Source organism: Schistocerca piceifrons, chromosome 1 (genome assembly GCF_021461385.2).
Source record: "Schistocerca piceifrons isolate TAMUIC-IGC-003096 chromosome 1, iqSchPice1.1, whole genome shotgun sequence".
Taxonomy (NCBI): Eukaryota; Metazoa; Arthropoda; class Insecta; order Orthoptera; family Acrididae; genus Schistocerca; species Schistocerca piceifrons.
Window position 1 is genome coordinate 993,894,849 of NC_060138.1, and position 144,179 is coordinate 994,039,027.

At 39.7% G+C, this 144,179-nt stretch overlaps 2 protein-coding genes across 8 annotated transcripts; one reads left to right on the forward strand and one right to left on the reverse strand.

Annotated features, from left to right (window-relative positions):
• The first annotated feature begins 7,556 nt into the window (after positions 1-7,556).
• On the forward strand, positions 7,557-111,495 carry LOC124780080 (protein transport protein Sec23A). Of its 7 annotated transcripts, none has more exons than XM_047253758.1 (18): positions 7,557-7,715; positions 9,454-9,614; positions 12,921-13,051; positions 16,205-16,291; positions 31,301-31,632; positions 35,691-35,835; positions 36,010-36,054; positions 58,877-59,151; positions 67,140-67,282; positions 68,779-68,930; positions 70,141-70,247; positions 71,932-72,085; positions 72,214-72,365; positions 72,449-72,623; positions 77,368-77,523; positions 77,606-77,671; positions 80,370-80,393; positions 111,184-111,495. In XM_047253758.1, the coding sequence occupies exons 2-18, from the start codon at positions 9,467-9,469 to the stop codon at positions 111,268-111,270; spliced, it is 2,379 nt and encodes a 792-aa protein (XP_047109714.1). In that variant the 5' UTR covers positions 7,557-7,715; positions 9,454-9,466; the 3' UTR covers positions 111,271-111,495. The 7 variants fall into 7 exon arrangements, with proteins under 7 accessions (XP_047109714.1, XP_047109729.1, XP_047109721.1 ...); XM_047253773.1 differs by having other exon boundaries at positions 80,373-80,393; XM_047253765.1 differs by having other exon boundaries at positions 9,458-9,614.
• A 21,054-nt stretch (positions 111,496-132,549) lies between these two features.
• On the reverse strand, positions 132,550-141,411 carry LOC124795208 (calcineurin B homologous protein 1). Its single transcript, XM_047259123.1, has 5 exons — positions 141,324-141,411; positions 141,088-141,160; positions 140,725-140,988; positions 137,061-137,154; positions 132,550-133,060 (listed from the first exon to the last, which is right to left on the reverse strand). Exons 2-5 carry the CDS (start codon positions 141,152-141,154, stop codon positions 132,916-132,918), a joined length of 570 nt encoding a protein of 189 aa, XP_047115079.1. The 5' UTR covers positions 141,155-141,160; positions 141,324-141,411; the 3' UTR covers positions 132,550-132,915.
• Positions 141,412-144,179: the final 2,768 nt, after the last annotated feature.

The window sequence follows — 144,179 nt, forward strand, 5'->3', positions numbered from 1 at the left end:
ATATTGTAGAAGCATTGTAAAACAAAAACCAGTTTGCATAAGTATGCATAATAATACAGAACAAATTTACATAGTATAGCATAACACTTAATGACATACAGAGTAAAAGATTTTTTACATGAACATGTTCACTTCAGATGAAACCTCCTGGCAGATTAAAACTGTGTGCCAGACCAAGACTCAAACACGGGACTTTTGCCTTTTGCGGGCAAGTGCTCTATCAACTGAGCTACCCAAGCACGATGCACGCCCCGTCCTCACAGCTTTACTTCTGCCAGTACCTCGTCTCCTACCTTCCAAACTTTACAGAAGCTCTCCTGCAAAAATTGCAGAACTAGCACTCCTGAAAGAAAGGAGGAGAGTTTCTGTAAAGTTTGGAAGGTAGGAGGCGAGGTACTGGCAGAAGTAAAGCCGTGAGGACGGGGCATGAATCGTGCTTGTGTAGCTCAGTTGGTAGAGCACTTGCCTGCGAAAAGCAAAGGTCCCATGTTGTAGTCTCGGTCTGGCACACAGTTTTAATCTGCCAGGAAGTTTCATATTAGCGCACACTCTGCTGCAGAGTGAAAATCTCATTACGTTCACTTCATTTCATATGGTAGTGCATTATTTAGTGAGTGCAATTTGCTGTTTCACTGTCAAAGGACTCATTTAAACTGTGCAGTGTTTGTGGTGGAGCTTTTGGAACATATTTCCTCAACATTTCATCAAGTCCAAGTACTGCTTTTTAGTATTTCGATGGATGAACATTTTAATAGCTACTTTTGGAAAACTGTCCCATGTCTTAGAGAGTTGATAGTTTGGGATGTCTATGTCTTCGTTACTGTGTGTGTTATAATTGTGGACCTCACTCCTGTTGGTGGATGTTTCATCGCTTTCTTTCACATTGATAAGGCAGGTGAAGACATATTGACTGAAAATTGTCGTCACTCCTAGACATGTGAAGATGGGTTTGCAGTGATCCAGTTCCTGCCTGATGTTATGGTCTTTATTGGTTTTGTTATAGTAGTAGTAGAATTTTCTTGCTGTCTGTAGAGTGACCCCATAGTAACAGGCCATAACTGATATGGCTGTGGAACAGTGAATAATATATCATCAGCAGGTACTGATCAGTTACCACATCTTCAGTTTCCTCAGGAAGTATATGACTCATGACAGTGTGTTCTTGACAAGTGAATTTACTGTCCACTATGAACTCCAGAATCTTCACAGTTCCTGCACTTTTTAGATATCCTTTGCACTGAGGCTACATATCAATTTTTGCGTTTTTTATTTATTTACATTCATTTTGTTTATAACAAATCATCTAATTCTTCATGAGCCTTGCTGGCATAAATACCTTTCGAGTACAGAATTGCGTCATCTGCAAACTGCAAGTACCGTCCATGTGCACTTAAATAATTTACGAAAACTAGGAGCAGGAGGGGGGGCCCATCACTGATCCCTGTGGCACACCATATTCCAACTTCCATTCACATGATAGTGCTCCTAGGACTGAAACAATCTACCTTCTGTTTTCCAAATAAGTCTGCCAGAACAATAACTCCAACTCCATATTTACTGAGCTTGTTTATGGGAGTGCCTCATGAGGAATGCAGTCAAATACCTTACTAAGGTCGCTAAGGTGTCAGTGCTATGGGTTCTTTATACTCAAAACTGTTTTTTATCCTAGTAACCAGATCTAGTGTTGCTGTTGTTGTACATTTGCCTTTCTGGAAAGCATGCTATGCATCTGTGAAAAGTTCATTAATTTCAAAGTAATTTGATATTTGGTCTTTCATTGCAGTCTCAATGACTTTAGTACAGATTGAAATGATTGAGATTGGTCTGAAGCTTACTACCATGATTGGGACACCCTTTTCGTAAATTGGTACTGTGATTGCAAGTTTCAGAAAGTCTGGAAATAAACCAACAGTAAAACACTTATTAATTACCATAGTTGATGATTCAGCAATTTCATAGATAATTTTCTTGAGGACATTAGTAGACATCCTGTGTATATCCCGACTATTGGAAGTTTTAAAAGATTTTACAATGTATGTTACATCTTTTTTCTGAAATTTCCTCCCGTTCAGTGTGATGCATCTTTTGTCATTTATTTCAGCAGCTGCAGGATCTATATTGCGGTCTGGGATTCTACTTACAATGCTTTCCACTATGTCAATAAAATAACTATTAAAGTCACCTGGACTGCACAAGCTTTAGGGAGAGGTGGTTTTCTTCCTGTGTTTATTGATTGGGTCCCATGTTGCTTTGCATGAACTGTGAGCTCCTTCAGTGAACCTATCATTGGTTTTCTTTTTGCCTTCTTCTACACTCTTTCTATAATTGCTTGTAAATGGCTGCTGTATAACAAGTCCTTTGCACTGGGCTCTGTTGCTATTTTGTAGTGTTCTTGTAATAGCAGTGTGATGCATTTCAATTTTTTAAATTCATCAGTACACCATGCTTTTTCTTTCACACTGTGACTGTGTTGTGACATGCTTCCAGGAAATTTTTTGGTCTTCAGTGGATAGATATAGTCAAATTTGTCTATGATAATCTGGAACTCTCTAAATGAATCAGTCGCTGCCGTTTCCTGTAATCCTGGCACCCACTTTACTGCGGATATTGTTGTCTAAAAATAATTTAACGTTTTTTTGTTTGTGAGCCTTTTTGTGAATACGTAATTAGAATTTCATGTAACAGTTGATTAAGTCTTATCTCCTTTTGTATACAGTTCCATAACTAATGCATTGGATCAACTACAGTCATCTCATAGTCTCAAGTATTTAGATTTGTGATCAAAGTGTAAAGGCAGGCATCGCCTCTGGTTGGTAGATGTCTTGCTACAAATAGCCCATAACTGGCTACTAGGTACACAAATTCTCTCTCCTTAGTGCTCTCTTCATCAAAGTGTGCATCCAGATTACCAGACAATGCAATTTTAGTTTTCAAGCACATTAAGTGGCACAGGCAAGATTCCATTTGGTTAAGAAAACTTTCAAAGTTGCCATTTGGAGAGTGGTTTACTGAGACATTAATTATTTTAAATCTAATAACTCCAAAACAGCCAACTCTAAATCTAGGTCCACAGAGTAGCTTTTTAAAACAGTTTCTTTAACTCTGAATTTTCTGTTAGCATATATAGGTACACCACCAAAGGAAATACTTGTTCTGTACCACATACTTACCAAGTTTAAGTACTCAATACAGTTTCAGTACTTGGCTTTTTGTGCTGATAACCAGTTTTCACACAAACACATCACTTCTTCTATAAGGAATAACAGCATATCAAGTTTATTCCTAAGGCATTGTACATTGACACCATTTATAACTATAGGAATGACATTCTGGGTTGTATGTGATCCATTTTCACTTAGTTGTTCTTAGTATGTGTTTATCATAGTAGAGCCTGTTTGACAGGGATATTACACATTCTTCGGAATAAAAAACACTTTACTGTAATATTTTTGGACCATATAGTATTACCCATTACTTCATCTTTTAGCTCAATGTCGACACTAACTTTGAAACTGTTACTAAGTCCCTTAGTTTTAAGTTACTCAGCTGTAAAGCTTTTATGCTTTTATGTCTGCAAGACATTTCACAGTAGTTTGCAGAGTATAGCTGTAAATATTAGTATCATACTGCTCTCAAATGATTTAGATTCTCCATTCATGAATCTCAAAATGAAATTGTTTGTCTGAGCTCTGTCACATGTGCACCAGACACTTTTCACGCAATTTATCATAAACATTCTCTGCAGCTTCCTACCTGTGCTCCATATGCAAATCGTATGGGGTGATGCTCTAATAAAATGAAAAGTACAGTCTGCAAGACATTTCACAGTAGTTTGCAGAGTATAGCTGTAAGTATTAGTATTATACTGCTCTCAACAGCTCTGTCTCCCTGTGCAGGAATCGCGAACTGTGCGAGCGTAAGGATGCAGACTACTGACATATGGAAGTTTTGACTAGTCCTGGAGGTATGCTCGGATAGCTGAAGTGGTTAAGGTGCCTGCTTACAATAAATGGAAAATCCGGGTTCGAGTCCTGGTCTGGCACAAAGTGTCATTTGTCGCAAACAGCTGACATCAATGCATAGTCACAGAAGGCGAATCTATTTCGTAATGTTTAGAGAGTTGTCACAGAAAATTAATGACATCCGCTGGAACTGTTTCACTTCTAACTCTGCTCAGGTGAAACCAAGCCCTTTTTTTTAATCACAAAGCTGTCCTTCTCTTGTACCAACTATTGCTTTAGCCATACTTTTATGAGTAGTTTTGGAATTTCTAGATGCAACCAAATTCTGTGATGGTGAGTTTGCATCCTAGAATATTACTCAAGCCTGTAGGACCTGTACGAAATAATGGGTGCTAAACATATACAAAGAGGGGCAAGATGTATAGCCACAAGGTTATTTGCCCATTGGGAGAGCATCAAAGAGATGCTGAAACTTCTGAAGTGGCAGATGCTTCAAGATAGACACCAATAATCACGCGAAAACCTGTTTACATGGTTTCAAGAACTAGCTTTAAATGAAAATATATGAATAATCTGTAACCTCCCTACACAGGGTGGAGGAAGGGGGCGAAAAGAGAAGTTTAGACTAATTACATGATACTCAGAGCTGTTTAAGCACTCTTCCTTCCTGTGCTCCATATGCAAATCGTATGGGGTGATGCTCTAATAAAATGAAAAGTACAGTCTGCAAGACATTTCACAGTAGTTTGCAGAGTATAGCTGTAAATATTAGTATTATACTGCTCTCAAATGATTTAGATTCTCCATTCATGAATCTCAAAATGAAATTGTTTGTCTGAGCTCTGTCACATGTGCACCAGACACTTTTCACGCAATTTATCATAAACATTCTCTGCAGAAAAATCATAGAAGAACATTAAAGCAAATGATACCCGCCAAAGCGATGAACAGTATCAGACACTACAGAAAGACAATCTCTGCATTGTGGAAATACCTGGGTCGCTACTGGTGCCCAATATCTGGAAAGTCCTGGAGATCACTGGAGTATGAGATAGTCAAGAGATGGACAACCGCCAAGAATTCTATTAAGAAAAATTTATTGGGCATGCCTGATATTTTTAGTGTGTCAGAAAGTGGAGTATATTATGGCTGCTCAGTTATTAATCATATCTTTTAACGAGGAGACAAAATAAAAAAAAGTTGTGCATTTCACTCTTACGGCCATTTCACACTAGAACCATCATTGATGTTTACAAAGCCTCAGTTTATACAGTTTCTGTATCTTCATGACACAGTGTCCTTCAGACCAGCTTTAAGTTTGAAAGATCTGTCAATAATCTAGAACCCCCGTACATAAGGGGGACTAAAAAGAGAAGATTAGACTATTTATAGTGCACTCAAAAGTATTTAAGCAATCATTATTCCCATGCTTCACATACAAATGAAGGACAGTGTTTTGTGTAGATACAGACAGTGTATAAACACAAATATTGTAGCCATCATTGCCTCAACAGGGGAAAATGATGGTACCATATTTGTCTCCCTGTGCAGGAATCGCGAACTGTGCGAGCGTAAGGATGCTGACTACTGACATATGGAAGTTTTGACTAGTCCTGGAGGTATGCTCGGATAGCTGGAGTGGTTAAGGTGCCTGCTTACAATAAATGGAAAATCCGGGTTCGAGTCCTGGTCTGGCACAAAGTGTCATTTGTCGCAAACAGCTGACATCAATGCATAGTCACAGAAGGCGAATCTATTTCGTAATATCACAATGGACCACCACATCATGTCACTTCAACTTTAGGGTGTATTCACACTGGGCGTCACCTCATGTCAATTCAATTCGTTTAGCCCAGTACTGAATAGTGAAAGTGAAGTTGTGAGTTAACATCCGTAATGCAAAAGTCGGAACATAGTGGCAGAACTAACAACGATTTATTAATGGCCAAAGTGAACTTCATATTTATGTTTTTGATTCGTTTTCTATGGTAAAGTGCAGAGAAGTGTCGCCAACACATCCAGTCATCGATATTTGTTTGCTAGTGAAATTATGTACTTGCAAGCCCATAAATAATGTAAATAATGGAATACAGTGAGACTGTTTACCTTATCCATGACGTTTATTTTTCTTATGTAACTAATAAGTCATAAACGATTGCATTAATCTTCTTAATTTGAGATCACTTTTTCACTTAAAGTGGTATTTAATGAAAATTCCTTCAACTTATGTTCTCATTTATATACAGTGTAGGTGTCAGCCCTGTTCCGTTATTATAAAATATAAGCATTTTTTCGCTTTCAGATATCTAATCTCACTTGTGGAAGATTATTCAATAAAAAAATACCCAAGTCCTCATGGAACTACTGCAATTTGCCACCAAAATAAAGCAAAATAAAGATTAAAAAGACATAAAAGTACAAAATCCAAAACAGAACATCATAGAGCACGACGAAAACACGTTAACTTCAGATGGCGATAGACAGCGATAAGGCAAAACTTCCTTCCTGAGAAACCTTGACGTGATATGACGTGACCGTTGATGGCTGATACATGCCGCCATTTGAAATGCTTTTTGGAATGTTTCAACGTGACCAGTGTGGACTAGCCTTTACAATAGAGTGCCGTTACTCCTACTGCCGTTGATAATGATCTATTGCCGAACTGATTATGCGAGGGTCCATGAAGTGCAAATTATTTAGTAGGTTCCATTACAAATTTTTGTAGACGTTCTCAGTATCTGTTCGAGAACGTTTTTTCTCGCAAGCGACATATCATTTGGCTCACCCTTCGTTTCCCTACCACCCTCATAAATTCATTTCTGTTCCTTGCGTTCTTGGTAAGACCTTTAAAAAGAAGTCTAAATCTAATGAGCGTGGAAGCGGATTCTTTTCACTACTCGTTGTGCTGCTTCCTGCGAACAGATTTTGCATTAGCGGCGACCCATCAGATTGGCATCCCAAGCAGCCGCATGTGTTGCTTGGCTTTTAAGCCATCCCTGAATATTGTTAACAATATTTAGTTGTGTCGCTTGGGTTTTAAGCCATCCCTGAATATTGTTAACAATATATAGTTGTGTGATTTTTTGACATAAGTAGAGACCTAAGACTCAAGAACGTATGCATTGCCTTTTGCATACTGAATCGGTCGAGTGAACGAAAACTTCAGCATGCAATGAGAGACACGCCTAAAAAAATAGATAATTATTTCAGCTGATGTACATAACGTAAGAGTACTCTAACATTCAACGTAAAACTGAAGGTACTGTGAAAGAGATGCAGCTTTCAGTATGTGTTATCAAGTTCATGCCCCAAGATTCTGACAGTATATTTGTGAATAGCGTAATGCCTTTGCCAAATACGTGGAAATAGATTCACTGCAGTGCCGCTCTTTTCTTAATTGCAAGATTATTGATAAAGATAAGTATATCATTGTTTTGTATATCACCTTTGGCTGTGAAAGAGAGTAACGCAGCACCTGTTCTGTCAGCTTTAATTTTAATTCAATAAAAAAATCTCGGTCCCTAATTAGTGCAAGATAAAAAAGGGTGACTTTTGAACGAGTGTAGTATCTCGCTCTTTGCTATCTTTGCATCCATCTGTCGAGTGACGTGGATAGTGGATGTTGGAGTGCAGTGCGTGTGGTGGTGGGAAGCTTCGTGTTTTTATGTGTAGTGTTTCGTGAGGCGTGTGTTTGTTGCAGAGTGATTGGTTGCCAAATAAACTCAAGTATTTATACAGTGCATTCATACCAAAGTGAGTAAAACTGTAAATGTCTGTTTGTAAACCTATATTACAGGCTAATATTTCAGAAGGCATCTGTCAGAATGTGCCTTGCAGAAGTCGTGTGTGAACACAATTGCAGTCTAAACACATTTTCAGCCACAATCAAGAGCAGACTCATAGCTATGACAGAATATCTGTGTGCACTGTTTCACTACGTAACAGCATCCAGTTGTTATTTATAATTAACTGCAGATACATTGTGCAGCTCTAGTGTGGTTTTGTATCCCCTATGAAAACTTGGTTGTTACGACAGACTGTTGTGCAGCGTAACCCGAGGTCTAGGTTAGTTCTCATTGCTCAGTTATTGTGTTTGGTTAACCATACAATGTCAGCACTGCGAAGCTTTTGTGTCTACGTGTGCTGGTCCATAGCCAATGTCGTGTATAAAGCATCAGAGATGTCACAAAAAGTAAATGATGACATCCGTGGGGGAATTTCAAGTGATTGTCATTTCTGGCCCTTCAGTGTCTAGGACATTGTGAAGTATGATCTAGTGTGTTTACAGACAACCCATTCATCAAAAACTACACATTATTAGGTTTCATCTCTTGCTAAGCTTATTTGAGGGATAAAAATCTCAGGCCACAAATATTCTGATGAACGCCTCAAATAAGCTCAACCATGGTTTAATCTTGAAGATTTGTGTAAATATTTTGTTCATGAACTACATATGCAGGAATTAATGTTATTACTTACATTTGATTGGTAAATTCGTTTTATCATTCAAAATATTCCAGTCAGGAAATCACATATTTAACTGTTAGTGGCATTTTTTTATGTAATCGCCCATGACTCATCTTACAAAGATAATGGATTTGTCATGATAATGCAGTGACAGTACATAGTTCAAAAAATACACATAGACCTACTCACAGAATATGTCAGTATTATTTATGGCAGTGGTAGGACAGGTGGTTGTAGGCCTATGTGGCCTTGACATGGAACCGCACTGCCATTTGTTTAAAATCATGTAGGAAACCTAAATCAGGATGGCCGAATAAAACAAAACTCCATCCTCCGTGCCATAATTAACAGCTGCGCTGTCTCATTCAGTTGGTTGCTATCATACAGTATTGATTGATATAAACATAGATTATCTTCATCTGTGCACTCACAAAGTACACCCACTTGTGACTCCAGAACCATGAGTGCCTGCATTAATTTTGGAAAATGGTAAAGAACAGTCATTTAAATTCATATAGAATGGACAGTTTTTGAAATTGGTAAATATAAATGAAACTGTATTTTATACTGACTTGGAACTTAAGTGCAGTGGATGTTGACACAAATTGTGTGATGAGTGGTTCACATTTTATTGTTGAGAGTGTTAAGTGTTTGCATAGCAGAAGTGCCAATAATGCTTGTTGTTCTTTATAGTGAATGTTGAACTGAGAACTGTAAGTGCTTTGTCTTTGGTGTTTATGACTCTTTTAAAATTACATTTGGAACAACATTTTGTATGTCATGTAAACAAAATGACTCTTTCACATAAAATACCCAAGGGCATTGTTTGTTTGGGATTACTGTTGTCTACGCATCTCAAAAGAAAAACAACAGATGCTTTCAAAAATGCCGGGGATGTCAGATGACAATTCTCAGTGGATGCTTTATGTGGGCCCTATACTTTTCTGTTAGTGGGCTTGTGTGTCTTGATATTTTGTTTCTGAATAGATCTTATTGTTTTTGTAACTGTCTTCTTCTCTTTTAGCTAGAGTATCAAAATGACCACATATGAGGAGTTCATTCAACAAAATGAAGATCGTGATGGCGTGCGATTTACATGGAATGTTTGGCCTTCAAGTCGACTTGAGGCAACTCGTTTGGTAGTACCACTGGGATGTTTGTATCAACCATTGAAAGAAAGGCCAGGTAAATATCCTTTTAACTGAAATAGTTTGATTACTCCAAATCATTTCTTAGTATGAGTATGAAATATCAAGGGTATAATAAATAGACTTTAAATTAAACAATTTGTCTCAGTCTTTGAGACTGAATTTATCAGAATGTGTCACTCCCTCTCCCCCACCTGACATGTGCCCTGGCCCAGACCGCACCCGTTCCCAAATGCTTAAACATCTGACAGCGGAATCTCAGCGCCACCTCCTTGTCGTCTTCAGCCACATCTGGAGCGATGGTGAATTCCTGTCACAATGGCAGGAAGGTATCATCGTCCCAGTGCTAAAGCTTGGTAAGAACCCATTAGATGGAGACAGCTATCATCCTATCAGTCTCACAAATGTTCCGTGCAAGCTGCTTGAGCGTACGGTGAGCCAGCAGTTATGTTGGTTCCTTGAGTCTCGGGGCCTTCAGTTCTTCCCCAGGGCAATTTTCACCAAGGGCACTCTACCGACAATTTGCTCAACCTGGAATCTGTCATTCGATCGGCCTTTACCCAGTGACAACGCCTGTCTTTTGCTGTCTTTTTCAACCAAACGAAGGCCTATAATACCACATGGTGACATCATACCCTCGCTGTTCTGCATGAGTGGGGTCTCTGGGACTGACTCCCGGTTTTTATAAAGAACTTTTTCTCATTCTACACTTTCCGAGTTCGCGACAGTGCTTCCCACAGTGCACCCCATATGCAAGAGAATGGGGTCCCACAGGGCTCTGTCCTGAGTGTCCCACTCTTTTTATTTGCTCTCAATGGCCTTGCATTAGCAGTAGGGTTCTTAGTATCTCCCCTCCTATATGCTGATGATTTTTGTATTTCCTTCTGCTCCTCTTCTATTGGTGTGACTGAATGCCAGCTGCAGGGAGCTATACGGAAGGTGCAGTCGTGGCCCCTCACTCACGGCTTTCAGGTAGCTGTACAAAGCCTCGTACAGTTCTGTATTGACTGGGAGCCTGGTGCACGGTGCAGCATCGCCCTCCACACTGCGTCTGCTGGACCCCTACTCACCACTGTGGAGTTAGGCTCATGATGGGAGCTTTTCGAATGACCCCAGTGAACAGTGTCCTCATGGCAGCTGGTGTTCCTCCATTGCAGGTACGGTGGCAATTACTGCTTGCCAATTATACTGCCCACATTCACAGTTGGCCTTGCCATCCAAATTACCGTCTCCCTCAAAGGTGGCTCTGAACTGGTAATCCCCTTGCCATCTATGTGTGGTCACTTCTTACTGAATTCGACACTCCCCCTCTACCACCTTTCCTGCGAGTCCACTTCTGTACACTTCCAGCAACCATACCTCATCCACAGCCTTGGCTGGACCTATCACAAAGCCCAAAAGGCTCAGTTCCACCTGAGGTCCCTCGCCAGCAATTCCTCTCTCTTCTCAGCAAGTTCAGGGGCTCAGAAATAATCTACACAGATGAGTCAATGGCTGATGGTCTTGTGGCTTCACTTAGGCTCAAGTTGGCCAACTGTACAGCGCTCCTTGCAAAATGGCTGCAGTGTCTTCACTGCAGAGTTGGTTTCCATTTATGCTGCTCTTGAGCATATCTGCTCCTGCACCAGTGAGTCCTTTGTCATCTGTAGTGACTCCTTAAGCAGCCTAGAAGCCCCAGGACACGTCGGGATACCGAGCAATTAACTTGTCTTTTACAGGGTGCTTGTAAACCAACTCTGGAGATTGGCCTGCCGGAGACCGATTTGCGATTGATCTTCGGTCACAAAGTTTTCATGATCTTTGATACTGAATGGCGCACCCTCAGTACACCAAATAAACTCTGTGTTATCAAGGAGACAATGAATGTGTGGTGATCATCCATGTGAGCCACTCTCAGGGAATCTGTTGTCCTTTGCCAGCTCCACATCAACCGTACATGGATAAAATTTGGTCACCTCCTCCGTCACTGTGGCGTTCATATAACTGTCGTCCACATCTTGTTGGACTGCCCATTTTTAACTGCTCTGAGGCAGACTTTTAGCCTCCCCAGTGCCCTACCTACGGCGTTGGGTGACAATGTCTCAACAGCAGATTTAGTTTTACATTTTATTCGTGAGGGGTTTTTGTCATGCAATCTAAGGGTGGGCATCTGGCCTTATCTCCAAGTTCTCCACCCTCCCTCCATTTTAACTCTCTATCACCCTTTCTTTGCATTTTGTTTGCCGTGATGTTTGTCTTTTCCCTACATGTGTTCATCTCGCCTTGTCTTTTTAGGCTTGACATATTAGTGTGTTGCAGAGTGGCTGACCCATCATTTTTTATTCTTGTGATCAGCCAGCCCAGACCATCTGCTCTACGATTTTAATACCTTCCTCTACTTTTCCTTGTGGTGTATGTTTTCCCCTTCTTTGTTTGCTTCCTTCGTTTTCTCTTTCGGTGTGGTTCCCTACTACTTTCACACCATATTACTTTCCCAGACTTATTTTGAGGGGCTGATGACCCTGTAGTTTGGTCCCTTTATACCCCAACCCAACCAACCTCCCCCCACACACACATCATTATTCTAGCACTGCTCTGACGACCCAGTCCTCTCTCTCTCTCTCTCTCTCTCTCTCTCTCTCTCTCTCTCTCTCTGTGTGTGTGTGTGTGTGTGTGTGTGTGTGTGTGTGTGTGTGTGTGTGTGTCTTTTCCCTACATGTGTTCATCTCGCCTTGTCTTTTTAGGCTTGACATATTAGTGTGTTGCAGAGTGGCTGACCCATCATTTTTTATTCTTGTGATCAGCCAGCCCAGGCCATCTGCTCTACGATTTTAATACCTTCCTCTACTTTTCCTTGTGGTGTATGTTTTCCCCTTCTTTGTTTGCTTCCTTCGTTTTCTCTTTCGGTGTGGTTCCCTACTACTTTCACACCATATTACTTTCCCAGACTTATTTTGAGGGGCTGATGACCCTGTAGTTTGGTCCCTTTATACCCCAACCCAACCAACCTCCCCCCACACACACATCATTATTCTAGCACTGCTCTGACGACCCAGTCCTCTCTCTCTCTCTCTCTCTCTCTCTCTCTCTCTCTCTCTCTCTCTCTCTGTGTGTGTGTGTGTGTGTGTGTGTGTGTGTGTGTGTGTGTGTGTGTGTGTGTGTGAAAGAGAGAATAAGTCATGCTAGTGTTCAATTTCTTGTTCGTGGCTATTAGCTGCTCACTCATTGAAGTCCCTACAAATGGTTGTCTTCACCCACTTAATTATTTATCATTGCTGTGCTTGTATTTTTATGGAAACAGTAATGTACTTTTGATTTAGAACTACCCTGATATTTATTTTGCATGTGTTTTCTGTGTTAATAGATCTTCCGCCAATTCAGTATGATCCTGTTTTATGTACAAGGAATACATGCAGGGCAATTTTGAATCCTCTGTGTCAAGTTGATTATCGAGCAAAACTGTGGGTCTGCAACTTCTGTTTTCAGCGAAATCCGGTAAGTTGCTACTCGGTCTTTCATGTGTTTTGTGGAAAACATACAGATTATTTGTATTTAAACTTTGAAACTAGTTGCAAAAGCTAACAATCAAAATTTCAATACTTGAAAAGAATGTAGTGTATATACTACTTCTGCAGTTGTAATAATGGCTGTGTATGTAATTGACTATTAGCTAAACTTTGTAGATGAGAGTAAATTGTTAGAATATCAGGGTATGCTGAATGTTCACAGCCTTCGGTTTCACTTGCTCTTTCCGAATGTGACATTTGTGTGCATCATACACAGAATTATGGGTCATTGTTCTGTTATTTTTGTAACCTAGTCTTCTTGTGCCTGCCTCTGACCAAGGTGCTGCAGAGATTATGCCATGGAAACATCATGGTGGAGGAGCAGGTTCAATTTCCTGTCTTGCCATCTGGACTTAGCTTAACCATGTTTTCCATAAGTTATTGGAGGCAAATACTCAGATGGTTCCTTCGAGAAGAGCAGGACTGATTTTCTTCACTATGAGTGCCATCTCCATGTCCACAGTGTCCCAGGATAGAGTGCAGATAGTATAACATTGCAGTTGGCCATGAGCATAAGCAAATGAGAACTGAGGCTGTGTTAGGAGAAGGGAGAAGTAGAGTGGAATAGGGCAACAAGTCCTGCCTCTCCCTCCGAAAGGTGACACCCTACATCTGCCTTCTGTGCTCCGAAAGCAGAACTGAGGTAAAGGTCACCACTCCTCTCTGGTGTTGTGTGAGGGTCATACTTGACCCCATCATGGACAAGGATTAGTGTCTTCAGTTATGTTAAAATTTGTTTTTGTGGAGACCTTGTTGTACCAGTGACATTACTGATGGCAGCAGCAGTCACATGAGGTCACCACTTGATAACACCTGAGGACCGCTCAGTCAAAAGCTTGTGGATTTTAAATCACTAGGTGCAGCTGAAAGCCCAAGAGAATCTGATCAAGAAGTATCTACGTTACTTTTCCAAGCCACATTGAATGGAAGGGGTTTGAGTGATAGTTGTGGTTCATAACGGATGCAAAATGAATTAGCTTCCATCGTAGTAGTCTTTATGTACATTTTCCATAATTGATTTTGACATGATGCTGGAAAGTCTGAAACCAACAAGGTCCTTCATCTAATTCTATATCTAGATTTAAAAAGAAAAATGAACAATGCTAGTACTTCAACAGACTGGTTGAGAATTATGAATTATAAGTAGACAACACACTGAAAGGCAGAAGTGCTGTGTTATTGATAGGAAGTACACATACAGAAGGTACAGAGCTTTGCTAGCTTATGGAATGCACTTCCTTTGTCAAGCTCGTAGGTAACACATGCACACAAGCGCGCGCGCGCCCACACACACACACACACACACACACCTGTCTCCTACATGGTACTCAGTCGACTGCCAGCTATTTCCTGTCCCGGGGTGAGTGTATTAGGGTGAGATGTAGGGTGGGGTGGGGTGAGGAAATTGAGAGAGTCAGGAGGCAGGGAGGGTGTTGGGGGGAAGCATCTAGCAGCTTGTGGGAGAATGGGGAGCCATCTGTGGGCTAGCTAGGAGTGCAGGTAGAAGGGGCTGCACTTTGACAACTGCCATCCCTTTCACACCAAAAAATCCCTCACATACAGCCTGGTCACCTGCAATAGACACATCTGCAGTGATAACTCCCTTACGCAGTATGCTGCAGGCATTACAAATGACTTTGCATACAGGAAATACCCTCCAGACCTAATTCACAAATAGTCCTCTTGTGCCATGTGCTCAAAGACACCTGATCATCATACCCATCCCGAGAACCAACCACAAAGAAAAGCCCCCCTTGTCACCTGATACCATCCCAGGCTGGAATGGCTGAACCATGTCCTTCATAAGGGCTTTGATTATCTATCATCATGCCTTGAAATGAGGGACTTCCTTCCCAGGATACTTCCAACCCCTCCCAGAGTGGTGTTCCACTGCCCACTCAACCTTCACAACATCCTAGTCCATCCCTACGCCACTCCCATCCCCAATCCCCTGCCACAGGGATCATACACCTGCAGAAGACCCAGATGCAAGACCTGCCCAATCCACTAACCCAGCACCATCTACTCCTGTCCCATCACTGGCTTGTTCTACCCCATCAGAGGCTGGACCACCTGTGAAAGCATCCATGTTATATACCAACTCTGCTGCAAGCACTCCACAGCGTTTTACATTGGTATGACAACCAACAAACTGTCAGTCCAAATTAATGGCCACTGTCAAACTGTTGCCAAAAGCAAGGTAGACCACCCAGTGCCACAACATGCAGCAGAGCACATGGAGATTTCATTTCAGGATCTGGATCCTCCCCACCACCACCACCAGCTTTCCGAGCTGTGCAGATGGGAGCTATCCTTACAGCACATTCTTTGCTCCTGTAACCTTCCTGACCTAATGGAACTGCTAGACACTTCGCCCCAACCCCCTCCCTGCATCCAGCAGCCTCTTTGTCCCTCAACCCACTCCTCACCCCCACCTGCACCTCATCCCAGTACACTCACTGTGGGCCAGAAAATAGCTGGCAGTCGACATTTATGCTACATCCCTTGAAAAAGAAAGTGCATTCTAAAAGCTAGCAAAGCTCTGTACCTTCTGTTTGCGTACCTGTTGATGAGAGAGCGAGTCAGCTCCTTTATTCCTAAATGATTCGTACTTCAGCAGACTGTTGTGTTAAATTACACCTGCTGGAGACCGAAGTATAAAAATATTTAATCAAGCTACTGAGAATTCATTATAAAAAATTATTGCATTGCATGTTTTGTTATGACACATCATCATACATTATAGATAGAACTTGTTTTACTGTTCGATTTGGCACATGTGTCTTCTAATTCCACCTGTACAGTGGAAACAGTTGGAGAACTATGTTAAAAGGAATGAAGTTTTCATATATATGTAAGTGCATAAATATGTTATTGACATGTTTGAAAGCAGGAGTTAAATTCCAATAAGCAAGATGTAGTTTAAGATTACAGAAACTTTAAATAAATTGAAAGAAGAAATATTTCAACTCTGATTTTTATAAAATTGTTGATTTATAGTGTTTCATCATTATGCTCAAATTCAGAGCCACTGAATGTTAGCAGTTTTAATTCCATTAACAGTTACGACAATTTGTTTCAGTTTCCACCACAATATTCTGGAATATCAGAGCAGCAGCAGCCTGCTGAACTTATTCCAATGTTTTCAACTATAGAATACACTATCACGGTAAGTATTAATTTAAAATGTTTCGTTGTGATCTTGAGGTTATTGTATAACAGCCAAGTGTGTCTTGTAGACGAAGGTGTAAGTAGATGAATTACGGACAGTAACTTCACTTAATGAAGGTTTATTCATCACTTGCACATACAAGAGCGTGGAGCGAACTGCCTCTGGCCAGAGCATGTATAGTATATATACAGCTACAGAACATTCCAGTACAATGATTCTTGACATTTGTGGATACTTCTAGAATGTACTTGAACCGAGTATAGAAATTAAAATTGTAAAGTGCAGATGAGTTTTAACTCACGACCACCCATGCAACAGTTTAGTATCAGAGCCTCTACACCATGGTGCTACTCAGCTTCTTCTGTGACATTGCTCCCTCCTTAAGAGAACAGCGTCTCAGTGTTACGTCCTCTTATTCTGGGAATGAGTCATCGGTCCTGCATACTCTGACTCCTGGTGACTGATTCTTACCCTGGCGGTGATATTCTTAGAACCTTTCCGTTTGTTGCCTGTTGCTGGAGCTTCAAATTTACCCTGGGTTGCAGGATGCTTATAGGGCTTCATTTGAAGGACATAGACCATATCTCTGATCTTTTGTCGTCCTGTGTAAGGGTTGAAATCTTCAATTTCATAAGTAACATTAGACAACTGTCTCCCAACCTTACAAGGTCCAAAGTAGCGCTTGAGGAGCTTCTCAGAGAGACCAACCTTCCAAACAGGACTGAAGATCCAGACGAAGTCACCAGGCTGGTAGACAACAGGACGGTGGCTTGCGTCATAACTTCAGCGATCATTTTCTTGAGCCTGCAGCGTGCGGAGTCGAGCTAACTGCCGAGCTTCCTCAGCTCTGGTTAACACCTGGCTGATGTAGTCGTCATCCACGTCATCAGGATGTAGCGGAAACACAGTGTCCATTGTCTTAGTCGCCTCATGCCCATGCACCAGGAAAAATGACATAAATTCTGTAGTGTCTTGTTTGGCAGTGTTGTATGCAAACATCATGAAAGGTAGCACGTAACGAACATTGACGAACATTGATAGCATGTCGGCCAAGGTCTTATTAAGGCATTGAGTAAGCCTGTTAGTTTGTGGATGGTAGGCAGTCGTCATGTGATGAGTAATGTTGCACCGACTGTTTATCTCTCTCACAAGATTCAATTGAAAAACTTTTTCTCGATCCGTAATTAACAACCTTGGGGCACAGTGTTTCAGTACAATGTCTTTCACGATAAATTTGGCTACCTCAGATGCTTCAGCTGTTTTCACAGCTTTTGTAATGGCACAGCGTGTCAGATAATCAGTGCAAACAATAATCCATCTGTTGCCACTAGCAGACGTTGGAAATTCCTAGGAGGTCAATCCCAATACACTGGAAAGGCGTTTCGGCTGGTGGAATTGGTATGAGTCGGCCAGGTGGTTTCTGAGGAACTGCCTTTCTCCTCTGGCACTCTCGACAGTGCGACACATAGTGACGGACACTCCTAAATAAAACTGGCCAGAAAAATCTCTTGCAGATCCTATTGTATGTCTTAAGAAATCATAAATGTCTCGCCTCAGGTGTGTCATGGAATTTCTGTAGAACATCTAAGCGCATGTGTTTAGGAATCGCTGGTAGCCACGGATGAAAGTTTTTCTTGCAAAGTAATCCATTAACTAGCTTAAATTGTCCTGTCACATCCTCTGACCAATTTAAGGCAAGCATAATTTGAGATATCTTGGCATCCTTCTTCTGCTCAGCAGAGAGATGCTGGAGTGCAGTGAGACAGTCACTATCTTCATCAAAGTCTTGATGCTCTTGCACATGGTTTCTTGGGAGACAGTCGGCATCTTGGTGTTTTCTTCCACTTTTGTACACCATGGTAATGTCATACTATTGAAGATGTAGTGCCCACCTGGTGAGTTATCCTGTTGGATCCTTAAGACCAGTCAACCAACAAAGTGAATGATGGTCTGTAACAACTGTGAACGGCTTTCCATAGAGATACTGTTGAAATTTGCACATGGCCCAGATCATAGCAAGACTTTCTCTTTCTGTAGTTGAGTAGTTTCTCTCGGCTTTTGTAAGTGTCCTAGAAGCATAGGCTATAACCTTCTCTTTTTCCATCTGAAATTTGCACCAGAACAGTGCCGATACCTTACTCAATGTCGTCTGTGTGTAGGTGCTCTCTTATCATACAGACCAAGTACAGGGTCAGTCGTCAGAGCCCTTCACAGTATATCGAAAGAATCTTGTTGAGCACCACCCCAGATGAATTTAGCATCGGCTTTCAACAATGCTTGGAGTGGCCTGGTTTTGATACAAAAGTTTTTGATAAAAATACAGTAATAAGAACGTAATCCAAGGAAGCTTCACACATCCCTAATACTTTTAGGAATAGGAAATTCCATTAGAGATCTCACCTTTTCTGGATCTGGCCACACACCTTCATTTGCCATAAGGTGTCCAAGTATTTTGATTTCTTTTGCTCCAAAGAGACACTTTCTTGGATTAAGTTTCAGTCTGCAATGTTGGAGACACTTAAGAACAGCCCTCAGTCTTTTTATATGTTCATCAAGAGTCTCTGAGAACACTATAATGTCATCTAAATAACAAAGACACATCGTCCACATCAGATGCCTTAGAAGATTATCCATCATCCGTTCAAGAGTTGCTGGTGCATTACACAAACCAAATGGCATTACCTTAAACTTATACAGCCCCTAAGGGATCATGAATGCAGTTTTCTCATGAACAGCCTCATCTACTTCGATTTGCCAGTATCCTGAGTACATGTCCATGCTCGAGAAAAACTTGGCCCCCTTCAGATAATCTAGTGTATCGTTAATTCGTGGAAGAGGGTAAACGTCCTTTTTAGTTATCTTATTAAGCTTCCAGTAATCAACACAAAAGTGCCAAATGCCATCCTTCTTCCTGACGAGGGCCACTGGTGATGACCATGGGCTCTGCGAAGGCTGAATGATGTCATTCTTCAGCATTTTCTCTACCTCGTCGTGAATTATTTGATGTTCCATTGCTGATACATGGCATGCTCTCTGGCTTATTGGTTGATGGTCTCCAGTGTGAATCTGGTGCTTCACAGTTGGTTTGTCTAATTTGCTCTCCACCTGTGGATTGAAGCATTCAGAGAACTCTTGAAGAATGGCAAGTAGCTTCTTCTGTTGTTCCTGAGTGAGATCTGGTGATAGTTGAACTAGAAGATCTTGTCTCATAGTGGTAGCGCTAATTTCGCCCACAGACTCAGCATGGGAGGTTTCTATGATGCTCGGCTGTTCTTCAATTAATGGCTCAGCGTTTGCAAAGCACATGTGTCTTGGGAGGATCTGTGGTTCTTGGCGACAGTTAACTATCCACAATTCACCAAATCTGTTTTTAAACAAAATGACAGAGGCTGGGATGACCAAGTTATTCTTCAGTGGTATGCTTCTCTTACATTCCACTACAAGATCAATCGACAGTTATCTTTCTAGCGCTGACTGCAGGAATGATCACTTCAACCAGCACACACAGTCTCCACACACTTGGATGCACATCTTCCTGTCCACAGTATCTCATCTCGTCTAGCATAATCTTCGAGCAACCACAATCTGTAATTGCCTGAGAAGCTGCAAAAAGTCCCATCCGAGAATGACGTCATGACTACACTCTTGTAAGATGATGAAATCTAAGGGCTGTGTATGGCCACTTATATCCACACAATTGGTACATCTTCCTATAGGTTTTACATATATCCCATTAGCCACCTTCAGCAGAGATGTTTTGTTGTTGATGAATACGGTTTTCTGCAACTGGCGATGGCACTTCTCCAAAATGACTGAATATGATGCTCCATAGTCAACAAGAGCTTGGGCGGTTTGGCCATCCATGAGGATATCAATGTAGTTTCCTATCATTTTTGTAGTGATTGACAACAGAGGATTTTTCTCTTCGGCAGCCTCACCTCCAAGGAAAGTCGCACTCTTTATAGTTTTTCAGGTTGTGGCAGCTAGGTGATTGGCTGGAGCTTCTAAACGGCAATGGAGACCTTGATTGGTGTGTTGGGGAGCGTCCTCTCCAGCGGCTATCTTGCAGCGATGGTGACCTATTTCATCCTGCACCCACATCATCTTGTTCATCTTCGTTGTCCCAGAGTTGGCGTTGGCTAAGATCGGTCTGCCGTCTTTTGGCACGGGTGTCATCAAATATCTGCCGCCTTTCTCGACAGTGGCACACCACATGTCCTGGTTATCCGCTGTGGAAATGTACTGGTTGGTTATCCTGGGTCCTCCAGACGTCAGTCTTCCGTGATGCCCAAACAGGTTCCTCATGCGGCATTGTAGGAACATAACTACACCTGGGTCTCGACTTTATTGCCGTTTTAAAGGGAAATGAAGGATGAGAGACTGGGTTCAATGTCTGTTCCATTTCCTCTCTTATGACCTCTTGAAGCTTTTTTGCTCGCTGTGCAATCAAAGTGCCTTCTGAACTTCCTCTCTCACTATCTGACGAAGAACACTTGTGAAATCAGTTGCTTCCTCCATCACAGACCTGGATACGACTTTTGGAAGCCGTTAAAACTTCTTGCGTGTAATTCTTTTTTGATGCATTGTCTCAATATACTGGCACCATTTTATGAAGTCATCTGCTGTCGAAACCTCCTTCAGGAGTAGGGCTTGATACGTGCCCTCAGCAACACCCTTCTTGAGATGTGCAACCTTATCTTCCTCCTTCATTCTAGGATCCATTATTTTACACAGCTCCAAGATGTCTTGAATGTAGGATGCTGTGTCCTGCACTTTAATTTATCTTCAGCCTTGCACTTCTGTCATTGTGTGTCGCCAAATACTTGTGCAGTTCTGTATGGAATACTTCCCAGCTTGTGAACTTCTCCTCGTTGTTCTCATACCATTGCTTGGCAGTGCTCTCCAAGTAGAAAAATATGTTAGCCAAACAGGAGGTGTCATCCCATTTTTTAAATTTGGTTATATGCTCATATACCTTCAGCCACTTGTTTGGCTCTTGGCCATCATCACCAGAGAACCCGGAAGGATGTCTCGTGTGGTGGCATACAGTTGCTGTCATGCTAATGTCGTCCTCTTCTTCTGTCTCTGATAGATTGCGATCTGATGAATATGGCTCAAACTCTGGTTTCTCACCACGTAAACGGCGGTTCTGTCATGGCCTGATGGAGCCACTGTGTCGTCGATAATGTGCACTATCACAATTTCCAATACCCACCGTCTACGCCAGAATAATGTCATGTAAAAAAAGAAGGTGTAAGTAGATGAATGACGAACACTAACTTCACTTAACGAAGTTTATTCAGCAGAACATTCCAGTGCAATGATTCTTGACATTTGTGGATAGGCTACTTCTAGAATGTACTTGAACTGAATATAGAAATTAAAATTGTACAGTCCAGGTGAGTTTTGAACTCGTGACCCTCCACACAACAGTTTAGTATCATAACCTCTACACCACGGTGCTACCCAGCTTCTTCCATGACAATAGGCATAAAACTTGTGATAGAAAACGGTAACTTATAAAAAAAAAGTTTGTAAAAATATACTTGCTTCTGGTCTAAAGGCAAATTCACAAGAAAGTCTTTAGGTTTGTATTCAAAATTTTTAATTTTTATTTAGTTCAGAAAGTGTGTAAAATTCTTATGATAATTGTTTGAATTAAAATAAATTTTGCACTGCATGATATGTGCAATCTTGTATTCACATTGTCTTGCATGTATAGCAGACAAAGGTGACACTACAGTGCAGTGCAAGTTGTGTGGTTTTACACGTAATTTTGCAACACTCTCAAAGTGCTTCTGCATCAGCCACTAGAGGTGCTGTATTCTATGATGCTTTTGCACTTACTCTTAGCATAGTTTTTTATTCTGTTGTTTTTTGACTATTGCATACTCTGGTTGTCAGATCAGTTCTACTTCCATGTAAAACACCTTGATCTAGCATTTGTCATTAACCACCTCTCTATGCATCTGTGTTACTGATTCTGATGCAAAGAGTCTCTTTCACTATATCAGCAGCTAATAGTATGCAGTAATTTGTTCAGGTAGCCACAGACACACAGCCGCTCCAACACTGGTGATGCCGGTGTGATAGAATCAGCCTCGTTGTATCACAGGAAGGATACACATTTGACATGATGGATGCATTGACGGAGCCCTTGTCTTCAGTCTCTTGACTCACCGTGTGTTTGCCACCCTTTTGGCTGCATAACTCAGCTTTATGATTTGTGCAGATGGAAGGAAGTTTTTTCATCACTGGAATAACAGCAGATGCAATAAAATTTGCAATCATTGTGAGTCAGCTGGGTAAGAGATACACAGCAGAGAGAGAAGATGTGATCACCTCTCTGTGTACAACGGATGCATATCAGAAGTTAAAAATGGAACTGATACGATGGGTTTCCACTTCACAGGAAGAACGCATTGAACAAGTCCGAAACCGAGAAGACATTGGTGACAGAAGACCCCTCAATATTTGTGACACTTGCAGTGTAAGGTAGATATGGGAACTGTGCCTGATATTTTTCGTGCACTCTGTGGAGCAATCAGTTGCCACTACAGGTCAAAGCTATTATTTTATCATGAGCCAGTAGTGGAGCTAAATGATAAAATATTTGATGCTATAACACTTGCACCAGTGGGCACACTTGTGGCAGTGTGCAACAGCATGTCGTTGCAAACAGTAACATGGGCTGGCTATGACATGCTGCCCACCAAAGTGGATTTACTGACCAAGAAGATGTAAGAATTATTGAGTTGGCATGACTGCAGCAGAGACAGGGGTCATTGTTGTGAACAGTTGAGGAGGCACTTGTCCACCACTTCCTTAACATCAGGTACAAACCCGCCATTTGCTGCTATCATAGGAGTTTTGGGGAACATGCAAACAAGTGTATGATGCTCTGCTCACACCAAATGCCAGCGGCAATAGGATGTAGGCATGTCAGTCGATTGGTGAGCACTGTCTCAGCGCCTATTTGTCAGTGACTATAAGTCTGGGCAGAAATACCCCCGCAACTTTGGTTCTGATTGATATATCTTTCTGTACATGAAATTGCGCAGCAACAGCTGTGCACCCACTTCTGTTTGGCAGCCATCAACAATTCAGCTATATCGACGTACAGAACGCTGTGACTCAACCCAGACCTTTGACTGTGGCGTGACTTTTTATGGTATTTCACCATTGCATATGTGTCACAACCCATAGTAGGTGTGAATTTTTTGGCACATTGTCAACTGCTTCTAAACATGGTGAATATGCAGCTTGTTAGCGGCATCACTGGATTAACAGCTGCAGGTTTTTGTCGAGTTGCGGCAATGCTCATGGCTGAACGCGTGTGACATGGCAGCTTTTAGTACGCCGACTTATTGAAGAGTTTCCCAGCACTGACAAGACTTCCAGGAACACCGAAGGAGGTATCCCATGACACAGTGCATCACTTACAGACTACAGAAGGTCCACCACACTTGCCATGTGACACCAGATCGACTTGCCACAGCAAAAACGGAATGTGACAGCATGATTCGTGAAAGTATGATGCAGCTGTCGAGTAGCAATGGTCATCTCTACTACACTTGGTACCAAAGAAGAACAGTGCATGGCGCCCTTGTGGTGATTATCAGGCTCTGAATGCTAGAACTGTCCCCAGTTTTTACCCTGTACCCTTACCCTTGCTTTGGAACTATAATCGTGCATTATGTGGCATGACAGTATTCGGTGTTTTAGACTGTGCAAAGGCATATACGCAGATTCTGGTGGCATAAGTATATACACAGAAGGAAACAGTTATCACTCCTTTTCGCCTTTTTGTGAATCAGTTCATGACATTTGGCCTATGAAACAGCGCAAACATCCCAAAGGTTCATCAGCTCCATGCTACAAGGGCTAAACTTTTGCTTTGCTTATGTTGATGACATTCATATCTTCTCTACCTCTCCAGAGCAACATCACCAGCATCTTACTTAAGTGTTCAGAAAATTGAAACAGTTTGGCACCACTCTAAATACTGCCAAGTGTGTCTTTGGTCAGGCACAACTTGATTTTTTGGGCTACGGGATCACATTGTTGGGTGTGCTACACTTGCCAGAGAAAGTTGAAGCCATTCTGCAGATGACCCAGCAAAGACCTGTAAGGCATTATGTCATTTCGTTGGCATCCTCAATTTCTATTGCCAACTTCTAGCTTACATGCTGGAGTAGAAAGTGTCATTAACAGCGGCACTCTCTGGCCTGAAAATCAAGGGAAACTCACTAGATTCATGGGTGCATGAAAAAATCTCAGCAGGGTACAGCGACACGGCATTACTCGCACGGCCAGAACCAAGCTCACATTTGGCATTGTTAGTAGATGGGAGTCAGACGGCAATTGGTGCAGTGTTCTGATGGAGCCTGGTAGCAGCTAGCATTCTTCATGTTCAAGCTGTCTCCGTCTCAGCAGGAATGGACTGTCTACAACCAAGAGCTTTAAGCAATCTAAGTAGCCATTAAATACTTCTGATCTCAATTGGAGGCCAGAGAATTTACCACCTTTACTGACCAACAGCCACTCACATATGCCTTTCAACAAAATAACACCATGGCAACACAACCAGTTGGCCTACATTTCTCATTTGGCTCAGATGTAAAACATGTTTCTGGAATAGACAATGTAGTGGCTGACTGCCTCTCCTGTGTTAGCAGCATCACTCATTCGATGAATTTCACAGAACTTGCAGTGGTATAATAATCGTACCAGGAGCTGCATGACATGCTTGAAGACTCTAAATCATTGCTGAAACTTAAGACAGTAGAGGTTCCTAGCACTGAGGCCAAATTGTACTGTGGTGTGTCCAGTGGCAAACCTCGACTTTTCCTACCCATGGTGCTGAAGTGTGCGCTTTAGATAATATACATAACCTATGCCATCCAAGAGTTTGTGTGACAACACAACTAGTCTCCAATTGTTTTGTGCGGCTAGGAGTCAATAAAGACTGCCAAGACTGGGAATGGACGTGTATTAAATGGCACTGCAGCAACGTCAACAGACATGTGCACGAGTCAGTGGGCTACTTTATGGATACAAGTTTGATTTGCGTGTATTCATATTGATATGGTCATCCCTTACCTCCATTGAATGGTCAGTGCTATTTAGTTACAATGATAGACTGCTTCACCCACAAGCCAGAAGCTGCACCAGTAGACAACATCTCGGCGGAGACCTTAGCTTCTGCCTTTGTTTCTAGTTGGGTGTTACACTTTGGCTGCTCTTCACGTATTATGATGTATTGCGGGTGTCAATTTGAGTGAGACCTATTATCACAGCTGGCTACATCCTGTGGCATTGTGCATCATAAAATGATAAGGTATCACCCCACAAACAATGGAAAGGTAGAATGTTGGCACTGATCACTGAAAGCAGCCCTGATGTGCCATAATGCAAGTTAGACAACGGCCTTGCCAATGATTTTGCTCAGTCTGAGAAACACTTACAAGCCGTGTTCGGACGCTTCAACTGCCAAAATTGTGTACAGTGAAATGTTATGCCTGCCAGGGGAGTTTATGGATCCACAGTCCTTGCAGCTACCCAACAGATAAATGGTGGTGATATTTGTCAACTGAGATATTGCATCTCCCACATCTGGCCCCTGGAAGTGACCAGACATGGCACCAGTCAAATGTATGTACATCGAGACCTTGACAAGTGCACACACATAATGTTATGTTGTGACAGCATCAAACTCCTATTACAATCACCTTACTCAGGAATGCATAAAGTGGCATGACGAGGAGACTGAACGCATGACGTTATTGTTAATGGCAAAACCACTACTTGATTGGCGACTCCATAGTGTCCTGTGCACTACGACCAGATAATGGGTATATTTGGAAGGAGAGACAGCATTGGTCATATATTTTTGTTTATTATCGCAAAATCGATTTTCAGTCACTTAGTGACCATCTTCAGTGCTGTAATATATAACTTAAATTAGTAAGCACTGGTGTCAATAAGCTTACGGCGATCACATAGACTCATCGCCGTAAGCTTATTGACACCGGTGCTTACTAATTTAAGTTATATATTACAGCACTGAAGATGGTCACTAAGTGACCGAAAATCGATTTTGCGATAATAAACAAAAATATACGACCAACGCTGTCTCTCCTTCCAAATAAAACCACTACTGTCATACTGGATTGCATGAAACCTGCATACCTCTTTCAAGAAGAAATTCCACTGACTACAACACAACACCATCCCAACCCTGTTCCAACTGCTTTGTCACTGTTGGTTCTGACAACCATCAATGCGAAGGAGCCTTCTGGATGCACAACACAATTGGGTCAATGAGTCTATTTCTCTACAAGGTTTCTGGGCGCCAGTCTGCTTTCCTGACAGAGGCTGATGCAGCAGACAGAAGTGACACTACAGTGCAATGCAAGGCACATGGGTTTTTTGTGTAATTCTGCAACGCTGTCAAAGTGCATCTGTACCAGCCACCAAAGGTGCTGTATTCTATGACACTTGTGCTCTTACTCTTAGAATAGATTTTTATTCTGTAGTTTATTAGTTGCAGATTGCTGTTGACTATTGCATGTTCCAGGCGTTGGGTTGATTCTACTTCCATGTAAAACGCCTTGCTCTGGCATTCATTATTAACAAACTCTCTGTGCATGTGACTAGTGTTATTGATTCTGACATGAAGAATTTCTTTTACTATATCAGCTGCTAATAGTACACAAGCAGTAATTTGTTTGGACAGCCACAGACAAGAGGCCACTCTGACGCATCTTTGTCTGAAAACTGCAAAATTTAATAGACTCTGACATGTACGGGCAGCAGTATGTTATAGTGTAAAGAATTTTACAGAATAATGGATTAGAAAGCAGATGATTTTTGTATGTGTCGGTGTGTACATGGATATCTGCGGGATTGAACATGTACATTTCCTCTTCTCTTTTTGTGTTAAGAGTTTCAGTAGTGATTACCTCATCAAGACACTCTTTCTCAAAACATATAGTTTATACTTCCACTTAAACAAATTCCATTTCTTAGGTAAGTGTTTAGGTTAATCCTGAAGTCTTAGCTTAATTTCTGTGAAGTTATATATTGTAGAGTTTTTCCTACATTCATTAACCGTGCAATACCACTCTTCACAAATGCGCAATGTTTTCTTTCAATTTTTTTTTTCACCTTTTCAATGTGTGTAAAATTCTAATTGCGTGATTAGTCACTGTGATCGTGTCCTGCCACATGCTGAACAATTCCTAAATGTGCTTTTGTTTTCACAAGAAAACCTGTACTGGTAAAATTGTTCTGTCATTGAAAAGGGTAAAACTTCATTAACATTTAGTTTTCAGTGTAATATTTGAGACATGAGACCATTTCTTGTAATACATTTTAAAAATTAAATAGTACATTATGTAAAACAGCTTTGTTGTTGTTGTTGTTGTTGTTGTTGTTGTCGTCGTCTTCAGCTCGAAGGCTGGTTCGATGGCGCTCTCCATGGTAATGTATACTGTGCAAGCACCATCATCTCTGCATAACTACTACAATGTATATCCATATGAACCTGCTTACTGTATCAAGCCTTGATCTTTCTCTGCAATTTTTACCCCTCCCCTTCACTCCACCATTACTGATTCCTCAATGTCTCAGGATGTGTCCTATTAAATAACCCCCTCTTTTAAACAAGTTGATCCATAAATTTCATTTTTCCCAAGCACTCTGTTGGCTTCATATCAGCAGTTGCCACTGGCCATTCCATTCAGTTGATTAGTGCCTCCTAGAGGTAGGTGTTCATGAGACGGATGCACTGTGATCATGCAGCAAAATGTTAGTGGTAGGGTCAGATAATAGATTGATGAGCTTTCCTCATAACTGCACATCCTCAGAGTACTCTATAGAAAGATGAAGAAATTAGATTACGAAATCAGGCAGTAAAACTAGTACATGAGTTTTGCTATTTGGGCAGTAAAATAACTGATGGTGGCTGAAGTAGAGAGGACACAGCATGAAGTCTGGCAAGAACACAAAAAGGATTTATGAAAAAATGGAGTTTGTTATCATCTAATATAAATTTAAGAGTTTGGAAGTATTTTTCTGGAGTGTAGCTTTGTACGGAAGTGAAATGTGGACAACTAGTTGTTGAGACAAGAAGAGAAGCGGGCTTTTGAAATTTGGTGCTGCAGAAGAATGCTGAAGATTAGATTGGTACGACAAACAGAGAACTGGCATTTGAGGCTGACTGCAGAATGATACTGCTGCTGCCAACATACATTTTATGTAAGGACCACAAAGATAAGAGAAATTAGGGCTTTTACAGAGGCATACAGACTGTAATTTTTCCCTTGTTCCATTTGTGGGTGGAACAGGAAAGGAAAAGATAGTACTGGTATGAGGTACCCTCTGCCATGCACTGTTCAGCGGCTTGCGGAGTATTTATGTAGGCGTTGCTGTTGCTGTAGGTGTAGATCAAGTATCTAATGAAGGGGTACCGGATTGAAATGGAAAAGGAAATTTATGGCACAACTTGATTAAAAGAAGCAATCAGTTGACTTGGCACATCCGGGTAGCATGAAGGAATAATTTTGGTAATGGAGGGAAGTGTGGGAGGTAAAAATTACAGACGGAGATCATAGATCAAGGGACCATAGATTAAACAGGCTCAAATGGATGTAGATTGTAACAATTAGTCAGAGAGAGAGAGAGAGAGAGAGAGAGAGAGAGAGAGAGAGAGGGAGGCACAGGATAGGGTAGTGTGGAGAGCTGCATCACACCATTTTTGGACTGGAGACCAGAACATAACAACATTAATGAGAAGCATCCAACTTCTGTATATGATTTGATAGTCTGGTTTCCGCTCCACAGCTTGTAAGTATTTGTTGAAAAACATCTTGCCGTACACCATGGACTACAATTATTTGATTGCCAAACGTGTATATGGGCATAGAGCCCATTGATATTGGCATTGGTATATACGAGGGCATTTCGAAAAGTAAAGATACAATGGCTCGCAGTCCTTAAATAGAACATTTATGTAGAAAACGTCAGTTACATCTTATTAACTGGATTATTTGTTATTTTTCGACATAATCACCCCCGTTATCCAAACATTTGTTAAGTCGGTGCACAAGCTTTTGTATCCCAGAGTCATAGAAGGTTGCTGCCTGTGGTCGGAACCACATTTCAGCTTCATCTTTGATCTCTTCATCGTCGTGGAATGATTTTCCACCAAGGTGTGCCTTCAGGTAACAGAAGACATGGAAGTCGGTGGGCACAAGGCGGATGGTCCAATACGTCCGATTTGAATTGTTTGAGTAGTGCTTTGGTTATGAGTGCTGTGTGAGGCCGAGCATTGTCATGAAGCAAGCGGACTCCACTGCGTTTGTTTTGAATTGCCCTTCGAAGATGTTTCAAAGTCTGGCAATATGCAGCAGCATTAATTGTCATTCCAGGAGGCATAAATTCCAACAGAAGAATGCCTTGTCTGTCCCAAAAAACAGAAGCCATGATTTTCTTCGCTGAAATCGACGTTTTGCATTTCTTGGCTTTTGGTGAATTCGAATGGCACCATTGCATCGATTGTTGCTTGGATTCAGATGTATGGTGATAAACCCACGTCTTGTCACCTGTCACAATGTGACCAAGGAACTCATCACCTGCTTCAGCATAGCGTGTGAGGAAGTCGAGTGCAAAGCCCCTCCTTTTCTTTTTGTGTTCTTCCGTTAACAGTTTTGGAACCCAGCACACACACAATTTCCTGTACCCTAACTTGACAGTCACAATGTCATAAAGAGTTGTCACTGACACGTCCGGTATGATCTGATGCAATTCTTTCAGTGTGAGACGTCTATTCGCACGAATTGCTTCCTCCGTTCTCTGAAGAAGGGCATCAAAGATCACAGACGGCCGACCTGTTCTTTGTTTGTCATGAACATCGGTCCTATCTTCAGAGAAGTGATGACACCATTTCGTTACATTTTGTCGATTCATAATGTTCCCATAAACAGAAACAATTTCTTTATGAATATCCCCTGGTCGCTGACCTTTTGCATGAAGAAAACATATGACAGAGCGCACTTCGCATTTGGCGGGTTTCTGAATCGGCGCAGCCATTTTAAACACGACCTACTCCAACCAGAAGCAATGTTCAACTGCCAAACGACCGCGAGGAGAAAGCTAACGGTTCAAGGTTAACACCAGTGTTGCCAACTTGCTCGCCAAAACTCTTCTGTTCCTCTGGCATACGGTGTATCTTTACTTTCCGAAATACCCTCATATTATGCATGTCCATATCAAACGATGGGCATGTCGATTATAAAATTTCTGTGACATCAAAACTGATATGGATTTCACAGTGCACAGGTTGTCTGGCGTACACGTTACAGCTGTTGAACACTGAATGACCACACTTTCTGGTCACAGTGGCTTTTGACTATACATTGTTACCCCTTTTTCACTTTACTGTTTCATTTTGCCATGTTTGTTACCATTGTTCTGTTAGTATTTTTGTTGTTTTGTATTTATCTCTGTTTATCAGACTTCCATTCAGTTCTTAATTGTAAAGAATGATTTCTGACTGCAGTTATCTTGTTTGTAAGCACAGTAGATTTTGTTACCTTTTAGCCCTTTATATTTTATTTTCGTTGTCTTGTATTTCATGTTTAAAACAGAAATACAAATTTTTCACCTAATTAGTGAAAAAATATTTGTTATTGGGTATATATAGTTTAACATCTCATTCCATCCATACCCGCCGTGCGGAGTTGCCGTGCGATCTAGGGCGCCATGTCACGGACTGCGCAGCCCCTCCCGCCAGAGGTTGGAGTCCTCCCTCGGGCATGGGTGTGTGTGGTGTTCTTAGCATAAGTTAGTTTAAGTAGTGTGTAAGACTAGGGACCGATGACCTCAGCAGTTTGGTCCCTTAGAAATTCACAGACATTTGAACATCCATACTCAGAAAGTCCCATAATTATGAAATTTCCACACGCTCTGCTAACTTTCATGTCTTCTATACTTTGCCAACAGAGAGCACAGTGTCTCCCACCAATTTTCCTGTTGGTTGTGGACACGTGTGTAGATGATGAAGAACTTGGAGCATTGAAAGATTCACTACAGATGTCGCTGAGCTTACTGCCACCAAATGCACTCATCGGTCTCATCACATTTGGAAAGATGGTGCAGGTGCATGAACTCGGATGTGAAGGTTGTTCAAAAAGTTACGTTTTCAGAGGCACTAAAGATCTGTCAGCAAAACAAATACAAGACATGTTGGGTATTGGGAGGTTTGCAAATGCACCACAACAACCACAGCAACAACCACGTGGCCCAAGTGGTCAACCATTGCCTCCTGCTAACAGGTATGCTTAACTGTAGAAATGCATTGGAACTTTAATATATTTAAAAGAAAAGTGATAGTTTGGTTGAGATAAAACTTCTGAATGGTGCATGTACGCAATTCACTTTTTTACATTTACACTTTCAAGAAGTGGATTAGATTAGATTAGATTTACTTTTATTCCAATTGATCCGTAGTGAGGAGGTCCTCCAGGATGTAGAAAATGTCAGAAAAACAACAATACATGACAAATATTTACAACTAAAACAAATAAGCTAATGTACCATTCCCCAGGTCCCAAGTGGAATGATTGTCATTTTTTAATGAACACTATATGAAAGAGTCATTTTACAAATACTAATGCACCAAATTTAAAATAAAAAAGTTTATTTATTTATTTATAAGGTAAGAAATGTGTAATACAACTACTATAATACTTATTTACAATGAACACATTACTGCCCTGAAATGGTGCAGAAGTTAGATTGTGTACACACACACACACACACACACACACACACACACACACACACACACATTTACAATGAACACATTACTGCACTGAAATTGTGCAGAAGTTATATCACACACACAAATCAGTTAGTTCTACTGAGAAATTCATCAATGGAGTAGAAGGAGTTGGCCACCAATAAATCCTTTAGGCTTCTCTTAAACTGAATTTCATTGGTTGTTAAGCTTTTTATGGCTGCCGGCAAGTTATTGAAAATGTGTGTTCCTGAATAATGCACACCTTTTTGTACAAAACTAAGTGACTTTAAATCTTTGTGAAGATTATTCTTGTTTCTAGTATTGATTCCATGAATTGAGCTGTTGCACTGAAAAAGTGATATATTTTTAATGACAAATTTAATTAAGGAATAAATATATTGGGAAGCAGTAGTTAGTATCCCTAGTTCCCTAAACAGGCTTCTGCAGGATGAGCACTGGAACTGAACCACATCCATCTGCAAGATAACCAAGCAAAAAGAGTTACTGTGCAGCATTAATTACATACACCAAGAAATTGATGGAACAATTATGAATTCTGATTTAACTGTAAGTGAAATATTTCTCTTGACGGTAATACTGAGTTTAATCGTTACCATAGCATGATTTTGATACTTTGAAAAAAGGAGTTCTAATATCCCTCCACATCAGTGACATAAGAGACAGTCTCAAAGTGTGCCTAGATTGTGTCAGGCTAAAACACTAAGGGGATAATCAATCAGAATGTATAGAAATCTTATCCAGTGTACTCTGTAATTTGAAAAGTTAACAAGGCTTACATGTGGAATTCCAGCATTGTTTCCAGAAGTATCAGCAACAGTATTCAGTCATATTATTTCTCTGTCTGTGTTATGTTAATCTTGGCTTAATGGTGACTAATTTTAAACATATGGAAATAACTTCTCTGAAAACCAAACCCCTGTAAGATGAAATGGGTGTTAAAATCTGGACGTTCTTGTAGTCCATAAAGTTGCTTCCCTGTAGACAGTGCTTAGGTGTGACAGATTTACCAGGCTGTCGCAGACGGATATAGTACCAACGTTCTGTGCAGCATTCTTGAACTGTATGTGATATGAGAAACCACTCTGACAGTGAATCTAATACATGATTTCTTCCATAGAAACAAATCGCCTTTCACTGAACGAACGAGTGTGGCTATCTTTGATGCTGGAAGAAAAATAACCTTGACTTTTTGTTTAGAAAGGATACAACCTATTTTAGACATAAGACGACCAGGGATCTGAACATTTCCTCTTCAACTTCTTGCAATGGGACACGTATCTTCGGTATGAATTACAAAGCCTTGTGGATCTTCCATGGTGAATAGCCTTTCTCTTCAAGAATGTATCTGAGATTATATCAAGTTCTCCTACAGATGATCCTTATCAGCAGTCATATCTGCCCTGTGGACAGGTGTGTTTAGGACGCCATTGGTCTGTGCAGGATAACTGCTGTATGCTTGCAGGTACAAATCTGTGTGTGTTGGCTTGCGAAAAACACAGTGTCCCAGGGTGCCTTCAGTTTTATGGTGAACAAAGGTGTGCAAGAAAGTGGGGCATCTGTTCTTTTCCAGGTGCGTGGTACAGTGGATGTTCCAATGAATGGGATTCATATGTTCCAAGGAGTGATGTTCCTTCTCACTGTGGCCTCAGGCTACAAAAGAGTCATCCCCAGTACCTTCAAAAGATGATAGGCTTAAATCTTGCAGAGTCCAATGTCTGCTCCTCAAAACCTTGTATACAATTTCTCCATCAAGGGAGACAAGGAAATTACCATAGCAGCCATGTCTATTTGTTCATAAAAGTTGTTATTTTTAAAAAAAAGTAAGTTGAGAGTAGCACATGCTGAAACAAGGTTTATCAAAATGTCTTGCAATCAAGGATAAAGCCTCTGTGAGTGGAACTTTGGTAAATTATAACTCAGTGGAAAAAACAGCAAATTTGAGTTGCAGAGCTGTTGATAAAATGTGCATAATTTTGGGTGTAGTGAGGACTCCTCCCATCAAGAGGTTTCAAGAGTGAGATTAAATATTTATCCACACCATAAATAGGAGTGTGGCATCAAGACAAAAAGAAACTTTATCAATCCTTGGACCATCTGAATTCCAGATATTGAAATATATTTGTAGAATGATTTAATCAATAATAATGATGGTTTTAACCTTGAAAACGTGGAATACAACCTTGTCAGTTGTTAACTGTTGTAGATATTGAATAATGATACTGTCTCCATGTCAGCCAGAATTTGTGAAACAATTCCTTTCATGGAATTGTCACTCCTGTGGTCTTTCTTGCACTAGGATTTGCATGTACTCATACGTGCCTGGCTCACCCAACCAGTATATAAGTCTGAGGGGAGCACTTTACTGCCAGTCTTTCCAATTTGCTCCAAAGATGTGTGAACAGTTTACAGTCAGTAATAGCAGCAGATAATGTTGGGTTATAACTGAAATCCTGCAGTTTTATTGATCATATGTCCCCGTTTTTAGATTCAGGTAGCACTAGGCTAATTATTTTGAGATCAATGATTGTAGTATTTCTTTATCCCTTTTGGGAAAAAGCTGTTGCTTAGAGAAGATGATACTTTTTTCAGAAGTGTCACTTAACTGATTGTACATAAGTTTCTTAACTATTTTAGAAAATATTGAAAAAGCTAAAAGAGTTGAAATTTTGTGACATCTGCATATCAGCTATTTTTAAAACTAGTACCATTTAGAAATTTTGAATACATAAGTGGAAACCTTAAATTCTGAACCTCTGTCCAAAATGATTGAAAATAGTTTATAAATGCAATGTTATTTTTTATAAATTTTGTTAGGATATTTGGGAGCCAAAAACACCTCTCTGTAGTTCAAGAATTTTGAAACAACTATTGTAGTATATGTTCATGTGATATCATTCCAATAGAAAGCCTTATTCCTAAGAAATCACATTTGAGCTTTCTTTCTTTTTTATGTTTGTAGTGTGCTTTTTCACACTTTTACTCTTAGGCATAAGTTACTAAGTATTCATTGGAAAAAAAATGTGGATTTAGCCTAAGGCCTATACGTATTAAGTTTCATGAAATGTATTAGCAACTGTTAAGTACCAAGGCATGCTAACGTCTTTGTGGTACATTTAGTCTCTTGTGAATATTATTGGTAACAATTGAAAATAGGTGCACTGTTTAAAAAATAACATTGGGAATGAAAAAATTACTTCCATTTCTGATGAGTGAGTCAGATTCAGGGGGTAGTTACATAGCCGCAAGAATATTGGACTACTTCCCTGTTGAATTAATTGTCCTCTTAACCAATAAGAACAATTTTTAAAAAAATCAAGAGCCATTTGGGTTTCATAGCTACGCCTAGTCCATTGAGGACTTTTTTCCTGGTTAATTATTTCAGCAAGCAGTGATGTAATCGCATATAGCTCATGACAAAGCTGTTAATCATGCTTCTGGTGTTACAAGCTGTATGTCTAATTTTCATAATCGGAAAAGATTTTCCATGAGAAAGTAAGTATTACTGTTAGTTTTTATTTTCATTTGCTGATTACTACAGGTGTTGAAATTGTTCACTATTTTTTCAAACAGATTTCTGCAACCTGTTCACAAGTGTGATGTCAGCCTGACAGATATGTTGGGTGAGCTTCAGCGTGATCCATGGCCAGTTCCGCAAGGAAAACGGCCGCTCCGATCAACTGGTGTTGCCTTGTCTGTGGCAGTTGGTCTTCTGGAGGTATGGTTATGATTGGCTTTATAATATGCTACTTATTTTTCAATTTCTAATTTTTGCCCCACACTATTTATTTATAAAGCTTTTTGAATTGGTTTTGTTTCTATTTTTCTCCTACACTATTTTGCCTTAAAAATTTACACGTACTGCGCATTTCATTGTATTCTTTCTACTCAGGTGTCTCTTGGGTTGACTACTGATCTTAAAGAGGGCGTGAAACGGGTAACTAGCATTTGTGTGGTGATTTAGTAGCCCCGAATTTGCTGATGCAGTTTTTCCATTTTCTGATTGTAGATCCCAAATATACCCAGTCAGTAAAAGAAAACTAACATAAACGTCACTAACAATGGTATTCTTGTGTTTTTCATATTTCACTGTCACTTATATAATTATTTTGAAATAAATGTGGCAGTGCCACCTTCCTTTTTTCCAAATCAAAAACTTAAAGAGAGAAATAGCACAGAAGAAAGAGACAAGAATGTGAAATACCATAGTTTCCAAAATTAAGATAACCATGTGGTATTGGCCACATTTTTGAATGATGTTAATAATATGAACATTCTTTCATTTGTTTATTTGGTCACCATTAGTGGTGGTAACAAGAAGAGGAACATGATCCGCTGGTCTGATGGGCAGTAATATTTTAATATGTTTGGAGCTTTGTATGTTGATTAGATGAGTGGCTGAAACGAAGGCATTTACATTTTTTTTGTGAGGCTGTGGCCCAGCATGCAAAATTATTTTAATGCAACATAGGTTTCTACCAAGCTGATTTGGTTTGATTTTTACAGGGAAGCTAAAACAGTGTAGGTCTAACCCGCCACTACCCGCACCGAAACCAAGTTTATTGTGCGGTATCGCTCCCTGTGTATCTAGTAACGCCAACCAATGTCCTTAAATAGTGCGAGGAGTCCCTTTACCAGTTTTTCGTTAGACAAAATTTCTTCAGGTCTAGTTGTTCCAAAGATTCTGTATCTTTTACTCTCAAATGCCATGCATTTGAAGATTAGGTGTGATGCAGTTTCTTCACCCTCACCACAGATCCTACATTTAGGGTCTTCTTCCATTATACCCATTGTGTGTAGGTGTTTTTTTGAAATTCCCGTGGTCAGTCATCAGTCCAGTCATGTGTTTGATCTCTTTTCTGTTCAATCCCAGGATTACAGAGCTTCTTTTAAAACACGTCTTGGGCGTCATTACCTTAACCTGTTTTTGTTTGTGGACCTTGGTCCAATATTGTACGTGCTGTTTCCTGAGCCAGTTCTGTAGTTCTAGTTTGATCATAGCCTCGATGATCGTCAGGACAGGTTCCGCTCCAATAACTGGAGTTGTTGCCCCCATCCTGGCCGATCTGTTCGCTTGTTCATTGCCACAGATCCCTGAGAGGCCAGGAACCCACACTAGGTTTACTCTATTACCTCCCCCTAGCTCCACCAGAGCCCTGTGGCATTTTGCAACAATCTTAGACCTCGTTGCAGGAGCTGCCAGTGATTTCAGGGCTGCCTGGCTGTCTGAATAGATGTAGTTACGGTCCTTGTAGCCCCTATGCATGTACTGCTCCACACATGTGCTGACTGCAGTAATTTCAGCTTGGAATACAGTGACCAGTTTTCCTAGAGATATGATGCCCTTCAGTCTTGGCTGAACCCCGTACACCCCTGCTCCAACACCTTGGTCTGATTTCGACCCATCGGTGAACCAAACTATGTCCCCCGTATGGTGTCGAACTGTTTTTCCCCCCTACTGGGGCTCTGCCAAGTTTACCTCTATGAATTGTAACACTACTCTTCATTTCGTAATGAAGTTACCCGTTTTGTTGTTACAGTGCTGTAGTATTTCTGCTGTAGTCCTATTGTTATAATAATCTTAATATGACATGGGTTTCTGTTTAATGGCTATCCTTGCTACAAAGTTGAAATGAACATAAAAAAACCGTGTGTAAATACTTAATGTAAGTTTACCCATTCAGAGGTACTTTTTTGTCAGACTACATTTGTCTGAATATTTCATTTACACATTACAAATAAACCATGAACTCTCAAATAATTCGTGTTCCACTGATGCTCCAGTATAGTTAGTCATTATCCAGTACATTTTTGTTTTAGTTTACTGTATCAGCAGTAAGCATCGGAAGATCCCCAGTTTGGTAGTTTAAATTAATTTTATAGTAATCTCATTAGAGATGACAATAAGAGATCTCATTATTAGCTTGTTGTCTTTTTTTCCCAAAGTCAATCCTTTTGTCATAGCCTCAAATGACAGTAAAGACTGTCTTCCAACAAAAGTTAAATTCATTAGCATTTTTTTTTTTTCTAATAGGGTAAAACTGTTTGGCAATTTCATGAGTTTGTCTAAATTTGATCACTTTTTGTCTTCATTATTTTCTTTTATACTGACTGATATTTGATTTAAATTATGTTAACACAATGGCCTTGTATTTTCAACAATTCATTATGTTAAATTTTATTACAAGATTGAGTGTAGAGCCAGGTATCTCTTGGAAAAAAATAGATTTTGGATGTTAGAAATAAAGATTCATTTATCTTCATTTTAATTATTAATTATTTCAACAAAATAATCAATTTTTGAAAAAAATATAATGTAATTGGATAGATAAAAGATCTACTCGCCAAGTGGCAGCAGAACAACACACATATAAAGCTATTTAAGTTTGCAAGATTTTTGAGCCAATGGCTTCTTCTGGCAGAAGGTATGAAGGGAAAGGAAAAGAGTGAAGGAAAAGGAGTGGTGGGGTTTAGGAAAACAGGCCGATTTCAGAAAAGTCGTCCACAACCCCAGGTCATGGGGAACTTGCCAGGCAGGATGAGAAGGAAAGACTGATTGTTATGGCTGCGCTGTTAAGACATTTGTAAAACTGAGATCTTACAGGTAGAAGATGGGTAATGTGCAAGACAGAGATTACTGGCAAAATGTCGTAAACAAGTTAATAGAGAGGAAAGCCAAGTGCATTGTATGTGATACATCTGTGGGAGTGCAAGGGGGAAACACAGGTCACAAAATGAAAGATACAGAAAACTAAAAGGGCATGAAGAAAGGAATAGCTACTGTGAAGAAATGCTGAGACCAAAGAAATTAATGTGAATTAATGCCAGGTGTGCGGCGTGAATAGACAGGTTGTAGCACTAGTTCCTACCTGCAGAGTTCTGAGAAACTGGTCTCTGGGGAAGACTCCAGATGGCAGATGTGGTGAAAAAGGCACCGAGGTGACGACTGTGATGTTGTAGAGCTGCAACAGGATATTGTGTGTTACAAGTATACATCCCCTGCCTATGCCCATTCATCCTAACTGATAACCTGGTGGTGGTCATGCTGTTGTAAAAGGCTAAGCAGTGTTTACATAACAGCTGGTATATGACGTGTCATTCCACAGATCTCCCTTTGATAGTATATGTTTTTTCCAGTTACAGGGCTGGTATAGATGATGGTAGGAGGGTACATAGGGCAAGTGTTACAGCGGGGACAATCACAGTGGTAGGGAGATGGTTGGAGAAAGAGCATAGGATCTGACAAGGATATTGCAGAGATTTAGAGGGTGACAAAAAGCTATTCTATGTGTGGTGGGCAAAATGTTGGACAGAATGTATCTCATTTCAGAGCATGATTTTAGCAAGTCATAGCCATATCGAAGTAGCTGGTTAATAATATAAGACCAGGATGATATTGATTGACAAGAGGTGTGCTCCTAAGTTATCTTTTGGAGGGATCAGTAGTACCAGGATTGGATGTGATGGTCCAGGAAATCAGCTTTTGAACTACGCTGGTGGAGTTATTACGTCCAGTTAAGGTTGGTGAGAATGGCAGCATATTGCTGTAGAGTTTGCACTGAACAAATATGTTTGCCTTGAATGACAAGGCTGCTTGGAAGAGAACATTTGACATGGATAGGATGGAAACAGTCAAAACTTAGTAGCAACTGTCGAAATGTAAGTACTGTTGTTTGTTAGTAGATTTAAGGTGAACAGAAATGAGTAGCTGACCTTTGGTGAGGGTGAGATCAATGCAAAGGAAAGTGACATAGGATTCAGAATAGGATCATGTGAAATTTGAATGGGAGAATTATTTAGAGATTACAAGAATTTTAGCAAGTCAGCCCCAAGTTGTTGGTTAGTAGGCTTAATGTGAACAGAAAAGTGTAACTGATCTTCAGTGAGCATGGGATCAATGTGAAGGAAAGTGGCATGGGTCACTTGGAGGGGGTTTTCCTGGGATCTTGAAAGCCTTCAGCCACTGGTGTGGTTTAGATAAATTGATGACACCTTTGCCATATTGATTCATAGTGGGGCTGACTTGCTAAAATTCTTGTAATCTCTAAATAATTCTCCCATTTAAATTTCACAGGATCCTATTCTGAATCCTATGCCACTTTCCTTGGCATTGATCTCACCCTCACCAAAGGTCAGCTACACATTTCTGTTCACCTTAAATCTACTAACAAACAACAGTACTCACATTTTGACAGTTGCTATCCTTTTCATGTCAAATGTTGCCATCCATACAGCCTTGACATTCAAGGCAAACATATTTGTTCAGGTGCAGGCTCCCTACAGCAATGAACCAACAGTCTCACCTTAGCCTTCACTGAACATAATTACCCCACCAGCCTAGTTCAAAAGCTGATTTCCCAGGCCATCACATCTAATCCTGGTACTATTGATCCCTCCAAAAAATAACTTAGGAGTATGCCACTTGTCACTCAGTATTATCCTGGTCTTGAATGTATTAATCAGCTACTTCGACACGTCTGTGACTTATTAAAATCATGCTCTGAAATTATATACATTCTGTCAAACATCTTGTCCACCACAAGTAGAATAGCTTTTCATTGCCCTCCCAATCTCTGCAATATCCTTGTCAGACCCTATGCTCTTTCTGCACTCATCACCCTATCCTTACCTCCTACCCCTGTGACCGTCCCCTCGGTAAGACTTGCCGTACGCACCCTCCTACCACCACCTATACCAGACCTGTAGCTGGAAAAACTTATACTATCAAAGGGAGAGCCACCTGTGGAACAACACATGTCGTGTACCAGCTTTTTATGTAAACATTCTTGGCCTTGTACATTAGCAGGACTACCACCAACTTATCAGTTAGGAAGAATGGGCATATGCAGAAGGTGTATACAAGCAACACACAATATCCTGTTGCAGAAAACGCTCTACAACGTGACAGTCATGACCTTCGTGCCATTTTCACTATATGTGCCACCTGGATTCTTTCCCCAGAGATCAGTTCTCAGAACTCCGCAGATGGAAACTGGCACTACAAGATGTCAATTATTACTGCACCCTTGGCATTAATTTACATCAGTTTCTTCGGTCTCAGCATCTCTTCACAGTAACTATTCCTTACTTCACTCCTCTTAAATTTTCTACATCTTTCACTTTCTGACATGTCTATTTTTCCCTGCATTCCCCCCCTCCAGCTGTATCATACAGAATGAATTGAGCTTTCCTCTCTTATTAGCTCATGCACAACGTTTTGTGAGTAATCTGTTTCTTGCATTTTATCCTATCTTCCATCTTCAAGGTCTCAGGTTTTCAAATCTCATCTGGTGCAGTCCCCCAATGATCAGTCTTTAATTCTCATCCTGTCTGCTAAGTTTCCCCTAACCTGGGGTTCTGGGTAACTTTTCAGAGCTCTACCCATTTTCCTAAACCTCACCAATCCTTTTAACTCACTCCTCTTCCTTCTCCATCATCCCTTTTGCAGAAGAAGGAGCCACAGCCTCTGAAAGGTTGCAAACTTAAATACCTTTATATGTATGTTCTGTGGCAGCCACAAGGTGAGTAGATTTTTTAGTTAACCAATTAAATTAATTATTAATTAGTGATAGCTTCCTTTAGGGAAATAAGTTAAATTGGCATCAGTTGTTAATATGAAAATTGCCCCCCTCCCCCCCCCCCCACCCCTGTTAGTACACTATCTTGCTTTGTTCACTTGGCATTTCTCGTGCGCCTCACACCTCCCCAGTGACTTTGATGAAGATTGTTGTAGTGAGTCTTAGGCTGTTTTATTTAGTGTTCATTTTCTCAGTTCTTTAATGCGGCCATTGCTCCCATTTCTTAGTCATGCTTCCACTGCATTCAATGTGGTATATGTCAGACTTTGTGCAGTTTTCACTGATGTGGTAATCAGATGGATCTGTTGGTCATTCAACACATTTAAGTATTCATTGGTCCTATATTGTGTTCTTCTGTCAGATTACAATCTTTTGTTATACATTTTTTTATCAAAGCAAAAAGTAATGGTCCCAAGTATGGCTAAACAAACTGGAATTTCATAAAAGGAAGGAAAAACGTTTTCTCATTGGTAATGGCATATGCTATTTGAAAACTTTCTTTTGATAAGATCACATGCCTAATCAGTAAGCAGTGTAAAATCCATCAGTCAACAAGAAGTCACATAATCCTCAATCTTCTTTTTTTTATATTTCTTGATTTTAAATGATTTCAAATATATACAGTCATTTCTCAATAACTTTGTGAACACCTAGGCAAAGAATAATTGTTATTCCTTGTTACTGTTCATACTTTTACTATCTGCAGAAGTAATTATAGAATTCCTGTAGCAGTTGTCACAGGCTAAAGTAATTACAGCATGCACACAGGCATTTAAGCAGTTATTCTTCTTGTGCTTCTTACATGAGTGAGTGGAATGGGAAGGAACAGTAATGTGTGATGAAATGGGATATACTTAGTCAGGCACTTCTACATGTACATCTACATCTATACCCAGCAAGCCACCTTGTGGTGTGTGGCCAATGGTACTTTGTGTATCTCTGTCAGTTCACCCCTTTCCTGTTCCAGTCATGAATAGTTTGCAGTAAGAATGATTGCTGGTGGACCTGAATCTCTCTAATTTTATCTTCATGGCCTTTTTACAGGATATGCAGTGGGGGAAGCAATATTTTTGTTGAATCTTCTAGGAACATTGTAACAGTAAACCACAATATGATGATGAATGCCTTTCTTGGAGTATCTGCCATTGGAGTTGGTTGATCTTCTCTGTGACACTTTCATGCTCACTAAATGAACATGCAATGAAATGCACTGCTCTTTGAATTTTCTCTGTTTCCTCTGTCATGCTGATTGGCAATATTCAAGTATTGGTTGAACAAGTGTTTTGTAAGCTACTTCCTTAATTGAGGGACTAAATTTCCTGAGCATTCTTTCAGTGAATCTGTCTGCCACCTGCTTTACTCACAGTTAATTTTATGTAGCCATTTCACTTCAAATCGCTCCATACGCATCCTCCTAGGCATCTTATGGAAGTAACTGCTTCCAGTGGTTGTTGTGCAAATAGCGTAATCGTACAATAAGGGTCATTCTGTTTATGTATTTGCAGTACTTCACAGTGTTCTGCAGAGTGTAGCTGTAGCTATTAATGATATATTCAAACTGCCTATTCAGTATAAGCCACAGGTTCTCGTATAAACATTATTGTTGCCAATATTACAGTTATGTTTGATATGTGGACTCTCAGCAGCCAGGCAACATTGCAGCTGTTAACGTGAAGCACTGCTTCTTGATATTAGTATGCCCAGATTTTCTCTTGTACAGATAGTGATGATGATGATAATATGATATGCAGATGGTTAATGTTGGAACTCATTCAGTCTTAATCAATCTTACAATTACCCTAATAATCTTGTAATTCTTTAATTTAGCTAAGCACAATTTTGTGTTATTAAACTTTTTAATTATTTTGTCACTCTTCTGGGATTTTCTGAAATGTAAGGCTTCTCATTTCCTGTCCTTTTATTGAATTGTATTTCTCAACCAAATATTTAATGTAGGTGGTGATGCCTTTATTCTCTCTTTTTCACTACTAGTAGTGTTCCTGGTGACACTATCTTTTTCCTACGTCCTGAATCAAGAATAAGCTACCTTAAACACAGATCCAGTTTGCATGGATACGGTATTTTGCTCTTCTTAAAAACTGAATGAAAGTGATGGAACACGTCACGATAATGCACAAATAAGTGATAGAACCTACTTCTGTATATTATAAGGAAGTTATGCAAAGGTAGATAAAATATGGTGCATCACAAGCATCATATCACTTCCTCAAAGAAATCTCATAGATGATATATGATATAAACAAAAAAATCAGGAAAGGCAATCAGCTGTCTACAGTTGATCGATGTGTTGTGCGACAGGTAAATTTATGCAGCTTTGAACTACAGGTCTTTTCTCTAGTACACTCTTCCACACAAGTACCCAAACGCTGTCACTGACGATGGCTGAAATTGTGTTCTGTGTAGTTAGTACGAGTTAGTGTGTACATAAACTAGCCCGAAAGCCGTCGAATTCTTTGTTTTTTCACTCATGTATGTCTATCGTGCATCAATCGTATGCAGGTGAGTGGTTGCCTTTCTTCTTATTTTTCACTGTTTCTATCTTGGAATTTCCATTATCAAAATGTATGGTATAAAGCATCACAGCCATGGGATGTTGCAAACTGGGATCATTGTGCACTGATAAGTATTGGGAACTTCTTCAGACTTGATGATATGACAGTCACAATAGTTTTCAAAATATAGGAACTACTCTGAGATAATTGCAGATATATTTCAGCATAATTAAATGACTTGATGATGTGACAGTCATAAAAGTTTTCAAAATATGGGACCTACTCTGAGATAATTACAGATATATCTTAGCATAATTGAATGACTATGCTATCAAGCCTTTATATGGAGATATGGAGCACATCATTTTTTAGTCATTTCTGTGGCAACATTTACGTCTTTGTTCAATTTTTTTAATGTAATTAGCACAAGAATGAGGAAACCAATGAGAAATTTGGAAAGCACCCTAAGATCAATGACAAGAAATAAAAACTTGGAGGTTTGCTGATAACATTGTAATTCTGTCCGATACAGCAAAGGACATAGTGAAAAACCAGTTCAATAAAGTTGATAGTTTGAATAGAGCTCATAGGATGTGCATTAACAGAAATAAAACAAGGTCAATGGAATGTAGACAGATTATATCAGGTGTCACTGAGGGAATGAATTAGAAAATGAGATACTAAAAATAGTGAATGAGTTTTAATGCATAAAATAAAGGAAAGGCAACCACTTATCTACAGCAGACTAATGTATGACACACAGACACTGACTGTGTCATTGTGAGTGAGTGTGAATCTGTGTACTTATGCCAGGAAAAAAAAACCTATGTATGTCTATGTGCCACACATTAGTCAGCTGTAAGTGAGGGGTTACCCATTCCTTATTTTACATGTTGTTAAGCCCAGGAATTTGTATTATTGGTATACAGCGAGGTGACAAAAGTCATGGGATACCCCTTAATATGGTGACAAAAGTCATGGGATACCCCCTAATATCATTTTGGGCTCATTTTGCCTGGCATAGTGCAGCAGCTCTACGTGGCATGGACTCCACAAGTTATGAGAAATCCCATGTATAAATATTGAGCCGCACTGCCTGTCTGGTCTTCATAATTGCAAAACTGTTGCAGGTGCAGAGTTTTGTGCACAAACTGACCTCTCGAATATATCTCCTGAATCTTTGATGGGATTCTCGTCAGGTGCTCTGAGAGGCCAAGTCATTCGCTCGAATCATTCAGAATTTTCTTCAAACCATTCACGAACAATTGCGGTGCAGTGACATGGTGCATTGTAATCCGTAAACATTCCATAGTTGTTTGGGAAGATAAAATCCATGGACGGCTTCAAATGGTCTTCAAGTAGCCAGACATAACTGTTTCCAGTCAATGATCGGTCCAAGTGGACCAGAGGACCCAGTTAATTCCATGTAAACACAGCCTCCATGTAAACACAGCCCACACCATTATGGAGCCACCACCAACATGCACAGTGCCTTGTTGACAACTTGGGCCCGTGGCTTTGTGGGGTCTGCGCCACTTTCAAACCCTATCATCAGCTCTTACCCATTGAAATCGGGACTCATCTGACCAGGCCACAGTTTTCCAGTGTCTGGGGTCCAACTGATATGGTCACAAGCCCAGGAGAGGCACTGCAGGCAATGTTGTGTTGGTAACACAGGCACTCGTGTCTGTCATCTGCTGCCATGGCCCATTGACAACAAATGTTGTTGCACTGTCCTAGCAGATACGTTTGTCGTACATCCCACTACATCCCACATTGATTTCTGTGGTTATTTCATGCAGTGTTGTTTGTCTGTTGACATTGACTGTGCAGACATCACTGCTATTGCTCGTTAAGTGAAGGCCGTCGACCACTGCTTTGCCCGTGGTGAGAGGTAATGTCTGAAATTTTTTATTCTCACCACACTCTTGATACTGTGGATCTCGGAATATTGAATTGTGTAACAGATCCAAAATAGAATGTTCCACGTGTCTAGCTATAACTACCGTTCGACTTTCAATGTGTGTTAGTTCCCATGGATTGGCCATAATCGCGTCGAAAACATATTCGTATGGATTACTTGAGTACAAATAACAGCTCTGCCAGTGCACTGCCCTTTTATGCCATGTGTACACCATACTACTGCCATCTTTATGAGCCTATTGCTATCCCATGACTTTTGTCACCTGAGTGTATGAAGTCAGCAAAATAACTGTCCATGACATAACAAAAAAGGATACAAAATATAAACTGCCATTAGTAAGCAAAGCTATTTTGTAAAAAAGATGTTATATAACAACAAATATAAATTCAATTGTTGACATGTGTTATCTGAAATTATTAGTGGGGAGTGTAGCCTTATGTGGATGTGAAATGTATATGTAGTACAGACCCAAGGAGAACAGAAACTTTGGAAGTGCTAAATGTGTTGTCAGAGAAGAATTCTAGATATTAGATGAGAATAATTAATGAAAACTTACTGAATTGAATTGGAGAGAAGAGGCTCTTTATGTTACAACCTGATAAAAAGAATAGATACTTTGGTAGGACAAATTGTAAGGTATCAGGGATAATTAACTTGGTGCTGAAGACAAATGCGCAGGGTGAAAAATGTAGAGTGAGACCAAGAGTTCAAGTTGATGTTGGTTGCAGTAGTTACTAACAGTGGAGATTCACACAGGATAACTACATCAAACCAGTCTTCAGACTGAAGACTGTAACAACAATTAGACTGGTGTTGAAAGGCACATCTTGTGCTTTGCTTGAATATAATAGCTACAAATCTTCTCCATTGTATTTTTTTTTGGCTTTAGTTATAGAAGTTAATTATCGTCCTTGCCATTTATGTCTGCATGCATTAATATTGCTTAGTGCTTGCTTATCTGTTGTATTGTCTTTTGCTATCTACTTTGTTTCTGACTTTATTAACTAATGCACATCTTTTTATTTATATCTTAATTTACATTCTTATTCCATCCTAGTTGTTCTGTTGTTTAATGAATACACTTTTCCATATTTAATTCACATTTTGCATGTTATTTTTAGATTTAATTTATCACCTGTTTTCATTCTTTAAGTACATAAGTAATGTAATATTGTTTAATTTCTTCTGAGTGTCTGTAATCTTACGAAGTACAGAGAAATTTGAACTGGTGCACTCAATTTCATACTTCTGTATTTTATAACTATGCATGATGTGCAAGTAATGTAACTTAAGTATGATTATACTGATGTGGATATTTGTAAATTTTCATTGTGGCTTCCTCCAACAACATAGTCATTATTGAGACAGAAGATTAATTTCTTGGAAGAAGTCATTTTCTTATGTTAGGCTGTTTCTTTCTTCTTCTTCTCCTTTTTTTTTTTTTTTTGCTACAAAGTCTTTATGATGGAATGCTTGATAAATGGTTCTGGTAAACTAGTTACATCATCAGCTTTTGATAAACCCCCAAGCTTTCAACAAAGTTGTCAATGTCATCCTCAGGCACTGAGTCTGAGACTGTCATCAGAAAGTTGGGGTGTTATTCAAAATTGATGATGCAGCAATTTAACCAAGAACTTTTCATCTAAAAATGAGAACCGCTGTCTTACCTGTGATGATGATGGTAGAAAATATTGTCAAAATTGTGGTATTTTACCTGAGTTCGACACAGTAAGTTAATCAGTAATTTCATCTAGACACTTTGCTGTGTTGGCAGTAAGCTAATTTCTTTCCCTTTGGCATCGTTAAACAAAAATTCTGGAACTTTGTCCACAAAATTTTTCTGCACTTCCTTTTTACGTATTGTGCATGGTCTCCTTCAAAATACTTTCCTCCACAATTGATACACCACTTCCAATGCCAGTTCCACTTCCAGAAGTGGTCTTGGTGTGCCTCTTGCTGGATTGCCAGAAGTGTCATCTGTGAATTTTCTTTTACCCCGTCTATTGTTGCAAATCTTTGTCCTTTCAATGAGGCTTCCAACTTTGGAAATAAAAAATGTCCACAGGGGCCAGGTCTTCTCTTAAGAACATCTAGTTCTCATTTGTGCAATCCAAAAGCTCTCCACAGATTATAAGGCAAAGGTCTTTCTGGAATTGACTCATGAGCCATGAGACGAACATGGCGGCAACACAGTGCATTCCAAGATGCTGTGTCAAGATTTCATGACATGACCCAACTGAAATTCTCTGTGATCTCATGGACAGTCATTCTTTGATTGGCACACACAATTTCGTTGATGTTCCAGACATGGGTGTCGTTGGTAGATGTCGAAGGGCCTCCTGAATGAGGGTCATCTTTAACTTCCATCCGGCCATTTTTAAACCATGTGAACCATTCATAACACCGAATATGGCTTCAGCTCTCATCACCATAGGCTTTCTGCATCATTCGGTGTGTTTCTGTATAGGTTTTTTAAAGTTGCATACAAAATTTAATGCACACACATTGCTCGTCTAACTCTGCTATCTTGAAATTCACAAACTGTGTGCCACAGCAGTGTACTCAATACAGCACTGAACAATAATTGAATGAAACTCCCAGCAGTTACACATTAAACATAGACATGCGCAGGATGCCAACTGCACTGTCACTCAAAAAGAAATGCACTTTTTTTCCCAAAATCCGTATTCAGTAGCGTCTTTGTTATTCTTGGAGGTTGTAGAAACATTATTCTCACCTGTATTCAAGTTTAATTCAACCCATTGCAACAAGATGGCTGCTGCACGTGATGTTTGTCTGAATGAATGTCCTATTACGAAATTCCTGTGTTGTGAGAACAAGGCAGTGAGAAATATTCACAGGAGATTGAAGAGGGTGTACGGGGTTTATGTTGTATAGTTAATGATTGAGGAAGCAGGTTATCTGGTGGAAATAGACATGCCAGTATACGGGACCTCTCATACAGTAGCACTATTCAGACTCCAGACAGTGTGTCTGCATCTATATCTATATACCCTGCAAACCACCGTGAGGTGCATGGCAGATGGTACAGCCCACTGCACCAGTTATTAGGGTTTCTTCCTGTTCCACTTACATAAGGAGTGCAGGAAGAATGAGCGTTTGAATGCACTAATTATGCTGATCTTATCCTCATGATCCCTCTGTGAGAGAATTGTAGTATATTCGTAGAGTCGTCATTTAAAGGTGGTTCCTGAAAGTTTGTTAACGGACTTTCTTGGGATAGTTTACATCTATTGTCAAGAGTCTTCAAGTCCAATTTCTTCAGTATCTCTGACACTTTCCCATCGATTAAACAAACCTGTGACCATACGTGCTGTCATTGTCTGTATACTTTCAATATCCCCTGTTAGTCTTATCTGGTATGGGTTCCACACACTTGAGCAATATTGTAGAAATGGTCGCATCAGTGATTTGTACACAATCTTCTTTGTAGATTGATTGCACTTCCCGAGTATTCTCCTGATAAACCTGCTTTGCCCACAACTGAACCTATATGATCATTCAATTTCATATCCCTGTAAAATGTTACACTCAGGTAGAATTGGCTTATTCCAACTGTGACTCATTGATATTATGGACATAGGATAGTACATTTTTTTGTTTTTTGAAGTGAAAAATTGTACATTTGTGAACAGTTAAAGCAAGTTTCCAATCTCTGCACCACTATGAAATCTTATCAAGATCTGACTGAATATTTATGCAGCTTCTTTCAGATATCACTTTATTACAGGTAACTGTATTGCCTGCAAAAAGCGTGATTTTACTATTAATATTGTATAGACTGTCATTAATATATTACAAGAGCAGCATGGGTTCCACACACTCCCCTGGGGCGCACCCGAAGTTACTTGTACATCTGACGACGACCCTCCATCCAAGATAAAATGCCACATCCTCTCTACCAAAAAGTCCTCAACCTAGTCACAAATATCACTTGATACTGCATATGATCATACTTTTGATAATAAGCATAGGTGGGGTACTGAGTCAAATGCTTTTCAGAAATCAAGAAATACTGCATCTACTTGATTGCCATGATCTAAAGCTTTCAGTATGTCGTGTGAGAAAAGTGAGAGTTGAGTTTCACATGATCGATATTTTTGAAATCCTTGCTGGTTGGCATTGAGGAGGTAATTATCTTTACTGGTTGACATTGAGGAGGTAATTCTATTCAAGACAACTCATTATGTTTGAGCTCAGAATATATCCTAAGATTATACAGCAAACTAATGTCAGGGGCATATTGGTAATCATAGTTGCCACAGCCACGTCATGGTCACTGATACTAGTTTCAGTGTGGACATCTTCAAAGAGTGCAGGTCTATTTGTTGCCATTAGATCCACTATATTTCTGTCGTGAGGGGTTTCCTAACTATTTGTCCAGATAGTTTTCAGAGAAGGCATTTAGTATTGTTTCACAGGGTGTCGTATCATGCTAGCCACGAACAAAACTGTAACTTTCCCAATTAACTGTTGGATGAGTAACTCATCTCCACCAATGATTACAGTATGATTGGGGAACTCACGTAAAACTGAGCTGTGGTTTTCACTAAAGTTTTTGGTTACATCAGGAGATGAGTCTGGTGGAGAATAGAAGGGTCCAATTATCATTTTATACCCACCCCTGATTCTGAGTCTTTCCCAAACAATCTCACATCCAGCTTCAATTTCTGTCTTTGTGGATTTGAGTTTCTTGTCTACTGCAACAAATGCACCACCTCCATTTCCGATTGCCAATCCTTTTGTTATACACTTAAATTTTCCCCAAAAATCTCACTGTTATCAATTTCAGATTTCAACCTGCTTTCTGTACCTAGTATTATGTAAGCTTTACTGGTTTTCATGAGTGCTTCAAACTGTGCCACTTTGTTGCAAATGGGTAGGAGTTTACCATTAAGATTTTAATACTCTCACCTATGGAAGGCACTCCTTTCAATTGTGCGCTGATATTTCTAGGTTTCCTACAGCTATTGTTATCTGGATTGGCTGGAGAGTCACCTAATCTAAAAGAAATACCTTGTGTACACTCTCCAAACAGTCAGCTACCTTAGTAGCAGCCTCTGATGTGTAGTGTACACCTGACCCATTTAGGAGGACCCTACAGTTCTCAACCCTATGGTGCAAGTCCAGGAATTGCAGCCTAGGTTGTCACAGAATCTTCGAAGTTTCTGGTTCAGTCCTTCTACTCGATTCAGAACCAAAGGGCGATGATCAGTTCTGGGGAGAATGCTGCAAATTGTGGGCTTCGTTAAAACTCCATGCACAAGGCTGGTCTTCTCAACCTTCATTGTCAGTCACTGGAATGACCTCAAACATGATCTCAGAGCCAAGATGATGGTTCAAATGGCTCTGAGCACTATGGGACTTTACATCTATGGTCATCAGTCCCCTAGAACTTAGAACTACTTAAACCTAACTAACCTAAGGACATCACACAACACCCAGCCATCACGAGGCAGAGAAAATCCCTAACCCCGCCGGGAATCGAACCCGGGAACCTGGGCGCGGGAAGCGAGAACGCTACCGCACAACCACGAGCTGCGGGCGAGCCAAGATGACAGGCATTATTAGTTCCAATGAGTGCTACAGTTGGCAGTTGGTTGCACCCTGTTCCCTCAGTGGCTGCTGGAATAGTCTCTTCAACATGTTGAATGTGGCCCCCAGGCATACACTCTGAATGCACCAAGTGTCCTTTCCTGCCCCTTGATGCCATTTTCCTAAGGGGTACCATCATTTGTCATATGTTTAAACTGCTGACGATTAATAGACCTCTACCCTTTTGCATTTACCTTCTCCTGACACTGTACAAAACAGGTTTCCCTGAAGAAGGTGAAGTGAGTCCCACTGGCTCAGTTTCAGTCAAAGACAGCCCCTCAGACTTGTTAGTTAGGGGGTTCAGTACAACACACTGTGTTCTCCATGGTCTCCGTCCACCCAGTACAGGATGGCTAGATCTACCATTGCCACTAGCAGTGAAGTGGACGAGTAATGACAGATTCTGTGCTTTCTGCAGAGGGGGCAGGATCCACAGGAGAGGAATAGTACCTGAGGTTATCTGGTACTGGTGTCACAGGTGCATGACTCCTGAGAGCTCTTCCAACACACTGATTTTCAGCAGTTGCCAATAGTTTGACAGTAGTCAGAGCGGTTTCCAGCTGCTTGCGAATGTCAACCAACTCGTCCTGTGAACTGCATTCACAGTGGTACTTTATTTTGGCTAATGCAATATTTTATAATGCAGTGAGCACTCGTATTGGTAACTTACAAAAATATAGTTTTTTAAACATCTGAAAATTCTCAGAATAACCTATTTCTCATGTAATTGTACAATGAAATTAGAGAACAAGGAAAAATACCTAAGTCTGCTTTTATGTATAGATAAATGTGCACGTTGCACAGATTTGTCACTCAGCTGATTCGGTACACTCTTCTACATTGGCGTGCCGAAGAACAACACTGCAGTGTGAGTTTATCTTGATCAAAATTGCTAAAATGTGCAGTACCAACAAAGCACACACAGTATGCAGCATAATCACAATCTGATTTTGGCTGACATGTAAGTAGGAGTAGAAGAAGTGAGTGTGTGCAGAATATTGACACAGTTGGAAGTTGAAAAGGTATGTGCCAGGTGGGTTCTGAGAATAGACAAGATTGGATCATCCACCCTACAGCCCTGATCTGATACTATACGATTGCCATCTCTTTTGGTGAATTGAGGGAATCCTTTCACAGAATGATATTTGAAGATAGTGACCTCCTTATGAATGCTGCCAAACAGTGTCTTAAACATGCTAGTCCTGACTTCTACCAGGCATGTAGAAAGCCCTTAATTCCATGGTAGCGTAGTTGAAAGTGACTGAGATTGTATGAAAAATGGCATTTTGTCTTTCAAGAATGTATCAACATTCTAAAAATCCAAGGTCCCTCACAAGGCCTCACAACGGCTTCCATAGACTTACTCACTCCACCTGAGCCACATACCCCTACCTTCTACCTATTACCCAAAATCCACAAAGAGAACCATCCTGGTCGTCCCATTGTAGCAGGCTTCAAAGCCCCAACCGAACGTATCTCAGCTCTGGTAGACCAGCACCTACAACCTATCACCCGCAGACTCCCATCCTACATCAAAGACACAAACCACTTCCTAGAACGCCTCAAATCCATTCCCACTCCTCTCCCACCTGAAACCTTTCTTGTCACCATAGATGCTACATCCCTTTACACAAATATCCCACATACCCATGGTCTCTCTGCCCCTGAGCACTACCTCGCCCAACGCCCACCCGAAGATCTTTCAAAAACCTCGTTCCTTATCACACTTACCTACTTCATCCTCACCCATAATTACTTCACTTTTGAAGGCCAGACCTACAAACAAATCAGGGGAACGGCCATGGGAACCAGGATGGCTCCGTCCTATGCCAACCTCTTCATGGGCCGCATGGAGGAGGCTTTCCTGAAGACCCAACAGCTGCTTCCCCTGGCCTAGTATAGGTTTGTAGATGACATCTTTGTGGCCTGGACTCATGGTGAAGCAACACTCCTTAATTTCCTCCATAACCTCAACTCCTTTTCGAATCTGAATTTCACCTGGTCCTTCTCCAAAACCCAAGCCACCTTCCTGGATGTTGACCTTCATCTTGTTGAAGCTCACATCCACACCTCTGTCCATATCAAACCCACAAACAAACAACAGTACCTTCACTTTGATAGCTGCCATCCTTTCCACATCAAACATTCCCTTCCCTACAGCCTAGGTATTCGTGGCAAACGTATCTGCTCCAGTGACGAATCCCTCAACCATTACACCAATAATCTGACCAGTGCTTTCCTCTCCCGCAACTATCCTGCAGACCTTGTCCACAAACAGATTTCCCGAGCAATACATTCCTCCCCGGCCAACAACAATGTTCCTACCCCCAGACCACACAGAAGCATCCCCCTTGTCACCCAATATTATCCTGGCCTCGAAAATATCAACAAATTACTCCGCCAGGAATATGACTTTCTCAAGTCAACCCCTGAAATGAGATCATCCCGTGACAAAATTCTCCCCACACCACCCAGAGTTGCCTTTCGTCGCCCCCCTAACCTCCGTAACATCCTTGTTAAACCCTACAATATTCCCAGACTACCTTCTCTACCCAGCGGTTCCTACCCCTGTAACCGACCCCGCTGCAAAACCTGCCCCATGCATCCCCCCCACAACCACCTACTCCAGCCCCGCTACTGGTAAAACATACACAATTCAAGGCTGGGCTACGTGTGAAACTACACATGTCATTTACCTACTGACATGCCTGCACTGCACAGCCTTTTACATCGGCATGACAACAACTAAACTGGCTGAGCGCATGAACGGACACAGACGAACTGTCCGCCTAGGAGATGCCCAATACCCAGTAGCGGAGCATGCCCTCCAGCATAATTCTATGGACCTAGGAACCTGCTACACCGTATGTACCATTTGGCTTCTCCCACCCAACACCAGTCCCTCTGAACTGTGGAGATGGGAACTTGCACTCCAACACATCCTTTCATCCCGCCATCCCCCTGGACTGAACCTACGTTAAACAACCTCACTCCCATTCACTCTTCAGCCTTCTCCTCTTTCCCTTTCCTCTTTAACCATTCACGCATCTTTTCATCCTACATAGTTGTGTTTATCTTTATACTATATACCTCTTTACTTCTGTATGCATCCTCTTTGGTTTGAAGCTGGCACAGTACTTACAGTAGAATATCTTTGGCTTCCCTCTGACAACCATGCCTCCATCCATGCTACTCTCCCTATTTTCCTTTCCCTGTTGCTTCATAACCTGGGTTGTGAGTAACTGAATCTCCTTTCCCTTCTTCCCTTTCTTTCCCCTCTCTCCTCCCCGATGAAGGAACATTTGTTCCGAAAGCTAGGAACGTAAATTTTCAGTTCTGTTTTATGTGTATGTATCGGCTGTACTGGGCTGAGGTAAGTACTGGCCAGCCCCTCTATCTCTTTGTTAGTATTTGTTTCACATCTTTATATGAGATTTTCCATTAATCATTTAGACAGTGAAGGATGTCATATACCACGAGAAAAAAATGGCTGTGTGATACTGTGATTCTTTTGTGCCCAGGGCAGGCATGCCAAGTGTGGTTTCCCCTTGTTACCTATTCAGTAGTTGTACTGAATATATGAATGCAAAAATTCTTGCACACGATTCTAGTGTTCTTCCTCACAATTGGAACTCATGAGTGCTTTAATGATTGAAACTTCACAGTTGTTTTAGGGACTGAAACTCTACAAGATGTCTAGCAGTGGTTTTTGAATTTTAGTGCAGTGTTTGTAAAGTTTGATGCAATGTTCATTTGGTCATATATGCATCTCCATAGAAACAGACACTTCTGATGATTGACATCCATATTAAATCATGAAATGTTTTTGCAAATTGCAAATGCCGTACCACCACAGGTATACAGTTTACTGGGAACAAATGAAAATTTGTGCTGGGTCAGGATTTGAACCCGGATTTTCCTCTTTACATGAGCGGTCTCTGTAATCGTTTCAGCTACCTGAGCACACTTCATAGACAGACCCAAACTTCCTTATGTCCCAGTGGCAGATACTTCTCGTAGTGCTCACAGGACATTGTGATTCCTGTATAGGGAAGGCTTATTTAAGTTTCTCATCAGATTGCCATAAGTTTGGCATGAAATACATAAGTGCAGAACCTGTAAAGTTTGATGCAGTGTCTGTTCTTTCGAACTTGCATGGATTTCTGAAGGAACCTTGCACCTTGCACCTTGAACTACTGTACTTCTTGTGAAAGCCAAGGCAGTCTGATGAGAAAATCAAATAACCCTCTCCCTGTGTGGGAATCACATCATTGTGCAAGCACTGTGGGAAGCAGACACTGGAACATGTGGAAGTTAGGGTCTGTCTGTTAATTGCACTCGGATAGCTGAAGCAACTGTGATGACCACTTGCATAAAGTGGGAAATAAGGGTTTGAGTTCCAGTCTGACATAAATTTCCATTTGCTCCCTGTAAACTGTATAGCTGTGGTGGTGCCATTTCTGTAATTTGCAAATAAATTTCATGACTGAGTTTTAGGATACTGACACTGATTTTGATGATTTGTAATTTATTCAGATTCGGTTAAGATTTTGTGGATGTGGCCATTTGATGTTTAGTTTACCTTTCTGAATCAACCTCTATAATAATGATAATAGTAATAACAATAATAATAATAATAATAATAATATTTACAATGTTGCTTTAATTTCACAACTGTAAATAACTTTCATGTTGGAGGATTCCACTATGTTACTGAGCTTTCTGCTTGCTTTAATCATGGTTCAAACCATCGAAAACCAAGGCACATCTCCTTCCTCTGCCTCTTTGCACTTCAGTTACTTGTGCTTCTTTGATATTTTTTTCTAGTATAGTCTCTTGTGTGTTCTTTGTAAATAATCATTTACAAAGTTCAAAAACATTTATTCTGAAATTTTATTTTGACATGTAAAAAGTTGTCATGGATGAAGACATTTATTTCGTTTAACTTCTGTACAGTGGTTGTGTTTTTGCTTACTGTCCTGCGCTGCCAAAAGTAAAATACACTGATGGAAAAAAATCACAGCTAAAAAATAATTGATGTAGAGTAATGAAATTTTGGAAATACATTTGTCTAGGTAAAAATCAAACAGTGGAAAATCCAGGATGGAATGTAACTATAACTATGTTGTGAAAAGGAAAGTTGGTACTCACCATATAGCAGAGATGCTGAGTCACAGATAGACACAACAAAAGACTGTCACTAACATAGCTTTTGGCCAGTAAGGCTTTTGTCAAAATTAGACGACAAACGTACACACATACTCTCATGCAAACACAACTCACACTCACATGACTGCAGTTGTCTAGGTAACATATTTAAGTGATTAACATTGCAAGATCGCAGGTTAATGTAAGTGCAAGGTAAGCCATTGCAAATGCCTGTTCATGAATGGCAGCACAACAGGTTGAATCACCAGACTGATGTACGGATTTGCAGTCAGGGTGCTTGGGATAACTACAAGAATGCTCCTGCTGTCTTACTAAATCCACCTCAGATGATAACTCCACTATAGGTCCAGTGTGTGTAGCATGCAAACAGGTTGGTTGCAGGTCCTTAACAGACCACCTCTTAACCAGCACACTGCCATCATTGGCACTGAGGCAGAACCAGCTTTGGTGGGAAAACACAACAGATTTCCATGCTGCCCTCCAATGAGCTCCTGCTTGACACAACTGGAGTCACAAATGATGGTGGTTTGGGGCCAGTGAAATGGCTAAAGGACATCTGGTTTAGAACTGTCCTTGAAGTAACCAATTTGTAACAGTTAATTGTCTCACTGTGTTGCCAACTACTCCTCAAATTGTTGCTGCAGATGCAATTATGATGCACCAAAGCCATATGCTGAACTTGATGGTCTTCCCTCTTGGTAGTGCCATGTGGCCGTCCAGAGCGTGGTCTTCTTGTGACCATAAATTCTCTTGATCACCACTGCCAGCAATTGTGTACAATGCTCACATTTCTGCCATGTCTTTCTGCAGCTTGTTGTAGCCCTATTACACGACCTCATTCAGTCTATGTGAGGTGTTGATAATGGTGTATTTGTTGCCTTAAAGGTATTCTTGACTGACATCAACTCACCACATCAAGTCTCAAGGGTAACTAATGCACCAACCGTTACAGCGAGTGTTTAAAGCAAACCTGATTACCAACTTCTACATGTATTGCACGTCTTGGTGTTGCAATTTTTTTTTTTCTATCAGTGTATTTCTCAGTTACAGTGGAGTTGGAACAATACTGCTTCCTTATGCATGAAGAATAATAACAAGTTTTGTTAATGTTGTGAGTGTATCTTTGGCTGGAAGAAAATGAAAGTTGTGTCAGTGATGGCATCCACAGGTGACTTGGCATTACGGCCAGGGAACAATATTCAGAAATACTTTAATTTGCAGAGGGGTGCACAGCCAAGCGAGTCATCCTAGAGGATCATAATTGTAGTTTATGTTGGGACTTGAATCTTGATCCTCACAGTTTGATGATCCAGAGGCAGTGTGTTGTCCACTGGCAGTGCCGTTATTTTCAAGGTGGATAAAATGTTTGTATTGAAGAAAGACTTGTATCTCAAAACTTGCTTTGGTTAAACCAAAATATCTGAGAAATGACATGATTACCAATGGCTGTTGTCAGAATGTATGTATTTATTGTGTGATTGGTTTCAGTTGGAGATTATTGTCTGGTATCTGTAGTACAAGTTTCAAAAAAATACAAGGAAGTACAGATGAGAAATGTATCTTCTTAGAAAGCGTCGACTATTATTAGCATTACTCACGTTATAACTAATTCACAGTTGGTTATGGTGACCTACAATGTGTCATTTCTCAATTTTAAATACCACAACCAGCAGAAAATATTTTGAAAATATTTCAGTTATGTTGGCAATCTGATGAGCTCGTCATTTAATGTAGTGTTGCACCGCCATTGCAAATTTCCCACTCTCCTTTTCCATCTTGTTCTGTACCTGCATCCTTGTCCCACCAACTTCCCTCCCCCTCCCATTTTTCATATTGAAACATTTCTTTTTTTTACATGTGCTCTCAAATCAGCAAAATAAAAACACCCTCTAGTTATTGGCTTGAGTGTTTTCTTGGTGTGTGGCAGTGTGTTTGACAGTCTGTTTATTTTTTTCTCAGTGCACTTACCCAAACACGGGAGGGAGGATAATGCTTTTTGTTGGTGGACCTTGCTCCCAAGGTCCTGGTCAAGTTGTGAATGATGATCTTCGGCAGCCTATTAGGTCTCATCACGATATCCAGAAAGATAATGCAAAATATATGAAAAAGGCAATCAAACATTATGAAGGGCTTGCTGGTCGAGCGGCAATAAATGGGCATGCAATTGATATTTATTCTTGTGCTCTGGACCAAACTGGTTTATTAGAAATGAAACAGTGTTGCAATTCCACAGGGTATGTATGTTGTGGCAAAAATTACCATTTCTTTTAAGACTTTTCAATGATTGCGAAAAAAATTCTATCACTTGCATTTTATTTGCTTCTTAGACAAACATTTTTTAAAAGAAATGTGTTTTATGTAAGTTTAGCCAGTACATTCAGTATTTGCCATTTGAAACAGAATACGGTAACTAAAAATCAAAGCTGAGTATTAAGAAGAGACTTCGATAAGAATTGAGAAAGGAAGGTAAGTTTTGACAGTAATTGTCATGTGCAGATATCTGTTGCAGAAACTAATAGTAACTGTTTGAGAAATGCTGTGAATTGGAATTGCATAAAATCTTGAATTACCTACCTTTACTGAAATGAAGTTGTAATATTTTGTTGAATATATACTGATGAGTTAAAACATTATAACAACTGATCCTTGTGAAGTTCAGTGTTATCTGATGGCATAGTGTGCATGTCACATAGTAAGGAAAGTATATAAGTGGAGCAGAGTCAAACTGAGAATCATGTTATTGATGATATAGACTGCGCATAGAAAAATCCACTGATATAAGTGACTTGGACAAAAGACAGGTTGTTACGGCCTGGCACCTGTGAAAGAGCATCTTTGAAGTAGTGAATCGGGTTGGCTTTTCGTGTGCCACTGTCGCGACCATCTATGGAAAATGGTTGAAGGGTGGCGAAATAATGAGTAGACAAGGTGTTGGAAGTCCCTCTGGATTTCAGAGGCTTACCCACTCTGTAAAGCAGGATGGCAGTGATACGTGGCCGATCTGGTGACAGAATACAGTGCTGGTGCAGGAGAAAGTATTACAGAGCACACTGTTCAATGCACACTGATGAAAATGGGGTTCTGCAGCTAACAACCCAGATCCATGGCACAGCTACTCTGTCATTGGATCATATATTATCGAAATGTGTTGTCTGATTGGCTGACAAACATTTCTTGTTACACCACGATGATGGCGATGTCTATATATGCCATCCTGCAGGTGAATGGTTGTTGAAATGTGCACTGTGCCAGGGATGCAGGCTGGTGGGTGCATTATTATGCTATGGAGGACATTCAACTTGTTCTCCATGAGACCTGCGGCAGTACTTGAAGGCATCGTGACAGCTGTGCAATATGTAATCATTATTGCAGACTTCCTGCACCCCCTTCTTGTTTGATGCCTTCCCCAATGGTGATGGCACCTTCCAGCAGGATAAATGCCTGTGTCACAAGGCCGTAATAATGCTACAGAAGTTTCAGGGGCATGGTAGTGAACTAACATTGATGTCTTGTCCAACATATTTGCCAGACATTAACCCGATGGAACATATTTGTGATGCTATTGGGTGCCAGCTCCATGCCCACAAACCACCAGCCACTACTTTACAATAATTGTGTGAACTGTCTGTAAACATCTGTTGCCACATATCACCAGAAAACTACCAAGGTCTTCTCTAATTCATGCCATGCAGAGTCACTGCTGTACTGCATTCCAAAGATGGACAACCATACTGTTAAAAAATGGTCATCATCTTTGTATCGTCAGTGTATGCTATCTTGATTTATTTGACAAGCCAAAACTGTGTCAGACTGCAACTCAAATTAAGAGTGCTAAAATAGGTATCTTTGGAGAAAAGGCAGTCTTAGTCTCTCTCATCCTGTTGGGTAAATTTGCAGAACCTTTATTTAAGGAAGATTGTGTGGAAATTCTCTTACAACCTTTGTGTATCTTGTGTAGGGATCACCGAGAAACAATACCGCGTGAGTAGCAAAACACAAATTTTCCATGAGAGATAAAAAACTGTCTAGAATATCTTATGCATTTCATAAGCACACGAAATTAGCATTGTTGCACTACAATGATATTCCAGATCATAACAAAAAGTGAAACAAAGAAAATACTCTTTAGGAAGCTTAATTATAGCAGATATGCAGAATTGTCTCAGTGAAAATGAAGCCTGGGAAAGCCAGTGGCCCAGATGACCTTCCAGCAGAGTTATGGTGTTCCCATCATTGGAAGGCAGCTGAATGGTTAACGGAACTCTTCAATAAGATAATTGACGAGGGGCAAACATGAACTGATTGGCAGAAGAGCATCACCATGCCTATCTTTAAGAAGGAGGGAAATACTGCTGAGTACACCAACTACCGTCCGATTTGACTTCTCTGCCATGTCATGAAAATCTTTGAGCATTTTCTGGACCAAAGGATCCGTGAGATCTCACAGATTCCCAGAAACCAAGCTGGATTTATGAAGATCTGCAGCACAACTGATGCGATTCATGCTGCAAGACTCTTAGTCGAGAAACATCATGAGAAAGCCTGTTGGCGCAATACGGTTTGTGCCTTAATTTGAAGAAAACCGAGTACATGACATCAGACAGGCATGAAATGGGAAACATCACGATTAATGGTGAAGATCTGACTTGGGTGAGTAATTTTAAGTACCTTGGTTCCACGACCACTGTTAACGGCCAACTCACCGAAAAGATCTACACCAGAACTCAAGCAGCCTGAATGAAGTGGTGAACAACAACTGGAATCACTTGCAGCCACAGGATGAAAGATAATTTAAAATAAAAAATCTTTTGCACTGTCACCCGACCAGTCGCCTTGTATGGTTGTGAGTGCCGGCCAACTACAGTTGAGACAGAACACCACCTAAGTGTAATGGAAACGAAGATGCTTAGGTGGACAGCGGGCCTCACTAAGTTAGATCACGTTTCTAATGACAGCATTATGAAACAGTTTGGTGCACCAATCCAAGACAAGATGCGTGAGAGTCGTATTTGGTGGTTTGGGCATGTTTTATGGGGATGACTCTATTGCCAAGGTAGGTTACACACTTGAAGTCGTCGGCAGTAGACCCAAAGGACGACCTAAGCAACGTTGGGCTGATACAATTCATAAAGACCTTAAATGCATGAACATCCACCCAGATGCAGCCCGTGATAGAGCGAAATGGAGACAACGGACCCAAGTAGCGGACCACGCAGGCACGTGGGGCAAATGCTGAAGGAAAGAAGAAGAAGAAGAATTGTCTCGTTATTTATGGAAGTGAAATGTTATTTATGCCATACTTTTTTGTCAATCTCTTGTACAACTTACCACTTTTATGATGTTTTTGGTTCTGAAAAAACAGTAACATAATCATTTTGGAAAGACTTTATTGAAAGACTTCACGGAAACATCTCCAAATATACATATGGTTCACATATGTCTAGTAATGTCTGTAGATTTCTTCAAGAAAAACCTGCCGAACAAAGAACACCACCGCACTTCACTCCTGAAAAAATAACATCCAAGATGATGATAATTTGTTAGGAATGTTGTCACAATAGCAATGACAATCCTTAGGAACAATGGCTTTAAGTGGTTGTAAATGATCTCATATGGTTTTCTTGATTTTCAGTCCTCCTTTGTACAATTTCGGGAGGCAAACTCTTCCAGAAGTTTTTCTCATACATCTTGCTATTTCTTGCCATGTTTCATTGAAACTGAACTTGTAGTAAACAATGCTGTTTGGATGGTACTGTATCACTGTCAGGTCCATAACTGTTGGCTCATTCTTTGCAGCTCCTCCAGCCCTAATTTGAGTCATACAGTCACAAACTTTTCTCTGCATAGTTAGTGAAAAACGAGTAATCTAGATAATAAATCATGGCTTTCTTCTCTCCTCTTTTGATATCAAGGCATATTGGCTAGGAAGTGTAACTTGATGGAAGTGGGAACTGAGCCACATTTCATCTGAGTATGACCTTTCTCCAGAAATTTTTGCGTAATCAGTAATCCTGAATCAGTTGCTAATCATAAAAGTGTGTTTTATAATATCACATTTCTATTGTGATATGAGCAGCCATCAGAATACAAAATGACTGGTACAGGTTTATCCTTAAATGTTTTGGACAGTGTATACATGATACACGAGACAAAACGGGATGCAGCCGATTCACATTGTGTTTCATCAAATCAGTAACACAATGCATCATGCCGTTCTAAATTATACATTGTAAAGTTATGGACAGCCAATTTTGTTGTGTAATAAGTACTTGCCTATAAAAGTGAGGCTACTTTCACGGCTTGTAAGTCCATGAAGAGAGTGCAGAGCTTCCGCTGGATATTTCTTATCTAGATTTCTGTGACCTTGCCTGCTCTTTCTGTTTTATGTACTACTTCTACATGTCTTCACTCAAGTTTACGAGCCTGTAACTACAACACAAATCACACTAGTCTTTCTTGGGGGAAAATAAGCTGAAGTAACCTTCTTCGAAAATCAAGTTAAAGGTGACTCGACTTAATGGTGAAACCTGTTCCTTACTACACTTTTCGGTGTAAAGTTCATACAGCTGTTGTTTACTTTGTGCAATAGGCTCAAGATACAGTTTGGAGGAGGAGTTCCTGCAGTAATGTGATGGCAGTTTCGCAAGACTGTCCAGGAATTCTTTTACGAAGTTTTTCCTCATCTTTCTTCTTTCTTTGTTTTATTTTGGAACATGACAATTCTGAATCAGGGTTCATTCCATGTGTGGAATTATCCAGCCAATATCTCACTGTCCATTCTTTAATGCCAAGAGTATTGGGAAGCAATTTTTTTTTTACATGCTTGGTGTTTTCCCGTATCATTTCACAGGTAATAAACTAGTGTGCCTTTTCTCCTGGATTCACCTGTGATCTTCCATCTTCCATGGATGTTTGTTTGGAGCTATGTCCACAAGATTCATTACATAAATATTTCTGTGATGCCATAACATCGTTTCCCAGAAAGTGTTAAAAATTGCCTGCTTGTCACCTGTGCAGAAATTTGATGACACTTCCTTTAAACAGATTTCTGACACATCTTGAAAGTACACATCAGACCTAATTTTCTTGCCTCTCTTGGACTATTATGAGTAATTTTGCCACTATGACTTCTTTTATATCCAGTATACACTTGTCCAGATGTTCTCAGAGTTTTGTTGGTGTTTTTCTTCCAATCTTCAGGGCAGGTTTTACATTTCTGTTTCCTGTCACTGCTTAGGTCACCACAAAATTCTTGCCCTCCACTTTCAACATCCTTGCTTCTGATAAGTTATCTGAATTGCCTGGTAAAAAATCAGCTGTCGTGTAGCAATAAATGTGAAGAAGCACTGTCATCTCCACTAGCAAGTGTGACTGTTGTATCAGTTTGAGCATTCTTGGATGCAGTCAGCAAAGCTTCTCAACAAGAAGTGCTTGTCACTCAACTTAGAAGACCAAGTTGAATTTCAAATTCTAATGCTAATGATGATCACAATATCATGAATAACCCTAATAGTCGCAATAAAAATTACCTGCATCATTATATGTCCCAGGAAAAGTGACTGACAACCTCCACACACAAAATTAATTATTCTCCTGTGCATGCAACTTCACTGTTGCTACTATTCTTACTTGTTGTTCTTTCTGGATTTACATGAGAACCTATGAGCAAGCAGGTATTCAAATCGAAGCATTTGAGATGTGGTGCTACAGATGAATGTTAAAAGTTAGGTGGACTGATAAAGTAATGAATGAGGAGGTTCTTTATAGAATCGGCGAGGAAAGGAATATATGTTAAGACATCAGGGCATAACTTCTGTTGTACTAGAGGGAGCTGTAGAGGGTAAAAACTGTAGAGGAAGACAGAGATTGGACTACATCCAGAACATAATTGAGGACATAGGTTGTAAGTACTGCTCTGAGATTAAGAGGTTGGCACAGGAGAGAAATTTCTGACTCAAGTAAAATACCAGCACCAGGCAGATGGCCCATGAGTGTGAGGTAAGCGTGGAGTACTCTCCTTGACAATTGCCACTGTCCATATCAGGCCTTATTACCTACGAATTTGTATTTGTGGCGATGGGTTTGCTTTTGGTTAGCCTCACAGGCCACCACAATGCTAGGATTTCTGTGATCTGTCTTACTCGCAGATGAGGCTATCTTAATGAGGGGTGATCATATACCATCCGCACAAGGCCCACTTGGGGGCTACAGAGTATCCCCGAGGTTTGATGGCAGTGAATCAACAACACTGGTTCAGCCTCACTGTGTGGGTGGGGGTTATTGTGACCGGATCGTGGGAGCATTCATTCTTCTACAATGCTTCACAGGCGAGGAATTTCCTGTGGGTGACCCTGCTGGCATATGTGCTTTTGGTAGATATTCCATGATGATGGTCCAGCTCACTTCCACATTTTCATCCAGGAGTACCTCGATGACATCTATCCCAGCCTAAATTGGATGAGGTGGTCCAGTCACATGGCCTCCGTGGTCATTGGACCCCAACCCTCTAGATTTCTACCTGTATAAAAAATGTGACTTACCGAACAAAAGCGCTGGCAGGTCGATAGACACACAAACAAACACAAACATACACACAAAATTCAAGCTTTCGCAACAAACTGTTGCCTCATCAGGAAAGAGGGAAGGAGAGGGGAAGACGAAAGGAAGTGGGTTTTAAAGGAGAGGGTAAGGAGTCATTCCAATCCCGGGAGTGGAAAGACTTACCTTAGGGGGGAAAAAAGGACAGGTATACACTCGCACACACGCACATATCCATCCACACATACAGACACACAAAATTCAAGCTTTCGCAACCAATGGTTTCTTCATCAGGAAAGGGGGAAGGAGAGGGAAAGATAAAAGGACGTGGGTTTTAAGGAAGAGGGTAAGGAGTCATTCCAATCCCGGGAGCGGATAGACCCACCTCCCGGGATTGGAATGACTCCTTACCCTCTCCCTTAAAACCCACATCCTTTTATCTTTCCCTCTCCTTCCCCCTTTCCTGACGAAGAAACCATTGGTTGCGAAAGCTTGAATTTTGTGTGTATGTTTGTGTTTGTTTGTGTGTCTATCGACCTGCCAGCGCTTTCGTATGGTAAGTCACATCATCTTTGTTTTTAGATAAATACCTTTTTGTATATACATCAAGAATATGTGGCTATATGTCCATATGACCTCCTTTGCTCCTTATCGTTTCCTGAAGTTTGTTCCCTATAATTCAACTCTTGGACATGATTCACAAATATTTAAAGTAGTTGTAAATATGAAGTTAGAATTAATAGTCTTGAATCATTACATAAGTAACATGCAAGACATGTCCAGGAGTTGTATAAGAAACTAAATGTAGATGCTCTTTGGATAATGTAATATATGTATAATAAGCACCCGCGTGCGCGTATGTGTGTGTGGGTGCGCACACGTGCGTTCGTGCGTGTGTGCGTGTGTGTGTGTGTGTGTGTGTGTGTGTGTGTGTACACATGAGTATATGAACCTCTGATAAAAGAGTGACAGCTTAATGTGTAGTTAAATCTCTTTGTTATTATGTATCTTATATGCTACAAATCAGCTTGTAGCATCTGAATATTTTTTCAAGGGAGATTCATGGAAAGTGCAAGGCATCTTTAAGGTGTTGGTGACTGATGGAGACAAACTCCCCCCCTCCCAAGTCCCTTAAAGAAAAAGGTGGCTGCCTTTGCTGTTCTGAGATTTTGTTGTTCTACACGCACCCACCCACACACACACACACACACACACACACACACACACACACACACACACACACGTGCACATTCACTAACTCACTCACGTTTCAAGGTAAGGTAAGTAAGGTGAGGTAAGTGCTGATCACTCTTCAAATCATTATTTCATTCCATCAGAATTTTTGCAATACCTCAAGATGAGGCAGGAAATAGTCATTTTAGTTTATAAATAATAGTAATTTCATTTTTTGTAGATTTTATATTTAATTCTTGCCAGCTGTGTATTTTTTCCATTGCCTTATTTTTCCATTTGGATGAATACTGTGTATCTTTGTTAATTATAAATTGAGTGTTCCATTTCTTTTCAACTCTTTTGCACATAAGATGCATTTATTTGATGCTTTGAAAGGCATTTAATGAGAAATAAATCTTTGTCATGGAACAGTTTTACATTGCAAGTTTCTTGTATTTATTTATTTTTTTAATTTCCTGATACTGTGATAATGTGAAATGTGCCATTACAGAGGCCACATGGTAATGGGAGACTCATTCAACTCGTCACTTTTCAAGCAAACATTTCAAAGAGTTTTTGCAAAAGATCAGAAAGGTGAATTTAAAATGGCATTCAATGGTACCCTGGAAATCAAAACTTCTCGTGAACTGAAAGGTGAGCTTTGAACTGTTTCTTTAAGCGATACCTACAAATGTACTGCATTTTTATTTTGATTGGTTAAGTCATGGTGCTTTGTGATGCTGTGAGAAAGAATTCATAGAATCATAACAACATTTCCCAGCTGGAATGGCATTAGGAACTGTATTTGCTCGCCTTTCTTTATTATGTTCTTGAGTTTCCAACTACAACTGTTGTAGATGATGTCATTGAAAAAGCATGACATAGTAATAAGTGTAATCTTCTGATGGATTGTTGAGATGCCATCAGTTGCTGCAATAACTCTGCCAGCTCAAAGTGCCAAGGGGGCTGGGAGGGGATTAAGAGGTCATGCTCAAATTCTGGTGGGATTAGTCAGGTTCCACTTCACATGCCTCTTGGATGTCTCTTAGCTGGGCATGATCACAGTTTATTGTGACAAGTTAAAGTAGAGCTCTACTGGTAACCTCTGTCTCTATTTACAATGCCATCATTGTTCCTAATTTCAGTAGCCTCATTTATTATGCTCTCACAAATCCAGTGGTTCAGCACAGCAGTTTAATCCATTCAAAATACAATGCATGCTGGATAGAAACAATCTTGTACATCCAATCATTGCTTGGAACTTGCTAGGTATGTTTACCTTGGGCAGAAGGACAAACCAGGGCAAAAGTAAATATGAATCAATGGTCAGTGACTGTAGCTTTCTCCATGACATTAACATTCACCAAAATAACAAAAGACCTTGTTGCCCATTATGTCCTGACCTACCTTGATACAAAAGGTGTTCGACTGTTCTTTGGTCAGCAAGTTTCTTTGCATAGCTCACCCACAGAAAACATCTGGCCATGGTTTGCCGAGATTCTGGCTCACCACCACTCGTCAGCCATAATGATTGATGGACTATAGTTGAAGCAGCTCTGTCATTTGAGCTCAGGTTGACTCAATACCCAGCTGGGTTAATGCCAGTGTTGCTGTCAGAGATGAAAACTCTTTGTAATAAATTGCGCAGCCAATATAATCTTAAATGACCTACAAGTGTAGTCATGCATTTTTTCCTACTGTACACGATTATTAAAATTTCATTATTTGTTATCCTTCATGGTATTGCAATTTTAGTGGCCAGTAGTGTATTTGGCAGAGGAAACAAAGTTGGTATGGGTATGCCTGTATCTGGCAGTATGCTTTTGAAAGGCAAAGTTGGTGGATTTTAGAGCTTTATGGTGTCTCAGTAGCTGAATGCCTCTTTTTGAAAATTTTATTTGCCATGTGAGACAAATTTTATGGTGAAACCATCGTCGAATCCCATGGGCAAGCCTTAATTTCATAAACAACCAAGGTACTTTGGTTTTGGTCACCCTTCATAAAGTGTTTCTGTATTTCAAAAGTAGGACAACTAAAGACTTTTGATGTCATGAAAAGAAAAAGTAGACTGGGAAAAAGTATTTTTATGTTCCATATAGGAATTAACAGTATCATAGTTTTATAATTTCTATTTTTATTGTTTTCTGCAGTTTCTGGAGCCATTGGACCATGTGTGTCTTTGAACATGAAAAGTCCTAGTGTATCGGACACTGAGATTGGATTGGGTGGTACTTGTCAGTGGAAATTTTGTACATTCAATCCAAATACTGCTGTTGCACTGTTCTATGAAGTAGTCAATCAGGTACATGTCATTATTTTATCATTGTTGCATGGAAGTGATTTAGTAATTTTGAAAAAACAATTGTTCTTTGCATGTTATGATAATTTTCATTTTTTATGCATAATATTTGAGCCATTTTGCTGAGTTTCGTAATCTCTAATTACTGTCAAGTTTTGTCATCTAATGCTTTACACTAAATGAATGAAGCATACACTTTTATGGGTTTTAATTAGGGAACAATTCTATGTATATAAATGCTTATTAAACATTTAATTGTTTAGTTAAAATCTATTTTTAACTCACCTTGTTAAGCCAGTTTTTACCTTAAGTGATTCGCAGTTTGACACACATTGTTGAACTTGTACACCTCTCTTTCAACCAAATGTCTTAACTAATATGTAAGAGTCACCTCTACTGGTACATTAGATTCATTTTGAATTTTCTGCATCTCGTCTCTCTGGATGACTAGCTTGATGATTTTAGTGTCCATGAACTCTTTATCCGGTGGAATATTTCACATAACAGTCTGACGATCAACGGCCATTTCTATGAAATATCCAAAAAAAGTTTGATTAGAAGCCACTTACCTTTTTTCTCTTTGTGCCAGACATCAATGAGATATGCTGTTGTGTTTAGGCGACATGCCTAATATAGTGTATAAAAATGTTCTGTTACAAATAATTTCAAATAAAATAATATTACTGTCAAATAATGGAAACTCCAGGTAGGAATATCAGCAGTGTAGGAAAAGACAGATTGGTACATACCCGTAAAGAAGACATGCTAAGTTTTAGACAGGCACAATGAAAAGACACTTACATAAAGCTTTCAGCTGCAACCTTCATGAGTAAAAGAGGGACATACACCATTCATACACACAAGCAAGCACATCTCATGCACACATGACCGCAACCTTCAGCATCTTGGGCCGGAATGCAACTGTGTTACACTGACTGCTCTATTATGACTGAATGTTAAGCCTGAAATTAGGTTGGCAGTAACAGAAGAAACTATTGCACCACACTGTGTCCAAAGATAGACTATGTAGTCAATTTTACATCACCTTTTATGATTTTGAAATTGGTGTTTCAGTAGTAAAAACTTTGCTAATGTCATGGTGTGACAGCTGTTTGGTTTATTCAATATATTTTTAAATCATGTCTAACTGCATAGCAATTTACAACTTTTTTTTCCCTCTCTCTCTCTTTCTCAATAATGCAATCATTTCCAGCATGCAGCCCCCATTCCTCAGGGAGGCAGAGGATGTATACAGATGATAACTCAGTACCAACATTCAAGTGGACAGCGAAGGATTAGAGTGACGACAATAGCCAGGAAGTAATATTTCATTGTATTTATTTATTTTTATTGATGTTACCGAGTGAGCATATATCTCTGCTCCTGGAAGATTGTCATTGTCTTTGCGTTACATATTGCACATTCATCTTATTGCCCTGCTTTGCTATTTCATCATTAGCTAATGACAGAGCTTCCCCTTAAAATTTTCTTAATGTCATTTATTGTAGCAAATACATTAAAATTTTGTTCCTGTATGGATCCGTAGCCTCTAAATGCATAATTAAAGAAAACATGGGCCATAGTAGGCTGTCATGTAAACAGCCTTTACTTAAATTGTGCGATTAACTAATTCTGACCATAAATCATTTTCAAATGCATGTGGTTTTATTATTTATATTGCAATTATCAAATTATTTTACTTTACATGTACAAAGTAGATGTCATATTCCATCATTATATTGGAAACGGGGCCATATCACAAATATTAGAATGTCACTGCTCATATTGGTCTGTGCTTAGAACACAGTCACCAGTATGACCTTTGAGATTGTAAAATAATTTGATAATTACAGCATATAATATGTAATATCACCCATGTGCTTCAAATGACTTCTTGTTGAAATTAGCTAATCACATGATTTAAATAAAGATCATTTACATTGCAACCTACTATGGACAATGTTTCTTCTTTTTTTAGCAAATACATGCTATATTATTTGAATCAGATCTTGTTGAGCTAGATGATTACTGTTACCAGTTCCACCACACACTTTTAAAAAACATACTCATTATATTCTGTTACTTCTTATCAACTACAGTGAAGCTGCATACCACTTACCTTTGTACCTGTTTATACCAGAATTGTTTGTTGCCACACAGTTTGTGTATCAGCTTTGCTCTGGAATTTCTCCACACGTCTGCCTAGAAAACTATAGAATAATCAATATTTCTAATTTTGAGGAAGTACACATCCCATTATTAAACTCCCTTTTAAAAGTAAAATTGGGTTAAAAACCAATACTCAAACCTGCACTGTTTTATTTTGCAGAAAAAAATCTTACACCACCTGAACTATCAGCATACTTCACATTAAGAGTCAAATCATCAGTGTTGCCTGTTCTTTTCTACATTCAAAACTCCGCAGAGGTTCTCCTGTAATCTTGCTGCACTTGCATGCCAGGGTGAATAGACAAGGCGTTTTCTCTGCTACAGAGTAGGAGATTACAGAACAACCTTGTCCCCTTTTCTCTAGCAGAGTCCTTTCCTGTTGAGCACTTTAATTTCAGTAGACAGTACAATGTCCACTTCTTTGTGGAAACTTAGAAGAAAATATTTCATACAGTGTGTGAGCCAAGTCAGTGGTGTTGATTATGATTAGATTTGTCAAGAATGATTTCTGGCACACACCTCTCAATATCTTTGAGATATGTTTCCTTATTTCTTTCTCCATTCTGATAATCTTTTTATTTTGTGTTCGCCATACTATTTTATTACTGTATGTATTATTACCTTGAATGGGAGGTGTGCATGTTCTAAACTCCTGTTATCTGAACTAGTGGACATAATGTTTCATAAAGTGTCTTCCCCCCCCCCCCCCCCCCCCCCTGGTGATCACTTGTCCATTTATCATTGATGAGTATATCACAATAATATTCATGTTTTAGTTTTATATGGTGTGTTTTCTGTAACCATTATGAGTAATAAAGGTATATTATTTTTTAAGCTGGGCAGATGCTACAGCCAATTTGCACCACATAAGTGCTGGATTTGATCAGGAAGCAGCAGCAGTTTTGATGGCAAGAATGGTAGTTTTCAGAGCAGAGACTGATGATGGCCCTGATATGCTGCGCTGGATAGACCGGATGCTCATTAGATTAGTAAGTTATTTAACTCTTTAACATGTCAACATAGTCAACAATACACAATAATTATGATCTGAAAATGAGTTTTAAAATATAAATTAAAAATCTTTGGCTCATGTTACTGATATTTGCTTCCATTGCAGTGCCAGAAATTTGGAGAATATGCAAAAGACGATCCAAATAGTTTCCGACTTTCTGAAAATTTTACTCTTTACCCACAATTTATGTTTCACTTAAGACGTTCACATTTCCTTCAAGTTTTCAACAATAGTCCTGATGAAACTACATTTTACAGGTAAAATATCTCAAAGCACCATGAAATACGTAAATGTTCCAATTGAAGAGATTATTACTCTTATTTTTTTTGTCTTTCGACAGGCATATGCTAATGAGAGAAGATTTAACGCAATCCCTTATCATGATACAACCTATTCTGTACAGCTATAGCTTTAATGGGCCTCCAGAGCCAGTGCTTCTAGATACAAGCAGTATACAACCAGACAGAATCCTGCTGATGGACACATTTTTTCAGATACTGATCTTCCATGGGGAGGTAAGAACCTATGCTGATCACACTAGCTGAATGAATTTAATTTTTACTGCTTTCTCTTGTCACAAAAAAAATAGTTATAAAAGGATTTAACTTTCACAAGTTTTCGGAGCCAGGGGCTCCTTCTTCTGGCAGAAGAGTTGAAGGGGAAGGAAGAGGGATGAAGGAAAAGGACTGGGGAGGTTTAGCGAAAGGGGTACAGTTTATGAAAGTTACCCAGAACCCCGAATTTGGGGAAACTTACCAGATAGGATGACATGATTTCGTTTTTATATTTGCCTGAACCATTTACTTAGTAAACAGTGACATTATTGGTATTTTATGAAATTGTGTGACAGAATTGTTGGCCAATAGTTACTCAGGAAGGATCTTATGCTTCCAAAAACCAGAGTAGTGTATGTGCCTGTGTCCGTGTGCTAGCCAGCAATTCTGTTTCATAATTTTCAAGTTGGTGGTTTTAAACTACTGGAGGCTTAAAAATTGGTTGTTTGCGGGACATCAACTTATTTAATGTCATCCAACTTTTCTACTTTTTAAATCACAGACTTATCATTACACAGGAAGTAGGAATAATAACTTCTTCAGTCACAGTTTTCTCATGTTTTTTTTTTTTTTTTTTTTTTTTTTTTCACAGTGCATTGCAGAACCTGTGGGTCCATCATCAGGTTCAAAACAATTTAATGTATTACCTTATTTACCCAGTCATAAGATGAGATTTCCTCCCAAATTCGTAATTCGAAAAATACAGGATCATCTTTTATTCATAGATTAAACCGTTGCTGCTGAGATCAACATTTTTTGTTGGTTAATGGAGTAGTATAAGGGTTTTCTCACATTTGCAGATGAAGCTTTGGGTGTGATGTCACATTCAGATTTACTTTGAAGAATTCAGAAGGGTAGGGCTGGGCATACGATATTGCGTATGCTCAGGATTTCCCGATAAGCCAAAGAGTTCAGTACAGTTTCAACCTTACTCAATCAGTGATATTACATTTGACTCATGCGGTGCTAGTGAACAGGATATGCAAGAAACTGTGAACTTCTCACTACAACAGTCTATTGCTCTGCTTAGAGTTTGACAATTTCATGAAATGTAGAAAGAAATAGCATTAAATTCTATCATCTTACAAACATTTGTTGTATTTGAACAGGTTTTCCAATAAAATTACTCACACTTACGAAGTAAAAGTCTAGAAGGGGCCAATGGTGTATTTACCTATGTGTTTCATGCATCAGTGTTGTTGATGCTGATGAAGAAAAATAGTGATAGCACATTTGACAGGCTTAGTAATCAAAAAAGGCTGTGGAAATAAAAATGAATGTACTGGTAAAACCGTTTCTTTTTACTGGCAAAAAAATTTCGTTTTGTTTATTTGATTTCTCCACATATAGTAAAACTTGCTCAAAATGTAATTGCACAGAAGTATAAATTCGTAATTTTGCATGTATTTATGTACGTTCACAACTGCACATACATGTTTATTTACTGCATATTGTACAATAGAACACTTATAGGTTATTCCTATGTTTATTCATTTTTCATTTCACTTTTTTCGCCACATATCAATGACGGAAACCTATTTAAATTTCCTGTCCAGAATCTTTTTTTCTACCCAGTTTTTTGCATTATATGATAGTTGCAATTTGCATGTGCTGCAAATTGCATAGCATTGTTTCTGTGTGCAGTAGCTTCTTCAGGCATATTAATTTTTCTAGGGACATCATTTTGCACCTCCTCTTCGTCTTCCTTGGTTTTTCCTGATCATATTCTGTGTTGTGGATTTCTATTAAATATGTTGCTAAAGTAAAAGTGGAGTGAGTTGGTAAAAAGTCATCACTTCAAATGTAGTCATCTGCACTACGTGAAATGTTCCACATTTTCATTAATTCAGCAATCACTGTTGCATTTTCTTGTACTTCAGTGGCCACTGAGCTTTGATGGCTACAGAATTCTTGTTCTTGACCTCCAAACCCCACTTTGTATGAGCACTTGGTATCAGTTTCAGGCTTTATTTCCCTTTCTGCCAAGTCAATCCAAATTACTGCTTCCAGGACAACTACTGACATTGCAAGAATAAATGCACTTTTAGCTTCTTCAGCACTAAGAATAAGAGTGTGCATCAGTAATCACCTGTAATTAGACTTGAATTTGTGAAGAATAACCCCTTGGTTCATGGATTATATGAGACTGGTTGAACCTGTTGGGAACCAAGCCAGTTTCACATTTGATAACTTGACCTTGTGGCAGGTTGCATTGTCTAGGAAAAGGAGAACTTGGCGATTTTCATTCTTCCATAAGACCACTCACCATCCACACCTTTTTACTGCTGCATGGTGTTAATGGAAGCCTATTGACATCTATGTTTTTGAAACAACACGGTTTTGCAACATTTCAAATCACCAGTGGCTTCTCCACTTCATCTAATATGTTTTCGCACAACAGTACAGTGGGCGTTTCCTTCGGCATTTTTCTGCCAGTGTCGAAATGCTACAAATTTTGAAGGTAATGCATGACAGAACAGTCATGTTTCATCGACACTGAACATGTCTTTCGAGTCATAATTTGCTATTAGGTTGTACAGTATTGTCTTCCATTCATTGCTATACTTCCCTGCACATCTTTTGCTTCCACACACTTCATTCCACACAATACAGTGCCTAGCTTGAGACTGCCCAGCCATCCTGTGGATGCCTTAAACTCTGTATTTCCAAGCTCTTTAGTGAATTTCAGAGCCTCACACAGCTGCATGGGTCCAGACAAAGATAAGTTTTTTCCCTCGCACACTTTAAGAACCATTCCCACACTACCTCATTAAGTTCTTCATTTCCTGCCTTCTTCACATTTCTCTTCATTTGTCTGTTTCCTTTCATCCATTCATCCTATCTTAACCTTGTTTCTTAAAGCATCATAAACTTTTGTTTTACCCCGTTGGAAATGCAACACTATTTTATGCACAGAGAGTTTGTCTTTCTAACTCGCCACGGTGACCTTAATCATTTTGTTAAGTGTTAGTGATGTACTTTTTGTTTGACATCATGTTACCACTTATTGCTACTAGTCAACTGAAAATGGCAGAAAATAATGCAAGGAGTGCATTTCTTTGGAATGCTTGACCTTGCTGGGTAAAGCAATTGTTTAAAGGAACCGTGCAGATGGCAGCAGAGTGTTTGTAAGTATGAAACAATGTTCCAGCATGCACCTGTATGCATCAGTAATAATTGTAAATGAGAAATGCTGACAGATTGCTCACAAACAAAACATTTCCTTTGACGCACCGACATTGCGCACAACTTGTTCATTGCTGCACAGAGGGGTGTAGTTTTATGCCCACACCCACAGCGCAGTGCTGTGCCAAACCTCTTTTCATGGTTTTGTGCCACTTAACAGCATTGCCAGACTGTACAGACTTTGTGCCAAAAGTAGTGGCCCTCTAGAGTCATCAATAACTGATGTATATTGTAATACAGTAGTACTGTATAAACTCTTTTCCACATTATACAGTGAATTATTAATTAAGTCTTAAAATTTGCATTCTGCTTCCACATTAGGCACATTGCATTTTTTTACAAAAAATTAGCATACAAAAGTGTCTTGAACATATTGAGACTGAAATAATTGTACAATTTGGGTAGATTTCCGAATTAGTTACATTTTTATCAAGTTTTACTATATTATCAAAATGTAGATAAGCAATATAAGGAAGTTTAGAATAGGTATAATATTAACTTTTTAGGCAGATATTTATTGAATTAAACAGTTTGTAATTTTGCTTAGTCAAAACATATTAAAAATAATTTTTTCTCGTGGAGCTTCCTCAATAAAAGGGGTCATCGTATAATAATAATAATAATAATAATAATCTTACACTTGGGTAAATACCACATTTAGTTTGTGCTTGAGTGAGATGATGAGAAATGTGTGTTCCTGTTGTGAGAAGGTAGTATGCAAGGTCTTGTAATTCACGAATACTGTGACGGAAAATATGATGAGAAACAATGGCAAATTTACAGAAAATCCAGGAGGAACATTCTAATTTCAGGTGACGTTAATTTATCCGTTCTGTAATTACACATCATATCGCTCAAGAGATACACTTGTTTGCACATTTCAAAACATTTCACAGGTGCAGTTTAATATGAGCCGACCCAAGATGTTTATTGTGTAGTGTCGTGTATCTGAAATTTAAATAAAATGACACATGTAAAGAAATAAATTTAAAATATGTGTTTAAAATTACCAAAATAACTGTAGCTAGTGAAACCCGTCTGTTCATTTAACATGAATTCAAGCTTTGTGATTTTGTGGCTGTGTACTTCCAGTTGTTCTAAAAGGCCTAGGGTCTTACCATTGGCTTCACTGTGTACCACTACCACCAGATTGTTTTCTATTCTGTTGATTACATGTTTAGTTTCCAGCATGTGCTGTCTAATAACTGATTTTCTGATTTTTCAAAGTGGTTAAGTCCGAATGCGTTCACGTGTTCTTGCAACAAATTTTGAGAGGGAGAGATGTGGTCTATACTGCAAGTTTTACATAATTTTGCCTACTCTTCCATACCAAACTGCTGCTATATGAAGCGTGGAAACAGATGTTAGTAAACAGCATTGTATTACGTTTTGGCACTGTACCTTTACCTCAATATGCGTGCAAAATCTGATCATGAAACTTTGCAAATATAAATTCAAAGTTTTCTTCAAGGGAGTAAAAATTCTTTGTAACTATGATGAAACTACCTTTTTTTTTCAGACAATTGCACAATGGCGGGCTCAGCGCTACCAAGACATGCCGGAGTATGAAAATTTCCGACAACTTCTGCAGGCACCTGTTGATGATGCTCAAGAAATATTACAGACACGTTTCCCAATGCCTCGGTACATTGATACAGAGCAGGGTGGATCACAGGTAAATAGGATGAAACTTGAACACTATTATAGCTTTCAAAACTGTGTTACTCTTTTACTACCAAAGAAATTGTATTTTACAGGCGAGATTTCTTCTATCAAAAGTAAATCCCTCGCAGACCCACAACAACATGTATGCATATGGTGGGGTAAGTTATCAAAGTTTTGTGTGTTGTTTTCTAGTTGTACAGCAGTTTAAAACTTATTACATTCATTTGATTTTCTTTGATCTGTAACTGCCATAACACAAAATCCGTTCTGTCTCAAACAATAGTAGTATTTGTACTAAGCACAGTATGTAATTGGAATGTACTGACTATACAGTGTGGGCAAATATGGTGTGATCGTATTTGCTCCCTTTTGTTTTTAAGAATTATTCCAGCTAAACAATGTAGGAGAACATTCAGGGATGTTATTGTCATTTGCATGTAGACCCTGCTGGACCACATACCCCTTTTGTGATTCGTCTTATGATCTTCTGTCCATGGACTATTTTTATTTGTAAATTCTATTTTTTTTGTAGCCCCTTCACAATCTAAATCCCTGGCTGTACTAAGCAACAGTTTACCTTTTGACTGAAAATGTTCATATCTGTAACTTACATTGTTTTTATATGGGCTTCCTCCAGGCAATTTTTAAGTTTCCAGAATGAGGAGACGAGATGCTGGCAGAATAGAATCTGAGAGGGTAGGTCGTGAGTCATACTGGGGTAGCTCAGTTGGTAGAACACATGCCAGCAAAAGGCAAAGGTCCCAAGTTTGAGTCTCGTTCCAGCACACAGTTTTAATCTGCCAGGAGGTTTCAGTTTTTAACTTGTTTGACCCACTGTATACTCTTTAATTTTCTGATGTATATCACGATATTTTTGTGTAATCCTCAATGTTGGGAGTCTCTGACTCTGTCCATAAAATTTTAGACTCCATTTTCTGCTGGTACGTTAGACAATGTGATGGGATGTCAGATGGATTGAAGTTCTGCTCACATGTAGAGCTCCATATTTGACAGTGGGTAGTGTCGTAATGTTTTGTATGTAGACATGCACCTTTAGGTGTAGATGCCCATGTTCTACCATACACTCCCTTCGCTTTCCATAATCTAAACAAAACAGGTGACCGTAACATCTTATGTTTGTCTGGGTTTTAATAGGATTCCTCTGTTTTTCACTTTTAGTTCTTTTTTTCAGTTCTGTAATAATTTTATCTGGAATGAGATTGGAGAGGTGTGGCAACACCCCATTCCTCTGTAAATCCCTTCTCAATTTAAAGGGCCACCAATATTTCACCCACATATTTTACTTCAAATTTTATGTCTATGAATGTATCATTATTATTATTATTATTATTATTATTATTATTATTATTACTATTACTATCATCATCATCATCCGTTTTTCACATGAGAGGTTACATTATTGGCTATGAGGTCTATCTGCTGCAGATAACTACCTTCTTCCTGAGCATTAGGCATGGTGTTTTAAGTCGTTTTACAATACATTACACATTAAATGTCATGTGTTTCACCATATTTATTACATACACAGATTCTAGACAGCTCTCCAAGCTATGTGGTATTGATTTCAGAGCATGAATGATGACAGGGCTGACAACAGCTGACCTTGATGCTCTGGTCCTTGTATTTCAGTTTCTTGCTAGCCACCTTATCACTAATGTTCCCATTACATTGCTGTAAGACATCAGTTAAGGGGCATAATTCTTTATCTGGCTGATGTGCAACATCAGGCTTGTTAGTTGCAAGCATTGAGTTGATATGTATTTGTTGAACATATAGAATTGTTTTACATCCAGATGCTGTGACTGCTTTAGTTGAGTGATAATACAGTTCGTTGGAGTGATCTGGTACTCCTAGAGCTCCTCATACTTGCCAAAAATGGTAAGAATACACCTAATTGTGGCTCTTGGTATTCGTTCTTTGTCAAGATTGGGTAATCTTATAGTATGTGCTCTGTAGTCTCAGAGTGTATTCTACAAAGTCGACATCTATTATCTTGACGCTGAGTTTCATAATTACTCTTTCACAGTTCTTTTCCCTCAAGGCATGATCTTGTGTTTCCACTATTAGAGCTTCAGACCCTGTTCTCATTCTTCTGTGTTTAAGCCACAATGTGTGTGGTATATGTCATTATAAAATTTCTCCAGCCAGCTTGGGTACTAACCATGCAGGGATTTGTCTCCAGGTTTTTTCTATTTTATTCTGAGCCTCAGTTCTGATTTTACAAGACTTAGCAGAAGTGAGTCGGTGTCAGTACCTTCTGCATTCTGCAAGATCTTTCTTGCAGGCTTCTTAGTCTGGGCAATAATTTCTCTTTTTCCATTTGTTGTCTTTTGTTATTTGATACACTGATCATTCATGTGCTGGATCACACATTATAGTATGTGGCCTCTGTTTGTACCAGTCCTTGCATTCCTTCCTTGAAATGTCACATATAGTCTTTACTATTATTGTTTATTACTTCACTTACATTTACCATCTTTACTTTTTAAGATAATAAATTGTATTACCTGAACAAAAGGCTAGAATTTTGACGTAATTTCTAATGCAGAAATGTAATAAATACTGATATGTGCTGGTAAATTGTAAGTAATAAACTACATTGTAAGTAATAAACTACATCAGAAGTATCAGGTGACTGACTCTTAGATAAGTAATAGAAATATGACTGAGTCAGAATAATTTTGGTTGTAAATTCTATATTTCATACATGTAAAATTTTGGAGACTTCTATAGTAGGTATTTTGTTGTACTAAGTTTGTTTTGGATTTTGTATGATACTTCAAGATTTCGACTTAAATATCAGTATTGTAATTCTAGTGTATTATTTATTCTCAGCAGGCGACGCAGATCCCAAATGCGGTAGAGTCACGTTTTCATTATTATTATTTGGTGTTGGGGAAACTCACTGAATTTATGGGAATTTGGAGCATTCTAGTTTTTGGTCTCATTTACAATTGTTCATAAATGCTAAACTTTAACTCCATCAGAGTATCCTTGCACTTAACATGTCTGTTAATTTTTGTGCCATCTCGTGCCTAGTTAGTGTAAGGTGGATAGAAGTGGAATTTGTCACTATTAGAGTGAAATGTTCCTGACTGTGTTTGGCTGCTAGAAACAATTTTCTTTTGTCTTGTGCACATATGATTTCCACATGACACCCATAGAATGACTTCACTATAGGGATGGATGAAGACTTTCGAGGAAATAGGAAGCTCCCATATAAAGTAATGAAGAATAAAAGAAGTGAATACCATATTTTTGATAATATAGGCTGCATTTTTTCCCTAAATTTTGGCTTGAAAAATCATTGCACGCAGCCAATAATCGAGATTTTTCACCCTCAGATCATAGATTGTCAATTTCAAAGTGACATATACACGTGCATTGTATTTTGAAATAAATACCATTGAAGTGGTGCAGTGTAAAGTCATGAGCTCTCACAAAAATACCAACTGAGAAGATTTCTCCCTTGAGGAGTGTTTTCTGATTAAAAACCACAATAGTGGCAGTTTTTATCCATCAGCCATAATGTTCCGCACTCCACTGTGCACCACTGCTTTTCATCAGCATATGTACTTATTTGCACACTTTGTTCCTGTACATTGTTTACTGTAATGCTGATTGGCATATCAGAGTAGACCGGCATTAGGTCCGCATACCCTACTTGGGAATCCAAATAAAATCTTTTGTGTTGTAGTTGGATCACATAAAACTGAAAAGGTGTCAAACCGCTTTTGTAAGCTTGAGGCAATTTTTGCACAGTTATAGTTACGTGAAAAACAGACAGATTATTTCGTGATGTAAATAGCTGAACTCACCTATATGAAACTTCAAATTCCATTGGCAAAATGTTTCTTTTACATACTGTTCATTTCCGTATGGTCCCAAATCACAAAGTCTAACATTGATGCTCTGCACGGCTCAATTGTTATATGCAGTTGTCAACATTATTTAATGCCTGTATCATGTACGTCTTGGCAGTTGGCAGTACTTCGTAATTGAAAGTATATTGCTGTTTTATCTGAAGCTCAAGCCACAGAATATGCTTAACAAAAATGATAATAACAAGGGCTATGAAGTATTGGAACAGGTCATAACTGTGTATGTGTGACGAGTCACTCTTACTCTTAGTTATACGGAAGTTGAAGAGGAGAGGGAATGAGATGCAGTTCAAAGTATTGTCTAATTGAATTTAGTAGTGTGGCATATATTTGAGATTTACATTTTACTTTAATCTCATGTCAAAATTCGTGCAAATATGGTATGTAAATGTCCTTGCTTCAAAAACAGACAATGGAAGCTTAATAAGATCAGAGAAAGAAATCAGAGGTGAAATGGAGAGACATTTTGATATGTTGCTAAATGGAGACTGATCCATCAGTAACATACACACAAAATAGGAAATATTCATTAACCTGGCTTGATGTTGATAGAAAAGTTCTGGGGAACATGGAAAGAATATTGTCATTGAATTTTGGACATTGAAAAAGTCCATGATAGTTTCCTTCGAAACAAATTCTGGGAATGCTTGGAACGTCTCAAGGTGCCAAAGTGTTTAATTGGAAAATTAAAGATGTTACACCAGAACTGCTGTGGCTGTGTCCAGATAGGTAGTGGGCGGTCGAAATGGTTCTAGGCAAAGAGAGCTGTCCAGCAAGGAAGTGCCCCATCGTCATTCCTGTTCGTAATAGTAAGGGACAAGATTGAAAAATCTATGTATGAAAATGAGCAGTGAACCGAGTGTCCTAGTATTCACAGATGATGTTTTACAGGGAAAAGCAGAAACTGAGGTGCAGAAAAAGCTGACAGAATGGAACAGTTTGTTTAAAACTTTTGAACTGAAGATAAGCAACACCTAGGCCATAGAAATTACCATCAAACAGGGAAGGAACAGGCTCAAACTTATATTTAAAAGATACAAAATGAGAATCAGTTTTCCATTTCAAATACATGAGAAGCCTAACTTCCAAAACAACAATATTAATCAGGAAATAGTCAGTAGGACATACGAAGAACCTAATTTTTACCCATACTTCATGCCAGTTCTCACTTAGTGTTGAGACGTGTACCCTACTGAAAAAAGCTACAGCAGAATTCGGGTGACAAAAGAGATTCATCAGAACTATGAACCAAAGTGCTAGAAAGGACAAGATCAAAAATCAGGTGAACAAGAGTATAGCTGGCAGCAAAGTGCCTGTTATTAGTGTAATAAAGAAACGTAGCCTGCAGTGATACAAGCACATTACAAGAATGGATGAAAAATGATCTGCCAGAAAATATTTCAGAATAAATATCCAAGCCGAAAGGCCACATAGAAGGATCATAAAATGCTGAGTAGATACTGTGAAAGCAGATGAGGGGGAGAGAGAATTCTAGAGAGCATGAAATGAAATGAACTTCCAGTGGGAAGATGTCGAGGAACAGAATATCTATGAAGACAGCTGGATATGGTGAGTGCATGTAACTATACCCAGGAAACTAGAGCTGGGAATGGTGATGAGGAAGACTATATGAACTGGAAATAAAAATTAAACCACATTGTTCAGTGTGTGTACCCCTATACTGCTGCCACTTATAAAACAAAATTTCATTTAGGGTATTTTTGTATATTGATAGTCCTTAATAAAGTAGTTTATTTCTTGCAATTTGTGTGTGTGTGTGTGTGTGTGTGTGTGTGTGTGTGTGTGTGTGTGTGTGTTATATTGAGGAGGAGCTTTTCAATATGAAATATCAGAGAGGACTTCTTCCAAAAAGTTGTACTTAGAGTGGAGCCAGAAAGCTGTGTTTCTGAGGCACATGGTTCATGCTCAGAACATTATGAGTGAACTAGAATGCTCCAACAAATATGGAAATCTGAATTATCTGTGTCATGCACAGTGATGGTGGGACCTTGTTTCATTGTAGTTTTGGGGAATTATTTGAGGCTGTTTTTGAGTGGTAGCTCTCTTCTTGTCTTTCTAAAGTAGTGCTAGTTATTGAACTGAACATAATAATTCTACTAACATCTACTGTTTTTCTTTATACATTATGTTAGGATCATTCTAATCTGTTTTTTCCCTTCTCATACTTAAGTTTTGGCAATGCTGTACATAGCTTCAGAAGCCTGTTCTCTCTCTCTCTCTCTCTCTCTCTCTCTCTCTCTCTCTTTTTTTTTTAGAATATATTTAACAATTTTTGAGCATTGTATTATATGCAACCATTGATGGTGGTGAACACTGCTTACAAACCATGTGACAGTTGTTGAGCTCCTTTTGAACAAAGGTTTTGGACAGTACACTATGTGTAAAAGTGGGACAGTCTTAGTCTGTCCTTGAAGTGCACAAATTAAAATTGGCCTTTGTTCTCATATTGAATTTAAATTTGAAATGCCATGGCTGGAAAGACTTAAGTGCAAATGGAATAAAAATGGAGCTAATTACTTATTATTTAAATGAAACAAATTAATTATATCTAAAAACAAAGATGATGTGACTTACCAAACGAAAGCACTGGTAGGTCGATAGACCCACAAACAAACACAAACATACACACAAAATTCAAGCATTCGCAACAAACTGTTGCCTCATCAGGAAAGAGGGAAGGAGAGGGAAAGACGAAAGGATGTGGGTTTTAAGGGAGAGGGTAAGGAGTCATTCCAATCCCGGGAGCGGAAAGACTTACCTTAGGGGGAAAAAAGGACGGGTATACACTCGCACACACACACATATCCATCCACACATATACAGACACAAGCAGACACATTTAAAGACAAAGAGTTTGGGCAGAGATGTCAGTCGAAGCGGAAGTGTAGAGGCAAAGATGTTGTTGAATGACAGGTGAGGTATGAGTGACAGCAACTTGAAATTAGCAGAGATTGAGGCCTGGTGGGTAAGGGGAAGAGAGGATATATTGAAGAGCAAGTTCCCAACTCCGGAGTTCGGATAGGTTGGTGTTGGTGGGAAGTATCCAGATAACCCGAACGGTGTAACAATGTGCCAAGATGTGCTGGTCGTGCACCAAGGCATGTTTAGCCACAGGGTGATCCTCATTACCAACAAACACCGTCTGCCTGTGTCCATTCATGCGAATGGACAGTTTGTTGCGGGTCATTCCCACATAGAATGCATCACAGTGTAGGCAGGTCAGTTGGTAAATCACGTGGGTGCTTTCACACGTGGCTCTGCCTTTGATCGTGTACACCTTCCGGGTTACAGGACTGGATTAGGTGGTGGTGGGAGGGTGCATGGGACAGGTTTTACACCAGGGGCGGTTACAAGGATAGGAGCCAGAGGGTAGGGAAGATGGTTTGGTGATTTCATAGGGATGAACTAACGGGTTGAAGGTTAGGTGGACGGCGGAAAGACACTCTTGGTGGAGTGGGGAGGATTTCATGAAGGATGGATCTCATTTCAGGGCAGGATTTGAGGAAGTCGTATCCCTGCTGGAGAACCACATTCAGAATCTGGTCCAGTCCCGGAAAGTGTCCTGTCACAAGTGGGGCACTTTTGTGGTTCTTCTGTGGGAGGTTCTGGGTTTGAGGGGATGAGGAAGTGGCTCTGGTTATTTGCTTATGTACCAGGTCGGAAGGGTAGTTACGGGATGCGAAAGCTGTTGTCAGGTTGTTGGTGTAATGGTTCAGGGATTCCGGACTGGAGCAGATTCGTTTGCCAGCTTCATCCTGACCCACAACTTCTTCACTTTTGAAGGCCAGACATACCAACAATTAAAGGGAACAGCCATGGGTACCAGGATGGCCCCCTCGTACGCCAACCTATTCATGGGTCGCCTAGAGGAAGCCTTCTTGGTTACCCAGGCCTGCCAACCCAAAGTTTGGTACAGATTTATTGATGACATCTTCATGATCTGGACTCACAGTGAAGAAGAACTCCAGAATTTCCTCTCCAACCTCAACTCCTTTGGTTCCATCAGATTCACCTGGTCCTACTCCAAATCCCACGCCACTTTCCTTGACGTTGACCTCCATCTGTCCAATGGCCAGCTTCACACGTCCGTCCACATCAAACCCACCAACAAGCAACAGTACCTCCATTATGACAGCTGCCACCCATTCCACATCAAACGGTCCCTTCCCTACAGCCTAGGTCTTCGTGGCAAACGAATCTGCTCGAGTCCGGAATCCCTGAACCATTACACCAACAACCTGACAACAGCTTTCGCATCCCGTAACTACCCTCCCGACCTGGTAGAGAAGCAAATAACCAGAGCCACTTCATCATCCCCTCAAACCCAGGACCTCCCACAGAAGAACCACAAAAGTGCCCCACTTGTGACAGGATACTTTCTGGGACTGGACCAGACTCCGAATGTGGCTCTCCAGCAGGGATACGACTTCCTCAAATCCTGCCCTGAAATGAGATCCATCCTTCATGAAATCCTCCCCACTCCACCAAGAGTGTCTTTCCGCCATCCACCTAACCTTCATAACCTCTTAGTTCATCCCTATGAAATCCCCAAACCACCTTCCCTACCCTCTGGCTCCTATCCTTGTAACCGCCCCCGGTGTAAAACCTGTCCCATGCACCCTCCCACCACCACCTACTCCATTCCTGTAACCCGGAAGGCGTACACGATCAAAGGCAGAGCCACGTGTGAAATCACCCACATGATTTACCAACTGACCTGCCTACACTGTGATGCATTCTATGTGGGAATGACCAGCAACAAACTGTCCATTCGCATGAATGGACACAGGCAGACAGTGTTTGTTGGTAATGAGGATCACCCTGTGGCTAAACATGCCTTGGTGCACGGCCAGCACATCTTGGCACAGTGTTACACCGTTCGGGTTATCTGGATACTTCCCACCAACACCAACCTATCCGAACTCCGGAGATGGGAACTTGCTCTTCAATATATCCTCTCTTCCAGTTACCCACCAGGCCTCAATCTCCGCTAATTTCAAGTTGCCGCCACTCATACCTCACCTGTCATTCAACAACATCTTTGCCTCTGCACTTCCGCCTCGACTGACATCTCTGCCCAAACTCTTTGTCTTTAAATATGTCTGCTTGTGTCTGTATATGTGTGGATGGATATGTGTGTGTGTGTGCGCGAGTGTATACCCGTCCTTTTTTCCCCCTAAGGTAAGTCTTTCTGCTCCCGGGATTGGAATGACTCCTTACCCTCTCCCTTAAAACCCACATCCTTTCGTCTTTCCCTCTCCTTCCCTCTTTCCTGATGAGGCAACAGTTTGTTGCGAAAGCTTGAATTTTATGTGTCTGTTTGTGTTTGTTTGTGGGTCTATCGACCTGCCAGCGCTTTCATTTGGTAAGTCACATCATCTTTGGTTTTAGATATATTTTTCCCACGTGGAATGTTTCCCTCTATTATATTAAACAAATTAATTAAATGCACGAACATCGGATGAGTGGATTGATGGGGATGAAACAAGTGAAGATGTAGTGATATGAAATGGTACGATGCTAACCATTAACATATGCTGGTTCTGTAGTCTGAGGGATCTGTAGTGACACTTGAAAATTTGTGCAAGACTGGGACTCGAATCCAGACTTTTCTGCTCATTGTTATCAGTCATCTTAACTGTTAGGCTATCTGTGCCATCGGAAATGATAGGTGAGAATATCAACAACGGTGAAATTTGAAATTTGAATGTGGCCTGGGGCTGCGCTCAGGTAACGTAATGGTGTTAAGGCCTGCATGCAATAAGTGGAAATTCTTGTTAGAGTTCTGGTCTCTCATACATTTTCAATTGTAACTATAGTTTCTACTTTTATTGCTTAATTTTATTATTATGTGTTGTCTCATTCAGAACTGGTAGCATATTCGGGTGTTAGTGCTTTATGGAAGTCTGAATTGTACATGTAATACTTGGGACATATTATTTAGTGTCTGTGCCTCATTTATTTTTTTTGTTATGTAAGAGGAAATATTGTAACTCTTAACATGACACATATTATTAAAGAAAGTGTGGCACAGTTATTTAGATGCCAATCATGACATTATCAATTCTGGAATACTCAGTGATATCAGTACTGAAAATGCTATTGCGAACACAAATGCACAATTGGAACAGCGTGTTACATGGAAACTTGTGATATACTACTGGAAAGTTGAGTGGTATGTTTACCAGTTCAAATTCTGCAATTATATCAGTAAATGGCTTTTTACTAATGTGTCACCCAGTTGATTTTAATAAATAACTTTGTTCATTGAAATATTACTTGAACCCTTGTAACAATGAGCAGTAATCTGTATGACACATTAAAATATGCAGCATTGTTATTTTTACATTATATACAATAAATAACTTAGCAGAGAGTAAGATGAAGCCAACAAGAGATAATTTTGAATTAGGGACGGAAAGTGCAAAGAGGAGGAGGTAGAGTTAGAAGAATGAATAAAGGCTTATGAGCAGAGGTTCAGCTCAAACGTGTAACATGTCACCATTGGTAGGTTACAAATTACGTAAAGAAAATAACAGTTCCCTCTTGAACCAGTGTATTGATCCAGTCACAGTTTATTCCCACAGGAACAAGTGTGTTAGAAGAAGGCCTTTTGGCCAAAACCATAAACGTATACCAATCTCTTTGCTGTCTGTCTGCGACTCCTCTATGAGGGGAGTAGCATTCTACCCTTCTTCATAATATTGCCATATTGGGACTAAGCCTCTCTATCCAGGTTGACCTGCAGTGCTACGACCAGCTATACTGGTCCAGTAGCATTCTTTATGGCTGGAGGATGAGTAGGGTGACAGTTCGGGGTAGTTCATCTCATTATGTTCGTAGCTCCTTTACCCTGGTTTCCTTCATTATGTGGTAAGGAAGGATGTTCACTTGTAGAACAACACTGTATCCACTCCAGATCTTCAGTGGTCTGCAGGTGTTCGTGATTGAATGGAACCAGAAGGAACAGTAGGTACTCTTTACATCACTTCCAAAGTCCATGGTTATTTTCTGCTGAAACTATAATTACCATTCCAGGTTCATTATCTTTGGTTGCTCAGGCCTTGTGGATAGGGTAATAAGTTTTTCTCCAACAATAAAGTACAATGGGATGAATATTTCATCCACAATTTGTGTTGTAGGTCTCAGATACGGGGTAGCTTATGTGTTAACGAGTTTTCTTTGTAGGCCTGCCTTGTCCAAGCTGCAGCAGTCAAACAATTTAAGGATAATTTATTTTGTGGAGCCTACTATCTATTCTCCCAGCCCTCCCCACCAAGATGCATGTGGTGCTATGAAGTCACACTTGATATGTCATTGTGTGATGAACTGGTTAGTTCTTTCAGCAGAGATAGCAAGCTGTCCATAGTTCTGCTATCTCTCAGTTACTGCAGGAAACATTTGGACATTTCACTGTAGATATTGTGTGGAATGCCATGCCAACCTATGAACCATTGAAGAGTTAATAAGAACCTGTCAGTAGTTGTGTTTGCAGAAATAGACATTTTGTCCGTGGAGAACATCCATTATCACTTGGTGAAAAAACTGATTCTTTAATGTCCATCACCACTGCTTCAGTATGTTGTAAATGAAGACTTTCAATGCACTGGAATCATCCTCAGATCTGTAGGCAAAAGTAAAATAACTAATCAATATCTACTCTACGATACACTACACTGCCATTGTGCCATAACATTAGATATCAAATGTACCAAATTGTACCGGACTGTATCAGTTACAAAAGTAATCCATACAGCTTACATGCAAAATTTACATGCTATGTCACAGGATAGAATAGTGGTCTGGTGGAATCCACATTGTTCATAAAACCTGAGAGACAACTGCCAACGGGTGGTAACTGGTACATTTGTCATATGTAAATGACAAATACATTTGCATACTGAATTAGAAATAACTTTTTTGTTTGATGAAAATGTTGTTTTGTAAGTAAACTTGTAGTCACTCAGGGGTAAAAACATTACAAAAAGTCACAAAAAATATATAATTCATTACGGATAGCATGCATATCCATGGTATTGCCACAGGCTTGCCTCCATTGCGATATGCTCACACTCGTGGTCACTGCTTTAATGATGAGACAAACAGTCATCTGCTAACCATAACCATGGGCAGAGGGGTATGCGGGAGGGCTTCTTAACTGATTTCAGACTTGTTCCAGCTGCCCCACCCCACTCCCTCTATCCTTCCTCCCCCCTATCACCTTGACGTCTGTAAGCACAATCACCAACTAAGTAACTCTTCATGCATGTTAAAATACGCATTGTTATTGAATTTTCTCTGTTCATTCAGGACTAGATTTGGATCTTGCTTTCTGTAATGATAAATTTAGAGTTCTTTCAAGATGTCAAGCAGTTGAACCCTTTTGAGTTCTGTATGGGAGGTCTAAATTTGACAGTGTGTTTAAAAGTTTCTTTGTGTGCCTTAAAAATGGTTCTGTTTTGACAATAAGTATGGTCCCTGAATCAAGTTTCAAAGCTTCTCCCCATTTGCCCTATACACTGTCACTGCAGTCATTTTATTTAATCATTGCACACCTGAATCCCAAAATTTATTCATACTTTTACAGACTTTATGTTGGAGCCACAAATTTAGCATGTTATTTGTACAAAGAAATATTTTTACATTTTGTTAAGGAAACATTTATCAATTTTGTCAGAAGTCTTTCCATTGTTTGTCACAGCCACATACTTTTTGTTATTCTGACCTGTGATGTGACCTTCACTTATTTGTTTTAGTTCTTTCCTCTTCATTGTGCTATAAATTTTCATTATGTCCCTATTTCTACATACAGACTGTCACCAGAAGTAAAAGTATTGTATGATATTGCGACAATGAGTAAATATGAACAAATCAGCCCAGCACTTAAATTAAGGAAGTTAATCCTAAGTGAACTGCTCTCCACTCATGAGAACAAAAAAGAGTTGCAAGTACTGAAGGATATAAATAAGAAGCTAGAATTACAGAAGGCAGATAAGGGCATTACGTGATTGTAATACATGATATGGACTACATTGAGAAAACCAAGAAGTTGTTGTTGTTATGGATAACATGTTTCAACAATAAGAAACCTTAGACATATAGTTATGAACCCATGAATCCCAGAAATATTCTCGTGAAATAAAGCTGTGTAAAGACGAAAAATCTATACATCTAATCATGAATAATACACATTGCCCAAATTATAAATCAAAGAAGCAGAGGTACACCTCATCAATCTTGTATTATTAGGAACAGTTATAAACTTGCTGATGAAATCAAAGATGTAGTCCGTACCACAAAGAGCATCAGTAGCATTATTACAAATTACCACTCTATATACAAACATCCCATAAAATATACAATCACCTCACATACGAAAAAATGGCAATAGGAGAAGTGACTGCGCTAGTAGAAGTGTTGGAACTAATACAGTCTTTCAAGTATTTCACTTTTAATTGAAAAATTTATCAATAGAATGATGGATTGGCATTTGGTAACAGCTTGGATGGGGCTTATCCGATATTTTTGTAAATAATCAGAAAAACGAATTTTTCGAGGTAAATCCTGATATTAAATGGAAAAATCAATTGTGGACAGCATGTGGATGCTTCATTTTTATCATACATGGGAGACAAAAATGACATTGAAAACTTAGCATAAAAATTGTGTTCCCAGCACCTGAAGATTAAGCTTACTATGAAGTTTGAGGTAGACAAATCATATAAGCTACCTAGATTTAACTCTAACAAATGATAGAAAGAAAGGATTTACCATATTTATGAAATCTACAGGTAGAGATATCGTTATCAATAAGCACTTGTGCCATCCTTCATGTGTATTTTAATGTGGTGGTGTAGAGATCATTAAGAGTGTTGTTCTGCCATTGTCAAGTTGGAAGAGAACTGAACATTTTAAATCAAGTAGTCATGGTAAAAATGTGTAATAAGATAAAAAAAGAAGAACTAAAACAAATAAACAGAGGTCACATCACAGGTGAGGAAAAACCAAGAACAAAAGATGTGTGCCTATTACCTACAACAGAAATACTTATGACAAAATCGATAGACACTTTTTTAAAGCAAATGTAACAATAGGCTTAAAACAAAAAGTAGGCTAAAATTCTTGCTCCATCAAAAAGTCTGTAATAGTAGAAATAAATTTTGGGTTTCAGGTGTGTATAGGATTAAGTGCAATACTGCAGTAAATAGTACGCAGGGCAAATGGGCAGGAACTTTGAAACTAGATGCAGGAAGTGTGCACACACTATCAAAACAAAATGATCTTTGAGGCACATATGACAATTTTAAGGACCCTGTTTTGAATATTGATCAAAATTTGGGCAGCCTAGGCAGAAGCCGGTTACCTGACATCTTGGATGAAATCAAAATTTACCGCTGCAAAAACAGAGATCTGATCCTAACCATGAATAAGCAGAGCATATTGTGTCAGAATGCCTAGTTTAAGACGTATGAAGACTTACTAATGTGATGAATGTTACTTATGGATGGAGAGTTTGTGGCGGGATAGCTGGAACATAACTAAATCGGTGAAGAGCCCCTTCTGTGCAGCCCTCTGTGCATGCCAGTGGTTAGCAGATGACTGTTTGGCTTGTGGCACAACACCAAAGCGGTTACTATGAGAGCAAGCATACTGCATCGGAAGCAGGCTGAATCAACTCCTTGTATACGGATGCTACCTGTGCTTTTAAATCAAATAATATTGTGAGTTGTTAATGATGCTTTTATGCTTGACAAGCCACAAGTTTTAATCGTGTATTTCCAAGACTATTATTCTGAACAAACAAACAATTATTAGTTCAGTTAGGAAATGTTTTTGTCATTCACATGTGAGAAATGTACGTGATGCAACATGGTGGCAGTTGTCTTAGGGTTATTTGAATAATATGCACTCTTCCAGACCCCTATTATATCCTATAACGTAGCATGTAAATTTTGCTGATAAGTTGTACAGGTTACTTTTGTAAATCATGTAGTCAGGTATGTTCTTTTACCTTTGATGTTTGATGGTGTTATAGTACCAATGTTGTATGTTGTATGTTGTAGAGTAGATGCTGATTAGTTACAATTATGTTCAGAAAAAACAGAACACCATGAACGACTAGAGATAGGATGTTCATATTCACCAGACATGTACGTTAGTATGTTCTGCAGAGATGATTAGCATTTGAACCATGTTGACCCACAGGTTCTAAGTCAGCATTCATATCACTGCACAACACCACCTACCAGTAAAATGCACCTATCACTCTTGTTGTTGCTATGAACCAAAGGTAATGAATCAGTGTGACTTGAGAAGATGTGCAGGATGACTAGCAGATGTATGTGTGAACTGTGCCATCAAATCACTGAGTTTGAAAGAGGGCGCATTATTGGCATGAGAGAAAAATCCGGGAAGTTGCTGTTCGTGTGAGATGTGTTTTGTCAGTGTGAGGGTGTGTGCAGAATTGTACATCGAAGGCCATAGAACATGATGAGGTGGGTCAGGTTGCACATTCAGACCACCCCTCCCTCCCTTCCCCTCCACCCAAGAAGACTGGAACCTTATCAGAATGGCATTGCAGGACACACCTGCATCCTCATTCACTCCTGCGCAACAGTGGAGCAGTGTAACACATCATACACCGTCAGGGGTGACAGTCCATCGCTGTTTATTATGGCATGCGTTACATGCATATCGTCCACTTCTCCGCGTACCTTTGATGAATGTGCAGAAACATGCTAGACGGCAATGGTGTAAGGACAAGAATGGCATCTGACAGTGTTTTTGGACTGGCCCTTAAAAAAAATGAAAGCGATCTAGACAGACAATTAAAAAAGAAAGTTGAGTAGGTTGTTAGCTCTTGAACAGCTGTAGTTGCAGCACAGATGGATACACAGATAAATAAGATTGTACAACACTTGTTTGTAACACTTCATATTTTTGAGTATAGGGGTCCAGCAAAATCTAATCTACATCTATACTCTGCAGACCATGGTGAAGTGCATGCCAGACGGTATATACTGTTGTACCAGTTATCAGGGTTTTTTCTTCACGTATGGAGCACAGGAGGAATAATTGTGCAAATGCCTCCATGTGTGCTATAATTAATTTAATCTTGCCCTTACAATCCATATGGGAGTGATATGAATGGGATTGTAGTATATTCCTAGAGTCATTACTTAAAGCTGGTTTTTAAAACTTTCTAGTTAGGCTTTCTTGGGGTAGTCTACATTTGTTTTCAAGATTGTGCCAGTTCAGTTTCTTCAGTATCTCTGTGACACTCTCCCACAGGTCAAACAAACCTGTGATCATTCCACTCTACAATGGGTCACGTGATTTGTAAATAATCTCCCTTATATCCTACCAGTAAACCAAAGTCTGCCACTGCCAGAAACTTCAAATGGCTTGTGACACTTCACTCTTATAGTTTGGCAGTGATGCTTCCATCTGTTGGCCAGCAAAGCTATGTGCAATTTTACAGGGAATATGACAAAACATGGACGGTAAATAGTTTGGACAGGAAGAGAATAGAAGCTTTCGAAATATGGTGCTACAGAAGAATGCTGAAGATTAGATGGGTAGATCACATAACTAATGAGGAGGTATTGAATAGAATTGGGGAGAAGAGGAGTTTGTGGCACAACTTGACGAGAAGAAGAGACCAGTTGGTAGGACATGTTCTGAGGCATCAAGGGATCACAAATTTAGCATTGGAGGGCAGTGTGGAGGGTAAAAATCGTAGAGGGAGACCAAGAGATGAATACACTAAGCAGATTCAGAAGGATGTAGGTTGCAGTAGGTACTGGGAGATGAAGAAACTTGCACAGGATAGGGTAGCATGGAGAGCTGCATCAAACCAGTCTCAGGACTGAAGACCACAACAGCAACAACAACATGACAAAATAGAATCTTTTGGATGAGACATGTTGTATGTAATATCCAGACTATTCTCTTAGGTTCAAAAGAACCACTTGTATTCCCAAATAGTGTAGATTGATATGAGTGTACATGATGAGGAGTTTAGTAAATTGGTGTTTCCCATGTAGAATAAGGGGGGGGGGGGGGGGTGGCAATTTGGCATATTGCAAGCAACCTCCCAAATGTAACAAATCACTATCTGAGGAGTAGGTGTTCAGACACCCTTATCTTTGATGTGCTAGGTAGACATTGCCCTTTGATTAAAGCATTGATTTCCTAAAACAAACACATGCCAAGTGTCTGCAACCTGAGGTGTGTTCCTCTCAAAAGAAAATCTGCCAGCTAGTCTTTGCTGTCGCCACTGAGGCGGTGATGAGGATGATAGGATTTCTCTAACACACAAACATTTTCCCAGTTGAAAGATTGTCATTTATCAGTCCAAGAGTTATGACAGAATCAGTCCTGATTATTGCTTTGCCAAGGCCAGAGGTTGCGTAATATGTAGAAGTATTTGATAATCTAATATGCATGGGAAGTGGATCACAGTAATAGGTAAAGGAATAGAAGAAAGATTTATGGGAGAACAAGGGATTGATAGTAGGAGTGAGAGAGGAGAAAGACAAATTGTGTTCTGAAATAAATTTCTGTTTGTAACAGTAAATAAATTGTTCGAAAATGAGAAGAGGAAGTGGTACATGTGGTAAAGGCCTGGAGATACACAAGGTTTCCAGCTTGATTACATCATTGTCAGATAGGGATTCCAAAATAAGATATCAGATGTAAAGCATACCCAGGAGCACAATTTGGTGATGATGAAGAACAGAGTCAAGTAAAAGAAAAGCTGGGAACCAATGTGAAAAGAAGTGGGATACTGAAGTATTGAGGGGAAAAGGTGCATTTGAAGTTCTCTAAGGCTGTAGATACTATGATAATGAATACCACAGCAGGTCCGTCAGTGGAAGAGGGATGGACATTTCTAAAAGGGGCAGTCACAGAAGTTGGACAGACTATTATAAGTACAAGGAAGGTAACTCAAAAGAAACCTTAAATAATGGAAAAAATACTTGAATGATGAAAGATGGCAGTACAAATATGTACAGAGAATTTCAGGACTACAGAAATTTAAATCATTTATGAATGAAATAAATCGGAAGTGCAAGGAAGTCAAGGCGAAATGGGGACAAGGAAAATGTGAAGAAATTGAAAAAGACGTGGAAGGACAGGTTCAGCATACAGAAAACTCGAAATGACCTTCGATGAAACTAAAATGATGGACTTCAACATTGAGAGTGCTATGGTAATTCCAAGGAAAGAATGGATAGTTGGAAAGAGTACATTGAAGATGTCTGTGAGGGAGAGGACTTCTCTGATGACAAAGGGGATCCAGTATTAGAATCAGAGTTTAATAGAGCTGTGGAAGACTACTGATCAAATAAGGCAGAAAGGACAGATAATATTTCTTTGGAATTTCTGAACTCATTGGGAGAAGTGGCAATTAAATGGTTATTCAAGTCAAATCAGTGAGTCAGGAGATGTATCACCAGGTTTTGTAAAAAATATCATCCATATAATCCCAAAAATGACAAAGGCACACAAGTGTGAGAACTATCACATAGTCAGCCTAATGGCTCATGCAAACAGGCTGCTGACAAGAATAATATGCAGAGGAAAGGAAAATAAAATTGAGGAGCTGCTAGGTATCAATGAGTTTGGATTTTGGAAAGGTAAAAGCACCAGAGATTGATAATGGAAGCAAGACCTGAGAAAAATCAAGATAAATACTTCTGTAGGATTTGCACCTTGAAGAGCATTTGATGGTATAAAATGGATCAGGGTGCTAGAAATTCTGAGCGAAATTCATGTAAGCTACAGGGAAAGATGGATAATACACAAAAAGAGAGAACAATAAGTATAGAAGACCAAGAACAAAGTGCTAGAATTTAAAAAAAAGGTGTAAGACAGGTATGTAATCTTTTGCCTCCTACTGTTCAGTCTACGCATCAAAGAAGCAATGATGAAAAAAAAGCATCATGAGTGGCATTAACATTCAGGGCAAAAGCATTTCAGTGATACGATGCCGTTGCTATTGTCAGTGAAAGTGAAGAAGAATTACAGAATATTTTGAATGTGGAATGAACCATCTAATGAGTGCAGAACACGGATTGTGAGTAAACTGAAGAAAGATGAAAGTAATGAGAACTATTGAGAATGAGACTGGCCTTAAATTTGACGTCAAAACTGGGGACCATGAAGTAGATAAAGTTAAGGAATTCTGCTACCTTGGGAGATAGAATAATACATGATGGATGAAGCAAGGAGGATATAAACAGCAGATTTGGACAGCAAAGAGAGCATTCCTGGCCAAGAAAATCAGCTTGTATCAAATATCAACTTTAATGTGAGCAAGAAATTTCTGGGAAAGTAGGTATTGTATGGTAGTGAAACGTAGATTGTCAGTAAACCAGAAAAGAACAGAATCAAGGTATCTGAGCGTGGTGGTATAGAGGAATGATGAAAATTAGAAGGCCTGATAAGATAATGAGTGAGGTGGTTCTCTGCAGAATTGGTGAAGAAAGGAACACATGGGAAACACTGACAGGAAGAAGGGCATTTTTTAAAACATCAGGGGATAACTTTCATGGTAGTAGAGGGAGCTGTAGAGGATAAAAACTGTAGAGGAAGACAGAGATTGGAGTTCATCCAATAGATAATTGATGAAGTAGGGTGCAAGAGCTACTCTGAGATGATGAAGTTGTACAAGAGAGGATTTTGTGGTGGGCCACATCAAACCAGTCAGGAGTCTGATCAATCTATCCTCTGTCAGAACTGCTAACAGTAAAAAATGTGGGAGTGTTGTTCTCTTTATGGGTGCTAACTGGCTCTTGCTTCACATTAGTGGAGAACAGTTATCCATAAAAGTTATGTACAAGTCTTTGGCATATGCTCACTATGATGTGTCACATCAGACATGAATATAAGAGTTCCCTTGTTCCATCATTTGGACTCAGGTTGGAACAGTAGTTCGAAATAGTTCAGGATGGATTGACATCCAGGTGTGCCGTCTAACACCTAGACTATGGGGGCAGGACTTTTTCCCACCATAGTCCACCAGCCAGTCCTAGTCTTGAACTAGGATTTGTCATAAAATGGATATTGGTGTTACTAATCCCAGAGGCTCCTGAATGTGTGCAGCAGACCATAATATATTTCTTTTAGTTGCTATTGTGTCCAAGATGTGTCACTGTCTTGTGGAAAAATCTGTCTCCTTCATGGCTCCAAGTACCACGGTGTTTGATTGGATAACCTGTCCTTTAGTCCCCCAGATCATATATAACTGCCATGAATTAATGAGTCACTTAGACAGTGGCAGTTGTATTTGCTTCAACAGCAAAGGCAACTCTTAATAAATTAAGACTAGGCTGACTTCCATTTTAGTTTCTCCAGCAAATCATTCATCTGGGACTTACAAGAGACTGTAAGTACACGGAGGATGGCTGAAAAAAGAAACGGGCTGCATGTGAGGCCGAATGGAAGATGTTTCAATCAATAAGCTGTTTGAATTAATTTATTCCCCAGCTTTATTAGCTAACAGCTCTCAAAACCCCTCAGTCACCTCAGGTAGCAAGTTAGGCTCAATTTGCAAAGTATCATTAAGAGTGGGGACACCTCGTTCATGTGAAGATCAATCAAAGACTCTTTCCCATTTAGTGCGCTCTTGCCTCTCTCTCTTGAGTAAATGATGCGGCAAATAAAACCAGTCTGTAGATTCTTCCATTGGAGTCAACTCGACATGGCCATTTTTAATATATTTCAACATTAATTGTCATAAACTCATTTAAGGTTATCATTTCTCAATAATCTCCTTTCCAAGGCAATGAAATGCCTCTCAGCATTGTGAATGTTGTGTAGAATGACAGAGGATTTTCGAGAGGGATAAACTACTCGCCTCTGGTCTTCAAGTATGTAGAACACTTGAAATTATACAAATACCACAAAGTTTTTTTTTTCTGTGGATTAAATGTTCTTCATTGTTCCTGATTCCAGTTGCTTTGAAGCCTGAGAATCTATGAATTGTGTCGTCATTCAACACTTCAAAAGCTTGGTTAATGATATAATAGTGGTGTGCTTTGCTAAGGTTCCTGGGTGGCATCCACTGAGATACCACCCAAGTTTGGAGGACAATAATGCTAGAGACTGGGTAATATGTATTGGTTATGCGTCATCCACTACCTTCAAGTGATGATCTGCTCCAGTAAGTAAATTTATAGGAATGTCACATTCTCCTCCAGTGGGATCTACCAGCTATAAGATTTTGATGTGTTAAGTTAACTTGACATCCCTGGGTGCTCTTCCATGTGCTTCTTAGCTAGAGAAGTACAAGTCAGCAAGATATGGATCTGAAAGATGATTCGAGTGCTTTACTTGCAAAGGCATGGTGTCAATCACATTTAAGTATTGTTCCGTCTTTGGCTACTGAAGACTGATTGGCTGCTGGCATCCAGAATACAGCATGCAAGTCTATTCTCACCTGCAGGCCGCATCAAATATCCACGTCTCATCTGAAGGGGAGTGACACTTAAGCTTCCTGTGATGATACCGTTTGCTGAAATGATGGGGACATTGGAAGGATCAGATGGTTTCAGGCTGTCACAGACTGAGGGTAATGCCTCCTTTTGCAGTAAGGACAGGCAGCTCTTTCTGAATTTGAACAGTCTCTGACAGAGTAATCCTGATTAAGACAGAGAGAATACTGATTTATTATCTTAAGATATTAAGATGTTCCAGAACATCTTTTAATGTTTTGCAGTCTTGTATTGAGTGGCTGCATTGAACACAAATTGCATAGTAAGGCTCCATGGTATGCCTAATGTTGCACTTCAAATGACCTCACTTGGAATGAACGTTAAGAGCTGTGGCGACAGGTAGTCTGTTCAGGGATGAGCTGTCTTAGCAAATCTTTTGTGTGGTGAGCATTCCGTTGACCTATTCCCCTGAAAATTCCATTAATTTTAGTATGTTTTCTTTGTATTGTTTCAGCCTTTTGACATGGATTTTCCAGCAGCAGCAAGTGTCTATGGGAGGGTACACAAAATTTTTGATGCAAGAATCTTGCCTTAGGCATTTCCATTCTTGCCCCTAGTATTTCCGACCTTGGATCTGTCCCTTGCATTCTATGGATGTTGAATTAAGACTTTCAGGACATTCAGATCGAATGTATTTTATCTCCTCTAAGTAATTAATCATAGCTAACACTTGGTTTAAGAATCATGAAAGAAGGCTGTATACGTGGAAGAGGCCTGGAGACACTGGAAGGTTTCACATAGATTATATAATGGTAAGACAGAGATTAGGAACCAGGTTTTAAATTGTAAGACATTTCCAGGGGCAGATGTGGACTCTGAACACAATCTTATGGTTATAAACTGTAGATTAAAACTGAAGAAACTGCGAAAAGACGGGAATTGAAGGAGGGGGGACCAGGGTAAACTGAAGGAACCAGAGGTTATAGAGAGTTTCAGAGAGAGCATTAGGGAACGATTGACAAGAGCAGGGGAATGAAATACAGTAGAAGAAGAATGGGTAGCTTTGAGCGATGAAATAGTGAAGGCAGCAGAGGATCAACTAGGTAAAAAGACGAGGGCTAGTAGAAACCCGTGGGTAATGGAAGAGATATTGAATTTAAATGATGAGAGGAGAAAATATAAAAATGCAGTAAATGAAGAAGGCAAAAAGGAATACAAACATCTCAAAAATGATATCGACAGGAAGTGCAAAATGGCTAAGCAGGGATGGCTAGATACAAGGGTAAGGATCTAGAGGCATATATCACTAGTGGTAAGATAGATACTGCCTACAGGGAAATTAAAGAGACCTCTGGAGAAAAGAGAACCACATGTATGAATATCAAGAGCTCAGATGGAAAACCAGTTCTAAGCAAAGAAGGGAAAGCAGAAAAGTGGAAGGATTATATAGACGGTCTATACAAGGGCGATGTACTTGAGGACAATATTAGGGAAATTGAAGAGGGCATAGATCTAGATGAAATGGGAGATACGATACTGCGTGAAGAATTTAACAGAGCACTGAAAGACCTAAGTCAAAACAAGGCCCCGGGAGTAGAGAACATTCCATTAGAACTACTGATGGCCTTGGGAGAGCCAGCCTTGACAAAACAGTACCATCTGGTGAGCAAGATGTATGAGACAGGCGAAATACCCTCAGATTTCAAGAATAATATAATAATTCCAGTCCCAAAGGATGCAGGTGTTGACAATTAATCAACTATCAGTTTAATAAGTCACAGTTGCAAAACACTAACACGAATTTTTTTACAGATGAATGGAAAAAACTGGTAGAAGCCAACCTCAGGGAAGAGCAGTTTGGATTCCGTAGAAATGTTAGAATGCGTGAGGCAATACTGACCCTATGACTTATTTTAGAAGGTAGATTAAGGAAAGGCAAACATACATTTCTAGCATTTGTGTATTTAGAAAAAGCTTTTGACAATGTTGACTGGAATACTCTCTTTCAAATTCTGAAGGTGGCAGGGGTCAAATGCAGGGAGTGAAAGGCTATTTACAATTTGTACAGAAACCAGATGGCAGTTATAAGAGTCGAGGGGCATGAAAGGGAAGCAGTGGTTGGGAAGGGAGTGAGACAGGGTTGATGCCTATCCCTGATGTCATTCAATCTGTATATTGAGCAAGCAGTAAAGAAAACCAAAGAAAAATTTGGAGTAGGAATTAAAATCCATGGAGAAGAAATAAAAACTTTGAGGTTTGCTGGTGACATTGTAATTCTATCAGAGACAGCAAAGGACCTGGAAGAACAGTTGAACGGAATGGACAGTGTCTTGAAAAGAGGGTGTAAGACAAACATCAACAAAAGCAAAACAAGGATAATGGAATGCAGTCGAATTAAATCGGGTGATACTGCCAGAATTAGATTAGGAAATGAGACACTTAAAGTAGCAGATGAGTTCTGCTATTTCGGGAGCAAAATAACTGATGATGGTCGAAGTAGAGAGGACACAAAATGTAGACTGGCAATGGCAAGGAAATCATTTCTGAAGAGGAGAAATTTGTTAACGTCAATCGTAGATTTAAGTGTGAGGAAGCCGTTTCTGAAAGTATTTGTATGGAGTGTAGCCATGTATGGAAGTGAAACGTGTGCAGTAAATAGTTTAGATAAGAAGAGAATAAAGCTTTCGAAATGTGGTGCTACAGAAGAATGCTGAAGATTGGATGGGTAGATCACATAACTAATGAGGAGATACTGAATAGAATTGGGGAGAAGAGAAATTTGTGGCACTACTTGACTAATTTGTGGCACTACTTGACTAATTTGTGGCACTACTTGACTAATTTGTGGCACTACTTGACTAAAAAAAGGGATCGATCGGTAGGACATGTTGTGAGGCATCAAGTGATCGTAGAGGGAGACCAAGAGATGAATACACTAAGCAGATTCAGAAGGCTGTAGGGTGCAGTAGTTACTTGGAGATGAAGAAGCTGGCACAGGATAGAGTAGCATGGAGAGCTGCATCAAACCAGTCTCTGGACTGAAGACCGCAGCAACAACAACAACAACAACAACAAGTAAATTGCAGTGAGCCAATATTTTTTGGCTGTGATCTCCATCTGTTACCTAAAGAATTAGCCTACTGCTCTTCTAAGTAGAAGCAATCACTGCAATGCCATTGACTAGGTGTTTGGGCTTACCTTCTGGACATCCCCAAAGGAATAAGCATTCATTGATAACTGGCACAAATAAATTACTGTTGATAGAACATTTAAACTGTTCTCAATATCTGCATGAACTCTCAGTGTCTCCAGAGTAGTGTTAAAGCGTATTAGCTGGCTACTGAACAGTAGTAGTGATTTTGCGTATGACTGGTTCATTCAGAAGGCTGTGGCTGTGACACACAGTATTTTCTTGATACCATGTTGGGCTTTAAAAATTGTGGCTCTCACCTTGTCAAGATATTCATTATAGAGAGCTAAATCTGTGGTACTCTCCTTGTCTGGCAGAAGGTTGTGGAGCAGAATGTGCTTTTGGTCTGGTTCTTGACTTGTCCTTGCCTATTGTTTGGCAGCTCAGTTCTTGGAAGTTGGTGGCAATGTGTGCACAGTACTGTCATTGCAAAGGTGGCAATGACATAGTATAAAGCACAGCTTTGACTCTAGTGTGATATAATTTTCTGCTGACAGGCTTATGGAGTATTTATACAGATGTAGATTTAACTCATTCACAGGAATGTTGATATAGTCGACAAGTTGTTATATACAGTGTCTGCATAGAAGAATATTGTTTTGGAAGCGGTAGACAGTATGTTTCTCATGTTAGTGATTCATTCATTTCCGTGTCTCGTCATCATTTCCAGAAGGTAGCAACTCCGAAGGCCTTGTTGTTTCCCTTGATCAGGTCGTGTGTTGTGCAGGGTTGTTCAAGCTGAGGCCAAATTAGCAGGTGGGCTGGGTCTTATGTTGTTCCGCACTTGCTGGATGTATCTCCATCAGCTGGAAGAATGCCCCATTTTTGCATGTTGGTCTTGCAAAGAGGAACGCCCACCCTAAGATGATTGAGCAATCTCCAAATAGGCTAGAGCAAGTCATTTCCTGGGGATTGCTCTTCCTTTACAAGGATATCGGTTGGTAGATTGCTCTTCCACCTGGTGACGCGGTTAGACTCTGGTGTTCCCTGTAGTGGTTGAGACCTGGCAATGAAGCTCTTTCTCAACTTCAGTCAATGGTACAGTCTGATGATTGTGCAGTGGATGTTGGTATCATAAGTTTGCTTAGCCCTCTCTACATCAGCAGCAACAGCCCTTCTAATAGTGGGGGGAGCTATTCCAACAATCAAGTAGATTTTATCGACTGGAGTTGGCTTTGTACATCCCGACAAGATTCGCACGGTCTCATTGATTGCAATATCAACCTGTTTGGTGTAAGTGGATGCAGGCCACACAGGTGAAGCATACTCTGCAGCAGACATACAAAAGCATGAGCCGAAATTCTCAGGACGGGAGGACTTGCTCCCCAGGTGGTGGATGTGAGCTTCCTCAAGATGTTATTCTGTGAACTAACTTTCAGCCTGGTGTTACGGCAATGTTTCCTGAAGGACAGAGTTCGGTCAAGGGTAACACCCAGATATACTGGTGTTTAACAATGCTCCAGTCATTTGCCTGGCCATGTAATGTCCAGTTCCCGCCGAGCTTCCCTATTCTTCATGTGAAATGCGCACACTTGAGTCTTGTTATGATTTGGCTTTAGATGATTGGCTTTGTAGTAGGAGCCAAGCATATCTAATGCAGAAGTCAACTTTTCCTCTACTTCTTCAAACGTCTTTCCTTGAGCAGCCACTGCAGTATCCTCAGCATAGATGAAAAGACTGGAATTTTCCGTTATGGGCTGGTCATTAATGTAAACATTGCAGAGCAAAGGGGCGAGCACACTGCCTTGAGGTAAGCCATTCTTTTGTGTGCACCATCTGCTCTTCTTACCATGGAGAGAGACTTGGAATCTTCTGTTCTGCAGGAACGTACCAATAAGGGATGTTAGTTGGTAATCCTTGATGAGTTGGTAGATTTTCCTCAGTAACTTTCTGTGGTTGGTAGTGTCGTATGCAGCTGTTAGGCCGATAAAGGCAACTCCTGTTATCTTATCATGTTCAAAACCATCTTCAGTGTGTTGAGTGAGGTTCAGTATCTGACTACAGCACGACTTTCCAGGTCGAAAGGATAAGATGCTCGAAGACCTTGAAACAGTGGCATAACAGTGATACTGGGCAAAAGTTTTTAGGTTTGTTTGGTTCCTTACCAGGCTTTAGTAGTGCAACCACGCGAGCTTTCCTCCAGAGCTTGGGAATATATATAACCTTGATACACATTCATTAAACATTCTAAGCAGCCATTGCAGAGCGGTATTGCCGAACTTCTTGATCTGTTCTAGTTTGATGTTATTGATGTCAGCAGCTTTGTTCAATTTCAAAGTGGAGATGGCAGAGTCTACCGGGGGTTTGTTCCAGTTGCTCCTGTGTACTCCGGCCTTTAGTCTTCCCGTTCATTAGTAACTGTGTTGCAATCTGGTCTGCTGTTATTGCGGTGATGTTTCTAGATTTCATTGGGTCACCGCTCAGGTTTTTCAGGAGATTCCAAGCCCACCTACTATTTAATTTCATGTCAAGCTTCTCTACCAACGAGGTCCACTTAGCTTTGCGATTTGCTGATATAGTTTGCAGCAGTTCCTCGCCAACTTGCATAGTGTCATCAGCAAATGTGTCTACCTCAAAAAGGTCTTTGTAGTGGTTCATTAGCTTTTTGCTGTCATCAGTCAGTCCTGGTATGTAACTTGTTCTACAGCCTCTTGGGGTGGTCCTTCTTGAAACTGTCAGGACGCATTTGACAAATGCATCATACATCTCAGGTTGCAGTGGAATCTTGGCAATTTCTGTGTCAAGCTCTTTGATGAATCTTTCCCAGTTGGCCTTCTGAAAATTAAATCTTCATATGAAAGGCATCTCCTCTGGCATTACCATGGCATTCACTTTGCAGATTACAGGTCTATGTTGTGTGGATGGGATGGACTTACCCATCATCTTGACACATTTCCCAGCAACTTTTGATGACACAAATATATTATCAGGCTTGTAGCCTCTCCTCCACCGTCTGCTGTTGGAGGATGCCGACAGCTTTGGATCCTGAATTAACTGTAGATCATAACTCTCTGCCCAGGTCTCTAGTTTCTCACCATTGGTATCTGAATTTGGGTATCCGCATGATGTGCTTCGGCAGAAATAATCACCAAGGATGAAGTTTACGTCCTGGCAGTTAAAGTTGTTAGGTGCTTCAAACATGAAGTTGACACTGGGGGGCTTGTATATAGAAGTAGCACGGAAGTGTGGCATACAAACTAAAAGAATTTCGATGTCATCCCTCTCGGTCAGAGAAGTTGATGTGGCATTTAGGTTTGGTCCGCTGAAAATGGCACTACCATATTTATCGTGAGACTGTTCCAGAACAAGTTCCGTGCCTGCAATTTTGGGCCAATGGCTATTGTAGCTTTGGTGAGTCTCTTGTACTGAAAGCATGTCGCATTTATATTCTGCACATAAATCAGCCAGTAAGGTCTCTTTGGCACACGAAAATCCCTCAGTATTTATCGAGATTATAACAAGTGGTCTTAAAAAAGACCTTCTAGGAAGATTACTACTTCTGTGTTAGTAATGACCAAATTGGATGAAAACTTTATGGAGGATGTCATAGGTCTGGATAAATTTGGGATGGTACTACATGAGGTGGAGGGGAGTGGTTATTTGCAGCCCGTTAATAGTGGTATTGGAAATTTCAGAAGGGTTCACAGTATAGTTAGGAAAATTGATGAATATTATGGGAACTTTGGTGGATTTTTACATTTAACCATTTTCTAACTGGTTGGTTGCCCCAAGTAAGCGTATCTCATTGTGACTACTTTTGTCTTTTGTACTTTTTGCACACTTATTTTTTAAAGCACAAAAAATTATGTAAATTGATTAGAACTGTATGTATAGCATAGAGGAACCAGCCTTACATTTGATGGGGTATTAAAGAAAGTGGAATTTATATGGTTTTATAGATGTAGTTCTGTCATAATGAATAAATTTCTGAAAAAATTGTATATAGTTTTCTGATAAATGTTTTTATTCTTATGTTTTTTGTTGATACCATACATTGGGGTAATAGTTTTAGATACTGAATGTCGGATATCGTAATGTCAGGTTGTGTGGGAACAATTTTTCTAATTACAAATGTGGTGTTGGTGTTTTGACTAGAATAAGTAGTAAGAATTCACTATATACAGGAGCTGGTATTTAAAATACATTTTATAACAGCTGAATATATAATTCTTATGACACATGTTTATGGAATATTCCATTGGTACATGAAGGAACATAGACATATAAAAAACTGAAATACAGAATATTAATGTCACATAATAATATTTGTTTTACAGTTTGTTGTGAACCAGCTTTCAGTGTTTTGGGCCATTGTCAGACAACTTTAGTCTTAAGTTCTCCTGAGGATGGCTTAAAAAGCCGAATCTGGTTTACAACTGTTTGTCTTCATGCCTGTCTGATCATTGTGGTTGAATGCCATGTGAAGGAACCCTGCCGTGACGGAGATTTTATCCACTCAAGGGCTAGGTATTGTGTTATCCACATCATCATTGAAATGCAGTCACCGAAATGGTGCCAAATAAAAAGATTTATTTGCATCAGGCAATCAAATCCTTGAAAGGGAACTCCTAGCCAAAATATGCCATACACACATTAGCATTTGGTTCACAATGAACTATACAATAAATATTATTGTGGAACATAAATACAGTGCAGTGTGTTTCAGTTTTTAACTGATATATGTCTACTTGACTACTCTGCAATTCACACTTAAATGTTTAGCACTGCTTTCACTCTATTTCTCTGTCGTTCCACTCTCGAGCAGAGCATGGGGAAAAATGAACTCTTAAATCTTACCGCGCAAGCTGTGATTTCTCTTACTTTGTTACAATGATCATTATTTCCTATGTAGGTGGGTATCAACAAAATATTTTTACATTCAGAGGTGCATGTGGCAGAAATTTTGTGAAAAGATCTTGCAGCAATGCAAAACACATTTGTTTTAGTGATTGTCACCCCATGTTGCATATCATATCCGTGACAATCTCGCCCAAGTCTCCCAATGATACAAAACAAGCTGCCCTGCTTTGAAGTTTTCAATGTCATTCAGCAATCCTATCTAGTAAGAATCCCATACCATGCAGTGAAATTCTAGGTGAGGACCGACAATCATAGTGTTGGCAGTCTACTGAAGGGATTTGTTTCATCTTCTAAGTGTCCTGCCAATAAAATGTAGTCTTTGATTTATTTTACCACAACATTATCTATGTGACAGTACCAATTTAAGCCATTCATAGATGTAATTCTGAGATGTTTAATTGAATTGACAGCCTTTAGATTTGTGTGATTTATCATGTAACTGAAATTAAATGGATTCCTGTTAGTACTCACGTGGATGACCTCACAGTTTTCATTATTTAGTGTCACTTGCCACTTTTCCCACCATATGGATTTGTTGTTTTAATCTAAATGACATATTATTTGTGAAAATGGTAGAAAGACAGGTTAGGAAGAATACTGGATTTTACTCTTGATATTGGAATATAAATGGGAAAAAACTAATAGCAATATGTAATATGATATGAATGAGTAAGGGTGTAGATGAATGGGTGGGAGTTTTTGAGTTTGTTTCGTAATGGGCATTAGATTTCTCTCTTAAAATGTGATAAATTCATTCAGACGTGGAATATGAGGAGATGAGTAGTAATGGGAACAACCAAATGAAAATAGTTGAATCGGCTGAATTATTGATTCATTCTTTTGAAAACCAGTGCGTGGGAACGTATGAATGAAAGCAATCAACACAGGCCATTGTAGTTTTGGATACTGGAATTATTCATTCTTTCTTTTCAGTTGAAACCAGTCTGGAGTTTTCTGATAGTTGAATCGTGTATGTATTCTTTCAGCAGAAACCATTCTTCGCTGTTTTGGTTTGTCTGAGAAATTCATTCATTCTTCTGAGAGAAACCAGTCTGTACTACTTTCATTAGTTTAACAAAGCATTTATATGAAACAGGGTACACAGTCCCAGAAGGTAGCTCTACCTCTGGTGGTACCTGTAGATATTTCAAAGGGTACACAAAAGTTAAAATTTAACGTTACACATGTTCAGTTAATTATGTACTGAGTAGACTAATTCTGCTTTTCATCATTTAAAACCGATAAATATTTTGCTGTGGATGGAGTATGTAACTGACATATAACTAATTAAGCCGAAGTGCCACTGGTGGTATAAAGTTGAGTACAAAAGGCCCCTTAGCAGTAAGTGGAGATAAAAGGAACATTGTCAAATTCTTGTGACTGTTTGCATTCTGTTTTTGTAAAAAGGTGTGATGATGTCCATTACTTAAAAATTGTTTTAATCTAGCCCTCAAACACTTGGTCAGCTATTTATTTTGTGTGCAAAATAAATATGTTGTGCTGAAGATTATGTTACCGGCTGCATAGGTACAAATCGTACCCTGAGCACAAACCTGTTTATATTTCACAGCCTTTGAAAAGTAGCAGGTACTGGTTTAGTATTTCAACAGTAGGAAGTAGCACAATTCACAGTTAAAAAACATCTCTAGCCATCACTGTTCTGAGCAGAAACATTTGATCTTTTTGACGTGGTTAAATCATTATTGTTGGCTGAGCACTGTTATTACATGTCATCACTGTTGTTATTGTTGAGTGCCAATAAATAGCTCTTAGTTCAGGCAAACCAGAAATCCATATTTAATGCAGGAAATATGAAAAATTGATATTTAAGTAAATAAATATATAAATTTTGAAAATACATTTTTACAAATATATTTTTTATTCAGCCGACCTTGAATAATATATGTGTTATTTGTCCATAAAAGAAAAGCTGGCGCCCTAGTCATGGTTCATGTAAACCAAAAACCCTGAAAAATTATGTAAGTGAAATCATTCCAACCGGAGACTGAGTGAAAACACTCATACAACTGATGTAACTGTTGGAGATTGTCAGTTGGTTGCCTCATATTGAGTGAAATCACTCAGTGAGTGAAAATATTCTTACAGTTGACTTGGCTGCAGAGTCTAGTTTCATTCAGTTATGTAATTAGACTGAAAGAAACTGGCCAGTCAGCTGTTAAAACCAGTTGGTTGCCCTGTCATCAGTGATGAGAGATGGGTGCAAGGTGGTGATGGATGTGCGATGATGAGAGTTAGATGTGAAGACTTACGGAAGAACTGTACTGGAGCAACAGGACAATTTCATTAGATACCAGACTAAAAAGAACAAGTTTTACTGGATGTGAAATAAGGGTGAATATGGATAGAGTGAAGAAAAGAGTATTTGAAACAAAAGGGAGGACAAGAGGAAAGATAGTAATGGAACTAAGTAATTGGTTGAACTCAAGAATGACTGGTTGCAATTGGGTTCAAAGTGGAATCAAAGAAAAATTGGAGGAGCAAATACATACCAACCAGCAAGCCAGAGATTGACAACATAGGAGGAGATAGGGAAAAGATAGTCACCAGTGGAGCAGACAAGAGGGTACTGAAGATTTCAGGAGGAGGACTGGAGAAAAAGAGTTTCTGGGAGGAGAAGAGGAAAATGCAATCCGTGAACCTACAGAGGCCATAATGAAAGAATGCTCATTCGAGGCAATAGACTTCCTGCTCCTGTAAATGAAAATCTGCGTTCGTTTATCATTTGCAGTATCTCTTGAAGAGATCATTGGAGTAGTTCTTTCAACAAAAACATGAACAGCTCACTAATTGTGTTTTGTTAAATCCTTGCTGATGTTTTGCTGCACAATTGTCTCGGTGTGAGCAGGATTAAAAGTCAAAGTAGAAGAAATATGAAATTCAGAATACTGAACAACTGTACTACTAAGAAAAAGAAAAAAAACTCAAAATTAATGGAATGCTGTGAATCCCCTCATAGGTTTTTAATTTGATAGAACACTAGGAATACTGCCCCCCTCCCTCCCTTTGTCTTGGAGATAGAAGAGATTACATTATTTGATTGTGTGATGACATGTGTAACATGATAAAATCTGGTTTCAGAACAAGCTATTGTGATAAACTTGTGTTAAAAGAGATGAAATGTCAGACTGAAAATAAAATCATCAACAACAAGAATCAGGGAGGTACACAAAAAGAGTGTGAAGTATAGAATACACAGAGAACTAGAGTGTGAAAATATGTTAGGTTTACTCAGTGCAAATACTGAAGAAAGAAAAGTGACATGAAAAAAATGAGGACATCTGAATTTATGTTCTCAGTGTGTGAGAACAATGCTTCATCCTACCTCATGACAGCCAGCCTTGACACCATCTGCTCATTTTGGATTCCCTCACCCCCTACCCCCCAGTACACACCTCAGGCCTGACACTTGGGCATTCAGTACTCCTTTTCATTTCCTTCTCCATAAAATGTTTTCATTTTGTATCCTTCTGGCTTAAAAAAGTTTGTTGTTGAATATCAAGTAAAACAACTGTTTATAATACAATGGGGATGCTGAGTCGTAGATTTAAGGCTGTCACAAATAACGCTTTCAACCTGCAAGGCCTTCTTCAAACAGTGTCTGTCTGTCTGTCTGTTTTTGCCAAAGGACTTGTGGGCCAAAAGCTATTTGTGACAATCTTTTTGTTGTACCTATCTGCAATTCACCATCTCTGCTATATGGTGAGTAGCAACTTTCCTTTCATAATGTTATTACATTCCATAGTGGATTTTTCATTGTTTGATTTTTAACTGTTTGTTATTTTACTTTTAATAAACTTGTGTGAAAGAAAGGATTAAAGGTAATTTTTGTAAATGTATTGTGTTTTTTAATGAAACTGAGATTAGTCAGCTCTGTGTAGTCAGTTTTAGTAGAGATTTGTACAGCGTTGTCTTTAGAAAAATACTGCCTGCTTAAATCATGTTGGAAATATTCAATTGTGTAACATTTCTTTGAAAGTGAATCATTTTGAAACTGGAAAAAAAACTGCATATGTTACAGTGGCTTTGTGAGTGACACAGAATTATATATTTTTTTAAAATTTTGATGAACAGCTACATTTTTAATTTTAATTAACAGCCACAGTCCTCACAATGTAATCCATAATGGATCTTGAATTTTGGTTGGAGTAGTTTGTATATATTTAAAAAAAAAATTAATTCTGTAGGACTGTTTAACTACCTTGCATAATGATTATGTACTCTTTTTGTATTTGTAGGAAAGTGGTGCTCCTGTTCTCACTGATGATGTCAGCCTGCAGTTATTTATGGAACACTTGAAGAAGCTAGCTGTGTCCTCTTCTTAACAACAGCTAGCATCATAACTCTGTTGTGTTCCAGATATGGACTAATTCATAAATGTTTACATTATTTGTTGCTGTAATACCGCTAAAGATATTTAGTGATGTACTTTTTGTAATATACATATAATGAGCATTGGGTACATCAAATCATATACATATTCCAAGAAATTTGTCAATTATTGTAAATAATTTTTGCCCTTTAAAATAAATAGCTAGATTTTTATTGTATTGTAGGTGCTTTTATGGCTGTTTGGTTTGTTGTAAACTTTAGGGGCTCAGTTTAGAAAGCCATATACAAAGTATGTTATTCATATATGATAGGAACATGTGAAAGTTTGCTGAACTATATTCCCTGCATAACAGGATTTTCTTTTTATGCTGGACATATTACAATCATTGTCACTACCACTATATATCTGCAACAAGAACATCAGTTCAAATGTGTCCACCCATCCTGATTCAGTTTTTCCATGATTTTCTTAAATCTCTGAAGGCAGGATGGTTCATGCGAGAAGTGTGTGGAAGATTTCCTTTCCCAACCTCAGCTTGTGTTGCCTCTTACAACCTCATCAGTGATGGGGATGGTAAACCCTGATCTTACTTCCTTCTTTGAAATTCACAAGTCATTTGCAAGTGGGATTGACTGATTCCTGAGATCCACATCTAAAGGTAAATAACAGGTCAGACATTTATGCGCATTGAAAAAGACATTTTACAAAATTAAAAGAATACTTCTAATTTTTTGCCTGTTGTTCTGAATAGTCCAGTGGTTCAATCAGAAATTATATTTAATTCTGTAGAAATGTGCAAAATTATAAAGAAAAAGAAAAGGGCATGGACAACCACTGTTGGGCTGTTGGAGGGGTTGAGGACACTCATGAGGAAGAGATTTAGGGATTATGCTGTTTATCCTAAACTGCCAAAATACAGTTTAAATGACAGTGTCATCTCTCTCAAACAGATCTCAAGAGCCCACTGTCATGAGAGGGTTTCAAAAAGTAAGTTACACATTATTATGGCAGGCCATGTAAAAACTTCTATTGAATGCAACACTATATGTCAAAGTGAGATAGATAGACGTTTTTTCTTTTATATGGTAGTTACCAAGTTTGTGTGACGAACATTGGGAATGTTGTACCAGTTGTTCAGTTCATTGACAGTAGAAATCTGTGTCTTGGTCATGGGGTCAATCAAGTGCTGTGTGAATGTTCTCATCGTCAGATCCCCCTCCCAGATGTTCTTCCAGCTTGCCAAAAAAGTGGACATGACTCCCAATCAATTATCACCCAGGCCTGTATGGACTTGGTCAAGTTATTGCCACCATTTCACTGTGACTAAATGTGACATAGCATTCAGTCCATATTTTGCCAGATATCCATGGTGAATCTCCGTGCAGTTTCGATGTTCCATCCACAAGAATCATACTGTCTCACATACTTCAGTTTTGGAGTTCATTTCTGGGTACCACACCATATCTATTGCACACTGTTAAGTGCCAGTTATTGGTATTGCAGGAGAAATGTATCTGCGTAAAACTGGAAATGTACTTTCTTCAGAAAATGTACCACTCTTGTTAAGCAATTTGTAATTATTTTCTGAAGTTCTTGCTACAAGTACTCCACCTCTAGTGCTGCTGACACTTAAAACTGAAATTAAACAGTGTTCCAAAATCATACTATTAGCAATGATCAAAGAGGAAGCAATGTTTGAATAAAGTTTATTTCTTATCAAACAATGGAAAATCCAGGATGGAATAATGTCAGGATAGATTGATACTCACTGTATGGCAGAGATGTTTAGTCACAGGGAGAGTTCTCACCTGTGTATTTCAGAAATGTTGGTGTCAGTAGGAAGAATCCATTTGGCATACTCTGTGAAGCAGTCATTAAAAGGAAGAATGTTGTTTTCGGCAGCATGCTCAGCGATGGGGTCATCCAGTTGTTTCTAGGCCACAGTCTGTCAGTGGCCATTCGTGCAGACAGACAGCTTACTGGATGTCATGCCCATGCACAGCACAGTGGTTGCAGTTTAGCTTGCAGATCACACGACTTGTTTCCTAGGTAGCCCTGACTTTCCTGAGATAGGTTATGATGATGATGATGATGATGATGATTGGTTTGTGGGGCACTCAACTGCGTGGTTATCAGTGCCCATACAAATTCCCAATCTTGCCACTTTCATGAATGATGATGAAATGATGAGGACAACACAAACACCCAGTCATCTCGAGGCAAGTGAAAATCACTGACCCTGCTGTGAATCGAATTCGGGACCCTGTGCTCGGAATAGGTGATGCTTTTGACCAGAGTAGAGTAGGTGGTGATGGAAGGATGTACATAGGTCTATTACAGGGATACAAGCCCTGAGGCAAGGGGTTGGGAGCAGAGATTGTGTAGGGATGGGCAAGGATACTGAGTAGGTTCGATGGGTGGCAGTATACCATTGTGGGAGGAAATGAGAAGGATAGAGGGTAGGTCATTCCTCATTTCAGGTCACAATGAGAGGTAGTTGAAACCCTGGCAGAGAATGTGATTCAGTTGCTCCAGTTCTGGATGAGTCACAAGGGGAATGCTTTTCTGTGCCTGCACAGGGGGCTTTGGGAGTTTGGGGGGGGGGGGGGGGTGACTTGGGAGATAAGGCATGGGAGATGTGTTTCTGTACGTGGTTGGGAGGGTAAATACAGTCTGTGAAAGCCTCAGTGAAACCCCTTGCTGGCCGGTGTTGCCATGCGGTTCTAGGCGCTTCAGTCTGGAACCGCGTGACTGCTACGGTCGCAGGTACGAATCCTGCCTCGGGCATGGATGTGTGTGATGTCCTTAGGTTAGTTAGGTTTAAGTAGTTCTAATTTCTAGGGGACTTATGACCACAGATGTTAAGTCCCATAGTGCTCAGAGCCATTTGAACCATTTTTGAAACTCCTTGACATACTTCAAGAGGGATTGCTCATCACTACAGATGACTGATCATCAGTACAGATGCGGTGGCCATGGGTGGCTACACTCTATGAAAGAGACGTCTTGATATGAAATGGGTGGCAGCGGTCGAAGTGGAGGTATTGCTGCTGGTGGCTGGTAAGTTTGATGTGGACAGAGGTACTGACGTAGCCATCTTTGAGGTGGTCAACATTGAAGAAGGTGGCTTGTTGGCTTGAGTAGAACTAGGTGAAGGGAATGGGGGAAAAGGTGTTGAGGTGCTGGAGGAAAATGGATAAGGTGTCCTCATCCTTGACCCAGATCATGAAGATGTCATCAGTAAATCTGAACCAGGTGAAGGGTTTGGGATTTTTGATGTTTAAGGAAGATTCCTCTAGATGGGTCGTGAATAGGTTGGCATAGGATGATGGCATGTGAGTGCCCATAACCATATCCCATATGTATTTGTAGGTAATGCCTTCAAAGGAGAAGCAATTCTGGGTGAGGATATAGTTGGTCATGGTGACCAGGAAGCAACTTGTAGGTTTGGAATGTGTCAGCCATAGGGAAAGGTTGTTGTTGTTGTTGTTGTTGTTGTTGTTGTTGTGGTCTTCAGTCCTGAGACTGGTTTGATGCAGCTCTCCATGCTACTCTATCCTGTGCAAGCTTCTTCATCTCCCAGTACCTACTGCAACCTACATCCTTCTGAATCTGCTTAGTGTATTCATCTCTTGGTCTCCCTCTACGGTTTTTACCCTCCACGCTGCCCTCCAATGCTAAATTTGTGATCCCTTGATGCCTCAAAACATGTCCTACCAACCGATCCCTTCTTCTAGTCAAGTTGTGCCACAAACTTCTCTTCTCCCCAATCCTATTCAATACCTCCTCATTAGTTATGTGATCTACCCACCTTATCTTCAGCATTCTTCTGTAGCACCACACTTCGAAAGCTTCTATTCTCTTCTTGTCCAAACTAGTTATCGTCCATGTTTCACTTCCATACATGGCTACACTCCATACAAATACTTTCAGAAACGACTTCCTGACACTTAAATCTATACTCGATGTTAACAAATTTCTCTTCTTCAGAAAAGCTTTCCTTGCCGTTGCCAGTCTGCATTTTATATCCTCTCTACTTCGACCATCATCAGTTATTTTGCTCCCCAAATAGCAAAACTCCTTTACTACTTTAAGTGTCTCATTTCCTAATCTAATTCACTCAGCATCACCCGACTTAATTCGACTACATTCCATTATCCTCGTTTTGCTTTTGTTGATGTTCATCTTATATCCTCCTTTCAAGACACTGTCCATTCCATTCAACTGCTCTTCCAAGTCCTTTGCTGTCTCTGACAGAATTACAATGTCATCGGCGAACCTCAAAGTTTTTATTTCTTCTCCATGGATTTTAATACCCACTCCAAATTTTTCTTTTGTTTCCTTTACTGCTTGCTCAGTATACAGATTGAACAACATCGGGGAGAGGCTACAACCCTGTCTTACTCCCTTCCCAACCACTGCTTCCCTTTCATGTCCCTCGACTCTTATAACTGCCATCTGGTTTCTGTACAAATTGTAAATAGCCTTTCGCTCCCTGTATTTTACCCCTGCCACCTTTAGAATTTGAAAGAGAGTATTCCAATCAACATTGTCGAAAGCTTTTTCTAAGTCTACAAATGCTAGGAACGTAGGTTTGCCTTTCCTTAATCTTTCTTCTAAGATACGTCGTAAGGTCAGTATTGCCTCACGTGTTCCAGTGTTTCTACAGAATCCAAACTGATCTTCCCCGAGGTTGGCTTCTACTAGTTTTTCCATTCGTCTGTAAAGAATTCATGTTAGTATTTTGCAGCTGTGACTTATTAAACTGATAGTTCGGTAATTTTCACATCTGTCAACACCTGCTTTCTTTGGGATTGGAATTATTATATTCTTCTTGAAGTCTGAGGGTATTTCGCCTGTTTCATACATCTTGCTCACCAGATGGTAGAGTTTTGTCAGGACTGGCTCTCCCAAGGCCGTCAGTAGTTCCAATGGAATGTTGTCTACTCCGGGGGCCTTGTTTCGACTCAGGTCTTTCAGTGCTCTGTCAAACTCTTCGTGCAGTATTGTATCTCCCATTTCATCTTCATCTACATCCTCTTCCATTTCCACAATATTGTCCTCAAGCACATCGCCCTTGTATAGACCCTCTATATACTCCTTCCACCTTTCTGCTTTTCCTTCTTTGCTTAGAATTGGGTTTCCATCTGAACTCTTGATATTCATACAAGTCGTTCTCTTATCTCCAAAGGTCTCTTCAATTTTCCTGTAGGCAGTATCTATCTTACCCCTAGTGAGATAAGCCTCTACATCCTTACATTTGTCCTCTAGCCATCCCTGCTTAGCCATTTTGCACTTCCTGTCGATCTCATTTTTGAGACGTTTGTATTCCTTTTTGCCTGCTTCATTTACTGCATTTTTATATTTTCTCCTTTCATCAATTAAATTCAATATTTCTTCTGTTACCCAAGGATTTCTACCAGTCCTCGTCTTTTTACCTACTTGATCCTCTGCTGCCTTCACTACTTCGTCCCTCAGAACTACCCATTCTTCTTCTACTGTATTTCTTTCCCGCATTCCTGTCAATTGCTCCCTTATGCTCTCCCTGAAACTCTGTACAACATCTGGTTCTTTCAGTTTATCCAGGTCCCATCTCCTTAAATTCCCACCTTTTTGCAGTTTCTTCAGTTTTAATCTACAGGTCATAACCAATAGATTGTGGTCAGAGTCCGCATCTGCCCCTGGAAATGTCTTACAATTTAAAACCTGGTTCCTAAATCTCTGTCTTACCGTTATATAATCTATCTGATACCTTTTAGTATCTCCAGGGTTCTTCCATGTATACAACCTTCTTTCATGATTCTTGAACCAAGTGTTAGCTATGATTATGTTGTGCTCTGTGCAAAATTCTACCAGGCGGCTTCCTCTTTCATTTCTTAGCCCCAATCCATATTCACCGACTATGTTTCCTTCTCTCCCGTTTCCTACACTCTAATTCCAGTCACCCATGACTATTAAATTTTCGTCTCCCTTCACTATCTGAATAATTTCTTTTATTTCATCATACATTTCTTCAATTTCTTCATCATCTGCAGAGCTAGTTGGCATATAAACTTGTACTACTGTAGTAGGTGTGGGCTTCGTATCTATCTTGGCCACAATAATGCGTTCACTGTGTTGTTTGTAGTAGCTTACCCGCATTCCTATTTTCCTATTCATTATTAAACCTACTCCTGCATTACCCCTATTTGATTTTGTGTTTATAACCCTGTAGTCACCTGACCAGAAGTCTTGTTCCTCCTGCCACCGAACTTCACTAATTCCCACTATATCTAACTTCAACCTATCCATTTCCCTTTTTAAATTTTCTAACCTACCTGCCCGATTAAGGGATCTGACATTCCACGCTCCGATCTGTAGAACGCCAGTTTTCTTTCTCCTGATAACGACATCCTCCTGAGTAGTCCCCGCCCGGAGATCCGAATGGGGGACTATTTTGCCTCCAGAATATTTTACCCAAGAGGACGCCATCATCATTTAATCATACAGTAAAGCTGCATGCCCTCGGGAAAAATTACGGCTGTAGTTTCCCCTTGCTTTCAGCCGTTCGCAGTACCAGCACAGCAAGGCCGTTTTGGTTATTGTTACAAGGCCAGATCAGTCAATCATCCAGACTGTTGCCCTTGCAACTACTGAAAAGGCTGCTGCCCCTCTTCAGGAACCACACGTTTGTCTGGCCTCTCAACAGATACCTCTCCGTTGTGGTTGCACCTACGTAATGGCTATCTGTATCGCTGAGGCACGCAAGCCTCCCCACCAACAGCAAGGTCCATGGTTCATGGGAAAGGTAGTGTTCATTAATTAGTGGCAAAAGCCATGGGCGTTAGGGATGGGAGGGTAAAGGGAAGTAGCATCAATAGTGACATGAAGGGCACCATGTGGTAAAGGAATAGGAACTGTGGAGAGTTGGTGGAGGAAATGGTGGAGATTTTGTATAGGAGGGTAGGCTGCAGGCAATAGGCTGAAAGTGTTGGTATATTACAGCAGAAATTCTCTCAGTGGGGCCACAGTTTATACCTTATCATCAGATTTATAAAGCTAACTGTAACCTGTGAAAGTGCATCAATGTGGAGAAATTTGGAACTTAGCAAAAACAAGAATAAAAACTGCTTTGAAACTGTTTCCATGACAGTGGAAGTCACTGCATCACTTCTAACATATGTACATTGTTAATACAGTAGAGCAGACAGAGCTGAGACCAGTCTGATCGGGATGCAGAAATGGATCAAACTAGAACGCTAGAAATGTCTCACTTGTTACCTTTGAGGCTTCCACAGTGGAAAACTTAAAATAACATAAAATAAGTAAACCAGAGAACAAACTGCAATCAGACAATGCTGGTATCAGTTACATTAATGAAATAATTGGTGAAAATAAGTGTTTGCTTGTGATAGCTAACCTATTGACCTGAGAAACTGTTACACATGCAATACACCCGTGATTCTAAGAAAGGGTTATAAATTTACTGTTTGCAATTTCACTCAAATTCAGTCACCAGACAGCAGTGTTTGAAATTAAAATGGCATCTTTCTCGTCATGTCACACTTGTTAACAACACATAACAGCCTGTGATAAATCTTGCTAGTAGGTAAATGGACTGTGCAAAAGTAATGGTTTCAAAGAAAAGTTTAAACCTCATGTCCACTATGAGGAGTTTACACATTGCAAAATTTTTCTGGTCTGTGGAACAAACAGTTTCCGTCCTCCCAGAGGACTGAACTGAAGAAATCAAGTGAGAGGTGCCTCAGACATCGTAACAGGCACCATCATCGTTGTATAATGTTTTTGCTAGAGAAAGGGCAGCCATGTGCTGAATTTCAGCAGATAAAAATGTAGTTTTACTGGTGGACGGAATAAATACCACATTACTCTTTGAACTTGTGGATTATAATAGCAAAATGGATTTTTTACTTGACACAGCTAATTGAAAACTACAGAGTACCCACTGATAGGATAAAACATAGGACACTCTCACATTTGCAAAAGAGAGGGTCCTACCTGAAGATATGCTCAAGTTTGGGTGTCTTTGTGGTTGCGTGTGTGAATGTGTGTACCTTTAATAGAAAAAGAGCATGAGCTCAATAGCTAGTAACTATTTTCTATAAAGCGTTTGTGCGTACCATGCACCAATTCTCTGTAGGTAAGTGGTTGCTTTTCCCTTATTTTACATATTGATCAAGAAAATTCATGTGAGTGTAGCAGTACCACCAAGGTTATATGGCATAATAATCCACGATTAAGGGGTGCCATTACATCCCATTGTACCCTTCAGCTTTGTGAAGTATTTAGTAGGGGTTCTTAAGAGTTTCTTTCAGAAAATGTGTTTGACGTATTTCCAGCTCCATAGAATTCATATGGCAGCTGCAATCTTTATTCCTGGATCTGTCATTCTTGTGAACTTTTTATTTGAAGAATCCTTGAACCTAATCTGTGAAAAGTTGGCTGTGGGAATGATGAAGCCACACTGTCATGTTTTGACTTCAACCTACTTTGTTTAGTGACCAGGTTTCTGAACCAACTGATGGAGTGGCTATTGAATGTCCACTATCACCTATAGTTGCGAACTTATTTATGAAACATTTTAATGATACGGCTTTGACGACAGCAGCTTTGAAACCAATTTTGGAGGTGCAGAGACATCTCTCAGATGATCTAGCCATATGAAGTGATTGCTCTTAATTGATTCCTGCAACACTTGAATTCTCTTCATACCGACCTTAAGTTTACAATGAGGTAAAAGTGATGGATAGCTCCATTTTTTGAATATGTTTGTTTATAAAAGGAATGGGGAAACTATAGGATATGGATTTTACTGCAAACCCACTCATGCCTGATGATGATATCTGCATACAGTGAACTACCAGCTGCCACATCAACAAGATGGAATCTTCTTACCGGAAGAAATTGGACACTCAGAGCCCGTGTTCAAGCAGAATAGTTACACGTGTAAGCAAGATTTACTGTATCTTGGAGTTTGGACCATTTCCAGAAGCACAAGAGTATGGATGTTCATCTGTCAATTTCCTGCCGAATGCTCCAAATTTTAATGTCAAGATGTTATCTCATCTGCTGCCCAAGATCAGAGCACTTCTCAACTGTGACTTGGGTCTAAGATAGTCCATCATATACAAAATTCTGTGTTCCTGTGGGAAAGAATGCATGGATGTCAGATAAGTCATATGGTAGCTGAGCACTGTTGCACTGAGATTCACTGGATGAATTATGAGGACATAGTTGTAGTCGTTGGTGCATCTTAGTTTTGGAACACTGTCATTAAGTAGGTCATACAGATTAATTATCAGGTTATCTCATTAACACAGACAGCATTTGCTTTAACCCATTCTTCTCAGTGTGTAGATGCAACACAAAGTTTAACTTCCAAAAATGCAGTCTATGTGAATATATTATACAAAACTCATCATGCAAATCTTTAAAGGCCTTCACAAGATCTCTGTCTACTATTTTTGTATTTCAAAATTAGTCTAAACCTTTGTGAAAGAAATAAATTACTGAAAACTTCATACTACATATACGCAACACTGGGAATAAGAGGGTTAAGCGGGACATGGTAATGTGTGTTGCCTCACAGTACTTGTGGGATGGTCGACTGCATATCCTGGCGGCAACTGTCTCGGGTGCAACATGTCACTCATCCCAGCATTCATCAATAGTCGTGCTGCCACTTGTATTGCCTCACAATACTTGTGGCATGGTCAGCTGCATAGCCTGGCGGCAACTGTGATACATCACTCCTTCCAACATTCATCAATGGTGGTGCTGCATGTACTCTTTCCTAAGGTGGGCTTTATGTGGCCAATATGGGGGCAACTGTTCTGACTTCTCAGCAGTTCTACTATACAGCTGAAGATGATGGCCATTTGGAATACCAACATATTGTGTGCAACAATACCAGAGAAGGAAAGTTGCTACTCACCATACAGCAGAGATGCTGACTCGCAATAGGCACAACAAAAAGATTCACACAATTCTGTGCAGTTGATCTGAGGATCCAGCTGCAACCCCAACAAACATACCGTCAATCACTTCAACAGGACAGCGTACACAATCACAGTATACAGGACTACTATTCAAGGATGGATTCTTGATGTCTAACAGTTTTTTCAATATGCAGAACATTTTCACTGTGAAATCCCCCATTGGAGTTTTCTGTGTGCTGTTTTACTACTATGTATACAGACCTCCAATTATGCAAAAGATTCAGAATGGCTGTGAATAGTGCATTGCAGGATGGCAACAAGTGGAACCATTTGGTGGAGTGTATGTGAAATATTCACAAATTTATGTCTAAGGAACCTAACTGAATCCTTAAGAATATCGCTCATTTGGAGCCATGGCAAGATCAAATTAAGGTTTCCTCTGTGCATTTCTCATAGGTATTGATGATCTGAAATTAAAGAATGTAGTTGTAAATCTAGGCATTGGTATTTTTTGGAAAATCATTCAGCAATAGAAAAAGGGAAAAAAAGATGAACATTGTTCCTCAGAATGAAATAATTTAACAGGGTGAAATTTTCATTTATTTCACATGGTTGTGAAGAATGCAACTGTGGCTGCAGTACATGGTGTGAGTTCACACTGTGAAATAATTACACCAATTTAGGTGAAGAAATGTTTTTAGTGCATCTGGATTTACTTCCACACTCCTGTTCTAGTGTAGTGGTTACTATAAGGGGTGTTCAGAAAGAAACAAGCCAGAGTCTGGAATGCGCTAACCGGTGACAGGAGGCTAATATCATGGCGTGTGTAACAAGGTGTGGTTCTGACCAGAGTGTGGAAGTTCACAACCTGTTGCTAGAGGGCATGTGTGCACACCATGTGACTATACAGAGCTAGCAGCAGCATGCATCAATCGTCTAGTGCTGCCAGTCGCATTGCAAACAGTGACATGGAGGCGTCAAAAGAAGAGCATAGAGGTGTTGTTCATTTTATGACCGGGAGGAGGAGGAGGAGGAGGAGGAGGAGGAAAGGACATTCATGGACAACTGACACAAGTGTACAGCGAACACTGCATGACCCTTGCAAGGGTCAAGGCACGGCACAAGCGCTTCAGGGAACGATGGGTGGTTTTAGCTGATGATGCACGGTCTGGAGCACCACACTGCATTACCAATGACATCGTCCAGCTGGTGAGTGCACTCATTACCCAGGACTGCTGAGTGAAAGTGAAAGCCATAGCCACCGCAGTCGGATTGAGCATTGGAAGTGATCACACCATCATGAAGCAATGACTGCACATGTGCAAAGTGTGTGCCCACTGGGTGCCCCCACAGTCTTTGACCACACCAGGAAGCATGTCGAATGGCCCACAGTCTCGCTCATCTGCAGCACTATGCTTGGGTCAGGGAATGTGTTCCTGGCAAGAGTGGTGGCTGTAGATGAGTCATTGTATCATCACTTTGAACCAGAATCAAAACGATAAAGTCTCCAGTGGAAGCATCCAAGTTGGTCACCACCACCACCACCACCACAAAAAGCCAAGGCCATCCACACAAGTGTAGGAAAGGTGCTGACGTTCTTCTTTCACAAAGATGGCTCCCTTCTGATTCACTTCCTGCAGCACAGGACAACAGTGAATGCCCCTCGCTACTTGCAAACGTTGACCACCCTTCGCCAAGAGATCAAATCAAAATGACCAGGCAATCTCACCCATGGGGTCATTCTACTCCACAACAATACAAAGCCTCATACATCCAACACAGTTGCAACACTGCTGCAGAAATTCAAATGGGAGGTTGTCGACCACCCTCCATACAGTTCAGACCTCTTTCCCTGTCATTATGCCATTTTTGGTCCCCTTAAAAAGGCTCTGAGGGGCAAATGATGCACCTCGGATGACGACATCCAGCTGTACATGCGGAACTAGTTAACATCACAGCCCCAGGAATTTTATGAGAGAGAGAGGCATTCACTGCCTTGGGTCACAGTGGGACAAGTGTCTCAACAGCCAGGGACAATACTTCTAACATGCAGGTACGAGTTTCTGTAATTATGCCTGTGGCTAGTTTCTTTTTGAATGCCCCTTATAAATTATGGTCCATAGCAGACACAGCTAGTAGAGTAGTGGAACAGGCTTGCAACTGGTTCACAATAAACAGCTTAATTTTAAATTCCACAAAAACTTATTATGCTAGTCAAGAGAAATGAAAATAACTTCCAGGTACCAGAAATAGAGAGAAGTAAGTACAGACTAAATGAAATGCCATGTGTGAAACTTGTAGGCATCCAGATGGATAACAAGCTGAGATGTCACCAGCCCTTGGGTAAGGTAAGCAAAATGCTCACAAGGCAACGGTACAATCCAACATGTTGACACCTACTCTGAAATTTTTGAGCAGGGAAAATACACTGAAAGAAATGTACTGCCAAAATTTTACCTGCTAAGGTGCACTGTGAGGTGGTGGTGGTTTTTTTTTTTTTAAATAGTTTTGCCGCACAAAGAGCCACTTATAATAGTGGTTTTTACAGGTCTTCCTGCCTAGTGCGTGATCCGGTGAATAATCAGACACAGCTGTAATGAGAGACCTTAGTGCCACATCTCCAAAGTGCGTACATGCAAATTTTAAGCATTTACACACACCAAAAATGTCACAACTTGTTAATTTTCTGAATAACTTGCAGTTCGTATTGACAGCTGAACTGTTGCTGATGTAATTCTTGCACAAGTGAGCTGCAGAGGAAACAAAATTAAGGCGGTATATTATATTCCATACAGGTAACTTTCATCAGTCGGAACTTTAATTTGTTGACATTAAATGTTTTATAACATTTCTGCAGCACAGTTCTTATGATAAATTTTGAATAACACACATTTTACTAGCACGATAACAGTTCCTTGTTTATTACCTGTAGTAGTCAGAAAAATGCGAAGTGTATGTTGCATGACGAAGACAAACCCTTCCTTACACAATCAGTTTTTGAGAAAATAATTTAATTCGATAGATAAAAAATCTACTAACCAAGTGGCAGCAGAAAACGCACACAAAATAGGGTTGTAATTAGGCAAGCTTTCAGAGCCAGTGGCTCCTTCTTCAGGAAGAAGGGTTGAAGGGTAAGGAAGAGGGGTGAAGGAAAAGGACTGGAGAGGTCTAGGACAAAGGGTAGCTTTCGGGAAAGGCACCCAGAACTGCGGGTCATGGGAGACGTACTGTATGGGATGACAAGGAAAGAGTGATTATTGGGGATTGCACTGGACGAGATTTGAAAATCTGAGAGCTTAAAGGTGGAAGACAGGGTAATATGCAAGACAGAGTAAGTTAATAAGAGTGAGAAGTTTGTGTATTGTATGTAACAGGGGGGTGGGGGGGCAGTGAAAAATAGACGGATAAGACAATGAAAGATGTAGCAAACTAAAATGGAGTGAAGAAAAGAGTAGTTACCGTGAAGGAATGCTGAGACACAAGAAATTAATGTAAATAAAGGCTAGGTGGGCGGTAAGAACCAAGAACATGTAACACTAGTTCCCTCCTGTGGGGTTCTGAGAAACTCAGTTTTGGGGAGGAATCCAGATGGCACGTGTGGTGAAACAGGCACCAAGGTCACAATCGTCATGCTGTAGAGCATGCTCTGCAACAGGATATTGCATGTGGCAAGTATGCACCGTCTGCCCATGTCCATTAATCCTAATTGATAATTTGGTGGTAGTCATGTCGATGTAAAAGGCCAAACAGTGTTAATATAACAGCTGGTATATGACGTGGCTCTCCCTTTGATAGTACATGTTTTGCCAGTTGCAGGGCTGCTACAGGTGGTGGTGGAGGGTGCATAGGGCAAGTCTTAGCAGCAGGGATGATTTATTTATTTATTTATTTATTTATTGTTCTGTGGGACCAAATTAAGTAGAAGTCTCCATGGTCATGGAACGAGTCAATACATGAAATTATAACGTGGCATTAGAAACAGATAAAAGGAAATATAAAAAAAACATATTCAGGTGACAAGTCGTAAGTTTAAATAAAGAAAATCAACAATGTAACACTGGAATTTGCTTAATTTTTTAGCTCTTCCAGGAGCTCCTCGACAGAATAGAAGGAGTGAGCCATGAGGAAACTCTTCAGTTTAGACTTAAAAGCGTTTGGGCTACTGCTAAGATTTTTGAGTTCTTGTGGTAGCTTATTGAAAATGGATGCAGCAGAATACTGCACTCCTTTCTGCACAAGAGTCAAGGAAGTGCATTCCACATGCAGATTGGATTTCTGCCTAGTGAAAGCTGCTAACTCTTGGGAATAGGCTAATATTGCTAACAACAAACGACATTAAAGAAAATATATACTGTGAGGGCAATGTCAGAATTCCCAGGCTATTGAATAGGGGTCGACAAGAGGTTCTCGACTTACACCACATATAGCTCGAACAGCCCGTTTTTGAGCCAAAAATACCCTTTTTGAATCAGAATAATTACCCCAAAAAATACCATATGACATAAGCGTATGAAAATACGCGAAGTAGACTACTTTTCGTGCTGAAGTGTCACTTATTTCAGATACTGTTCTAATGGTAAATAAAGCAGCATTTAGTTTCTGAACAAGATCCTGGACATGGGCTTTCCACAACAGATTACTATCTATCCGAACGCCTAGGAACTTGAACTGTTCCGTCTCGCTTATACTATGCCCATTCTGCCTGATCAAAATATCGGTTCTTGTTGAATTGTGAGTTAGAAACTGTAAAAACTGAGTCTTACTGTGATTTAGCATCAAATTATTTTCCACAAGCCACGAACTTATTTCATGAACTACATTATTTGATACTGTTTCAATATTACATACAAGATCCTTCACTACCAAGCTGGTGTCATCAGCAAACAGAAATAGTTTTGAATCACCTGTAATACTAGAAGGCATATCATTTATATAAACAAGAAACAGCAGTGGCCCCAGCACCGACCCTTGGGGAACACCCCACTTAACAGTGTCCCATTGGGACTGAACATCACTACCACTCTCAATATTGCGGAGAATTACCTTCTGCTTTCTGTTCTTAAAGTAAGAGGCGAACCAATTGTAAGCTACTCCCCTTACTCCATAATGGTCCAACTTCTGCAGTAATATTTTGTGGTCAACACAGTCAAAAGCCTTCGTTAAATCAAAGAAAACACCTAGCGTTCGCAACCTTTTATTTAATCCGTCCAAAACCTCACAGAGAAAAGAGAATATAGCATTTTCAGTTGTTAAACCATTTCTAAAACCAAACTGAACATTTGACAGCAAATTATGTGAATTTAAATGCTCCAGTAACCTTGTATATACGAGGGTTGTTTTTTAAGTAAGGGCCGTTTGCGCGTATAGTCCCGCAGTTCGCGCGGACGCCGCAACAAGCCACCGCACCACTTGCCGGCATCCTTCCCGTTCACACTGATGCAAGTTGCAGCTCTGTAGCTGACGTGTACGCATCGCTATGCTACTTTATAATGTTTACGATTATTGAATCGCCCGCTGCGTGTGAGATACGGTCAGTGATACGTTTTTTGACCTCGAGAAGCCTATCAGCTGCAGAAATTCATCGTCAGTTAACAGAAGTTTATGGTTTGAATGCAATGAGTGAAGGTAAAGTGCATCAATGGGTTAGAGAGTTTAAAAATGGCCGTCAAAACGACCATGACGAAGAACGCTCAGGCCGGCCCTCTGTGATCACTGATGATTTGGTGACTGCAGTCGAAACAAAGATTCGTGAGGACAGAAGATTCACAATTTCCACTCTTTCTTTGGAATTTCCACAAGTTTCAAGATCAGTTTCCTACAAAATTGTGTCTGAAAACCTAAACTTTAAGAAACTGTGTTCTCGGTGGGTACCCAGACTCCTCACAGAGGACCACAAAGGGATGAGATTTGCCACTGCATTGGACTTTTTGATTCGTTACGAGGAAGAAGGGGATGACATGTTGAGTCAAATTGTCACTGGAGATGAAACATGGGTATCCCATATCACTCCCGAAAGCAAGCAACAATCGATTGAATGGCGACACACAACCTCACCCATCAAGGTCAAAGCCAAACAGATGCTGTCAAAGTGCAAGATTATGGCAACTGTGTTCTGGGACCGGCGCGGTTTTTTGCTAGTGGACTTTATGCCACGAGGAACGACAATCAACTCAGATGCCTACTGTCCAACTCTAAAGAAGCTCCGCAGAGCAACTCAAAACAAAAGGTGCGGCATGCTGACAAAAAGAGTTTTGCTCCTGCACGATAACGCTAGGCCTCACACCTCTCGAAAGACTCGGGATTTGATTGATTCTTTTGGCTGGGAAGTTTTGGACCATGCACCATACAGCCCCGACCTTGCTCCTAGTGATTTTCACCTTTTATGGTACCTGAAACACCATCTTGGTGGGCAGCGTGTCAATGACGATGATGAAGTGAAAGCGGCTGTGAACTCTTGGCTGTCGAAGCAGGCGGCCGAATTCTTCGAAGAGGGAATTAAAAACTTAGTTGTACGGTATGACAAGTGCTTAAATAAACAAGGCAACTATGTAGAAAAATAGGTAAAAGTGTGTAGAATCAGAAAATAACAGCTTTTTTTACAAAAGTATTTGTATCTCTTTTTAAAAATAAAAAACGGCCCTTACTTAAAAAACAACCCTCGTACAACCTTCTCGATAACTTCAGCAAACACCGATGGCATAGAAATAGGTAAAATTGTCAACATTATCAATATTTCCCTTTTTATAAAGTGGCTTCACTACCGAGTACTTTAATCGGTCAGGAAACCGACCACTCCTAAAGGAAAAGTTACAGATATGGGTAAGTACCGGGCTAACATACATAGAACAATACTTCAGTATTCTGCTAGATACCCCGTCATATCCATGAGAGTTCTTGGTCTTTAGTGATTTAATTATTAACTCAATCTCCCTCTTGTCAGTATCATGGAGGAGCATTTCAGGTAACAGTCTCGGAACATTTTTTTTCTAAGAGCGCTATATGATTCCCTGTTGGGACTAGGTTTCTATTTAGTTCAGCCGCTATATTCAGAAAGTGATTATTAAATACTGTACATATATGCGACTTATCAGTTAACACGGACATTCCCACTACGCACTGATTCTATATCCTTGACCTGTCTCTGCAGACCAGCCTCTTCCTTTACGACTGACCAGATGGTTTTAATTTTATCCTGAGACTTAGCTATTCTATCTGCTTACCACATACTTTTTGCCTTCCTAACAACATTTTTAAGCATGTTACAGTACTGTTTGTAATGGCCTGCTGCATTTAGATTTTGACTGTTTCTAACGTTTTGATATAATTGCCACTTTGTTCTACAGGATATTCTTATCCCTCTAGTCAGCCACCCAGGCTGCCTGTTTGTGCTAGTACCCTGTTTTGAACGTTCTAACAGAAAGCAACTTTCAAAGAGCATGAGAAAAGTCTTGAGAAAAGCATTATATTTATCGTCTACTGTATCAGTGCTATAAACATCTTGCCAATCTTGTTCCTTGATAAGATTTACAAAGGTCTCTACAGCAAATGGATCAGCTTTCCTATACAGCTGATGACTATTTAACACATGTTGCAGCACAAAAATCTGTTAGAGTTGAAATTTGTGCATCATGATCTGAAAGGCCATTCACTTTTTTGCTAACAGAATGCCCTTCTAGTAATGAGGAATGAACAAAAATGTTGTCTATGGTTGCTCTACTGTTCCCTTGCACTCTCGTTGGAGAGAATACGGTTTGCATAAGATATGAATTAAGGAGGTCTACCAGCATCCCCTTCCTTGCACAATCACTTATACAATTAATATTGAAGTCACCACATATAACTAACTTTTTGTATTTCCTATAAAGTGAACCAAGAACCTCCTCTAGGTTTAGCAAAAATGTTGTGAAATCTGAGTCTGGGGATCTATAAATAACAACAGTTAGAAGTTTAGCTCCATTAAATTTAACCACACCTGCACAACATTCAAACACCTTTTCAGTGCAGTACTTTGAAACATCAATTGACTCAAATGGAATGCCGTTTTTTCACATACATGGCTACTCCCCCACACCGCAAAGAGCTCCTCGAAAAGCTGCCAGCCAACCTGTATCCTGGTAAAGGCAGCCTCTGAATTATCTCCTTATTTAAGAAGTGTTCAGATATACCAATAATTTCAGAGGCAACATCTATAAGCAGTTCACTAATACCTTGTATATTTTGATGAAATATACTAATTCCCTCATTACTCGGATACGTAAGCTTTGTCAAAAGTGGTTCCTTTGCTAGAGAGACTTCCCTTGAGCAGGAATACCTATCAGCTGACTTCAATCTAAAAAATGTGCAGCTCTAACACCCACTACTGCATCAAATCAAATTGATGACATCTTTACCATATAGACTCATGGTGCGCCACCCTATCGTATATATATAAAATTCCTGGAAGTTTCTCTTGTATATTCTGGGATATTTGTATAAATAGCAGCACTCTCCATCCAGGAGTTCAGTTCTGGCTGTGTGTTGGTGTCCATAATAAAGGTGCTTTCAGTACAGTGTGTGGTACTCAACTGAGGACCCTGCTTTCAGATTTGGCCTTTATTCTATTTACAATGTGACACTGGTGAAGTACTTCAAAACATTTACATGCAACTTTGAAAAATCAATATAACAAAAGCCAACAAGTTCTGGCACTTGATGATTGGAGTTACAGAAGACATACCCCAAGCTTTTATGGTAAACAATGTCACAACATTTGAATAAGTCATCAAGTGGTGGCAGCAAGTTGAGGAAATGCAATAGAAATGACTTGGGTGAAAGAAGTATGATTGACTCCTGAATGAGGTCACTAAGGCAGTTGTGAAAGACCACCATGACCTCACTTTTCCCATACACCAGGCAGTAAGAGAGGAGATACAACAGTGTATGGCAGTCACAATGAGTATGTAAGAGACAGCAGCCACGAATGTCACCCCCATACTTCAGGAGGTAATAAAGCATATTGAAGATGCATATCTATCTTTGGCACCACCATCCACCACCAGTAGAACGTGCCATGACGAATGGACTCTGCCAAGCTGGTCTTGTGCACTAGCCATTAAACAACCACCCAGCATCCCAACAATCAAGTTACAACCAACTTCTCCACCAAGCAGAAGACCCTGTAGAATACAAATCTGGAGAATGGAGAACATGCTGGTCTTTTTTTACTGTGGATACCCTGAAATTTTGTGCAGGAAAGATTTTCCCTTGTCCTTCAGGAGATACTATCATCATCATCATCATCATCATCATCATCATCATCATCATCATGTTCTACTATTGTATGATGAGAATGCCAAGACAATGTCACACTGGCAGTAGCAGTTTTGGGATAGGGGCAATTCTAGTATAAATTCAGGAAGTTGCTGAAAAGGTGACAGCTTATGCTTATAGAGTACTCCACAGGTTCAAGAGGAATTAGTCTACAACCTGGAAGAGTGCCTTGCAGTTGTTTGGGCCATCAAGAAGTTCTGACCATATTTATTTGGCAAACCATTCTCTGTTGTGATGGACTGTCAATTTCTTTCAGTCTTTTTGTTATGCCTATCTGCGACTCAGTATCTCCACCATATGGTGAGTAGCAACTTTCCTTTTCATAATTTTGTTACATTCCATCCTGGATTTTCCATTGTTTAGTCTATCCTTTCCATAATACTGTCATTATTTCCTGGCGCTTGAGTTACTTTCAATGAATCTCCAGCTAAGAAAAGTGCTGTGTTCTTCCAGTCACGATATCATCAAACTAATCACAAATTTCGTCTGATATTTCATATGATTTTACCTTCATTAATAAGCATAGGAAACATTCGAGGGCTTTTTAGAAGCCATGAAATACAGCATCTGACTACTTTGATACATGGCTTTCAGGACATCATGTCAGAAAACCTCAGGTGAGCCGAGTTGATCACCTCTTCTCCGTGTCTCCCATTCCTTCAGTCTGTATACCCTCCTCAGTTCACATCACGTCATTGTACACTGCAATGCTAGTGCTTGTGTTACATTAATACCCCGTGTACCAACTGCATTCCTTTTTACCGTGCACCAGCTGCCTCCCTCCAGCCTAACAGCTTGTCTGAACACCTGAAAGCACATCATTGTATTGACAAAGCTGCCTCAGGGATTGCACTACAGTGTATATGTATATGTAGAACATGGACATTTCACTATGGACTCTTCATTTCTTTTGATGAAAATAATACTTATTATAATTTTGAAAAATTACTCTTACATAATAACTAGTACAATGGGGGAAGAACAGGTGCACTAGAACTTTTATTCCACCTTAGCAGCCATTTATTGATCTCTTCACAATGTAGCTCACTTTAAGATTGCTGATTTTCTTTTGATGAAGGTTTACAAGTCTCAGTATACAGGTAGTCAAGCCAAAATATCTACACTTCAAAGTGTTTCACTCTCTCAATCAACTGCAGCCACTAAAGTGTATGCAATAATACAGTACTGACTCGCCACAGTTTGGAATCTAACACTTGTTGAGTTCCTGAGATGTCTAGCATTAGCACCCCCTTAGCTTATAGAACAATACAAATGTGACAACATTACCTTACAGCTTGTCGCTGAAGTCTAGATTACCTACAGCTGCCAGGGTCCAATGCTAACAGAAATAACAATAAGGAAACATTCAGCTCGTACTAAATCTGAGTGGAAAAGGCCTAAAAATAGTGTATGGTCAGATGTGGTTGTGTGGCAGCAGCTTCATATAGCTATCACAATGATATACGAGCAGTCTTAAAAAAACCAGCAGAATAAAAGAGCTAAAGGACACAGCACAACTGAAAGACACTGCAACCCCCCATATTTTGTGAGTCAACTAGCAAAATGAAATACTCATCCGGGGGTCTATGCTCTGAATGATGGCAATTAATAGCTAGTAGGTGATGAAAGAACCTGCTAAAGTCTGGCTGTGGCATGAGACTAATCTGTAACATAGCACAAGGTCTACGTATGTTTGAAGGGGATAATTTGATCGAGTCAGTGACAGACCGATCGCAACCATAGCCTGGTGGCTATGTACGCACCATACTTAATGCACTCTGCCATTTTTAACACACTTTTTCGTTGCACAAACTAAAGCTGCAACTTCTACCCAGTTAACTAGAAATCCCTATTCAAAGTATGTTGCACATTAGTGTTAAATACTATCACATACTCCGAATTATTGTCGTGTAACTGCCTAAAGAAGCATATTAAGACACTAATAGTACTGCAGAACCAATTTTTAGAGAGACAAAAATTTTAAAACGTTAGTAGTTTTTGTTCGAAAGAGTAAAATAAACGCATAACTTTTTATAGAACTTTATATATCAAACAGCATATTTCACAATTACATACCAGTAATACATTGTTCCCTCAGCTGATCAGTATGACCCTCTTATTACATATTAATGTACACTATGTTACATTTATTCTGGTGCAACATTTAAATAATATATTTGTACTGATCTATAGCTACAACACAATCTTTACTACAAGATAAGATATAAATAACAATTCTATTGACAAGAAATTAAGTCCTTAAGACTGAACTGAGTCTATATAGCATGTGTTACCCAGAAGACAACATACCAAGAAAATCAAACCTATCCCAAAATTATTAAACAAAGTTACATATTCTCAGATGTTAAATGCACTGCATTTTTATGATCTCAATTAAGAAATCTAATCGACATCTTCTGTTCCACATCTGTCCGCTCCAAAGCCTTACAGAATTCTTCAAATGAAATCATTTGGTCACCATTTTGATCAGCTTCTAAAATTGTACGTTCAGCAATACTTGTCAGTTGCTCTTCACTGCAAAACAAATTAAGTCAACATAAATGTCATGTGAACATTAGAACAAATACTCTAAAGTAAATAATAACAGATTCCTGAAAGAAATCTATGCTGTAAGTATTATTTGTTAGCATGTAAAAGTAATATTTCTTCTCTCATTGTTTGCAATAATAAGTTTTTTTTACATTACAATAGTAAATATTCTTATTTTACAGTACATGACCTGATCATGTCTCCTGGTGGGAAAGCACTCTGAAATGTAACTGATGAAAATAGTTTTCGTACAGATAGTTATTACTATTATAAATTATTAGGCAGTCAGCAACTATAATCCACATTCCTTAAATTCAATGAACAAATCTCTGAAAGTAGGTCATTAGTATCCTTAATTTTGGAGAGTGTATTGCAATCTATAAAGAAACAGCATTATTTATTATGATAAAGACAAGATGAGTAACTTGAAAGGCAAACTATAAGCTCATATGTATCTCTGGGCAACACCTTACTAACACTGAGTTAGAGACTAACACAAATTAATGATTCAGATGTCAGGAATATATGGAACTTGTGTACTTGCTATACTGAACCTAAATCAGAGAGTAATTAATAATAAAGCTACAAATTTCGACTAAACAATAGCTGAAAGGTGGTGCAGTGTACTGAGGAGGTGATATGCATCACAAAATAACACTGAGGATGATAAATACATACTTTTATGACAATATGAAGCCCTCAACTCAAAACATGTCTCTCACAAGACAAAGAACTATAGAATATTTAGTACAGTGAAGAATTAATAGACAGAAATGAAATGGGGCAGGGGAGGGGGTGGGTTGCAGGTGTGGTTGGTAAGGCTAATGAAATTTAACACATCAGGGGAAATAAGAGTGTACTAAACTACATATGCACCACAGACGTAAACGTTATTACATTTTTCAGTAAACAATGTGAGAAAAAGAGTCATATATGCCATTGATGATCTCATCTTTAACCCCATTATCCTTTCGGTGCCAACATTTGAAGACCATATCGCCCTGGCAAAGGGAGTTACCCTAAATAAGGAAATCATTACTATGAAAGTGAGTGCGGCACGTGTTGCGTACACAGAGCACTATTAAGAAATGAATAACTAGAACTGAACACACAAAACATACCTGGCAGTATATCAAATTCTTGTTGGGTTTCCAGCTTGATCAAACTGTCATCTGAGCACAATATTTCAGCGGTCCACCTGGCCACCATCATCAGGTGAGAAAAGTTACGCTGCTCTCGCCGATCACTGATATCACTCGCAACCTTTAACTGCATCAGAAGTACAACAGCGCATGTGCTAGATGCAGTGCGCACATGCTCAGTCATTCCTGCTGCTCCCTGGCGCAGAAAGAGCTGCAGCACCTCTGATGGTGAATACTGTCAAAAACAACATATCATTACAAATGATTATTCATAGCTGGCCGATTCAGAAGCCGTTTTTTTTATATCTGGTAAAACAGGTTTCCCAGTTTTACTTAGCGGGTATCCATTATTACGATTAATGATACTATCAGCTAGTCTGATTTTGACATTCTTTTAGAACACCATCACAATACCGCGAAGCATTTGCAACTACTTGCGTCTCGTTATATAGCATCCTGTGTCCCTCTGTAATGGAATGCTCAGCCACCGCGGATTTACCTGGTTGTAACCATCGTGTATGGCGATGATGTTCAATACACCTATCGTCGTTGACGGTACAGATAGTTTGGTCAATGTAAATTTTACTGCACTCACATGGTATTTTGTAAACACCAGATTTACTCAAACCTAAATCATCTCTGACAGAGCCAAGAAGTGCTCGAATCTTAGCTGGAGGACAAAAAACACATCTGATCTAATTTTTCTTCAAAAGTCTACCTATCTTGGCGGACACATTCTCAGGAGACGGAAGAAAAGCCACAGACCTAAAGTTGTCTTCAGAAGGTTCAGGTAAAGGTCCAAACTCAAAAGCACGTCGAATTTGTTGGTCCGTATAGCTGTTATTATTGAACACTTCCTTAAGATGTTGCGTCTCCTGTGGTAAATTTTCAGCATCCGAGACAGCATATGCTCGTTTAACCAAGGTCCAGAGGACTCCTGTACATTGAAAAGGTGGATGGCATCTGGTAGCATGTAAATACCTGTCAGTGTGAGTCAGTTTCCTGTAAACACTGTGTCCGAGTTCCGTCTTCTTTCAATAAACTAGTACATCCAAAAAAGGTAACTTCCCCTCCATCATGAAGTTGATGTTCACATGAAGAGAACTGGTGCAAAGAGTCTATTCCATGTGGCCAAACAACAAACATATCGTCAACATATCTTGGAAAACATGAAGGCTTGAAAAGATGTTTTCAGTGCCATATCCTCAAAGTCCTCCATAAAAATACTGTGTGAGTGCGGGAAAATTTACATTGGCCAAACTATTTGTACTGCCAACGACAGGTGTATTGAACATCATCACCATACGCAATTACTCCAACCAGATAAATCTGCGCTGGCTGAGCATTGCCTTGCAGAGGGACAGACGCAAGTAGTTGCAAATGCTTCGCAGTATTGGGATTGTGTTCTAAAAGAATCTGTCGAAATCAGACTAGCAGATAATAGCATTAATCGTGATAATGGATACCCTCTAAGTAAAATGTGGAATCCTGTTTTATCAAATACGAAGAAACAACGGCTTCTGAATCGGCCGGCTATGAATAATCATTTGTAATGATATATTGTTTTCAATTGCATTCACCACCAGAGGTGCTGCAACTCTTTTTGCGCCAGGGTGCAGCAGGAATGACTGAGTGCGTGCACACTGCATCTAGCACATGCGGTGTTTTACTTTCGATGCATATAAATGTGCAGTCATTTGCGAGTGATATCAGTTATCTGTGACAGCAGCATAGCTTTTTTCATCTGATGATGGCGGTCAGGTGGACCGCTGAAATATTGTGCCCAGATGACAGTTTGGTCCAGCTAGAAACCCAACATGAGTTTGATATTTTAATGCGTAGGGAAAGTCTACATAGTCACATACCTGGCAGTGTTGGTACTCTAAACCTCTTGTAAACATAAATGCTAAGGCACAGCTTCAGTGGCCCAAAAGAGAGCAACATGGGAACAGTAACAGCAGCCCAATGAGTCTACTTTTACATGGTTTCTTACCACATGAGTAACTCGTCTGAAGAGCACCAAAGGATCATGTAACTTTGATCATTTTTCATTCTGCTGTAAAGCTCGTTAAAGGTTTTGTAACTACCATAACCTGACTTAACTCAGCGATCTCTGCAACAATTAGCCTAGCTGAAAATAACTTCAGCAATGAAACACTTACTGGAACGATGTCTATAGTTTTGTGATTTACTGTTTTCAGTTAATTATAACTGAAACAAGTGAAATATTTGTAGTGACCATGTTTGTGGTAAGAGTCATGCACAAAACATAACAAACCTGACCATTGTTTTCAACCCCCCCCCTCCCCTCCATCAGTCAGTGAAACCAATTGTACATACAAAATACAGCATTTTTTAATAAATGACAATACATCTTACAACAGGCTACATAGTGACTTGTCTCCTACCTAATGCCTGAAGGCGTAGCATCAAACCACCCTTATTTATTACCATTAGATCGTTGTAAAACCAGTAGTTATTCGTTAAGCTTGCTTGCAACCATTCCAATGCATACACTACAGTGAATTGTACTACAACAATTTACAACATTTAGCACCATCCAGCATTACAAAAGTTCCCAAACATTTGATTCAGAATCAAATGCCAAATAGTCAGTCTGAAATTCTTTTTGCAAGCAATAATATAAAATGTGGTTTATTGTTTGCATGTAAAATCCAGATTCACAGCCTTCCACATATATGAGAATAGCTTTAAAATTTATGTTAGCTACAGCTGACATGCCACACTGGTTATGTTGTGTTGATTCTATTAATTTCAATTAAAGACTAAGGCTTCAAATGGAGAAGAAAGGGTAATAAACCTGAGAATTTACCACAACTCACCTTATGTTTGCTCCTACCATCATATGAAGAATGGCTAGTAATTCATCCCTAGATATTTTTTCATCATTATCCAAATCGTACATTTTGAAGGCAACTGAAAATCATCAAACATCACAAAAATTAGCATTCCAAAAGTAAAATCTTATTTTGATTCTAAAATGTGGTACATCTCATTTCTGACAACAATTTACAAAAATTACCCTAACATTTAATCAAGCATTTTAATATCACCGTGTCTCTAACAATTATAACTACCGAATAACCACAAAGTCAGATCCCACCCACCAGCTTTGACCCATGATATCAGCCTTACTTAACAATCATAGTAAACTCCAAATTAATCTAGGTTGCTACCCTCCCCTCAACAAACACAAAAATCACTCCAAAAAACCATACCACCCAAACCAATGCTCCCCTCTTCCAACCACCACCATCCACCAATACTCATCCCAGACAAAGTACCCAGATAAAAAACCAAATAAAACATACACACAACATTCACCACTTCAGAACAACACAAACTACAAAAATAAATAAAACCTACACACCCACACCAACCTTACATCCCCCCCTCCTGCCAAAAAAACCACCCGAGCCCCATGCAACAACACAACACAACTAGACAACCCCCCCCCCCATGCCACCCCCCCCCCAAAAAAAAACAACCTTCAGCCTATACATTTTACCTACCAACTTCATGAATGCTTTGAAAGGACAGTAATTATTACACACAGTTTTTCACCAACAATACTTATCAAGATGAGACTGCAGAGTCTAAATGCACCCGTTCTTCCTTCCTACAACAGATTTAACAGCCCACAATGACCCTCTACTGTGTTAGTACATGCCCCCAGCACATAATATTTAAATTCCAAACTAATTAGCTGTCACATACCTACAACCCCTATGACCCACATCCCTGCCAGTAGAAAAGCAGTCAAATTATTTAAGACTACTCAACACATTGCTCAGTTACCCCACCTCTTTAGTCTGTTGGCCCACAATCCTAAAAGTAACATCCAAACCTGTCGTTCACCCCTCCTGCTGAAACAACATACCTCCCTCCTCCAATGCTCCAACTTACTGAACTGTGACTCAATGATTTCAACACCCACCTTCCACCCCAAAGACCACTACACAAAGTCACTAGATACTGCATGACAGAACATATACCACTCCAACACACCTCTCTCTCACACCAGTCTCACGCATACACAATCAAAGTGGATATTGGTAACACCGACAATAAGTCACACACCCAACTTCACACAAGGCCAACCTAAATCGCTTGAACCAGGTACCTCCTGTTATAGATCACTGCATATTATCTTTCTAGCCCCTCCACTTATATAGTCCCTGGTCCAAAAAACTTTCGACAACATTAGTTGCCCACTTTAGCAATCAGCCCAAGCAACTGCAAAACTGTAATGATACAAGGAAAATCTTCCCCCGTAGCAACATAAAGAGCCATGGAGCTTAATTTCACAGTTGGATACCTATCTATAAAAAAATGATGAAAACATAAAATTCAATTTGAGAGAACAAATAGCAAATAAACTGATAGCTCAAAAACCAAAACCAGATAGCCTTCAACTACCAAAATTAAAAATACTCAGTGATAAAACAACAAACTCTGAAACAACAGACTGCAAGCAACGAAATATTTCACCATGGCAAAACTCCAAGATTTCAATACACCGTTACATATCACAGACTCAATCCCATACAACTGTAACATTAATACAAACCAAATCACAAAAACAAACATCCAATACCAGCATGCATCACCCCTTACTGCAACACACCCCCTACAAACAATCTATTTCAAATACGCCACAAAACAAGACAGTTATGTTACACACCAAAGTTGATGAGTGGAATTGCAGCAAACGATTGATCCAAAACTACTCAGCCTGTAAACACTAACATATCACTTAATGTCTACAGGATATAGCACCTGATGAAGGTCCACCTGAGTTTATGGCAAAACAAACAGTTGTGCATGAAATTACCAAATATGTTTTCATAAATTGTTAGTCTTCTGAAGAGAGAAAAAAAAAAGAGGTTGAAGTAAATAATTCACCTATGTATCAGCAGTCATGGTTTGGTGGGAAAGGTAAGATCCAATAATTTGTCTTGCACTAAAGAAGCACCACACCTGCTTTCACATGTTAATGAATAGTCTTTTGTTACAACTAAAGAGGATTTTCAGAATTGCCATTAATTTTTCTACTTTCTTACATACCCAGCCATACTTCATCAGAGGAAAATACTATTTCCACACGAACTCCTAATCAAGGACAGACAAAAACCAGTTGCAATTCTAATATCTATCAGACCGTCTCTGAATTCACTGAATGACGAACGACCGTCACTTTGTAAGGTTTCAGTTTGTGCACTGTTGTGATGAGAGTCCACTGACACCATACTGTAGAACTAAGTAGCGTAAAGTGATTTTCTCTGACATCCAAAGCCACCTCTAACTGGTCTAAATCAGCTAACACTGACAACATTTGCCAATCTGAGGCCCAAGCCACAGTGCAATTGGCATTTGGAGTCTGCGTCCCTGGCTATAGCACTTGTGGTTTGTGCGAAACACTCCGCATACCACAATAATAATCCAAGACTATCAAGTATCTTTACCTTTTGTGGTCACAACACTTCACCTCTGGTTATCTAAAAAATAACATACAGGCTTAACAGGCACTGACCCTATTTTAAACTTCAGTTAAAAAACTAAATCATTTTGTCAATGTTCTGGCACAATATACGAATACTTATTCTAACTTTTTCACACTAAATTGTGAATTGTGCGCGCAAATGGCAAAATGAACATTTTTTTCTTAACTTTCAAAGTAACTAATTTTCCACAGTTCATCTGCCATTCATTCAAGGCAGTTTTCAGCGCGCCTACTGTAGCTAAAAGCAGGGGGTGGGGGCTCAGGAGATTATGCAAGAGGAAAGTAGTCCTACAAAGATTTCAGCAAACAGTTAATAATTCACTCTTCAGCGAACTGTTGGACCTGGTTCCTCATTTCAACTGAACTGTAAGAATGAGTCTTCAGGCAGTTCATTTCTAATTGCAGTATTATTTTGCTGAAAGATAATGGCGGAAGCTTCCAAGACCAGATACGACATTATTGTAATGATCCTGCTAAAAAACCTGTCACTGTCCACAAGCTTATTTTTGTCATTAATTATGTCAATGACATTTAGAACAGCCATAGTCTGACAGAAAAATGTTCAAGAATGAATTAATATAACTTACACTACTGCAAGATTAGAAATGATGACTGACTGCTTGTTAGTCTGTTTGGCAGATGGAAATACAGCTAGAGTTGTGTCCAAGAAACCCTGAGTACAGATCAAAAGTTTCTCTGTGGGCTCCCCAATTCCTAAAGATTATCAACCACTTCTAGAGAAACTAACTTAGGTCTAGGAAGTGAAACATTCTGTATCATAAAACTGATTTCGATACTTTTCTGTCAATGAGCCACATTCAGTTGTAAGCAACGTTTTCATTACGACAGACAACTAGTACAGACACAGTAATCAAACTACGAATATATGAGACATTCACACAGACTGCGGGATTATATGACTCTTTCTAGAAATATACTACTCCTTATTGCCTTTTGAGCCTATACGCCACTAGATTACTCACACTTAAGCTTCTGCTCTCTCGAATTTAGCTTATTGTCTCGACCTTTCTTAATCGGTCGGAAGTGTGCTAGAACTTGCATGAACTGTAGAAAATTGACGCGATCGCTGCAGCCCTCTTCAAAAAATGCATGCACGATTCTGTCGCCAAGAGGATTGATTGCCAATTCCGGTATGCGAAGAAAGTCTTCCCTGCTCAATGTTCCGCAGTCACCGCGGTCTAAACTTGTGAACCTGCTGTACAATCTCTCAATCTGGTGGGGAGTAACTGAAACATGAAGGAAGTTAAATTAGATTGTGATAGCAAATTAGCGGGAATGATCAAAATATGATGTAGAGGTGTGAACTCCATGACAAACATACTCACATCCAGTTTCTTCTTGTATCTGCGCGATCTCCTCTTCCCTCAAAAGAAGCGAAGATCTGTTACCCATGACTAGCTGATGGCAGACGACGCAAACAAACAAAAAGATGTAGAGATATTATATTATAGTCGACTATTCCAAATCTTACTAAAGAAAAGTGAAAACTCTAGCCCTTCATAACGGCACCTTAAAATGACATAAATAAAAAAAAAACTGGAACTAAAAAAACTCTACTAACCACACCTCCACAGCACACAGTTCAAATGCCACTCTCACAAATTGTGTCAAAAACAAAGATGATCTGCAGTCGACACACTTACATTTGACAAAGTCGATCGTACAGTGTAAGGTCGACAGACGCCGGAATATACCACGGCAGCATGTTTGGGAGCCACATTGGCATAACAGTAGCAACACTCCGTCTGGTTTTTCTTACCAACATAGCAGCACGCCAAGCGGCCAGCAAGTAACACTTCTGAGTACGATATTGGATGAAGGCGAATACAATCGTTTATACTAATTTTCAACATAGTTTTAACTATTAGGAACGTGTGTACTGCCATAAAAATCGACAATGACTAAAAATGACACAACATTTGTCGTTTTTTAATTTCCTAAGAACTATGGGACGTATGGACCGTAGATTACAGGACAGTTTATACACTTTTTTCTTGTAAGATACGGGTACCTACTGAAGAATATCATTTTCCTTTAATAACAATAAAATAAGATCTGACCTTTTGCAGAAAGTCGTCTTATATATCGACCTAACAACGTGAAGTTTTGTCCACTACCCATAAAACTCAATTCACTGAATGTGGAGCATATGAAACTTACATGGAATGTAATATGTACCGCATAAGTCACCACACCTGTAGTAGAAGGGAAAATCGCACATACGTCACAATAAAACATCAAAAAGTAATAAAAAATGTTTCGCATCTGAGCCACAAATGGCGAGAATTTCCAACATATTTGCTTTTAAAGCAAAATCAATTACATTTACAAAAATATTCGTCTATCAGAAAGTCGAGTGAAGTGTAAGAATGCACGAATCATTAGACTCCATAAAATTATTTTTATGTGTCAGGGAAAGTACCTATCACAGTAAGAGACAAGAACAGAAATATATCCTGTTCCTGTATGAAATATGTACATATTTTCTCTCGCTGTAAGCGAAGTAAGCTGCAATTATGTACATATTCAAAAGCATTTCTTCATGAATAAGTTGTACCTTATGTCACTGAATCAGTGAAATGTAGGTGTTTTTACATTTATTTCACGGTAATTCATGACCCTTGGTAACTCACTAATGCACAGAACGCAAAAATGTAACATTTATTTCGTTATTAAGTAGAAAAAATAATTAAAACTTTCATTATCCTAACGACACATATCACTGTCCGCTTTCTTACTGCTTGGAGTGCAAGTATCGCTCCATCTGTCAAACGGTAACAACTTTTACACCAGACAGTGTCACGACTGTTATGTTAGACTGTGATGGGGGCCATGATTGTACCATAACCTATCTACACAAGCAAATATACCACAACTTTGCACTGGCTGGACTCGCAGAATGGACATCTCATTGCACAATAAAAACAAAGCTGTTTTACTTTCTAAAAAATCCAGTTGTCCATTTAACACAACACATAAGAATGAATCACTGATATTCCCATTTAAAATGCCACAAATGCAATTTTACCAAGTGTGGAATATTATAAAACTTGGAAATGCGACGTTGTGCAGAAAGCAGAAATCAAATGTGTAGTGCTGAACCGTATAGGTAGTGATGAAAATGAATAATCATAAAATACAGACACAATATAGCATACTTTTATCAACGAAAGGAGCATACACTTCAGAAGCCTCCAAACCCAACAAAGTCTTAAGGTAGACTAACAGTCAGAAAGTTTTGCATGAGGTCCTTGTCAACTCCCAGCGATGAAACTGCACAGAGACGGGGAGGTCTTTCGGGCTTCTTGTCATCTGCAGCAGAGTAGTGATTGGGAGGTGATGTATGCAGGATGGCGTACAGGTGGCAGTCATGGAAGCAGGCCAGAAGGCAGTGCGGGTGGCTGTAGCCCGTGTGTGTGGTGGGGTCTGAGGTTGAGGAGTGGTGGATGTGTCACCAGAGCCAGATGCTGCCAGTGAAGGTATGATATCTGTCAGAAGCAAGTGTGGGGCCATGATAGTGATGATACCTATAACAGAAAAGTTGCAGGGGAAAGTGGCAGTATCAGTGTCGTATGGTAATATGATGCTCTTAAGGAAATGCACTACAATGGAGCCATCTGCAGTCTGACAGTCTGCATGCTGACCTTCAATGAGAAGTTCATTGTCTGTGAGCTGTATTTGGATTCTTTGGGAAGGAAATTGCGGACATCCATTCACAATTCAGAGGCTGGCGCTGGTAGTGGGAGTGTTGAAATATGTAGATCCACAGGGTACAGGAGAGAGTTATGATGAATAATCTCTCAATCCATATACTCTTTATAACACTTTTATTGATGATATAAACCAACACTGTTCAACAACTGAACCCTACAAAACCATCAGACCAACTGTCAGTCAAAGAATTTCCTGTGTGGGACTCAGGATGATAACCAGCAAAGTTACTTCATGGAGCATTGTTCCCATGCAGCACAGTCTGGGAAGCTGCATGAAGTATCGAGACAGTGAGATTGCATGGACACAAGGAGACTTCCTGGGTGAGATGTCATCTTCAGTGATGAGGATGTCAGGCAGTGAGATATGCTGGATGATATATAGATGATACTCATAGAGCTGAGCAAGTACGCAGTCAGGCTGGCCATAGGGTGAGTGTGTGGTGGCATCAGGGGGAGCTCAACTGAAATGCGCATTGCAATGGCAGGATAATGTCGGTGGTGGTGTGGGGTTCATCAGAAGTAAAAGTGGTGCTATAGTTGTGAGGATACCTTCACTAAAAATGCGGGATGTGAGGGAGGCAGCATTGATGTCATGTGGCGACCTTGGGAGTTGAATGGAGGGGAGCATGTAGGGCATGTTACACTGTGTCATCTCTTAAATTACAAAGTGTTGATCTGCAAGTGCATTGTGAACAAAGACTCTA

What these genes read in the sequence shown, in the direction of transcription:
- LOC124780080 (XM_047253758.1), top strand. Translation starts at nt 9,467, where the DNA reads ATGACCACATATGAGGAGTTCATTCAACAAAATGAAGATCGTGATGGC. An exon ending in CCATTGCCTCCTGCTAACAG is followed by an intron (nt 31,633 to 35,690) that starts GTATGCTTAACT and finishes TTTTTCAAACAG; the next exon opens with ATTTCTGCAACCTGTTCACA. An exon ending in ACATGTATGCATATGGTGGG is followed by an intron (nt 77,672 to 80,369) that starts GTAAGTTATCAA and finishes ATTTATTCTCAG; the next exon opens with CAGGCGACGCAGATCCCAAA.
- LOC124795208 (XM_047259123.1), bottom strand. Translation starts at nt 141,154, where the DNA reads ATGGGTAACAGATCTTCGCTTCTTTTGAGGGAAGAGGAGATCGCGCAG. An exon ending in GATACAAGAAGAAACTGGAT is followed by an intron (nt 140,989 to 141,087) that starts GTGAGTATGTTT and finishes TTCATGTTTCAG; the next exon opens with TTACTCCCCACCAGATTGAG. An exon ending in GAGAGAGCAGAAGCTTAAGT is followed by an intron (nt 137,155 to 140,724) that starts GTGAGTAATCTA and finishes GATGATTTTCAG; the next exon opens with TTGCCTTCAAAATGTACGAT.